Genomic DNA, 142,231 nt, shown 5'->3' with positions numbered 1-142,231 from the left:
TTTGAGTATTTTGGATTTGATTCGAGTATTTTCAATTCGATTCAAGTATTTTCGATTCGATTCGAGTGTTTTCAGTTCGATTCAATTCGATTCGATTCGAGTTTTTTTTATTTGATTCGTGTATTTTCGATTCCATTCGAGTATTTTCAATTCAATTCGATTCGATTCGAGTATTTTCAATTCGATTCGAGTATTTTCAATTCAATTAGAATATTTTGGAATGGATTCGAGTATTTTCGATTCGGTTCAAGTATTTTCAATTCGATTCTATTGAATTCCGTATTTTCTATTCGATTCGAGTATTGTCGATTGAATTCATGTATTTTCAATTCGATTCGATTTGAGAATTTTCTATTCGATTCGACTATTTTCGATTCGATTCGAGTATTTTCGATTCGATTCGAGTATTTTCAAACAATTCAATTCGATTCCAGTATTTTCGATTCGATTCGAGTATTTTCAATTCGATTCGAGTTTTGGAATATATTCGAGTATTTTCGATTCAATTTGAGGATTTTTGATTCCATTCGAGTATTTTTGATTCAATTCGTGTATTTTGGATGGGATTCAAGTATTTTCAATTCGATTTGAGAATTTTCGATTCCATTCTATTATTACCGATTTGATTGGAGTATTTTCAATTCAATTCTTTTCGATTCGAGTATTTTCTATTCGATTCGAGTATTTTGGAATGGATTCGAGTATTTTCGATTTGATTTGATGGTTTTCGATTCCACTCGAGTATTTTCGATTCGATTCGAATATTTTAGATTGGATTTGAGTATTTTCGATTCGAATCCAGTTTTTTCGATTCGATTCGAGTATTTTCGATTCGTTTAGAGTATTTTCAATTCGATTCGAGTATTTTCGATTCGTTTCGAGTATTTTCTATTCGATTCAAGTATATTCAATTTGATTCTATTGAATTCAGGTATTTTGTTTGATTCGAGTATTTTCGAATCAATTCGAGTATTTTCAATTCGATTCGTTTCTATTAGAGAATTTTCGATTCGATTCCACTATTTTCGATTTGATTCAAGTATTTTCATTCGATTCGAGTATTTTCAATTCGATTCGATTCGATTGAAGTATTTTCGCTTCGATTCCAGTATTTTAGATTCGATTCGAGTATTTTGGAATGAATTCGAATATTTTCTATTCGATTTGAGGATTTTCAATTCCATTTGAGTATTTTCGATTCAATTCGAATATTTTCGATTCGATTCAAGTATTTTGGAAGGGATTCAAGGATTTTCAATTTGATTTGAGGATTTTTGATTGCCTTCACATATTTTCTATTCGATTCGAGTATTTTCAATTCAATTTGATTTGAATCGAGTATTTTCGATTCGATTCGAGTATTTTCAATTCGTTTAGAGTATTTTCAATTCGATTCTATTGAAATCGGGTATTTTCTATTCGATTCGAGTATTTTCTATTCAATTCAAGTATATTCAATTTGATTCTATTGAATTCGGAATTTTGTTTGATTCGAGTATTTTCGAATCAATTCGAGTATTTTCAATTCGATTCGTTTCTATTAGAGAATTTTCAATTCGATTCCACTATTTTCGATTTGATTCGAGTATTTTCGATTCGATTCGAGTATTTTCAATTCGATTTGATTCGATTCAAATATTTTCGCTTCGATTCCAGTATTGTAGATTCGATTCGAGTATTTTGGAATGAATTTGAATATTTTCAATTCGATTTGAGGACTTTCAATTCCATTTGAGTATTTTCGATTCGATTCGAATATTTTCAATTCGATTCGAGTATTTTGGAAGGGATTCAAGTATTTTCAATTCGATTTGAGGATTTTTGATTGCCTTCGCATATTTTCTATTCGATTCGAGTATTTCCAATTCAATTCGATTTGAATCGTGTATTTTCGATTCGATTCGAGTATTTTATCTTCGAATCAAGTATTTTCGATTAGCTTCAAGTATTGTCAATTCAATTCAATTCGAGGATTTTCGATTCGATGCAAGTATTTTCGATTCAATTCGAGTATTTTGGAAAAGATTCGAGTATTATCCATTCGATTTGAGGATTTTCGAATCCATTTGAGTATTTTCGTTCGATTCATGTATATTCGATTGGATTTGAGTATTTTTGATTCGAATCAAGATTTTTCGATTCAATTCGAGTATTTTAGATTCGATTCGAGTATTTTCAATTCGATTCTATTGAATTCGGGTATTTTTTATTCCATTCGAGTATTTTCGATTAAATTCGAGTATTTTCATTTTGATTCGATTCTATTCGAGAATTTTCGATTCGATTCGACCATTTTCGATTCGATTCGAGTATTATTGTATCGATTTGAGCATTTTCAAACAGTTCGATTCGATTCAAGTATCTTCGATTCAATTCAAGTATTTTCGATGCCATTAGAGTATTTTCGAATATTTTCTATTCTATTTGAGGATTTTCGAATCCATTCGAGTATTTTTTATTCGATCGAGTATTTTGGATGGGATTCAAGTATTTTCAATTCGATGTGAGAATTTTCAATTCCATTCGAGTATTACCGATTCGATTCGAGTATTTTCAATTCTATTTGTTTCGATTCAAGTATTTTCTATTCGACTTGAGTATTTTCTATTCGATTCGAGTTTTTTCTATTCGATTCGAGTATTTTGGTATGGATTCGAGTATTTTCAATTCGATTTGAGGATTTTCGATTGGATTCGAGTATTTTCGATTCGATTCGAGTATTTTCATATCAATTTGATTCGATTGTAGTATTTTTGATTCGATTCGACTATATTGGAATGGATTCGAGTATTTTTTATTTGATTTGGTGATTTTCGATTCCACTCGAGTACGTTCGATTCGATTCGAATATTTTCGATTGGATTTGATTATTTTCGATTCTAATCCAGTTTTTTCGATTCGATTCGAGTATTTTCGATTTGTTTAGAGTATTTTCAATTCGATTCAAGTATTTTTTTTTCGATTCTATTGAATTCGGGTTTTTCATTTGATTCAAGTATTTTCGATTCGATTCGAGTATTTTCGATTGGATTTGAGTGTTTTCGATTCGAATCAAGTGTTTTCGATTCGATTTGAGTATTTTCGATTCGATTCGAATATTTTGGAAGGGATTCGAGAATTTTCAATTCGATTTGAGGATTTTCAATCCATTCGAGTTGTTTCGATTCAATTGAGTAATTGCGATTCGAGTATTTTTGATTGGATTCAAGTATTTTGGAAGGGATTCGAGAATTTCCAATTCGATTTGAGTATTTTCGATTGCCTTCGATATTCTCTATTCGATTTGAGTATTTTCAATTCAATTCGATTTGATTCGAGTATTTTCGATTCAATTCGAGTATTTTCTGTTCGATTCGAGTATTTTCGATTAGATTCGAGTATTTTCGATTCGATTCGAGTGTTTTGGAATGGATTCGAATATTTTCGTTTTGATTAGAATTTTTTCGATTCCACTCGAGTATTTTTTATTCCATTCGAGTATTTTGGATTGGATTCGTGTTTTTTGGAATGGATTCGAGTATTTTTGATTTGATTTGAGGATTTTCGATTCGATTCGAGTATTTTCAATTCGATTCGAGTATTTTCCATTAGATTTCAGTATTTTCGATTCGAATCAAGTTTTTCCATTCGATTCAAGTATCTTCGATTTGAGTATTTTCGATATGATTTAAGTTTTTACAATTCGATTCTATTGAATTCGGTTATTTTCTATTCGATTCGAATATTTTCAATTCAATTCAATTCGATTCGAGTATTTTGGAATATATTCGACTATTTTCGATTCAATTTGAGGATTTTCTATTCCATTCGAGTATTTTCGATTCGATTCGAGTGTTTTCAATTCAATTCGATTCAATTCGAGTATTTTTGATTCGATTCGATAATTTCTATTCGATTGGAGTATTTTTGATTTGATTAGAGTATTTTGGGGTGGATTTCAGTATGTTCGATTTGTATTGAGGATTTTCTATTCCATTCGAGTATTTTCGATTCGTTTCGAGTATTTTCGATAGGATTTGAGAATTTTCGACTCGAATCAAGTTTTTTCGTTTCAATTCGTGTAATTTCGATACGTTTTGAGTATTTTCAATTCGATTCCAGTATTTTCAATTCGATTCTATTGAGTTCGGGTATTTTCTATTTGATTCGAGTATTTTCGATTCAATTAGAGTATTTTCATTTCGATTGGATTCTATTCGAGCATTTTCGATAGGATTTGAGAATTTTCCATTCAAATCATTTTTTTGATTCGATTCGAGTAATTTCAATTCGTTTCGAGTATTTTCGATTCGATTCAATTATTTTCGATTCGATTCTATTGAATTCGGGTATTTTCTATTTGATTCGAGTATTTTAGATTCAATTCGAGTATTTTCAATTCGATTGGATTCTATTCGAGCATTTTCGATTCGATTCGACTATTTTCGATTCGATTCGATTTTTTTCGATCGATTCAAGTATTTTCAAACAATTCAATTTGATTAGAGTATTTTCGATTCAATTCGAGTTTCTTCGAGTCGATTCGAGTATTTTCGTTTGATTCAAATATTTTCGATTCGATTCGAGTATTTTCAATTCAATTCCATGCGATTCGAGTATTTTCAATTCGATTCGATTATTTTCTAATCGATTTGAGTATTTTGCAATGGATTCGAGTATTTTCTGATTTGTGTATTTTCAATTCCATTCGAGTATTTTTTATTCGTTTCAAGTATTTTCGATAGGATTTGTGAATTTCGATTCGACTCAAGTTTTTTCGATTCGATTCGCGTATTTTCAATTCGTTTCGAGTATTTTCGATTCGATTCAAGTATTTTCAATTCGATTCTATTGAATTCAGATATTTTCTATTCGATTCGAGTATTTTCGATTCGAGTATTTTCAATTCGAATGGATTCTATTCGAGAATTTTCAATTGAATTCGACTATTTTCGATTCGATTCGGATGTTTTCAATTCCATTCGTTTCGATTCGAGTATTTTCAATTTGATTCGAGTATTTTCGATTACTTTCAATTATATTCAATTCGATTCTATTGAATTCGAGTATTTTCTATTCGATTCAAGTATTTTCGATTCAATTCGGGTATTTTCAGTTCGATTCAATTCATTTCGATAATTTTCAATTCGATTCGAGTATTTTCGATTCGATTCAAGTATTTTCGATTCGAGTATTTTCAATTGGATTTGATAATTTTCAATTCAAATCAATTTTTTTTATTCGGTTCGAGTATTTCGATTCGATTCGAGTATTTTCGATTCGATTCCTGTATTTTCCATTGGATTTGATTCGATTCGAATATTCTCTATTCGATTCGAGTATTTTCGATTAGATTTGAGTATTTTCAATTCGATTTGATTCGATTCGAGTATTTTCGATTCAATTCCAATATTTTAGATTCAATTCGCCTATATTGGAATACATTCGAGTGTTTTCGATTCGATTTGAGGATTTTCGATTCCATTTGAGTATTTTAGATTCGATTCGAGTATTTTCATTCGATTCGAGTATTTTCGATTCAATTCGATTGTTTTGGAATGGATTTGAGTATTTTCCATTCGATTTGAGGATTTTCAATACCATTCAGGTATTTTCGATTCGTTTGGTGTGTTTTCTATTGGATTTGAGTATTTTCTATTCGAATCGAGTTTTTTCAATTCTATTCGTGTATTTTCAATTCAAGTCTTGTGTTGTCAATTTGGTTCAATTCGATTCGAGTACTTTCAATTCGTTTCAGGTATTTTCGATTCGACTCGATTTTATTTAAGTATTTTCGATCGTTTCAAATATACTAATATTTTCTATTATTTTCAATTTGATTCGATTCGATTTGAGTATTTTTTATTCAATTCGAGTATTTTCGATTTGATTCGAATATTTTCAATTCGATTCAATTTGACTATTTTGAATTTGATTTGATTTGATTCAATTATTTTTGAGTCGATTCGAGTATTTTCGATTCGATTCGAGTATTTCGATTCGATCCGAGTATTTTCAATTCAATTCGATTTGATTCGACTATCTTCGATTCCATTCGAGTATTTTCGATTTGATTTGAGTATTTTCGATTGGATTTGTGTATATTCGATTCGAATCGAGTTTTTTTGAATCGATTCGAGGATTTCGATTCGATTCGAGTATTTTCTAATCGATTCGTGTATTTTCAATTCGATTCGATTAGATTCGAGTATTTTCGATTCGGTTCCAGTATTTTCAATTCAATTCCTGTATTTTCAATCGATTCTATTCTATTCGAGTATTTTCGATTCGATTCGAGCATTTTCGAATCGATTTGAGTATTTTGTAATATATTCGAGTATTTTCGATTCGATTTGAGAATTTTCGATTCCAATCAAGGATTTTCTATTCGATTCTATTATTTTGGATTCCATTCGAGTATTTTCGATTCGATTCGTGTATTTTCAATTCAATTAGGTTCAATTCGAATATTTTCGATTCGAATCGAGATTTTCGATTCAATTCGAGTATTTTGGAATATATTCGAGTATTTTCAATTCGATTCGAGTATTTTCGATACGATTCGAGTATTTTTTATTTGATTCGAGTATTTTGGAATGGATTCGATTTTTTTCAATCATTTCGAAGATTTTCAATTTGATTCGTGTATTTTATTTCGATTAAATTGGATTCGAGTATTTTCTATTCGATTCGAGTATTTTCAATTCGATTCGTGTAGTTTCAATTTTATTCGATTTGATTCGAGTATTTTCAATTCGATTCTAGTATTTGAGATTGCATTTGAGTATTTTCGATTCCATTTGAGTATTTTCGATTCGATTCGACTATTTTTAATTTGATTTGATTCAATTTTTTTCGATTCAATTCGATTATTTTGGATTCGATTCAAGTATTTTCAATTCGATTTGAGTATTTCGATTCGATTCGTGTATTGTCGATTTGATTTGTGTATTTTTGATTCGATTTGAGTATTTTGGAATCAATTCAAATATTTTAAATTCGATTCGATTCGATTATTTTCAATTCAATTCGATTCGATTCGAGTATTTTCGTTTCTATTCGAGTATTTTCGATTCGATTCAAGTATTTTGGAATGGACTCGAGTATTTTCGATTTGATTTGAGAATTTTCGATTCCACTCGAGTATTTTCGATTCGATTCGAGTATTTTCGATTTCATTTGTGTATTTTCGATTCTATTCGAGTGTTTTCGATTCCATTCGAGTATTGTCGATTCGAATCGAGTTTTTTCCTTTTGATTCAAGTATTTTCGATTCGATTTGATGATTTTCAGTTCCATTCGAGAATTTTCGATTCGATTCTAGTATTTTCAATTCGATTCGATTTGAGTATTTTGTATTCGATTCGAGTATTTTCAATTCAATTCGAGTATTTTCAATTCAATTCAATTCGATTCGAGTATTTTTGATTCGATTCGAGTATTTTCAATTTAATTCAAGTATTTTGGAATGGATTCGAGTATTATCGATTCGATTTGAGGATTGTTGATTCAAATTGAGTTTTTCAATTCGATTCGAGTATTTTCGATTAGATTCGATTCGATTCGACTATTTTCGATTTGATTCGAGTATTTTCGATTCGATTTGATTCGAGTATTTTCAGTTTGATTCGATTTGACTATTTTCAATTTAATTTGATTTGATCATTCAATTATTTTCGATTCGATTATTTTGGATTCATTTCGAGTATTCATTTGATTCAAGTATTTTCATTTCAATTCGATTTGAGTATTTTCTATTCGAATTGAGGTTTTTCCTTTCGATTCAAGTATTTTCTATTCGATTTGACGATTTTCGGTTCCATTCGAGTATTTTCTATTGGATTCGAGGATTTTCAGTTCAATTCGATTCGATTTGATTTGAGTATTTTCTATTTGATTCGAGTATTTTCAATACAATTCGATTCGATTCGAGTATTTTCGAATCGATTCGAGTATTTTCAATTCAATTCGATTCGATTCGAGTATTTTGGAATATATTTGAGTATTTTCTATTCGATTCGAGTATTTTCAATTCGATTCAAGTATTTTCGATTCGATTTGAGTATTTTGGAATGGATTCGAGGATGTTCGATTTGATTTGTGGATTTTCGATTCCATTCGAGTATTTTCGATTCGTTTCGAGTATTTTCGATTGGATTTGAGAGTTTTCGATTCGAATAAAGTTTTTTGGATTCGATTCGAGTATTTTCTCTTCGATTCGAGTATTTTCGATTCAATTCGAGTATTTTGAAATCGATTGGATTCTATTCGAAAATTTTCGATTCGATTAGACTATTTTCAATTCGATTCGAGTATTTTCGATTCAATTCAAATATTTTCAAACAATTCGATTCAATTCGAGTATTTTCGATTCAATTCGAGTATTTTCGAGTCGATTCGAGTAATTTGGCATATATTCGAGGATTTTCTATTCGATTTGAGGATTTTAGATTCCATTCGAGTATTTTCGTTTCGATTCGAGTATTTTCGATTCGATTCGCATATTTTGGAATGGATTCGAGTATTTTCGATTCCATTTGAGGATTTTCGATTCTTTTTGAGGATTTTCTATTCGATTCGAGTATTTTCTATTCGATTCCAGTCTTTTCAATTCGGTTCGTGTATTTTAGATTATATTCGAGTATTTTCGATTCGATTTGAGGATTTTCGATTCCATTCGAGTACTTTCGATTCGAATCCAGTATTGTCTAGTTGATTTAAGGATTTTCGATTCCATTCGAGTATTTTGAATGGATTCGAGTATTTTTTATTCTTTTTGAGGATTTTCGATTCCATTCGAGTATTTTGGAATATATTCGAGTATTTCCTTTGGATTTGAGTATTTTCGATTTTATTCAAGTATTTTGGAATGGATTTGAGTATTTCGATTCAATTTGAAGATTTTCGATTCCATTCGAGTGTTTTTATTCGATTCAAGTATTTTCGATTGGATTTGAGTATTTTCAATTCCATTTTATTGAAGTCGCGTATTTTCTATTCAATTCGAATATTTTCTATTCATTTCGATTATTTTCAATTCTATTCATTCTATTCGAGAATTTTCGATTCGATTCAACTATATTCGATTCGATTCGTGTATTTTTTATTCAATTCGATTGTTCTCAATTCGATTCAATTCGATTCGAGTATTTTCGATTTAAGTGTTTTTGATTCGACTCGAGTATTTTCAATTCAATTCGATTCGATTCGAGTATTTACGTTTCAATTTGAGTATTTTCGATTGGATTCGAGTGTTTTGGAATGGATTCGAGTATTTTCTATTCGATTTGAGGATTTTCGATTCCATTGGAGTATTTTTGATTCGATTTGAGTATTTTGGAATGGATTCAAGTATTTTCGATTCGATTTGAGGATTTTCTATACCATTCGAGTATTTTCGATGCGAATCAAATTTTTTTATTTGATTCGAGTATTTTCGATTCGTTTTGAGTATTTTCGATTCAATACGAGTATTTTGAAATGGATTCAAGTATTTTCAATTCGATTCAGGTTTTTTAAATTTCATTCGTGTATTTTCGATTCGATTCGAGTATTTTCGATTGGATTTGAGTATTTTCAATTCGTATCAAGTTTTTTTGATTCGATTCGAGTATTTTCGATTGGATTTGAGTATTTTTGATTCGAGTCAATTTTTTTCGATTCAATTTGAGTGTTTTCGATTCGATTCGAGTATTGTCGATTCGTTTCGATTATTCTCGATTCAATGCGAGTATTGTTCATTCGATTCAAATATTTTCATTTCAATTCGATTTGAGTATTTTCTATTCGAATCGAGTTTTTTCCTTTCGATTCAAGTATTTTCAATTCGATTTGACGATTTTCGGTTCCATTCTAGTACTTTCGATTCGATTCGAGTATTTTCGATTCGTTTCGAGTATATTGGATTCGATTCGAGTATTTTCGATTCGATTCGAGTATTTTCAATTCAATTTAATTCTATTCGATTAATTCTTATTCAATTCGAGTATTTTCGATTTGATTCGAGTATTTTGGAATGGATTCAAGTATTATCGATTCCATTTAGAATTTTTTATTCAAATCGAGTTTTTCGATTCGATTCGAGTATTTTCGATGAGATTCGATTCGATTCGACTCGACTATTTTCAATTCAATTCCAGTATTTTCGATTCGAGTATTTTGGAATGGATTCGAGTATTCTCGATTTTATTGAAGTATTTTCAATTCCATTCGAGTATTCTCGAATCGTTTCGAGTATTTTCTATTGGATTTGAGTATTTTCGATTTGAATCGAGTTTTTTTCTATTCGATTCGTATACTTTCATTCAATTCGAGTGTTCTCAATTCGATTCAATTCGATTAGATTATATTCGATTAGATTATTTTCTATTCGATTCGACTATTTTCAAATCGATTCGATTCGACTATTTTCAATTTAATTTGATTTGATTCAATTATTTTCGATTCGATTCAATTATTTTGGATTCGATTCGAGTATTTTCAATTCGATTCGAATATATTGATTCGATTCGATTATTTTCGAATCGATTCGAGTATTTTTTATTCGATTCGAGTATTTTGGAATGGTTTCGAGTATTTTTTATTCAATTTGGGGATTTTCGATTCGAATCGAGTATGTTCGATCAATTCGAGTATTTTGAATTTGATTCGATTCGAATATATTCGATTCAATTCAATTATTTTCGATTCGATTAGAGTATTTTCAATTCAATTCGATTCGATTCGAGTATTTTCATTTCGATTCGAGTATTTTGGAATGGATTCGAGTATTTTCAATTTGAGTTGAGAATTTTCAATTCGACTCGAGTATTTTCGATTCGATTCGAGTATTTTCGATTGGATTTGAGTATTTTCGATTCGAATCAATGTTTTTTGATTCGATTCAAGTATTTTCGATTAGTTTCAAGTATTTTCGATTTGATATAAGTTTTTTCAATTCGATTCTATTGAATTCGGGTATTTTCTATTTGATTTCATATTTTCGATTCGATTCGAGTATTTTCAATTCAATCCGATTCGATTCAATATTTTCTATTCCATTCGAGTGTTTTCGATTGCATTTTAGTATTTTCTATTCAATTCGAGTATTTTCGATTCGATTGCAGCATTTTCAAACAATTTGATTCGATTCGAGTATTTTTTATTTGATTCGAGTATTTTGGAATATAATTGAGTATTTTCTATTCGATTTGAGGATTTTCGATTCCATTCAAGTATTTTCAATTCGAGTCAAGTTTTTTCAATTTGATTCGAGTATTTTCGTTTCGTTTCGAGTATTTTCCATTCGATTCAAGTATATTCAATTCGATTCTATTGAATTCAGGTGTTTTCTATTCAAATCGAGTATTTTCTATTTGATTTGAGTATTTTCAATTCAATTCTATTCGATTCGAGTATTTTCGATTCCATTCGAATATTTTTGAATGGATTTGAGTATTTTCAATTCGATTAGAGTATTTTCGATTTGATTCGAGTATTGTCGATTAGATTCGATTATTCTCGATTCGAGTATTGTTCATTCCATTCGAGTATTTTTAATTCAATTCGATTCGAGTATTTTCTATTCGAATCGAGTTTTTTCGAATTGATTCGAGTATTTTGGGATCTATTCTAGTATTTTCATTTCGATTCGAGTATTTTCAATGGGATTCGAGTATTTTCAATTCGATTCGATTCTAGTATTCCAATTCGATTCGAGTATTTTCGATTGGATTCGAGTATTTTCGATTCAATTCGAATATTTTGGAATCGATTCGAGTATTTTCGATTCGATTTGAGGATTTTCAATTCCATTCGAGTATTTTTCATTCGATTCCAGTATTTTCGATTCAATTCTAGTGTTTTGAATTCAATTCAATTCGATTTGACTATATTTGATTCGATTCAAGTATTTTTGATTCGATTTGAGTACTTTCAATTCACCTTGATTTGATTCGAGTATTTTCTATTCAATTCGAGTATTTTTTATTCGATTCGAGTATTTTGGAATGGATGCGAGTATTTTCAATTTGATTTAGGATTTTCAATTCCACTCGAGTATTTTCGACACGATTCGAGTATTTTCGATTGGATTTGAGTATTTTCTATTCGATTCGGGTATTTTCGATTAGTTTCGAGTATTTTTTATTCGACTCAAGTATTTTCAATTCGATTCTATTGAATTGGTGTATTTTCTATTCGATTCGTGTATTTTCGATTCTATTCGATTCGACTATTTTCTTATCGAATCGAGTTTTTCTATTTGTTTCGAGTATTTTGGAATATATTCGAGTATTTTCATTTCGATTTAGGATTTTCTATTCCATTCGCGTATTTTTGATTCGACTCGAGTATTTTGGAATGGATTCGAGTATTTTCGATTCAATTTGAGGATTTTCGAATCCATTATAGTATTTTTGATTCATTTCAAGTATTTTCGATTGGATTTGAGTATTTTCGATTGGAATCAAGTTTTTACGATTCACTTCAAGTATTTCCGATTCGTTTCGAGTATTTTCTATTCGATTCAAGTATTTTCAATTTGATTCTATTGAATTCGGGTATTTTCTATTCGATTCAAGTATTTTCGATTCTGTTCGAATCGAGAATTTTCGATTTGATTCAAGTATTTTCAATTCGATTCTACTGAATTCGGGTATTTTCTATACGATTCAAGTATTTTCGATTATTCTATTTGGGTATTTTCTATTTGAATCGAGTTTTTTCGATTCTTTTCGAGTATTTTGAATTCAATTGGAGTATTTTGGATTCAATTCGAGTATTTTCAATTCGATTCGAATCGATTCGAGTATTTTCTCTTTGATTCGAGTATTTTGATTTGATTCGAGTGTTTTCAATTCGATTCAATTGGATTCAATTCGAATTCTTTCGATTCGATTCGTGTATTTTCGATTCAATTCGAGTGTTCTCAATTCGTTTCAATTCGATTCGAGTATTTTCGATTCGAATGGAGTAGTTTCGATTCGATGAATGTATTTTCGATAAGATTCGATTAATTTTGATTTGATTCCATTCGATCCGAGTATTTTCAATTCGATTCGATTATTTTCGATTTGATTTGAGTATTGTCAATTGTTTCATTTATTTTCGATTCGAGTATTTTCGATTTGATTCTATTATTTTCGATTCGATTCGAGTATTGTCAATGCGTTTCCAGTATTTCCGATTTGATTCGAGTATTTTCAAATCATTTTGAGTATTTTCTGTTCGATTCGACCACTTTCTATTATATTTGTCGATTTTCTATTTGATTCCTGTATTTTTTATTCGATTCGAGCATTTTCGATTTGAATCGATTATTTCCCATTCGTTTCGATGATTTTGGAGTCGATTCGATTTTTTTCGACTCTATTCGATTATTTTCTATTCTATTTGATTATTTTCAGTTGGATTCCATTTGATTCGATTATTTTCGATTCGATTTGTTTTCGGTTCGATTCCATTCGATTCGAGTATTTTCAATTAGAGTATTTTCAATTCGATTTGAGTATTTTCGAGTCGATTCGAGTATTTTTGATTCGATTATTTTATTTTTGAGTCAATTCCGGTACATTTGATTCGATTCGACTATTTTCTATTCGATTTCAGTATTTTCAAATGGAGACATTTATTTTCCGTTCGATTCGAGTATTTTCGATTGGATTAGAATTTTTTCGATTCGATTCCATTCGATTCGATTATTTTCCATTCTCTTAAGGTATTTTCGATTCAATTTGAGTATTTTCGATTCGATTTGAATATTCTCGAGTCGATTCATTTATTTTCAATTTGATTAGAGTATTTTGTATTCAATTCAAATATTTTCGATTTGATTCGATCATTTTCAATTAGATATGATATTTTCGTTTCGATTTGAGCTTTTTCGATTCGATTCCATTCAATTCAATTATTTTCATTTCGATTTGAGTATTTTCTATTCGTTTCTAGTATTTTCCATTCTATTACATTCAATTCGATTATTTTCATTTCAATTAGATTTGATTCGATTATTTTCACTTCGATTCTATTATTTTCTATTCGATTAGTATTTTCGATTCAATTCGAGTATTTTCAATTCAATTCGATTATTTTCAATTCAATTCCAGTATTCTCGATTCAATTGGAGTATTTTCAATTTGAGTCGGTTATTTTTATTCGATTCGATTATTTTCGATTCGATTCGAGTATTTTCCATTCGATTCGAGTATCTTCGATTTGATTCGATTATTTTTGATTCGATTCGAGTGTTCTCAATTCGATTCAATTGGATTCGAGTATTTACTGTTCGATTCGAGGATTTTCGATTCTATTCCATTCAATTCGATTATTATTGATTCGATTCGATCATTTTCAATTAGATTTGATGCTATTCGATTATTTCCGATTTGATTCGAGCATTTTCGATTCGATAAGGCTATTTTCTATTCGATGCGAGCATTTTCGAATAGATTCGATTATTTTCCACTCGATTCTAGTATGTTCGATTCGATGCCATTCGAATCGATTATCGATTTGATTCGAGTATTTTCAAGTTGATTCGATTATTTTCTATATGATTCGAGTATTGTCAATTCGATTCGTTTATTTTCAATTCGATTTGAGTATTTTCTATTTGATTCTATTATTTTCAATTCGATTCGAGTATTCTCAATGCATTTCGAGTATTTTCGATTTGATTCTAGGATTCTCAGTTCATTTTGAGTATTTTCTGTCGATTTGACCATTTTCGATTAGATTCGTTGATTTTCGATTCGATTCCTGTATTTTTGATTCGATTCGAGCATTTTTTATTTGAATCAATTATTTCCCATTCGTTTCAAGTATTTTCGAGTCGATTCGATTTTTTTTTACTCAATTCGATTATTTTCTATTCTATTTAATTTTTTCGGTAGGATTCCATTCAATTCGATTATTTTCAATTCAATTTGATTCTTTTTGGTTCGACTCCATTCGATTCGTGTATTTTCAATTTGATTTGAGTATTTTGTAGTCGATTCAATTATTTTCAATCAGATTTGAGTATTTTCAATTCGATTAGTGTATTTTTGGTTCGATTTGAGTATTTTCGAGTCGATTCGAATTTTTTAGATATGATTTGAGTATTTTCGATTCGATTCGCATATTTTCAATTCAATTTGTGTATGTTTGAGTTGATTCCGGCATTTTCGATTCGATTCGACTTTTTTCTATTCGATTTGAGTATTTTCGAATGGAGTCAATTATTTTCCATTCGATTCGAGTATTTTCTATTGGATTAGATTTTTTTGATTCAATTCTATTCGATTCTTTTCGATTCTCTTAAGGTATTTTCGATTCAATTGAAGTATTTTCAATTCCATTTGGTTCTAGTATTTTCAATTCCATTCGATTCGACTATTTTCAATTTGATTTTATTTGATTCAATTATTTCCGATTCTACTCGATTATTTTGGACTCGATTCGAGTATTTTCTATTCGATTTGAGTATTTTCGATTCGATGGGATTATTTTCAATTCGATTCGATGCGATTTGAGTATTTAGATTCCATTCAATTGTAGTATTTTCAATTTGATTCGAATTGACTATTTTCATTTTTATTTTATTTGATTCAATTATTTTCGATTCGATTCAATTATTTTGGATTCGATTCGAGTATTTTCAATTCGGTTCGAGTATTTCGATTCGATTCGAGTATTTTGGAATAGATTTGAGTATTTTCGATTCGATTTGAGGATTTTCCTTTTTTTTTTAATTTTTATTTATTTATGATAGTCACACACAGAGAGAGAGGCAGAGACATAGGCAGAGGGAGAAGCAGGCTCCATGCACCGGGAGCCCGATGTGGGATTCGATCCCGGGTCTCCAAGATCGCGCCCTGGGCCAAAGGCAAGCGCCAAACCACTGCACCACCCAGGGATCCCTGATTTGAGGATTTTCCATTCCATGTGAGTATTTTCTATTCGATTCGAGTGTTTTCAATTCGTGTCGCGTATTTTCGATTCGGTTCAAGTATTTTCAATTCGATTCTATTGAATTTGAGTCTTTTCTATTCGATTCCAGTATTGTCGATTCAATTCAAGTGTTTTCAATTCGATTCGATTCTATTCGAGAATTTTCGATTCAGTTGGACTATTTTCGATTCGATTCGAGTATTTTTGATTCGATTCTAGTATTTTCAAACAATTTGATTCGATTCGAGTATTTTCAATTCGATTCGAGTGTGTTCGATTCAATTCTAATATTTTGGAAGGGATTCGAATATTTTCAATTCAATTCAAGTATTTTCTATTCGATTGGATTATTTCCAATTCGATTTGATTCGATTTGTGTATTTTAGATTCCTTTAGATTCTAGTATTTTCATTTCGATTTGATTCGACTATTTTCAATTTGATTTTATTTGATTCAATTGTTTTATATTCGATGCGATTATTTTGGATTCGATTCGAGTATTTTCGATTCGATTTGAGTCATTTCGATTCGATTCAAGTATTTTGGAATGGATTCGAGTATTTTCTATTCGATTTGAGGATTTTCGATTCCATTCGAGTATTTTCGATTCGATTCGAGTACTTTCGATTCAATCGAGTATTTTGAATTTGATTCGATTCGATTCGACTATATTCGAATCGATGCAAGTATTTTCAATTCGATTCGATTATTTTTTAATATATTCGAGTATTTTCTATTCAATTCGAGTATTTTCGATTCGATTTGAGTATTTTGGAATGGATTCGAGCATCTTCAATTCGATTTGATGTTTTCGATACCATTCGAGTATTTTCGATTCGAATCGAGTATTTTCAATTCAATTTGATTAGATTCGAGTATTTTCTATTCGATTCGAATATTATTGATTCTATTCGAGTATTTTCTATTCAATTCGAGTATTTTCAATTCAATTCGATTCGATTAGCATATTTTCGATTCGAGTATTTTCTTTTTTTTTTTTTAATTTTTTTTTTAATTTTTTATTTATTTATGATAGTCACAGAGAGAGAGAGAGAGGCAGAGACACAGGCGGAGGGAGAAGCAGGCTCCATGCACCGGGAGCCCGATGTGGGATTCGATCCCGGGTCCCCAGGATCGCGCCCTGGGCCAAAGGCAGGCGCCAAACCGCTGCGCCACCCAGGGATCCCTGATTCGAGTATTTTCAATTCAATTCGATTCTATTCAAGAATTTTCCATTCGATTCGACTATTTTCAAATCAATTTGAGTATTTTCGATTCGATTCGAGTATTTTGGAATGGATTCCAGTATTTTTTATTCGATTTGAGGATTTTCTATTCCATTCGAGTATTTTCGATTTGATTCGAGTATTTTCGATTCAATCGAGTATTTTGAATTCGATTCGATTCTATTTGACTATATTAGATTCGATTCGAGTATTTTCTATTGGATTTGAGTATTTTTTATTCGATTCGAGTATTGTCGATTCGATTCATTATTCTCAATTCAATTCGCCTATTGTTCATTCGATTGCCTTATTTTCAATTCAATTCGGTTTGAGTATTTTCTACGAATTGAGTTTTTTAGATTCGATTCGAGTATTTTGGATTCGATTCGAGTATTTTGGATTCTATTCGAGTATTTTTAATTGGATTCGAGGATTTTCAATTCGATTCGATTTGATTCGAGTATTTTCTATTAGATTCGAGTGTTTTCGATTCAATTCGAGTGTTTTCAATTCGATTCAATTCGATTTGATTTGAGTTTTTCGATTCGATTCGTGTATTTTCGATTGAATTAGAGTGTTCTCAATTCGATTCAATTCGATTTGAGTATTTTCGATTCGATTCAAGTATTTTCAATTCGATTCTATTGAATTCGGGTATTTTCTATTCGATTCGAGTATTGACGATTCAATTCGACTATTTTCAATTCGATTCGTTTTTATTCGAGAATTTTCATTTCAATTCGACTATTTTCGATTCGATTTGAGTATTTTTTATTCGATTCGAGTATTTTCATACAATTGGATTCGATTCAAGTATTTTCTATTCAATTCGACTCTTGTGGATTATATTCGAATATTTTTTATTCCATTTGAGTATTTTCGATTCCATTCAAGTATTTTTTATTCGATTCAAGTATTTTCGATTCAATTCCAGTATTTTGGAAGGGATTCGAGTATTTTCGATTTGATTTGGGGATTTTCAATTCCATTCGAGTATTTTCGATTCGATTCGAGTACTTTCAATTCAATTCGATTCAATTTGAGTATTTTCTATTCGATTCGAGTACATTCGATTCGTTTCGAGTATTTTCAATTCGATTCAAGTATTTTCAATTCGATTCAATTGAATTCCGGTATTTTCTATTCGATTCGAGTATTTTCAATTCAAGTATTTTCAATTCGATTCGATTCTATTTGAGAATTTTCGATTCAATTCGACTATTTTTGATTTGATTCGAGTATTTCCGTTTGATTCGAGTATTTTGGAATATATTCGAGTATTTTCGATTCGATTTGAGGATTTTCAATTCCATTCGAGTATATTCGATTCGATTCTTGTATTTTCAATTCAAATCGATTCGATTTGAGTATTTCAATTCGATTTGAATATTTTCTATTCAATTCGAGTATTTTGGATACGATTCGAGTATTTTCAATTCAACTCGATTCGATTTGAGTATTTTGGAATATATTCGAGTATTTTCGATTCGATTTGAGGATTTTCAATTCCATTCGAGTATTTTCGATTCGATTCGAGTATTTTCAATTCAATTCGATTCGATTCGTGTATTTTCGATTCGATTCGAGTATTTTCGATTCGATTCGAGTATTTTTGATTGGATTTGAGTATTTTCGATTCGATTCAAGTACTTTTGATTCCATTTGAGTATTGTCGATTCGATACGATTATTCTCGATTCAATTCGTGTACTGTTCATTCGATTCGAGTATTTTCAATTCAATTCGATTCAAGTGTTTTCCATTCAAATCGAGTCTTTTCGATTCGATTCAAGTATTTTGGATTCGATTTGAGTATTTTGGATTCGATTCGTGTATTTTCAATCGATTCGAGTATTTTCAATTTGATTCGATTCAATTCGAGTATTTTATATTCGATTTGAGTATTTTCGATTCGATTCGAGTGTTTTCAATTCGATTCCACTCGATTTGATTCGAGTTTTCTATTCGATTCGTGTGTTTTCGATTCAATTGGAGTGTTCTCAATTCGATTCAATTCGAGTATTTTCGATTCGATTCGAGTATTTTCGATTCGATACGAGTATTTTCAATTCAATTCTATTCGATTCGAGTATTTTCTATTCGATTCGAGTATTTACGTTTCAATTCGAGTATTTTGGAATGAATTCGAGTATTTTCGATTCGTTTCGAGTATTTTCTATTGGATTTGTGTACTTCGATTCAATTCGAGTATTTTGGAATGGATTCGAGTATTTTCAATTCGATTTGAGGATTTTCAATTCCATTTGAGTATTATCCATTCATTTCCAGTATTTTCAATTGGATTTCTGTATTTTCGATTCAAATCACATTTTTACGGTTCGATTTGAGTATTTTCGATTCATTTCGAGTATTTTCAATTCAATTCAAGTATTTTCAATTCTATTCTATTGAATTCGGGTATTTTCTATTCGATTCGAGTATTGTCGATTCAATTTGAGTATTTTCAGTTCGATTCGATTCTATTCGAGATTTGTCAATTCGATTCGAGTATTTTCAATTTGATTCGAGTATTTTCGATTCGATTCGAGTATTTTCGATTCAATTCAAGTATTTTCATTTTGATTCGATTCGAGATTTTTCGATTCGATTCGACTATTTTCGATTCGATTCAAGTATTTTCGATTTGATTCGAGTATTTTCAAAGAATTCAATTCGATGCGAGTATTTTCTATTGAATTCGAGTATTTTTGATTCGATTCGAGTATTTTGGAATATATTCGAGTATTTTCGATTCGATGTGCGGATTTTCGATTCCATTCGACTATTTTCCATTCGATTTGAGTATTTTTGATTCGTTTCAAGTATTTTCTATTGGATTTGAGTATTTTCGATTCAATTCGAGTATTTTGGAATGGATTCGAGTATTTTTGATTCGATTTGAGGATTTTCGAATCCATTCGAGTATTTTTTATTTAATTCGAGTATTTTCAATTGGATTTGAGTATTTTCGATTCGAATCAAGGTTTTGCAATTCGATTCGAATATTTTTGATTCTTTTCGAGTATTTTCTATTCTATTCAAGTATTTTCAATTCGATTCAATTGAATTTGGGGATTTTCTATTCAATTCAGGAATTGTGGATTCAATTCGAGTATTTTCAATTCGATTCTATTCTATTCGAGAATTTTCGATTCGATTCGAGTATTTTCAATTCGATTTGAGGATTTTCTATTCCATTCGAGTATTTTCGATTTGAATCAAGTATTTTTTATTTAGTTCGAGTATTTTTTATTTGATTCAAGTATTTTCAATTCGATTCTATTGAATTCGTGTATTTTCTATTCGATTCGAGTATGTGGATTCAATTCGAGTATTTTCAATTCGATTCGATTCGATTCGAGAATTTCCGATTCGATTCGAGTATTCTCGATTTGTTTTGAGTATTTCGATTCGTTTCGAGTATTTTCGATTCAATTCAAGTATTTTCAATTCGATTCTTTTGAATTCGGGTATTTTCTATTTGATTCGAGTATTCACGATTTGATTCGAGTATTTTCTATTCGTTTCGAGTATTTTCGATTCGATTCAAGTATTTTCAATTCGATTCTTTTGAATTCGGGTATTTTCTATTCGATTCTAGTATTTTCGATGCTATTTGATTCGAGTATTTTCCATTCGATTCGTGTTTTTTCAATTTGTTTCGAGTATTTTGGAATATTGTGAGTATTTTCATTTCGATTTGAGGATTTTTGACTCCATTCGAGTATTTTCGATTCGATTCGAATATTTTTGATTCAATTCGAGTGTTTTGGAAGGGATTTTAGTGTTTTCGATTCGATTTGAGGATTTTCGATTCTATTCGAGTATTTTCGTTTTGATTCGTTTTTTTCAATTCAGTTCGATTCGATTCGAGTATTTTCTATTCAATTCAAGTTCTTCAATTCAATTCGATTCGATTCGAGTATTTTCGATTCAATTCGTGGATTTTCTATTCGATTCAAGTATTTTCAATTCAATTCGAGTATTTTGTAATGGATTCGAGTATTTTCGATTCGATTTGAGGATTTTCGATTCCATTCGAGTATTTTGATTCGTTTCGAGTATTTTCTATTGGATTTGAATATTTTTGATTCAAATCAAGATTTTTCAATTCGATTCATTTCGAGTATTTTCGATTCGTTTCGAGTATTTTCGATTCGATTCGAGTATTTTCGATTCAATTCAAGTATTTTGGAATGGATTCAAGTATTTTCGATTCGATGTGAGGATTTTCGATTCCATTCGAGGATTTTCTATTCGATTCGAGTTTTTTCTATTGGATTTGAGTACTTTCGATTCGAATCAAGTTTTTTCAATTTGATTCGAGTAATTTTGTTTCGTTTCACGTATTTTCAATTCGATTCAAGTATTTTTAATTCGATTCTATTGAATTCATGTATTTTCTATTCAATTTGAGCATTGACGAATCAAATCGAGTATTTTCAATTCGATTCGATTCTATTCGAGAATTTTCGATTTTATTAGAGTATTTTCTATTCGATTCGAGTATTTTCGATTTAATTCGAGTATTTTCAAACAATTCGATTCAAGTATTTTCGATTCAACTCGAGTATTTTCAATTCGATTCGAGTATTTTGGAATTCTTCGAGGATTTTTGATGCAATTTGAGGATTTTCGATTCCATTCGAGTGTTTTCGATTCGATTCGAGTATTTTCGATTCGATTCGAGTATTTTGGATGGGTTTTGAGTTTTTTCGATTCGATCTGAGGATTTTCGATTCCATTCGTGTATTTTCGATTCAATTCGAGTGTTCTAATTCGATTCAAATCAATTCAAGTATTTTCTATTTGATTCGAGGATTGACGAATCAAATCGAGTATTTTCATTTCGATTCGATTCTATTCGAGTATTTTCGATTCGATTCGAGTATTTTCGATTCGATTCGAGTATTTTCAAGCAATTCGATTCGATTCGAGTATTTTCGAATCGATTCGATTCTATTCGAGAATTTTCTATTCGATTCTTGTATTTTCGATTCGATTCGAGTATTTTCGATTCGATTCTATTCGAGTATTTTCTATTCGAGTATTTTCCATTCAATTCGAGTATTTTGGAATATATTCGAGTATTTTTGATTCGATGTGAGGATTTTCGATTCCATTTGAGCGTTTTTGATTCGATTCGAGTATTTTCGCTTCGAATCGAGTATTTTGGAAAAAATTCGAATATTTTTTATTCAATTTGAGGATTTTCGATTTGATTCGAGGATTTAGGATTGGATTCGTGTATTTTCGATTCAGTTTGAGGATTTTCGATTCCATTCGAGTATTTTCAATTCGTTTCGAGTATTTTGTATTGTATTTGTGTATTTTTGATTTGAATCAAGTTTTTTTGATTCAATTCGAGTATTTTCGATTCGTTTTGAGTATTTTGGATTCGATTCAAGTATTTTCAATTCGATTCAATTCTATTCGAGAATTTTCGATTCGATTCGATTTGCATATTTTCGATTCTTTTCAAGTGTTCTCAATTCGATTTGATTCGATTCGAGTAAGTTCTATTCAATTCGAGTATTTTCGATTCGATTCGAGTATTTTCAATTCGAGTATTTTGAATTATATTCAAGTATTTTCAATTCGATTTGAGGATTTGCAATTCCATTCGAGTATTTTCAACTCCATTTGAGTATTTTCAACTCCATTCGAGTATTTTCGATTAGATTCCAGTATTTTGGAAGGGATTCGTGTGTTTTCTATTCGATTTGAGGATTTTTGATTCCATTCGAGTTTTTTTAATTCGATTCGAGTATTTTCAATTCGATTTGATTCAATTCAAATATTCTCTATTCGATTTGAATATTTCGATTCGATTCGAGAATTTTCGATTTGATTCGAGTATTTTCAATTCAAATCAATTTGATTCAAGTATTTTCTATTCGATTCGAGTATTTTCGTTTCGATTTGATTCTATTTGAGAATTTTCGATTTGATTCGAGTATTTTCAATTCAAATCAATTCGATTCAAGTATTTTCTATTCGATTCGAGTATTTTCGTTTCGATTTGATTCTATTTGAGAATTTTCGATTTGATTCGAGTATTTTCAATTCAAATCAATTCGATTCAAGTATTTTCTATTCGATTCGAGTATTTTCGTTTCGATTTGATTCTATTTGAGAATTTTCAATTTGATTCGAGTATTTTCAATTCAAATCAATTCGATTCAAGTATTTTCTATTCGATTCGAGTATTTTCGTTTCGATTTGATTCTATTTGAGAATTTTCAATTTGATTCGAGTATTTTCAATTCAAATCAATTCGATTCAAGTATTTTCTATTCGGTTCGAATATTTTCGTTTCGATTTGATTCTATTTGAGAATTTTCAATTTGATTCGAGTATTTTCAATTCAAATCAATTCGATTCGAGTATTTTCTATTCGATTCGAATATTTTCGTTTCGATTTGATTCTATTTGAGAATTTTCAATTTGATTCGAGTATTTTCGATTCGATTCGAGTATTTTCAATTCGATTCGAGTATTTTCAATTCGATTCGAGTATTTTGGAATATATTCGAGTATTTTCTATTCGATTTGAGGATTTTCCATTCCATTTGAGTATTTTCAATTCGATCGAGTATTTTCACTTCGATTCGAGTGTTTTGGAAGGGATTCGAGTATTTTCGATTCGATTTGAGGATTTTCCATTTGATTCGAGAATTTAGGATTGGATTAGAATATTTTCGATTCAATTTGAAGATTTTTATTCCTTTCGAGTATTTTCTATTGTGTTTGTGTATTTTCGATTTGAATCAAGGTTTTTCGATTCGATTCGAGTATTTTCAATTCATTTCGAGTATTTTGGATTCGATTCAAGTATTTTCAATTCGATTCGATTCTATTCGAGAATTTTCGATTCGATTCGATTTGTGTATATTTGATTCTTTTCGAGTGTTCTCAATTCGATTTGATTCGATTCGAGTAAGTTCTATTCGAGTATTTTCGATTCAATTCGAGTATTTTGGAAAGGATTCGAGTATTTTCGATTCGATTCGATTTGCATATTTTCGATTCTTTTCAAGTGTTCTCAATTCGATTTGATTCAATTCGAGTAAGTTCTATTCAATTCGAGTATTATCGATTCGATTCGAGTAATGTCAATTTGATTCGAGTATTTTGAAATATATTCGAGTATTTTTTATTCAATTTGAGGATTTTCGATTCTATTCGAGTATTTTCGATTCCATTCGAGCATTTTCAATTCGATTCTAGTATCTTGGAAGGGATTCGTGTATTTTCGATTCGATTTGAGGATTTTCAATTCCATTCGAGTTTTTTCGATTCGATTCGAGTATTTTCAATTCAATTCGATTCTATTCGAGGATTTTCGATTCGATTCGTGTATTTTCGATTCGATTCGAGTATTTTCAATTTGATTCGAGTATTTTCAATTCAAATCAATTTGATTCAAGTATTTTCTATTTGATTCGAGTATTTTCGATTAGAATTGAGTATTTTGGAATGGATTCGAGTATTTACGATTCAATTTGAGGATTTTCGATTCCAATCGAGTTTTTTCGATTCGATTCGAGTATTTTCGATTATAATAGATTCGATTCGATTATTTTCAATTCTATTGGACTATTTTCGATTCGATTCGAGTATTTTCAATTCAATTTGAGGATTTTGGAATGGATTCGAGTATTTTTTATTGTATTTGAGGATTTTCGATTCCATTTGAGTATTTTGGATTGGATTCGAGTATTTTCGATTTGATTCGAATATTTTCAATTCGATTCGAGTATTTTGGAATGGATTTGGGTATTTTCGATTCGTTTTCAGGGTTTTCGTTTCCATTTGTGTATTTTCGATTCGTTTCGAGTATTTTCGATTGGATTTGAGTATTTTCTATTCGAATCAAGTTTTTTCGATTTGATTCGAGAATTTCGTTTTGTTTCGAGTATTTTCGATTGGATTCAAATATTTTAATTCGATTATATTGAATTCAGGTATCTTCTATTCGATTCCAGTATTTTCAATTCAATTCAATTCGAGTATTTTCTATTCGATTCGAGTACTGACGATTCAATTCGAGTATTTTCAATTCGATTCGATTTGATTCGAGTATTTTCGATTCGATTCGAGTATTTTCAAACAATTCGATTCGATTCGAATATTTTTGATTCAACTCGAGTATTTTCAATTCGATTCAATTATTTTGGAATATATTCGAATATTTTCGATTCGATTCGAATATTTTGGAAGGGATTCGAGTATTTTCGATTCGATTTGAGGATTTTCGATTCCATTCGAGTATTTTCGATTCGATTTGAGTATTTCCAATTCATTTCGATTTGATTCCAGTATTTTCGATTTGATTCGAGTATTTTCTATTCGATTCGAGTATTTTTGATTCGATTCCAGTATTTTCAAGCAATTCGATTCGATTCGAGTATTTTCGATTCAAATCGAGTATTTTCAATTCGATTCGAGTGTTTGGAATTATTCGAGTATTTTCGATTAGATTTGAGGATTTTCGATTCCATTCGAGTATTTCCGAATCGTTTCGAGGTTTTTCAATGTATTTGAGTATTTTCGATTCAAATCAAGATTTTTCGATTCGATTCGAGTATTTTCGATACGTTTCGAGTATTTTCGATTCAATTCAAGTATTTTCAATTCGATTCTTTTGAATACGGGTATTTCCTATTCGAGTATTTTCGATTCAATTCGAGTGTTGTCAATTCTATTTGATTCGATTCGATATGTTCTATTCAATTCGAGTGTTTTCGATTTGATTCGATTTTATTCGACCATTTTCTATTCGATTGGAGTATTTTCGATTCTATTCGAGTATTTTGGAAGGGATTCGAGTATTTTCTATTCGATTCGAGTATTTTCGATTCGATTCGAGTATTTTCGATTTGGTTCGAGTGTTTCCAATTCAATTCAATTCAATTAGAGTATTTTCGATTTGACTCGAGTATTTTCTATTCGATTCGAGTATTTTCTATTCGATTCGAGTATTATCAATTCGATTCGAGTATTTTCAAACAATTCGAGTCGATTCGAGTATTTTTGATTCCATTCGAGTATTTTCAATTGGATTCGAGTGTTTTGGAATATATTCCAGTATTTTCGATTCGATTTGAGGATTTTCTATTCCATTCGAGTATTTTCGATTCGTTTCGAGTATTTTCTATTGGAATTGAGTATTTTCTATTCGAATCAAGTTTTTTCTATTCGATCCGAGTATTTTCGTTTCTTTACTAGTATTTTCGATTCGATTCTATTGAATTCGGGTATTTTCTATTCAATTCGAGTATTTTCGATTCTATTCGATTCGAGTATTTTCGATTCGAATCGAGATTTTTCGATTTGTTTCGAGTATTTTGGGTTTGATTCAAGTATTTTCCAGTAGGATGGAATAAGAGAACTAAGAGCTGGTTCTTCAAAATAATTAATAAAATTGATAAATCCCTAGCCAGTCTTATCAAGAATAGAAAAGACCCAAATACTTAAAATCACAAATAGAAGAAGAGAGATCACTACCAGTACCACAAAAATGAACAACTATAAGAGAATACTATGAAAAATGATATGCCAACAATCTAGGAGACCTGGAAGAAATGGACAAATCCCTAGAAATGTACAAACTAGCGAAACTGAAATAGGAAGAAATAGAAAATGTGAACAGACCCATAACTAGCAATGAAATTGAATCAGCAATCAAAACCCTCCCAACAGGGCACCTGGATGGCTCAGTGGTTGAGGGACTACCCTCGGCTCAGGGCATGAAACCAGGGTCCTGGGATCAAGTCCCACATCAGGTTCCCAGCAGGGAGCCTGCTTCTCCCTCTGTCTCTGCCTCAGTATCTGTGTCTCTCCTGAATAAATAACTAAAATCCCACCCCCCAAAAAAATGCCTTTCCCAACAATGGAAGGAGGTTCAGGACTGGATGGCTTCCCAGGGCAATTCCACCAGACACTTAAAGAATACCTATTCTCAAACTTTTCCAGAAAATAGAAACGGAAGGAAAACTTCCAAACTCATTCTATGAGGCCAGCATTACTTTGATCCCATTACCAAAGTCCCCACAAAAAAGAATTACAGACCAATATCCCTAATGAACATGGATGCAAAAATTCAGGTAAAATACTAGCAAATCAAATTCAGCAGTACATTAAAAGAATTATTCACCACGATCTAGTGAGATTTCTTCCTGGGTTGCAAGGGTGTTTCAATATGCACAAATCAATCAATGTCATACAGCACATTAATAAAAGAAAGAATAAGAACCATAGGATCTGTCAATAGATGCAGAAAAAGCATTCGACAAAATACAGCATTCTTTCATGGAAAAAAACTCTCAGCAAGGTAGGGATAGAAGGAACATACCTCAGCATCATAAAAGCCATATACCAAAAATCCACAGCCGATATCATGTTCAGTGGGGAAAAACTGAGAGTCTTTCCCCTATACTCAGAAAAGAGACAAAGATATCCACTCTTAACCATTCCTATTTAACGTAGTCCTGGAAGTCTTGGCCTCAGTAATCAGACAACAAAAAGAAATAAAATGGATCCAAATTGGCAAGGAAAAAGTCGAACTTTCACTATTTGCAGAGAACATGATACTCCATGTAGAAAACCCAAAAAAAATTGCTAAAAGTCAAACATGAATTTGGAAAAGTTGCAGGATATAAAATTAATGTGCAGAAATCTGTTGCATTTCTATGCAACAATAATGAGGCAGCAGAAAGAGAAATTGAGGACTCAATCCCATTTATACGAGCACCAAAAACAGTAAGATAGGTAGGATTCAGTCTAAGGGCAGCCCGGGTGGCGCAGCGGTTTGGCGCCACCTGCAGCCCTGGGCGTCATCCTGGAAACCCTGGATCGAGTCCCATGTCTGGCTTTCTGCATGGAGCCTGCTTCTCCCTCTGCCTGTGTCTCTGCCTCTCTCTTTCTCTGTCTCTATGAATAAATAAATAAAATCTTTTTTAAAAAAAAGGATTCAGCCTAACCAAAGAGGTGAATGCCCTATACTGTAAATCCTATAAAACACTGATGAAAGAAGATGACACAAACAAGATGACTCGAAGATGACACAAACAAAATAGAAAAGCACTTCATGCTTGTGGATTAAAACAAATATTGTTAAGAAGGACTTACTACTCAAAGTGATCTATCAACATAGCAGTAGCATTTTTCACACAGCTGGGACAAATGATCCTAAAATTTGTATGGAACCATGAAATATAGAAAATAGCCAAAGCAGTGTTGAAAAAGAAAACCAAAGCTGGGGTTTCAGACTTCAAGTTCTATCACAGAGCTCTAGCGATCCAAGGAGTATGGTGCGGGCAAAAGAATGAAACAGGACCACTTTCTTACACCATATATATAAAAAATAAATTCAAAACGGATTAAAGACCTAAATGTGAGACCTGAAACCATAAAAAGAAGAAAAGATAGGCAGCAGTGTCTTTGACATTGGCCATTGGATCTTCTTTCTAGATATGCCTCTGAGGCGAGGGAAACAAAAGCAAAAATAAACTACTGGGACTAAATCAAGATGAAAAGGTTCCGCACAGTGGAGGAAACAACCAAAGTCCTGGTTCCTCCACTTTCTAGCACATATCCCGTGTTTCACAGAGTAACATTTTCTCGAGAGAATCTCACCCTAAGGAGACGCTCCGTGTCTGCGGTGCAGCCCGGCCGGGGAGCAGGTTCCCACGGGCTGCCTAAACCAGGTCCTTGCTTCAGACTGAGCTGGCGGCCCAGGGGCAGGTGGCCGGGCGCCTGTGACTCTACTCCCCTGGCGAGTCATCACCTAGCTCCAGGGCTGGCGAGGCTGGAGAGGACGCAGGGGGTGCCGACTGCCTGCCCAGCGCACAGGAGCAGCCTGGGGGCCCCGGCTCCCGTCCTCCCGCACCTGGGGGCCCCGGCGCCCGTCCTCCCGCACCTGGGGGCCCCGGCTCCCGTCCTCCCGCACCTGGGAGCCCCGGCTCCCGTCCTCCCGCACCTGGGGGCCCCGGCGCCCGTCCTCCCTCACCTGGGGGCCCGGTGCCCATCCTCCCGCTGTACCTGCGGAGGATGGGGCTGGCGGCCCCCCTGCAAGCCTCACGGCCCCATCCAATCGCGTCTCTCAATTAGATCTCCGTCTCCCGGTTGTAAAATTAGTCAGGCGGAGGCGGGTAGAAGAGGGGTAGCGTGCCTCCGATGCTTCCAGCCCGACCCACTTCGCCCCCGAGTCCCACCCAGGGAGGGGCGAGTGGGGGCGGGCGAGGCCCGTGTGCCAGGTGGCCTGCAGGTGGCAGCAGAGCAGCGCGGCAGCGGAGCGCCCGGAGGGGACGGGAGGGGAGGGGCTGGCGGGAGGGCAGGGGATCGGTGTGGAGAGCTGGGGAGGGGCAGGGGCGGGGCTGGCGGGCGGGGCTGGCGGGCGGGGCTGCGCTGGGCTTGCAGCTCCTGGAGGGGTGGAGGGTGGACTCTCCTTAAGGAGGGGAGAGGTGTGCGCCCAGCTGCGGGGGTGGGGAGGGTGCAGGGGGCGCAGGGGGCTCGGCCTCCAGGGGACAGGGGGTCTCTGGAGGGGGCAGGAGCCCCGCTGAGCGGAGGGGTCCGGGCGGGCCGGGGGACACAGCCTTGGGCGCTGGCGCACGGTCCTGGGGCAGGTCCTCCCTCCCCGTGGCGGGGGATCCTGTGAGCACCGGGACGGGACGGAGCGGCGGGCTCCAGCTCTCACCCATCCCGGTTTTCCGCCACCTCCCTCCCCCATGAAGTTTTTGGTTCTTTTTTTTTTTTTTTTTTTAATTTTATTTATTTGTTCATGAGAGAGAGAGAGGCAGAGACCCGGGGAGAGGGAGAAGCAGGCTCCCTGCGGGGAGCCGGACGCGGGACTCGAACCCGGGACCCGGGGTCACGCCCAGGCCGAAGGCGGCGCTAACCGCTGAGCCGCCCAGGAATCCACATCTGGTTCATCTGGTTCAGGCCCCGAGGGCTGCCCTGAGGACACCTCAGAGGACGACCCTTCAGACCCTGCAGCCCCTGCTTTGGCCTCTGGGACCCCCTGCAAGGCCGGCCTCCAGGCAGGTGCTGTGGGGGGGCACCGTCCCCCAGGACTGGGGCAGCGGCCCTCCCCTCCACCCCGGGGCCTCCTACAGGCTCCTTTCCTAAACGGATTCCTACAATCGCGTTCCGAGTGCACAGGTCCTTTCGCTTTTCGGATTTAAGGATATCGCTTTACTGAATTACTAATAGACAAGTCCCGTTAAGCAGTACTTAGCTGTCCAGCGTCATCCCATTACTCTGTTCAGCTCCAAATTAGCTACCTCTCTCCCCTTATTTCATCCTCATGGGCATCCATCGATTGCAAAAAGGGCTCAAATCTCTCACTTCCATTTTTAGTTGATTCATTGGCATCCAAGTAATAGGATTTGTCTGGGGAACTCATTAGTAAAGAATCGTCCCCTTAAATTTATTTTTATAGTTCGGTTCTCCTAGTAAATAATAGAAATCTCTATATCATTCACACTGGCCGCAAAAGGCTATGAATTTCAGTTCTAATTTAAAATCTAAGTTACAAATTTAGATTTATCTGAATGAAGGAGATAAGTGAGAAATAAAATTGTTTTTACTGGAACTTTTCTCAGCTAGGAATCTCATGGTCACAAATATGTGTGTTAGTAAGAGAAAAATTATGCTTTAAATATATAAAATCTTAAGCTCATTTTTATTTTTTTTAACTGTAGTACATACTGTACTATACAATTTTTTTTTAATTTTATTTATTTATGATAATCACACAGAGAGAGAGGCAGAGACACAGGCAGAGGGAGAAGCAGGCTCCACGCACCAGGAGCCCGATGTGGGATTCGATCCCGGGTCTCCAGCATCGCGCCCCGGGCCAAAGACGGGCGCCAAACCGCTGCACCACCCAGGGATGCCTTAAGCTCATTTTTAGTGACAAGGTTGTCCGTTTATTTTTTTCTTTACTAGTGAAGCACATTTGACGTAGAGTAAAGCACTCCTAGCTTAGGTGGATACAACTTGATGAGTTGTTACGTATGTGTGAACCCATGCAAACACCACCCAGGTCAAAATATGGGTGCCAGAAAGTTTCCATCACCCCAGAAATGAGGCTCCCTCATGCCTCTTTCCAGGATTATTCCATAATTAATAACCTGACCTCTATCACCACAGATTAGTCTTACCTGTTCCTTTTTTTTTTTTTTTTTTTTTCTTTTGAAAGAGAACACCAGGATCCCTGAGTGGCTCAGCATTTGGTGCCTGCCTTCGGCCCAGGGCCCAGGGTGTAATCCTGGAGTCAGGATCGAGTCCCACATCGGGCTCCCTGCATGGAGGGAGCCTCTGCCTGTGTCTCTGCTTCTCTCTCTCTCTCTCTCTCTGTCTCTCATGAATAAATAAAATCTTTAAAAGAAAGAAAAAGAAAGAAAAGAAAGAGCACCAGTGGTGGGGAGATGGAGAAGCAGCAAGCTCCCTGCTGAGCAGGGAGCCTGATGCAGGACTTGATCCCAGGGACCCTGAGATCAGGACCTGAGCCCAAGTGCCAAAGGCAGACACTTCACCTACTGAGCCACCCAGGCGCCCCCGTTTTACCTGTTTTTGAAATATACGTAGGGGATCCCTGGGTGGCTCAGCGGTTTGGCACCTGCCTTTGGCCCAGGGCGCGATACTGGAGACCCAGGATCAAGTCCCGCGTTGGGCTCCCGGCATGGAGCCTGCTTCTCCCTCCTCCTGTGTCTCTGCCTCTCTCTCTCTCTCTTTCTATGTCTATCATAAATAAATAAATAAATCTTTTTAAAAAATAAAAAAAAAAAGAAATATATGTGATTTGGCATATTTGGAATTCTATGTACGTGCCTTTTTCTGGCTGGCTGCTTTCACACAACAGGCGTATAAGGGTTATCCATGTTATTATTGCTGCAGCTTGAAATATTTTGTTCATTGCTTTCCCACTTAGGTCTACTGTAATGCCTTGTGGAGTCTCTTGGTTCTTTTTGGCTAGATTGATATTTAAAATCTTGACATCAATAGAATTTAGGCAGTCTTTAGAAGACAAAACACGTAGGAATCCTAAATCAGCAGTCTTAAAACAAGTTTTCTCCTCGTGATAGTTTTAGGGACCTTAAAACTGCATTGTGTCATCATCTCAGGGACACTCGTCACGTGGCAACACGAGGGAACGTGCACAATCTGAAGTGTCAAAGTGACTATATACAGCCAACACATAGCACTTGCTATTCCTCAAAGGGCTTTTCGTAAAAAAATAAATAAATAAATAAAATAAAAATTAAAAAAAAGGGCTTTACGTATATTACTGAATCCTTTTTTTTTAAGATTTTATTTATTTGTTTGGGGGAGGAGGAGGGAGGGGGACAAGCAGAGTCTACGCTGAGCACAGAGCCCAACGGGGGTGGATCCCAGGACCCTGAGTTCATGACCTGAGCCAAAACCAAGAGTCAGATGCTCGGCCCACTGCGCCCCCAGGCGCCCCCCATTCCCGCAACACGCACACTCCACCGCATGTAGCGTAATACTTCCTGTGGTTGGAGACTTTCCTTCTAATGAGTCTGGTAGCATTTTTCTGAGTAATTCAGATCTTATCAGTTTGTTTCAAAGAACACAACTAAGTCTCTCAAGTGGGAGATCTAGTGTGAAATATGTTGCTTTCGTGAATAAATTACAGGACTCTGGTTCTAAACTGTAACAACTTGCTGCTCTTGGGACTTTCGTACACAGGACTGTAAGCCCCACTGTCCGGGTCTTCAGTGAGAGGAGATGGGGTCAGTGATGGGCACAATTTATCATAAAAGCTCATCCTGCTTTCCCCCCTCATCTGGGAAGCTGGAGGCAAGCTTGTGGAGCCTAACTGGTGGAGACTGGAGGCCCCATACTGGTAGCATCGGAGTTTAAGAAAGATGGTTTCCCCTAGATTCAGAAGCTCCCAGTCATGGGAGCTATGGGGAGGGTGGGGGATAATGGAAAAGGGTCAGGGAATGAGGGGATGGGGGGGAACAGGTGAGGGGATGAGGGGAGGGTGGGGGTGGGGGAACAGGTGAGGGGATGAAGGAGGGCACGTGTGATGAGCACGAGGTAGAGCATGTAAATGTTGAGTCACTGTATCATACACCTGAGACTAACACGACACTGCACGTCAGCTATACTAGAATTAACATAAAGCAATAAAATAAGAAGTGACCTCGTCGAGCCCTCTTGTTTGGCAGAAGGAGGAGCTGAGGCCAGGCCAAGCGAACGCAAGTAGACGGTGCCGGGAGCAGGACCCGAGCTCAGGGCTGAGCTGTGCGCCAGCTGCGCCACCCCGCTAGCTGCTCTTCCTGGGGGCAGCCGGGGCCATCTGTCTTCCGTGGATCAGCTGTTCCCACGTAGCAGGGGGCAAGCAAAGCCTCCCGTCCTGGCAAAGCCTTGAGGTGCTGTGTGGGTTTCAGCCACATTCTATGGATCTTGAGTGTGTGTGACACCCTGGCATCAGGGAAGAGCCTTGAACGCCTGCCCAGAGGTAGCGAAGGGTGTTTGGGGACAAGGAAAGCGGAGGCTGGAGAGGCTCCAGGGTGCTGGCCTGTGGCCAGGGGTGAGGGGCTGGGGGCGGGGGCACCTCCCCTCAGACCTTCTCCTGGCTCTGAGCTTATCTCTGCCCTTGCACACGCTAAAACCGCGTTCCCTGCAGGCGAGGTGCCAGCACGGAGCAGAGCCCTTGAAAGGAAAGGCCGGCAGAGTGAGTGCAGCACTGACCCGCCGAAGACCAGGGTCCTTCCTGGGGCCCCTGAGGATCCAGGTGTCTGGCTGAGAAGACAGTGCCAAGACTTGGGAACGGAGGCCTGTGCTCCCGTGGTAGCCCTACCACCAAGCTGCTGTGTGACTGGGCGAGTCACTCACCCTCTCTGAACAGCTTTCCTCATCTGCAAACTGGGGAGACGGCCACCATCCTCTCTGGGCTTGGAAGAGGGTCATGTCCAAGCTCAGCTCCTTGTCACTGCCTACAGCCTCTTAGCTCCTCACCTGCCAGGGAGCAGCTGGGGCCTGGGGCTCAGGATCCCCAGCCCCTAGACAGATAAAGGGATCCCGCAAGGCCCAGCCCCGGCCCCCTTTGGGCCTACAGACACTCTTAACATGACGCCCCGGAGCTAGTGGAGGCCAGTCCTTTCTTTGGAAGGTGCAGTTCCAGCGCCTCAGGCAGCCAAGCTCTGTATCCGAGGGGCCTGGAGGGCTTCCAGAAACCACAGTGCGCGGCCTGTACCCCAGAGCACCTACTCCCAATCTCTCCCTAGACCTGCCAGGACTGAGGCCCGTTGCCACACACAGTAACAGGCAGAGGGAACAGGTTTATTCCAGAGGGTGTGAGGAGAGCTGGGAGAGCAAGCTGGCCAGGGCTGCTGGGCTTTGGGCTGCAGGCCCTCCCGGTGGGGAGGCTCTGGGGGAGGAAGAGCAGTTGGGGGGGAGGTGGGGACGCATGGCCCCGGGGTCTGCACAGCCAACAGAGAGCGGGCAGGGGAGGACAGCCAGGCCCGGCGGAGGTGGCATGGTGCCCATGCAAGCACCAGTTAGAGTTAGGGGCAGACGGGGCTAGGCAGGGAAAGGTAAAGGGAACCCCCAGAGTCAGGCTCCTACCCATCCCAAGAAAACAGAGGTAAGACAGTAAAAACAGCAATAAGCCTAGCTCCCCAGCTCCAAGATGTCAGGGAGTCGCCCCTCTAATGGCTACTAAGCAACCCCAGATGTAGAGGAGTATTAGGGAGCAGAGACTAACCAGAGAGCAGGGAACACCTTGTTTGTGCTCAGGATATTCACAAAGAAACATGTGTTCATTGTAAACATAGACATGATATTTACAAACCCCCCCTGATATTAACAGGAGATTTACCAAGTTCCCTGATTAGGTTCCTTAAAAAGACCATAAAAGCCCCAGTGGCAACCCTGTGGGGGGCCGTCCCTTTTGAGAGCTCTTGTTGCCAGGCTGTGCTCACCCTCTGCCTCCCCCCCCCCCCCCCCTGCAGAGATTCATTCTTCCATGAGGCAAGAACCAGGCCCTCCTAGATCAGTGCCCGGAGGGCCTGGCCATCCCCTCTCCCACCACCTTGAGGCTCAGTCTGGCTTCGAGATGGTCCCTCCAGAGTCCGGCGGCAGCGTTGGCCCGGACCGTCCACACTGTGGAGCTCTGGGCCGGGGGTGCCCCGCAGTCCTGCCCAGATCCTCACGCTGAGGTCCGGCATTCGGTGGTCTACGTGCTGAAGGTGCCTCTCCCCAGGGGGAAACAAAATAAAAAACAAAACTGTACACCACGGAACACAACATTTATACACTCGCCAGACAAAAACTGTCTTCCTTCTAAATTTCCCAATCGCCAAAGTCTGAATGAAACCTGACAGCTGAACCCTGTCGCCCTTCCTGGCAGGGACGCTGGTTTTGCGGTCTCGATGAGCCGGCCTCGGTTCTCCCACTTCTTGGGTCACACAGCCCTGCGCACCTTCGGGCCCCAAGCCCTCCGGGACCCCCTGCATGTGCCAGGGTGGGGAAGCCCGTGCGAGTGTCCGGCACTCCTCCTGGAGCACCTCAGATTCCTGCGCAGAGGGTGGGAGGGCTCGTCCTCCTAGTGAAGAAACCCCCCCCACACACACACACACCCCGTGAGTGGGACCAGGCCTAACCCTGAGGCAGCCCATCCAGGTGCCTCCCATAAATTCAAGCAAAAAAACATTCTGTTTTTCCGAGATAGGAAAACTATCCCCCCCTCGCCCTGACTGGAAAAGTCCCTGAACATGGTCATGTTGACCTTCAAAGAAATCAATCATGTCACAATGCTATGCTACTCCCGCGGTCTTTTTGCCTTTAAAAAATGCCTGTAATTGCTAATCAGGGCGCTCTGCCACCTCTGAGGCGGAGAGCCCGTTTGCGCAAACGTTCAATAAACCCTTTTGCTTGTTGCATCTGCCTGTCTGGGGTCTGAGTCTCTGGGGCGTCCACCGGGACACGTTGGCACGCGTGAGCAAGGGTCCAACACTAGAGGGGCTCCCCAGCCTGGCCGCCAACTGAGCGCAGCGCCCCCAGCCCCTCCCCAGCTGCGCTCTGTGGAGGGCAAGCCCTGGAGCTCAGGACACATCAAAAGGGCTTCCCGGCCCAGGGGGGTGTGGGCTGCTAAAGCCCAAGTGCCTTGTGGCAGCGGGGGCAGGAACCAGGTTCCTGGCACAGACCCCGTCAGGGGCACTACAGAGCCTCCTGCCACGCTGATGCCGAGGATCTGACCAGTACACAGACATGCAGCCTGTGGCCTCCCCTCCAGGTCCTTCCTGGCCTCGAGTCACCCGGCCCTTCCAGGAAGCCCTTGGTGTTCACGTCACCTAGCTTCCTCTGCTCTGGGAGTGGGTCTGGGCAGCTGGCCCCATGGCGTGGCTCGGCCAGGGAAGCCGCTTGCCTGCCTGTCGACCCTCAGGCTCAGGACGGCAAGGCTGCTCACCCGCTGGGCCCAGATGTCTTCATGCGTAAGGTGAGCACTAAGGACGCCCCTGTCGATGGCCTAGGGGGGCATCTCCTGGTCCCTCACCAGAAGGCTTGGGGCCAGTCCTGCCCCAGGCAGCAGGCAGGGAGGGCACAGGGCAGAGGGACAGGCAGGGGCATGTGGGGCCCTGCTGGCACCCATCCCAGCGCCCAGAGGCCCTGAGAGGGGAGCAATACCAGGACTAAATGAGTCATCCCAAGATTGAATTGTAGGCGCCCAATTTACATGACAAAGCCCCGGCTGGAAGGCCTGGGAAGAACTTTGGTTTAACCCAAGGATTGAACCTCACAGACACAGAGATAAGGATAAACGTGAGTGCCTAGTTAAGTTCACAGCCCCCAGGAGAGGGTCCAGGTCCCTGGGGGGGGGGGGGGGTTGCTGCAGGCTGCTCCTCCCGGACCCCCCAGATGCAGGGGCAGGGGTGTGGTTTCAGATCCCCCAGGGGTGTGAGGGATGGGTGATGTGCCCTGGTCAGTTTTCAGTTGGGTGCATTAACTGTCCCGCCAAATCTGCCTGTAAGAAGTGATAGATAGTGGAAAGAGTGCCTGGTTGTCAGTGAAAGCACTGACCACCGACCCGCTGCACACCCAGAGCTCTGTGCGTGGGTGCCCTCCACGTGAAGGGAGCGTGACGACAGGTGCCCGTGCCCCTGCAGGCTGCAGAGACGGCCAGGTGCAAAGGGAAAGCATTGCATCAAGTGAATCACGCAGCAACTGCCAACTAAATTGCACTCTTCCCTTTCACATCTTGAATGTGGCTCCCGCGGTGAGTGGGTTTGTGTTCCAGCCCAGGTGCGGGCCTGCCACCAGCTGCCCACAGGTCGGGATTCAATACTGATTGTATCTCCAGCAAAACCAGCAGCGTGAAGAACGGGCCCAGGACACAGTCCCCGTGCCCCCCGCAGCCCGAGGTCTGGGAGTCCGGGAACAGCCAGCCACGCCCATGCCCGCGGATGTGGGGCTAGGACGCCCGATGGTCACGGTCACGCAGTCAGTGCTCTGCCCTGCAGTGCGGGAGGGGGGCTAATAGTCCCCTGGTCAAATGTCAAGTAGAAGTAATCTGTGCAAATGCCGAGGCTGCTCTGTGAGCCCGGGTGGGAGGATCATCGCGGCTGGCCTGTCCCGGAGGAGACGGGCAGACGTTTCACCCACATTTCATTCAAAGCTCGGAGCCCAGCTGGCGCCCCGCACCCCCCCCCCCCGCCCCGACACAAGCCGTGTGCACAGGTCTGAGGGTTGCATCCCACGCCCTCTCCTCCTGAGGCCTGCTTCCTCTCTGGATTTCGCCAGCTCGACTCCTCTACTTCCAGAAGAAAAGCCAGCAAAACAGCTCCCGAAGAAGGACAGTTTGCCTGTCAGCACAGCAATCAAGCTTTTGAAAACAGATTTTGGTGTTAAATTTCTTGAGCTGGAACCTAACCTCCCTCACTTACTCGGGTGGTGACCCCAGAAATCACTCAAGCTCTGGCTTCATTATCTTCATCTGTCAAATGAGGCCACCGTCCCACAATACTGAGTCAGGGAAGTGGGAGGCACAAACCACCTGCCCATTTTAGTTACGCCTCTTTTGTCTATAAATAGGTTTAGATAGAAGGAATGCATAGGCTGGCAAAACTGCACCATCTGGCAACCGGTCGGGCTTCAGGCAGAGTTTGATCAGGGCCCTGGCGCTGGCTCTTGGTGTTGCCTGGGCTCTGCTCGCACCTGAGGAATTTCCTCCCCCACCTGACTTCCCTCATCGTTATAAAATGACTAAAGTTGTTTGGGATCTCACAGCTACCCCCTGCAGCATCCAGACAAGAAAGCTTCCAGCCAAGTATCCACTTCCAAGCCAATCCCTGCCTCTGGGCAGCTACGTCCTGACCAGCTTAGGCCAAGGTGCCGGAGGGTCCTGGGATCCTGCCTTCTTCACACCCATGTCCCCAACGCCTGGAACAATGTTTGCCACGGGGAGTGCTCAGTCAGGGCCTGTCGCGTGAATGAGGACAGCGAGTGAGGGTATAGAGTCCAAGGAGGCAGTGCTGGTGGTTGAAATGGGTAATTGTTGTGTGAATCCATTATCAGCAAGTGGTCATTTCCCAGATACTCCCCGCAGTGAAACCCCAAGTCACAAACGCTGGCGTACACCTTTGGCAGAGGGCGGCTCGCTTCTTGCAGGAGCACCAGTGAAGGCCACGGAGCCCCGATCGGGGCGTCCCAAGCAGCGGAAGGCTGCCCACGCTCCCCCTGCACAGCTCACCTTGGCAGGGAGCATGGAAATCAAAAGTCCCAATTCCATTTTTAACCACTGGCTTTAATAAAGAATATTAAATTTACCCTTACATGGCTTTTGTTTAATGGAAATGGGGAGGAAATTGAGATTTGAAAGGCCAGGGCTCCTTTTTTTTTTCTTTTATCAGAGCCTGTGGGCCCTGCCACCGGGGGCTGTCCGCTGCCACTGGCAGAGACCCTGGCGGGGGAGGGAATGGAGTCTCGGGGGTCGGAGCCACAGTGCCAGGCCCCGAGGGTCACAGAGCAGGTGGCACGGTGGGGCCTACGTCGCAAAGAAGGAGCCAGCCAGGGCGCTCAGCCTTCGGACGCGGCTGCCACGGCACCTGCACCACCAGACGAGGTGTGGGATGCCAGTCCAGCAGCGGCCAGGCGGAGGGAGGTGGGGTCTCACGGGTGATCTTGTTGGACCTGGCTCACGGGTGCCAACGTGTCCCGGTGGACGCCCCAGAGACTCAGACCCCAGACAGGCAGATGCAACAAGCAAGAGGGTTTATTGAATGTTTGTGCAAACGGGCTCTCTGCCTCAGAGGTGGCAGAGCCCCGATTAGCAATTACAGGCATCTTTTAAAGGCAAAAAACCGCGGGAGTAGCATAGCATTCGGGTTATGACATGACGATTTCTTTGAAGGTCAACACGAACATGTTCAGGGACTTTCCAGTCAGGGCGAGAGGGGGGATAGTTTTCTTATCTCGGAAAAACAGAATGTTTTTGTTGCTTGAATTCATGGGAGGCACCTGGATGGGCTGCCTCAGGGTTAGGCCTGGTCCCACTCACGGGGGCGGGGGTGTGGGGTTTCTTCAGAGACAGCCCCAGGGTGTGTCCAGGACCAAGCTGGGCAGAGAAAAGGGGAGTCTCACTGTGACCCAGGAGGAAGGGCAACTGAAGACACAGTGTCCCCCATGCCCACGCCCCCCGACTTCGTGTAAGAGCACGCGGCAGGGGCCGCTGACCGCCCAGGGAAGGCGCAGCTGAGCCTCAGAGGCTCAGAAGTGGCCTCTGAGAAGGTGAAGGCCCGGGACACCTCTCATGCTCCTGACAGCGCTAGGAGGTAAGGCCCTGCTGTGGGGTGCATCCCGGGACAGGGTCCTGTGTTGCGCACTCTGCATCCATTCTCTTAGATCTTCCCCGCAGCGCCCGCTTCACAACAGGTCAGAGGCCACGATGAGGCGATGGGGAGAAGAGGAAGCATCTGCAGGTTGAGGCTGAGGCCCACCGAGGACCTCCCTCCCTCCTCTGAGGGCTGCACCAACCAGCTTCCCAGCAGCCACCGCTGGCCGAGCGGACGCAGAGTCCCTGACGTCACCTCGGTGCTGCAGCATTGCTGGAAACTTCCCATGGAGGGACTTTTGTACCAGGTGCTTCTACCCTGCTGAGCCTGACCGCGTTCTCCCTGGCTGGAATCCCACCAGTGTCATGCTGGCCAGAGTGGTCAGGCCCGCTCTCCAGTGGGTGCAAGGCAGACTGGGAGAAGACGCTGGAGCCCAGCCTCAGGGGGCCCAACGGGGGCTGTGAGGAGAGCCTCTGTCAGCGGCTGGCTGCTTCAGTGGCAGGTCAGGACCCAAGTTCTAACACCAGCCCCTGCCAGAGCCACCTATTCAGGAGACCCAGGGGAGGGGGGAAGCAGGCTGCAGGCCAAGGAAGGATCGGAGAGCCTCCTGCTGCAGGTCAGGGCAACCCACAGAACAGGACATCCCACATCCCACGTTCTGCTAACACAGCAGGGACAACACCTGCTGAAGACTCTGTCCCTGGGACATCAAATGGAGCCAGGGCGGCATACTAACCTAAAAAAAAAAAAAAAAAAAAGATGCAAATCTCACTGCAAAAGCCCCAAAATGGGCCATAAATGGTCAGAGGCGGTTTCTCCAGGCTGTGGAGGCGGGGCTCATGCAGCAGCACATCACGGACAAACATCCCCAAGCCCCCTGCGAACACTGGTCCCCCCACCACATCCCCTCTGTCCTTGCCCCAATCTCTGCTCCTGTTTTTTTCTCCCCCCACCCACAGCCTGAAGCCAGACCCTGTCTTCCTGCACCCTGCCCTCCCCTTCCCACACACCCGGGAGCTCCCTGATTCCCAGAGCCACCTCCTCCCTGCAGGACCTTCACCATCTTTCCACAAATGGGTCTCTTGGGCCTCACTTAGCTTCTCCAACTCTGTCTCCTGACCTTTCTCCCTTCAATACACAACTGTTCCAGGCAGGCCTGGCGGACTTGGAGCCTCTGTCCAGTGACCTCGGGGGTGCACACCTCCTGGCTCAGCCAGCCTCAGCTCAAGGACACCGGATGCATATTAGGATCCCCTGGGACCTTGTATAAATCCTGAGGTCCAGACCACACCCCAGTCAAGGACTACAGAATCTCGGGGGTGGGATCCAGGCACAGGCGGCTTTCAGAGCTCCCCCGGTGACTCCTCCAGGCAGCCGGGGGGACAACCAGTCTGTCCATGCCCTCCCTCATTCACCGTGTCCACCAGCAAAGCCAAGGCTCCCTGTGCTCCAGGAGGTCCTGGGCAGCTGACTGAGTGCAGGTGAGGGGCACCGGGGAGCAACAATCTGGGTTGGGGTATGGAGGGAGAACGTGAAATGGGGCCTGCAGGGCTAAGATGGATGCCTGCCACAGCCCTGGCGTGAGCTCAATTTCTACAGGCCTCTCAGGCTTGTCCCAAGGAGGGAAGGCGTGAGGGCTCACACATGACACGACTGGGTATCAGAGGGTGGGCAGGACACAGGCCTCTGGGGCGAAGGGCCGGCAGGAAACTGCAGGATCCAGGCCCATCGGACTGAAGCTCCGCCTGCGGGCGGCTGGGGCCCAGAAAGGGCTGACACGGGCCTCGGTGCTGGGACTGGGGAGCAGCCCCCCTGCGCACGAGCCAGGGCCACATTCTGTGCGGGGGGGGGGGGGGGTGGAGAAAGCCAGCATTCCAGTCTTTTCCACGGGCCTCTCTGACGCTCTGGGAGCCCACTTAAGCCCAGGTTAGGGACTCTTCTTCCTTAAAATAAAGGCTCTGATATTGCCAGCCACTAAAAGGTAATAAAATGCTGACACAAAGGGCTGCCCCTTGGCACTGGCTTGAGCTCCCACTGCCCAGCGGCGTGGCCCGGCTCCCGCTCCGCTCCCCAGGCACCAGGCGACCCTGGCCCTCCACGCGGCCTCCCTCGGGGCCTGTCTGCCTCTCCTGGGCTCTCTCCGCTCAACCTCTTCTCCTGCCAACCCCTAAAACGCTCATTTTGCAGAGGTCACTTGGCAGTGAAGTTGCGGCTTCCGGGTGGCTGGGTCGCTGTCCTGTCGTCCTGCTTCCCCTAAGTGTCTCCATGTTTGTCTCCCTCTCTGACTCCATCTGACTGTCTGGCACCACACTGCCACCCATCAGCGGCTGTCAGGGTCTCGAAACCCCACGGCGCGCCCCCCCTCCCAGCCAGTGTCGCAGCTTCCAGGCCCACAGCCCGGCCCTCCCAAGTCTTGTTTCTGGGAAGCCAGATTGAATTAGTGGCTGGACCCATCTGGCCAGCTCTCGGCCTAATACCATCTGGCAGCTCATGCCTCAATGCCAACCCCAGCCCTGTGGCCTCACGGCCAGAAATCCAATTTGCCACAGCTTAATTGAGCCCCGGACTCCTGGGGGCACTGGCTCTCCGGCCCCCCCGCTCAGCCAGCCGCAGATTTCCTGGTGATTAGAAGGAAGGAAGAAGCGGCAGGAACCCAGTTAATCTCAATTAGCCTCAATTTCTCCGAGGAGCAGCACCCACGCCTCGCTAAGTGCATCTCTGCATCAGCTGCTGTGGACACTGATCGATATTAAGTCCTGGGAGCCCCGGCGCTGCCCCGACACCTGGCCTTACCCGCTCACTCTGGGGGGAGGGAGACTGTGCCCCCCAGAAGGTGGCCCTCCACACCTCACGCGGCTTCCCTGAGCCCAGAGAAGTGAGTTCGGGGATGCCCGGCACCCAGACCGCCCTGGACCCGGGGCTCCCGCGGTCCCAGGCCTCTGTGGGCTTCTGGCCGAATCAAAGACGGGGCTTCGATAAGATTCTATGACTTCGGTGAGGATCACACCATTTCTCCCTACTCCACCCCCACCCCCAGGAGCTCAGCTAGAGCAGCCCCTCTGCAGGCGGTGGCCTGAGACTGTGGTCTCTTGGAGAGGGACTAGCTTAGCAGGAGGCAGTCACCCTTCCTTTGCCTGGACTTGGCCAGGTCCAGACTGTGCCCAGAGCAGCCATCAGTCCTTAGGGATGACCAGGTCCAACACTGAGGCCCAGAGACTGCGGGCCACTTGTCCAAGGCCACACAGCAAGTCTGCGATTCCCATGCTACTCTCCACCTGCCTGGGTGGGCTCCCCACCCGCTGAGCATGTTCACCCACCGATCTCTGGGAGGGGTGGGGTCCAAGGAGGGACAAGCTCTGTCAGGCCAGGGCCAGGTATCCTGGCACGGGGCTGGATTCCTGAGCTCGAGACCTAACAGAAAACACCTCAGCATCCACACAGGTGTTGGCCTCAATCAGGTGTCTGGAAGGATTCCAAAAGTGCGGCCTGAGCCCAAGCCAAGGGTGAGAGGGAGCCACCAGAGGGCTGCAGCACGAGGCCCACGTCCCCTGGAGCTGGGTCCCCAGAGCTCCCCACATTTCCCAGGCCCCGGACCTGGCCACCCAGGGCCCTATGCCTTGGGGACAGGGACACTGCCTTAGGGAAACAGGCTCTGTCAGCATCTGGTCTGAGGCCGAGAAAAGGAAGTGGACTGAGAAAAACATTGGGACAGGAGGAGGAGATGGCAGGCACTTTGCCAGAGATGCCCTCTGACTCGTTCCCGTGTGGGCACTGGCGGAAGGCTGCGGGAGGTAATGAAATGTGTCCTGAGTCTGAACCTGCCAGGACTGGCCCAGGCCCCAGCTGAATAGGGCTGCCCCTGCTCTGACGATGGGCCTGGGAGCCTCGGATCTCCCACCACGGTAGGCCTGGTGGAGCCACCACCCCATCCGCAGCTCATCTCCAGATGCCACTCGGACAGACCCCAGGGCAGCCATCCCTCCACAGGAAGGCAGGCAGGCTGCAGCAAGGCTAAAAATTAGCAAGCATCTCACCCATGGAACCTAAAGAAGCAGAACTCAGAGAAACAGGTGGAGTGGCGGGGTTGGGGGACAAGGGCAGATGTTGGGCAAAGGGTACAGACCTCCTGGCACAAGATTCAGGAATCCCATGACTGCATCATGTACTCAATGTTGCTAAGAGAGTAGATCCTCAGTGTTCTCCCCACCGACAGACCCAGTAACAGGGGACAGACCTGGGACAGGATGGAGATATCTATTGGCCAATGCTATAGTGATTATCATTTTGTAATAAATAAATGTATCAAATCAGCACACTGTACACTTTAAAATTTCACAATATTATACATGAGTTAAATCTCAATAAAGCTGGGGCAAAATGATCTATTCCAGAGATTTTCTTTCTAATATATACCTATTGATATTTACCATCTTAGATACTAAAACCAGTATTTTAAAATATTAATTTTTTAAAAGATTTTATTTATTTATTCATTATTCGTGAGAAACACAGAGAGAGGGATCCCTGGGTGGCGCAGCGGTTTGGCGCCTGCCTTTGGCCCAGGGAGCCATCCTGGAGATCCGGGATCGAATCCCACGTCGGGCTCCCGGTGCATGGAGCCTGCTTCTCCCTCTGCCTGTGTCTCTGCCTCTCTCTCTCTCCTCTGTGTGTGTGACTATCATAAATAAATAAAAATTAAAAAGAAAAAAAGAAAAAAAAGAAACACACACACAGAGAGAGAGAGAGAGAGGCAGAGACACAGGCAGAGCGAGAAGCAGGCTCCCTGCGGGGAGCTTGACAGGGGACTCCATCCCGGGTCTCCGGGGTCACGCCCTGGGTTGAAGGTGGCGCTAAACTGCTGAGCCACTGAGGGATCCCCCAAATATTAATTTATTTTAAGATAATGGTAAACCGGGCGGAAGAGTAGGGTCTCCAAGTCACCTGTCCTCAACAAATTACCTAGAAAACCTTCCAACCATCCTGAAAATCTACAAATTCGGCCTGAGATTTAAAGAGAGACCAGCTGGAATGCTCCAGTGAGAAGAGTTCGCGCTTCTATCAAGGTAGGAAGACCGGGAAGAAGAAATAAACAAACAAAAGGCCTCCAAGGGGGAGGGGCCCCGCGAGGAGCCGGGCTGAGGCCGGGGCGAGTGTCCCCAGGACAGGAGAGCCCCGTCCTGGAGGAGCAGGAGCTGCACCAACCTTCCCCGCGGAAAGGCCTCCCGGGGAATTGGAGCAGGATCCCCAGAAAGGCGGGGACGCCCTCGGGCTCCCTGGGACACTAACAGGAACTGCGCCCCGGGAGATGCGCCGAGCTCCCTAAGGGCGGCAGCGCTCGGCGGGACCCGGAGCAGCTTGGAGGGGCTCGGGCGGCGGCTCCGTGGAGGGGGCTGCGGGGCGGGAGCGAATCCAACAGCGCAGGCCCCGCAGCACAGGGCGCCGGGACACAGCCCAGGATCCGGCCTCCCCCGGGACAGGCAGAGGCCAGAAGGGCCCAGGACAGCAAGGACGCTCCTGCCTGGAGCTGAGCAGATCAGCGGCCCCACCCGGAGCCCCCAGGCCCTGCAGACGGAGAGCCCCGGAGCTACTGCGGGAGCTGACTCCAGGGCTGCAGAGCTGCCCCCGCCACTGCGGCTGTTCCTCCTGGGGCCTCACGGGGTAAACAACCCCCACTGAGCCCTGCACCAGGCAGGGGCTGAGCAGCTCCCCCAAGTGCTAACACCTGAGAATCAGCACAGCAGGCCCCTCCCCCAGAAGACTAGCGAGTCGGACCAGTTCCAGGGGAAGTCAAGGGACTTAAAGTATACAGAATCAGAAGATACTCCCCCGTGGTTTTTTTTTGTGTTTTTGTTTTTGTTTTTGTTTTGTTTTGTTTTGTGCTTTTTTTTCTTTCTTTCGTCTTGATTTCTGATTGCTTCCCCCACCCCACCCCACCCTTTTTTTTCTTTTTTCTCCTTTCTTTCTTTTTCTCTTTTTCTTCTCTTTTCCCCCTTTTTTTCTTTCTCTTTTTCTTTTTCTCTTTTCTTTCCTTCTCTCTCTCTCTTTTTCTCCTTTTCCCAATACAACTTGTTTTTGGCCACTCTGCACTGAGCAAAATGACTAGAAGGAAAACCTCACCTCAAAAAAAAAAGAATCAGAAACAGCCCTCTCTCCCACAGAGTTACAAAATCTGGATTACAATTCAATGTCAGAAAGCCAATTCAGAAGCACTATTATACAGCTACTGGTGGCTCTAGAAAAAAACCATAAAGGACTCAAGAGACTTCATGACTGCAGAATTTAGATCCAATCAGGCAGAAATTAAAAATCAATTAAATGAGATGCAATCCAAGCTAGAAGTCCTAACGATGAGGCTTGACGAGGTGGAAGAACGAGTGAGTGACATAGAAGACAAGTTGATGGCAAAGAGGGAAACTGAGGAAAAAAGAGACAGGCAATTAAAAGACCATGAGGATAGATTAAGGGAAATAAATGACAGCCTGAGGAAGAAAAACCTACGTTTAATTGGGGTTCCCGAGGGCGCCGAAAGGGACAGAGGGCCAGAATATGTATTTGAACAAATCATAGCTGAAAACTTTCCGAATCTGGGAAGGGAAACAGGCATTCAGATCCAGGAAATAGAGAGATGCCCCCCCTAAAATCAACAAAAACCGTTCAACACCTCGACATTTAATAGTGAAGCTTGCAAATTCCAAAGATAAGGAGAAGATCCTTAAAGCAGCAAGAGAAAAAAAGTCCCTGACTTTTATGGGGAGGAATATTAGGGTAACAGCAGACCTCTCCACAGAGACCTGGCAGGCCAGAAAGGGCTGGCAGGATATATTCAGGGTCCTAAATGAAAAGAACATGCAACCAAGAATACTTTATCCAGCAAGGCTTTCATTCAAAATGGAAGGAGAGATAAAGAGCTTCCAAGACAGGCAGGAACTGAAAGAATATGTAACCTCCAAACCAGCTCTGCAAGAAATTTTAAGGGGGACTCTTAAAATTCCCCTTTAAGAAGAAGTTCAGTGGAACAATCCACAAAAACAAGGACTGAATAGATATGATGACACTAAACTCATATCTCTCAATAGTAACTCTGAACGTGAACGGGCTTAATGACCCCATCAAAAGGCGCAGGGTTTCAGACTGGATAAAAAAGCAGGACCCATCTATTTGCTGTCTACAAGAGACTCATTGTAGACAGAAGGACACCTACAACCTGAAAATAAAAGGTTGGAGAACCATTTACCATTCAAATGGTCCTCAAAAGAAAGCAGGGGTTGCCATCCTTATATCAGATAAATTAAAATTTACCCCGAAGACTATAGTGAGAGATGAAGAGGGACACTATCTCATACTCAAAGGATCTATCCAACAAGAGGACTTAACAATCCTCAATATATATGCCCCGAATGTGGGAGCTGCCAAATATTTAAACCAATTAATAACCAAACTGAAGAAATACTTTGATAATAATACACTTATACTTGGTGACTTCAATCTAGCTCTCTCTATACTAGATAGGTCTTCTAAGCACAACATATCCAAAGAAACGAGAGCTTTAAATGATACACTGGACCAGATGGATTTCACAGATATCTACAGAACTTTACATCCAAACTCAACTGAATACACATTCTTCTCAAGTGCACATGGAACTTTCTCCAAAATAGACCACATACTGGGTCACAAATCAGGTCTGAACCGATACCAAAAGATCGGGATAGTCCCCTGTATATTCTCAGACCATAATGCCTTGAAATTAGAACTTAATCACAACAAGAAGTTTGGAAGGACCACAAACACGTGGAGGTTAAGGACCATCCTGCTAAAAGATGAAAAGGTCAACCAGGAAATTAAGGAAGAATTGAGAAGATTCATGGAAACTAATGAGAATGAAGATACAACCATTCAAAATCTTTGGGATGCAGCAAAAGCAGTCCTGAGGGGGAAATACATCGCAATACAAGCATCCATTCAAAAACTGGAAAGAACTCAAATTCAAAAGCTCACCTTACACATAACGGAACTAGAGAAAAAGCAACAAATAGACCCCACCCCCAGCAGAAGAAGACAGTTAATTAAAATTCGAGCAGAACTAAATGATATCGAGACCAAAAGAACTGTGGAACAGATCAACAGAACCAGGAGTTGGTTCTTTGAAAGAATTAATAAGATAGATAAACCATTAGCCAACCTTATTAAAAAGAAGAGAGAGAAGACTCAAATTAATAAAATCATGAATGAGAAAGGAGAGATCACTACCAACACCAAGGAAATACAAACGATTTTAAAAACATATTATGAACAGCTGTACGCCAATAAATTAGGAAATCTAGAAGAAATGGACGCATTCCTGGAAAGCCACAAACTACCAAAACTGGAGCAGGAAGAAATAGAAAACCTGAACAGGCCAATAACCAGGGAGGAAATTGAAGCAGTCATCAAAAACCTCCCGAGACACAAGAGTCCAGGGCCAGATGGCTTCCCAGGGGAATTCTATCAAACGTTTAAAGAAGAAATCATACCTATTCTACTAAAGCTGTTTGGAAAGATAGAAAGAGATGGAGTACTTCCAAACTCGTTCTATGAGGCCAGCATCACCTTAATTCCGAAACCAGACAAAGACCCCACCAAAAAGGAGAATTACAGACCAATATCCCTGATGAACATGGATGCAAAAATTCTCAACAAGATACTAGCCAATAGGATCCAACAACAAAGAAAATTATTCACCATGACCAAGTAGGATTTATCCCGGGGACACAAGGCTGGTTCAACACTCGTAAAACCATCAATGTGATTCATCTTATCAGCAAGAGAAAAACCAAGAACCATATGATACTCTCATTAGATGCAGAGAAAGCATTTGACAAAATACAGCATCCATTCCTGATCAAAACCCTTCAGAGTGTTGGGATAGAGGGAACTTTCCTTGACATCTTAAAAGCCATTTATGAAAAGCCCACAGCAAATATCATTCTCAATGGGGAAGCACTGGGAGCCTTTCCCCTAAGATCAGGAACAAGACAGGGATGTCCACTCTCACCACTGTTGTTCAACATAGTTTTGGAAGTCCTCGCCTCAGCAATCAGACAACAAAAAGACATTAAAGGCATTCAAATTGGCAAAGAAGAAGTCAAACTCTCCCTCTTCCCCGATGACATGATACTCTACATAGAAAACCCAAAAGCCTCCACCCCAAGATTGCTAGGACTCATACAGCAATTTGGTAGCGTGGCAGGATACAAAATCAATGCCCAGAAATCAATGGCATTTCTATACACTAACAATGAGACTGAAGAAAGAGAAATTAAGGAGTCAATCACATTTACAGTTGCACCCAAAAGCATAAGATACCTAGGAATAAACCTAACCAAAGAGGTAAAAGATCTATACCCTAAAAACTATAGAACACTTCTGAAAGAAATTGAGGAAGACACAAAGAGATGGAAAAATATTCCATGCTCATGGATTGGCAGAATTAATATTGTAAAAATGTCAATGTTACCCAGGGCAATTTACACGTTTAATGCAATTCCTATCAAAATACCATGGACTTTCTTCAGAGAGTTAGAACAAATTATTATAAGATTTGTGTGGAATCAGAAAAGACCCCGAATAGCCAGGGGAATTTTAAAAAAGAAAACCATAGCTGGGGGCATCACAATGCCAGATTTCAGGTTGTACTACAAAGCTGTGGTCATCAAGACAGTGTGGTACTGGCACAAAAACAGACACATAGATCAATGGAACAGAATAGAGAACCCAGAAGCGGACCCTGAAATGTATGGTCAACTAATATTTGATAAAGGAGGAAAGACTATCCATTGGAAGAAAGACAGTCTCTTCAATAAATGGTGCTGGGAAAATTGGACATCCACATGCAGAAGAATGAAACTGGACCACTCTCTTTCACCATACACAAAGATAAACTCAAAATGGATGAGAGATCTAAATGTGAGACAAGAGTCCATCAAAATCCTAGAGGAGAACACAGGCAACACCCTTTTTGAACTTGGCCACAGTAACTTCTTGCAAGATACATCCACAAAGGCAAAAGAAACAAAAGCAGAAATGAACTATTGGGACTTCATCAAGATAAGAAGCTTTTGCACAGCAAAGGATACAGTCAACAAAACTAAAAGACAACCTACAGAATGGGAGAAGATATTTGCAAATGACATATCAGATAAAGGGCTAGTTTCCAAAATCTATAAAGAACTTATTAAACTCAACACCAAAGAAACAAACAATCCAATCATGAAATGGGCAAAAGACATGAAGAGAAATCTCACAGAGGAAGACATGGACATGGCCAACATGCACATGAGAAAATGCTCCGCATCACTTGCCATCAGGGAAATACAAATCAAAACCACAATGAGATACCACCTCACACCAGTGAGAATGGGGAAAATTAACAAGGCAGGAAACAACAAATGTTGGAGAGGATGCGGAGAAAAGGGAACCCTCTTACACTGTTGGTGGGAATGTGAACTGGTGCAGCCACTCTGGAAAACTGTGTGGAGGTTCCTCAAAGAGTTAAAAATAGACCTGCCCTACGACCCAGCAATTGCACTGCTGGGGATTTACCCCAAAGATTCAGATGCAATGAAACGTCGGGACACCTGCACCCCAATGTTTCTAGCAGCAATGGCCACAATAGCCAAACTGTGGAAGGAGCCTCGGTGTCCATCGAAAGATGAATGGATAATGAAGATGTGGTTTATGTATACAATGGAATATTACTCAGCCATTAGAAACGACAAATACCCACCATATGCTTCAACGTGGATGGAACTGGAGGGTATTATGCTGAGTGAAATAAGTCAATCGGAGAAGGACAAGCAGTGTATGTTCTCATTCATTTGGGGAATATAAATAATAGTGAAAGGGAATATAAAGGAAGGGAGAAGAAATGTTGGGAAATATCAGGAAGGGAGACAGAACATAAAGACTCCTAACTCGGGGAAATGAACTAGGGGTGGTGGAAGGGGAGGAGGGCGGGTGTTGGAGGGGAATGGGTGACGGGCACTGAGGTGGACACTAACGGGATGAGCACTGGGTGTTTTTCTGTATGTTGGTAAATTGAACACCAATAAAAATTAATTTAAAAAAAGATAATGGTAAACCACTATATGCTAATACATAACATATTTTTATGCAAACATATTTTCCAAAGTAAGAAAAGCGTAATGAGAAGAATGGCATTGTTTACACTTTGCAAACCTCTCCTAACGTCTGGCTGGAACTAAAGACGCGCAGAGTCTCCTCTCTGGTCCTACATTTACTCTGCTGTAATGTGGTGTTTGGGCTGGAGTGGATGGAGAGAAGATGACCTCAGGGATTTGTAGTAAGAAAAGGGAAGGATGTTTTCATAATCTTGTCAGATAACTGTGGGAATTCTTCTGAAATACTGTACTAAAAATCAACGAGTCGTAGCTTTTTAAAAGTTAGTTGCAACATGGAATCTGAAACCACATTAATGAAAATCTGGAACTCCTACATTAAAATCCATCGGTCTATCTCAGCTTTGAATGAATCTTTAGTTCATGCATGGATTTGTGACATCACACACTGGTCCTTTGCTAAGTATTGGTTTCCTGAGTTATGCAGATCTTTCAAATGTTGACACATTTTATCATACAATATTCCAAAAATCACTTTATTATCACAGAAAGTCTTTAAGTTTTGAAAAGATTTTAGCTTGTAGAGGTGGATACGAGTTTTCCAAAATTCTCATTTTCACCTGAAAGCTCAGATTCTATCACTGCCAACAAGGACTGTCCACTTTTTCCTTGAAAATAGTGGGGTTTGGTTTGCTTGTTACGCCTCATGGTGCCTCGCTCAGCCAGCGGCAAACCCCACGCAGGGACACGCTGCTCCACACACACCCTGGTGTGGCTTTAGGGTGTTTTCTTTGTAACCTGTCCACAGAAATGAGTTCTCGATGCCACTCTGCGAGGTATGTGTGTACTTCTGCAGATCACAGAGGAAGTCACAAAGACGTCCTCGTGGGAGACAGTCCGTTTGGCTTCCGGGACAAGGTTAGGTACAGGGGATCACGGAGACCCCTCCTCTGGTGACAGGGCTGTAGGCATCTGGCGTCTTGGGGACAACACCCACCTGAGAGGAGACGGTGGCACAAGGGCCGCCTGCCACCCTTCCTCAGCCCAGCATGGCTAGGGGAGGGAAGGGGGAGCCGAGGGGGTGTGGGACTTGCCGGCTGCCCAGGGACAGGCGCGGCTGCTGTGCACTGGATGGCACGGGCTGCGGGTCTAGCCGGGACGGAGCTTAAACGCCTGGCCTGCCCCGAAGAGGTGGACTGTGGGCTGTGCGGAAAGGAGCACATGCAGCCTGAGCTCACTCTGCCCCGTGCCCCTGTAGGCCCTGTCTGGGGGGGGGGGCGGGGACGGGTGCTGGGGTGGCCCAGGAAACGGTGATGCTGTCCACAGATATTCTATGCCATGTACTAGGGGACTTCCAGAACCATGGCTCAGGAACCTCCCTCCAGAATTGTTTATAAAGCCATGAGGAAAAGAAGAGAAGCCCGTGTGCGCCGCACTAAGTGTACAGGCAACCAAGGGGGACAGGGCCTAGCCCTGCCTGGCAGGCACCACGGCTCTCCAAGAGAGGTGGCCCTGGGCGCTCAAAGGGAGGTGGGTCATAAGCGGATGGGAGGCCCTCCACAGGGAAGGAAGCGCCAAGAGGGGCAGGAGTAGCCCTGCCCAGCAGGGCTTTAAGCCATCTGGGAATAGAAGGCACAAAAGGCCGAGGGGCCGGGAAGGCTCACCGAGAAGCTACAAAGAGAGGAGCATGGAGACACAGGCAGAGTCCAGCTCACCAAAGGCCTTGAATGTCATGCTGAGGAGCACAGATTTGATCCTGCTGCCTCTAAAGGTCAACCGAGGAGCTCACACAGGGAAGCACCACACTTGGGACTTTCTGGAAGGTCACTCTGACTGCGGCAGTGTGTCCTGGGGGAGCAGGGGCTGGTGGGAGGGGCAGCAGCTGCAGATGGAGGGTGGGAGGCGGGGGGCTGGAGAGGCCCACAGGAGGAGTCCAGGTGGTATGCAGAGAGTGTCCTCGCAGGGTGGCCTGGTGATGGGGTACTCAGGGGTTCGAAGCTGAGACTAGTGTGGACCCCAACCCTGTGGCCACTGGATGAGCAGGGTCCAGTTCAAGACAGGTACTGAGAAGTCACCTTACATATGCTCCCTCATTCAGGTGATGGATCAGTGACCAAGAGGTTAAAACCCGCAGCAGCAAAGAAGACGAGAGGCGCCAGAAGCAGACGAGTGATCTCAGCATGCTTCTGGAAGATGAAGGGAGGTGGGGGCCTTTGGGAAGATTACTGGGAGCAGGAGTCCAGAAGCAGAACCTCGGAGATGAGCATCACAGGGGGCAGAGTGAGAAGCCAGGCTGCATCACGCAGAGCCCATGAAGCTCCAAGTGTGGAGCTAATGCCACTTCCCCCCAATTCGTGAGGGCAGCCAGGCACTTATGCTAAGGAAGAAATTCAGATCTTTCTCTCTAAAGATAATTGAAAAAAACTGCCTGGTGAGAGAGGGTATCAGCACTGACTAAGCGCCCTGTATTCCAGCATTTGGGGGCTCCCTGGTATAACGACCAGCTCCCGTCTGTTCACTCTACCCCCTGCCCACACACACTAAACCCCAGGTCGGCCTGTTCAGATACGAAAGGATGTCTGGTAGCCTCACACATTTGACAAAAGCTTCCAACATGAAGGAGAAAGTCAAAGAAGTCCTCAGAGAAAATGCAGCGAATAAAAGATAACTTTAAAAAGAAGGAAAGGAATACAGGTATATCTTGGAGATATTGTAGGCTCAGTTCCAGACCACTGCAATAAAGCAAATGTCACAAGAACAATAAAAAAAAAAAAAGGAAATTAGTATCCTCAGGAAAGCTCAAGAAAATACTGCATCTTAGGAAAAACGGGAGGGTTGAGAAATAAGGGAATAATTAGAGAAAAAAAATAACTTAAAAATTGTGGTAAAACATACATAATACATAACACAAAATTAACCATTTTAACCATTTCTAAGTACACAGTCCAGTGGCATTAAATACTTTCATATTGTTGTATAATCATCACCACCATCCATCACTAGAACTAATTTCATCTTGCAAAACACAACTTTGCACACATCAAACACTAGGCCCCCCCTCCCCTGGCACCACCAGCTGCATGAACTTGTTGACTCCAGGGATCTCATACAAGTCATATAGCATTTGTCCTTTTTTTGCTGGCTTATTTCTCTATCATATTTCTTCAAGACTCATCCATGTTGTAGCAGGTGTCAGAATGTCTTTCCTTTTTAAGGCTGAAAAATGTTCCATTGTATGCATACGCCATATCCATTGATGGACCCTAGGGTGATTTCTACCTTTTTGCTAACATGAATAATGCTGTTATGAACACGGGTGAACATGCAAGAGAAATATTTTTTAAATTAAAAAATATACTTGCCACCATTAAATTTTTAATAGATGATTTGGAAAATGAAGCTGGTGAAATCTCCAGAATGTGGAACAAAATGTCCAAAAGAAAAATATATGAGAAGAGAGATAATACTTAGAGGAATAATTCAAGAAGTTCAATATCTAATCATTTGGCATTCTGGAAAGAGAGAAGAGAAAAATGAAGGCGAAGGACTTATCGAAGAACTTCCCAGAGCCATGGTTGGCCACGTTGAGGCCCTATGTATGTCATGCTCCATGTAAACAATGGCACGAAAACTGACGCAGTCCTGCCTCATGGCCCTTAGAAACCTGAGGGGGTGGAGAGAGAGAGAGAGAGAGAGAGAGAGAAAGCAGTTGCATAAATTAATGTACAATTGCAACTTCTGGAATGCACAGCACAAAGGAGGCCATGGAAAATGAGGCCAGGCAAGGCTTCTGAGACAGGGACATCTGAGCTCAGAAGTAAGCAGGCAGGAGGGATGGAGCGTTGTCAGCAGCAAAGCTAGAGAGAGTATGAGGAGCCTGAGGCTCTAAAAGGAGGACGCATTCAGGGCCTGGACACTACATGACCTCTTCTTCATAAAACTATCACTCTCAGGAATAGGAGACGTAACTGGCTTTTCTAACACAGAGAAGACAGAGATTTAGACAAAATACCAAGATGGAGGAATTCATCTCAAATGAAAGAACAAGACCAAATCATGGCCAGAGAGCTAACAGATATAAGTAATGTGCCTGATGAAGAATTTAAAGCAACAATCATAAGGACACTTGCTGGGTTTGAGAAAAGAAGACATTGGTGAGAACCTTACTGCAGAGATGAAAGAGTTAAAAATAACCACTCAGTAATGAAAAAATGCAATAACTAATATTTGCAATAGACTGGATAGAAGAATCAGAGGAGTGAATCAGTGTTATAGACGATACAATAGTGGAAAATAAGGAAATTGAATGGAGGAGAGAAAAAATTATGGATCACAAGAGAAGACTTAGGGAACACTGTGACTCCATCAAACATAATAACAGGGCAGCCCGGGTGGCTCAGCGGTTTAGCGCCGCCTTCAGCCCAGGGCCTGATCCTGGAGACCCGGGATCGAGTTCCACGTCAGGCTTCCTGCATGGAGCCTGATTTTCCCTCTGCCTGTGTCTCTGCCTGTGTCTCTGTCTCTGTCTCTGTCTCTATGTCTCTCATGAATAAATAAAATCTTAAAAAAGAAACCATAATAACATTTATATCATAGGAGTTAGAAGATAAGAAAAGGGGGCAGGAAATTTATTTGAGGAAATAATAGCTGAAAAGGTTCCTAACCTGGGGAAGGAAACACATATCCAGATCCAGCAGGGACAGAGAACTCCCATCAAAACCAACAAAAGCAGGCCCACACAAAGACATATTACAGTTACATTCGCAAAATATATCAATAAAATATCCTAAAGGCAGCAAGAATATAGAAGTCCCTAACTTACAAAGGGAAACCCATAAGGCTAGCTGCAGATCTCCCCACAGAAACTTGGTAGGCCAGAAGACAGTGGCATGATGCATTCCCCATGCTGAAGGGGGAAAATCCACAGCCAAGAGGACTATCCTATAAGGCTGTGATTCAGAACTGAAGGAGAGATAGACTTTTCCGGACAAACAAAAAAATAAAGGAGTTTGTGACCACTAAACCAGCCCTGCATAAAATATTAAAGAGGACTCTTTGAGTAGGAAGGAAAGACCAAAACTGACAATAACTAGAAAGGAACAGAGAAAATCTCCAGAAACCATGACAAAACAAATAATAAAATGGCACTAAATCCATGTATTTCAATAATCACTCTGAAAGTGAATGGATTAAATGCTCCAATCAAAAGACATAGGGTATCAGAATGGGTAAAAAAAAAAACAAGACCCATCCATATGCTGCCTACAAGAGACTCATTGTAGACCTAAAAACACCTGCGGATTGAAAGTGAGGGGGATGGAGAAACGCTGGAAGTGAAAAGAAAGCCAGAGTGGCCATACTTATACTAGATGAACTAGATTTTAAACCAAACACTATAATAAGAGATGAAGAAGAAGGACACTATATCATAATTCAGGGGTCTATCCATCAAGAAGACCTAACAATTGTAAACATTTATGCCCCTAACTTGAGAACACCAAAATATATAAATAAGTTAATAACAAACTTCAAGAAACTCATTGATAATAATACAGTAATAGCAGGAGACTTTAACACCCTACTCACAGCAATGGACATTTCATCTAAGCAGAAGATCAACAAGGAAACAGTGAATGACACATGAACCAGATGGACTTTAAAGATATACACAGAACACTTCATCCTAAAGCAGGAGAATATACATTCCTTTCAAGTGCACATGGAACATTCTCCAGAACAGATCACATAATGGGCCACAAATCAGCCCTCAACAGGTACAAAACGATTGAGATCATATCATACATATTCTCAGACCACAATATTATGAAACTGGAAGTCAGACAGAAGAAAAAATTTAGATGGACCACAAATATATGGAGGTTAAAAATCATCCTACTAAAGAATGAATGGGTCAACCAGGAAATTATAGAAAAAAATTTTAAATATATGAAAATGAATGAAAAGAAATGAAAGACAAAAGTCCAAAACCTTTGGGCTGTTGCAAAGGTGGTCCTAAGAGGTAAGTACATAGCAATACAGGCCTTCCTCAAGAAGCAAGGGAAGTCTCAAATGCACAACCTATCCTTCCACCTAAAGGAGCTAGAAAAGGGTCAGCAAATAACCTAAAGCCAGCAGAAGAAGGGGAATAATAAAGATTAGAGCAGGAAAAAATTGATGTAGAAACAAACAAAAAACCCAATAGAATGGACTAATAAAACTAAGAACTATTTCTTCAAAGGAATTAATAAAATCTCTAAACCCCTAGCCAGACTTACCAAAAAGAAAAGAGAAAACCCCAAATCGATAAAAATCACAAAGGAAAGAGGAGAAATCACAACCAACACCATATAAATGCAAAAAAAAAAGAAAGAAAGAAAGAAAGAAAGAAAGAAAGAAAGAAAGAAAGAAAGAAAAGAATATTATGAAAAATTACATGTCAACAAACTAGGCAACATGGAAGAAACAGACAAATTCTTAGAAACAAACTCCCCAAACAGGCAGAAACAGAACATTTGAACTGACCCATAACCAGCAAAGCAATTGAATCAGCAATTGAAAATCTCCCAACAAACAAAAATCCAAGCCAGATGGCTTCCCAGGGAATTCCACACATTTAAAGAAGAGATAATACCTAATCTTTTCAAACTATTTCAAAGACTAGAAATGGCAGGGAAACTTCCAAATTCATTTTATGAGACCACCATTACCCTGAGGCCAAAACCAAAGACTCCACTAAAAAAGATAATTGCAGGCCAGTATCTCTGATGAACATGAAAGCAAAAATTTTCAACAGGATACCAGTAAATCGAATCCAACAGTACATTAAAAGAAATACTCACCATGATCAAATGGGATTTATTCCTGTGTCGCAGGGGTGGTTCAATATTCACAAATCAATCAACATGATACACCACGTTAATAAAAGAAAGGATAAGAACCATATGATCCTGTCAATAGGTGCAAAAAATTTTTGACAAAATACAGCATCCATTCATGATATAAACCCTCAACAAAGTAGGGATAAAGGAACATACCTCAACATCATAAAGGCCATTTCTGAAAAGCCCACAGCAAGTATCATCCTCAATAGGGGAAAAACTGAGAGCTTTCCCCTAAGATCAGGGACAAGGATGTCCACTCCCACCATTGTCATTCAACATAGTACTGGAAGTCCTAGCCTCAGCAATCAGACCACACACACAATGAAATAAAAGGAATCCAAATTAGCAAGGAAGAAGTCAAACTCTCACTCTTTGCAGATCCCATGATACTCTATATAGAAAACCTGAAAGACTCCACCAAAAAAAAAAAAACTGTTATAACTGATATAGGAATTCAGTAAGGTCTTGGGATACAAAATCAATGTACAGAAATCTGTTGCATTTTTATGTACCCATAATGAAGCAGCAAAAAAAGAAATCAAAGAATGAATCCCATTTACCATTGCACCAAAAACCATAAGATACCTAGGAATCAACATAACCAAAACAGTTTTACGCAATCTGAAAACTATAAAACACTGATGAAAGAAACTGAAGAAGACACAAAGAAATGTCTTCTTCAAACATGCCATGCTCATGGATTGGAAGAACAAATACTTTTAAAATGTCTATACTACCCAAAGCAATCCAGTCAGTGCAATCCCTAAAAATACTACTAGCCTTTTTCACAGAGCTGGAACAAACCAACCTAAAATTTGTATGAAACCAGAAAAGGCCCCAAATAACCAAAAAAAATTCTGAAAAACAAAAGCAGAGCTAGAGGCATCATGATTCCAGACTGCTGGCTGCATTAGGTATCTGATCACCAAGACAGTGTGGTCCTGGCACATAAACAGCCCAGATCAATGGAACAGAACAGAGAACCCAGAAATGGGGCCTCGACTCTGCAGCCAACTAATCTCCAACACAGCAGGAAGACTACCCAATGGAAAAAACTCCCTTCGATAAACAGTGTTGGGAAAACTGGACAGCCGCACGTGGGAGAACGAAACTGGAGCGCTTTCTTACATCAGGCACAAAGATCAACTCAAAATGGATGAAAGACTTAAATGTGAGACAATAAGCCATTAAAATCCTAGAAGAGAACACAGGCAGCAACCTCTTTGACATTGACCATAGTAACTTCCTCCTAGTTATGTCTCCCAAGGCAAGGGCAACAAAAGCAAAATAAACTATTGGGACTTCATCAAAATAAAAATCTTCTGCACAGAAAAAGAAAGAATCAATAAAACTAAAAGACAACCTATGAAATAGGAGAAGATATTTGCAAAAGACATATCTGATAAAGGGTCAGTCTCTAAAATATGTAAAGGATTTATCAAACTCAACACCCAAAAACCAAATAATCCAGTTAAGAAATGGGCAGAAGACACGGAGATATTTTTCCAAAGAAGACATCCAGATGGCCAACAGACACATGAACAAATACTCAACATGACCCATCATCAGGGAAATACAAATCAAAACCACAATAAGGTATCACCTCACACCTGTCAGAATGGTTAAAATTAACAAAACATTAAACAGGTGTTGGCGAGGATGGGGAGAAAGGACAACACTCTCGCACTGTTGAAAATAAATCTGGTGAAGCCGGAACAGTGTGGAGGTTCCTCAAAAAATTAAAAATATAAAAATATATATAATAATAAAAAATATTTTATTTTTTAAATATTTTATTTATTTATTCATGAGAGACACAGAGAAAGAGAGAGAGGCAAAGACACAGGCAGAGGGAGAAGCAGGGTCCCCACAGGGAGCCCGACGCGGGACTCGATCCCGGGACTCCAGGATCACGCCCTGGGCCGAAGGCAGACGCCCAACCGCTGAGCCACCCAGGGATCCCTAAAAAAATATTTTAAAAGTTAAAAATAGAGCTACCCTATGAGCCAGCAATTGCACTACTGGGTATTCACCCAGAGAGTCCAAAAGTACCAATTCGAAGGGGCACGTGCACTCTGGTGTTTACAGGAGCAGCAGCAACAGCCAATGTATGGAAACAGCTCAGGTGCCCAACACCTGGCGAGTGGTAAAGAAGAAGTGGTCTATATATAGCCAAAGGAATATTACTGAGCCATCAAAAAGAATGAAATCTTGCCATTTGCAACAAGAAGGATGGAGCTAGAGAGAATTATGCTAACTGAAATTAGTCCAAAAAGGACAAATACCATATGATTTCATTCGTATGTGGAATTTAAGAAATAAACGAACACGGGGGTGGGGGAGAGAGGAAAATCAAGAAACAGACTCAACTACAGAGAAGAAACTGAGGGTTATCAGAGGGGAAGAGGGTGGGAGGGGGAGGGAACAGGTGACAGGGGTGAAGGAGGGCACTTGTGCCGAGCACTGGGTGATGTAGGGAAGTGCCGAATCACTAAGTTCTACACCGAAGCTAATATTATACTGCATGTCAACTATATTGGAATTTAAATAAAAACAAAAGGATTAGGGACTTCTGGGTGGCTCAGTGGTGGAGCGCCTGCTGACTGGAACTCACAAATTAACGAGAAGATAACGTCCCACTCACGGCCATCACTCTCTCTCTGACTCTGAGGCCTCACGTGAGAGCCTGGCTAAAAGGTCAAAGGGGGTGCACGCCCCAGGCCTCGAAAGGCCCGTTAGGAGGAGGCCGCCCCTCTGTCTTCACTAACCCCGGTGCCCTGGGGGCCAGGCCAGAGTTCTAGAACGTGGGCAGGGCCTGTCCTCAGCTCTCCCTACATGCCACCTGCTCAGCCCCAAGCGACGAGCCCCTGCAGGCTGGACACACCTGGCCCCATCCTGGCCCGTGAGGCTGCGGGGAGAGGGTGGGAGCCTGCCTGCCAGGACCCTGGGGTCCTGACTGGGGGCTGCGCTCCCTGAACGGGACAGGAACACCGACGGCCAGAGCAGGGCAGAGGCAGACTGAGAAAGGTCTCTAACGTCGCGAGTAGAGGAGACAGCAGAACCTGCACGGGGACAGTGACTCCCAGACAGAGCGGCAGCCGGCAGCCCTCGGCCCCGCCACTCCTCGCTGCCCACCCGTCCGCCCCCACCGTCAGGGGCCGCCGGTCAGCAGCATCCACATCACCCAGGAACGTGACAGAATGCAGCATGCTGGACACCTTGGGTCACGCGGGGTCAGCACGCTCTCCGAGCAGGTGCCAGGTGGTTCCAGCACGAGGCGGGCAGCAGTGAGGGTGGTAAGAAGAGACTCTTCAGTGCCGATCACGCAACGGGGAGGGGGCCCAGTCCGATGCCCCCTGCTGAGGCGGCCAGGCCTTCGCAGGGGCCGGGGGACAAGCCAGGGTTCCAGCAGAGACCAGGTTTGCTCACCAGTGCCTCCCTGTGCGAAGGGACGTCGTGGTGCCCTTGGAGGTGCCCACGGGGCCCGGAGGGGAAGAAGGTAGTTTCTGGAACGTCTGCATTCCCGGGGCACAGCCCGTAGGCTGGGGAAGGGGTTCTGGGGCATGGACCGTCCACATGTCCACGGGGGAGAGAGGGGATTTGTAACTGGGAGCTTCCTACAGTGACCGCCCGGGGATGAGGAGGTTCTGGGGGGACACCAGGGACTCTGTGGCCGGCTCTCCAGGGCGGGCGTCCCTGAGCGCGGTGGCCTCATGCTTCTGGAACCTGCCGGCGTGTGTTCAGGTCACTCCGGGCGGTGCGGCGGGGGCGAGATCCCTGGTCCTGATGGTGACCTGCAGCCTTCACAGGCCAGAGAGGAGGCCCTGTGAAAGGACGAGTCCGTCGGTGAGCGTGACAGTGGGGGGGACACCGTCCCCCGGGGCCCAAGCTCTCGCCCAGGAGCCATCCCTGGCCCTCCCTGCCTCACCGGCCCCCTGCCCCTCACCCCCCCCGCAAACGTCCAGCCTCCACCCCCAGCAACACCTCCTGGCAGCGGCTGGACGTTTGTCTGCCTTCAGGCCTGAGCTGCTGCTGCCCCAGCGGCCACTACCACGAGCCTCCTACCGGCTGCCCCGCTGCCACTCTGTGTGCGTGGTGGCCCCGCAGCCAAGCAGGCCGCTGAACCCCCAAGTCCCTGCCCCGTGTGAACCCTCCTGCTGGACGGCAAGGCCTTCAGTGACCCGCGTCCTGCTCCCCCGGTTCACACCAGACGCAGGTGACCTGTCCACACCTCTGTACGTGGAGGGGGGGCCGTCCTAGCCCCGCGGCCTGCAGGCCTGTCCCCCAGAGCTCCACAGAGGGGGCGCATCTCCTCCGGGTCATCCGAGTGTCGCCGTAGCAGGAGGCCCCTCCTGTCACTCCTCGAGCCTCAGACCTCCGGCCACAGTCAGGGACCATCCTCGTTTCTTCCCGCACTCGCCGACCCACAGCCTGGCACAGACAGGAACAGGAATGTCCGTCATTCTGTTGCTCACTAGGCCCCGAAGCCTCGGAGCAGCAACGGAGACGCCGTGAGTGCTCGGTGAGTGCTTGCCGTCGGGGAGCGCCGGGCAGGCTGGGCCCTGGAGTCCTGCCGGCTGCTCTCCGCGTCCACCCACCGCGCTGGCCCGAACGCAGCTTCCCGGACACCGGCTCCAGTTGGATGCAGGGCCCCGAGCACCTGCGTGCCCGGACGGCTGCCCTAGATGACCGAGACCTGGCCGGGGCCAGCGCCTGGAGAAGCCCTGTCCGCGCCAACCATGCCCACTCTCAGGGGGACATTAAGAGCTTCATCCCACCTCGTCCGTCCGGTGACCAGTGCCCGGCAGGCAGGAAGCACTTAAGGACCATTAGTTGGGAAGAAAAGGAAATGGAATCTGTACTCAGCACGCCCATCTTCGCTGGTCCGGTGGGGGCGTCCGGTGGGGTAACCTGCGGCTCCATCACGCCCCCAGGCCTGCTTCTCCCCCTCCACACACGCAGGGTAACAGGATGTAGACTGAGGAGCTGGGTCGCCGCTGGCCATGCAGGGTTCGCTCACACGTGTGTCCCATCTTCTGCATTCCAGGACCTCACACGGGTGACAAGGGACTGGAGTGCAGCAGCCACTGCAGGGAATGACGACATCTGCGTCCTCAGCAGCAGACCTGCCCTGGCCTGTCCCTGCTGCAGCTGCAGTCTCCACGAGGCCCCCGAGGGGCACGGGGCAGGGGGCCGTGGTGGCACGCAGATGGCCAAGCCGCTCACGTCCTTCAGGGCACGGGATGGGACCCCCCAAGCCAGCCCAAAGGCGGTGGCTTCCCCTGAAGCATGTGTAGGGTAAGATCTCTTTCCCTGCCCGGACGCCTGTGATGAACTGGAAGGATGGAACCGGCCTTCAGGACAACGCGGCCCACACCGTGGGCTGGTTGGAAGAATCCAACTTCCTGAGAACCCCCGGGGGCTGGAGAAGCAGAAGGCAGCACCGCTCTGCCCAGTGGAAGGAGGGCCCACTACCCGTCACCAACCGCGTGCCTGCAGACCCTATGGGAGACACGATGAGGGAGGAGGCACTGAGCCCCCGGCCAGCCCCGCAAGGCCCCCAACAGTGACCAGGAAGCCACACGAGACCTCAACCAAACCAGTCCGACCAAAAGTTCCGCGCCTTTCCGGCACCTCGTTGCTCCCGGGGCATCTTCCCGGCACCCACGGAGTGCCAGTCGCTGTGCTTCACCCGCGCCCTCACGCAGTGCTCAGGACAGCCCTCCACGCGGGCAAAGGGAGCTAGTGGCCAGGTGGGGGGGGACCCCACAGTCTCGGGCCTGGAGGGATGACGCAGAAAGCTCATCCCCACCCGCGCCGTGACAGGACGCCAGGTGTCATGTGAGCAGCAGGCCCTGCCGGGGATCCAGGCCACGTGGAGAGAGAGCCCTGGGAATGCCCGGGTGGGGCTGGGGGGGGGGGCAGTCCCCTGTCTCACAGCCCTCAGGTCGGGTGGCTGCACATGTAAGGTGTTGAGTCTGAGCGTGCATCCCTTGGCCTGGCCTGTGTCCCGTGGCCCCAGCTGCAGAAACCCACAGGCTGATGAGCACGGGGAGCTGAGCTGTGCCCGCCGGAGGGGAGCAGGTGCGGGAGGAAGGACGCAGACACTGCAGGGCCAGAGTCCGGGCCCAGGGACGACAGAGGCCAGACGCAGCTGGAGATCGTGACTCCACCTCTCGGCCCAGCTGTGGGCAAGTGCGGGGAGGGGCCCGGGCCTCGGGCCTGGTCATCCTGGGGTCAAACACCAGCCTCCCCAAGCTCCCCACTTAGCTGGCTGTAGGATGGGGCAACAATCCTTGTGAGGACAAAAGGGGAGAACTGACCACAGGTCTGGCACATCATGGCTTCCCCGCACCTGCCCTAAGACAGGAGGGTCGCCGACACTATCTGGTCCTGGGGGCCCTTCCGGACGGGAAGGGGCAGGCTTCCCTTCTAACAGACAGTCCCACTAAGAGGGCGACGAAACCAGGCTTGGAGCTGCCGAGGGCAGAGAGGGGCAGGGAATGGCTGGCCCCGTGCTCCTACTCAGCCCGGCCGGAGCAAGTGTCTGGGGGCAGCTGAGGGAGAGCAGACCGGCATGAGCTACGGGTGCAGGGATTCAGCGCAGGGAGCGGACGGTGCACCCCGTGGCTGCACCAGCAGCAGGCTGCAGGTGCTGACCCTTGGCCCAGAGCCCCGTCCCAGAAGCCATCCAAGTGGGACCACTGAGGCAGGCAGCACTGCAGGGCTGAACTCCCGGGCAGCTGTGCCTCCCCAGAGCTGCCCCTCGCCTCCAGCCTGGCCATAAGAGATTATAATATCCCTTCAGAATAGCCTATGCCTGTGCCAGAAAGTGAGGGACATGCTCAGAAGGTGATGGGGACATTCCAAGGGACACTGGAGCCATCCTGTGGCTTCTCACCTTTGCTCACAATTTACAGCTTTCCAGCTGCTTCCAGGTTTTAAGCTCCCATCCTGTAGTATATCAGGGAAAACACACATCCTATAAACATCCTATAAAACCAGGACTTCAGACAACAGATCAGCAGCAGGCTTCCCCTCCCGGCTTCCTTCCAGGGACTGAGGAGCATGCACACGCCCAGTGTCCTATCCAGAGTCTTGGTCTTAGTCCTCCTCCATCCCAAAGAACCTGCTGCTGCCTTTGACTTCCCGAGCCCAGTGGGCTCCAGGCTTCAGCACCCCGCACTACTCACTATTTCTTTTCTGATTTTGATTCACAGAGACCTTATTTTTTAGCCTGGCATTGACTTTTTAATTTACTTTATATATTTCACCTATTTACTGTTTGGAGAAGAGAGGATACATTCAAACCTAAATTATCCAAAACATCCTAAAGGGAAATTCAGCCACATTCCAACAGTGTTCTCTTTAAAAGGTCATAGGTCAATCTATCAGACTGTAGCAAAAAGACAGTGGGGGAGAGAATCCTGGAAAGAAGGTGGCAAAGCAGTTCCCTTTGCGGTGGGGACCCAGCCAGGGGAGGACCAGCAGGGGGAGGACCAGCGGGGGGGAGCACCAGCTGGGGGAGGCGCAGCTGGGGGAGGACCAGCGGGGGGGGGGGAGGGCCACCCCGGGGAGGACATGTGGGAGGAGGCCCTTTGATCCTGGACTGAGGCACCAGCTCTGGCCAAGTCCGTAGTAGGGCTGCCCTGGTGCTGCTGCCTCACAGGGCAAGTCCCCATCCCTCAGGGAAAAGGCACTGATCCCAACACCGGGTGAGGACAACCTGGCTGGAGGAGGGGCTGCGAGCTCCCTAAGTCACCTGAGCTGCCTCAGGTCAGCCCAGGTCGGGAGGCCAAGGCGGGAAGGGGAGAGGAGGGTGTCCCGTTCGTTCCCCAGGCCGGTCGCGGACCCTGAGCTACTTCGCCCTCCCCAAGGCCCACACTTTCCCTAGGCGCCCCCTCGCCCCCTGTCCGCAGCCAAGCCCCTCGCTCCTGCACCGGCGACCCCCATTTCCTGGGCGGACCCCCGGGGCAGGACCCTCCGTGGGGCACAAGCACGTGCCCAACAGGGCAGGGACCCTGCCTGCGTCCCCGGGGCTCCCACGAGGCAGCGAGGCAGCGGGGCGGGCCCGGAGCGGGGCAGGGGGGAGCGGGGGGCGGGCGGGGGAAGCCGGGGGGCGAGGGCAGCGGGAGCAGCAGGGGGAAGCAGGTGGGAGCCACCGCCCGCGGCCACGGGTGCGGGAGCCGCCCCGCCGGCCGCGCCCCGCCGCGCCCCTGCCGAGTGGGCGGAGCTCCCCGCCGCCGCCCTCCCGGGCCCGCCGCCGCCCGCCGGGTCCTAGCGCCGGGTCCGGACTCCGGGGCGGGCACCTGCGCTGCCTCTCGCCGGTCGCGGCCCGCGGGGTGACCCGGCGGCCGGCCTCGCCGCAGCTGCCCCTCCGCCCCGCCCGTCATGAGGAGCGCGCAGCCCCTGGTCCTTCTGTCCCTGGTGGCTTTTTGCCGGCGCGGTGAGTTCTCTTTGGGAGCGGAGGGGCGCGCCCGGTCCCCCGCGCAGCAGCAGCGGCCACAGGTGGGAGGCGGGAGGGCGGGGCGGGTGCCCGCCGGGGGAGGGGCCCGAGGCTGTCCCGGCCGGTCGGGGTCGTGGGCGAGGCGAGCCCAGCCGGGACCTGGGGGGTCCGAGGTGTGGGGTGGGGGCTGGCCGTGCTCCCCGCGCACCTGCCCCACCGCCTCCCGGCGCACCTGCCCCACAGCCTCCCCGCGCACCTGCCCGACCGCCTCCCCGCGCACCTGCCCCACTGCCTCCCGGCGCACCTGCGCCACCGCCTCCCGGCGCACCTGCGCCACCGCCTCCCCGCGCACCTGCCCAGACCGCCGCCCCGCGCACCTGCCCCACCGCCTCCCGGCGCACCTGCCCCACCGCCTCCCCGCGAGGACCTGTGAGCTCAGCCCGGGCTGCGATGCATCGGGGTGCGGGACGCGGACTCCAGGCGCCCACAGGCTCCGCGGCGGCCCGGTGTAGACGCCAGGGAGCTCACCCCGCTGCCCCGCCTTGGAGAGGGGCCCCCAGGTTGCCGGGGAATCCGGAAACCCAGCCGGGACGGGAGGGGCTTGCCCAGATCGCCGACCCAGAATGTTGCAGTTGGGGGCGGGTCTCCCAAGAAACACACTCTCCGGACACCGCTGCCTCGGGCCACCCACTCTTGGGGCTGCGCTGGCTTGGACAGACGGGCGAGGGGCCGGCCGGCGCCGTGGAGCCGGGCCTCTGACACCTGGACGGGAGGCCCCATGGCCCTTCCCAGGCTGAGTCCCGGCGTGGCGAGGTTGCCTTCTCTGGGTTTCAGGATCCCCCCGAGTCCAAGGACTCTTTCAGCCCCTGCGGTCTGCCCCGAGCTTGCCCTCTGAGCCCTGGCTGGCCAGGAAGACCAGGACGCAGCTTCCCTGGATGGGACACCCCACTGGGGGTGCAGGAGGCCGGAGTGAGAGGACATACAAGTTCCTCCCGGGCAGTGAAGCTGTCCCCAACATGGCGTCCCCACCCAATGAGTGTGTCGGGGCCTGTCACCACTTGCTGGGCGACCCCGTGCCACTCCCGTCGCCTCTCCGGGCCTCAGAATCCCCATCTGTTCTGTAGAAGGGACATGCCCTGCCTACAGCCTTGGGACTCAGATGTGACTCTGGTGCAGTGTTTCTTAAGCTCGGGCCAGGATTGCCCAGCACAGGTTCCTGGGCCCCACCCTGTCCTCACGGGATCGGGAGCTCTGGAAATAGAGCCTGGGAACCTGCATCCAGGTGATTCTTACACATGACTGGAGATGCTACTCATACTATATCGTGAGCTTTTTGTAAAAAGTAAAAACTCCAACCTTTTTTTTTTTAAATCCAGAGCTGCCTTTTAATAAATACAAATCTCCCGATCCTTTTCTCAGTTAAGGACACACCCAAGCTGAAAATCACTCTGCTTCTTGGATGCCGCCTTGCCAGGAGATTCTGTTGATCTTTAGCTTCTGTAGTTTGTGTTCCAAAGCAATAGGTGTTTTTTCATTTTTCTAATATTAGGTTTTAAGATTATGCTTTTTTGACACACAGTTAACACAGTTGAGGATTCAGGCTATGGCTTCCTCCCAGATTGTTAATCCCTTTCTGCAGGGGCAGGGGGCGGGGCTGTTTGTCCAGAAAAGGCCTAGGAAGGACAGACACAACTCCCCAGAGCCACTGAGTCATGACTGACCCCTAGTGGTGGCCTCTCTGTTGCCGTGTGGACCCATGTGCTGAGGTGTGACCCCCCAGAGGCACCCAGGAGGCTTCCACTCATTCTGCGCCACACTTGTCATGCAGGGGTGAGAGGCCCGTCTCTTGTCTTTTGAACCCAGCAGGCAGAAAGCAACACATAAGTGTTGTTCTGGGCTCCGGCTGCCTTTTTGGTGGAGATGGGAGTGCGTCCCAGCCCCCGTGGGTCAGCCTGCTGGTCGTCCACCCTCCCACCCCCGCCTACACAGGCACACGTACAAGTGCAAACCTGCGAAGGCAGGAACACACGCTGGGCTGGGTCACCAACACGGTCTCCCTTTGAGGGCAGGACAAGGACAGAGGCACCGGGGTCTGGGGGGGCCCTCCCTGCGGGTGGCTCCGAGACCACTCTGGCTCTCACTGGCTGGGGTTCCTCAGGTCTTTGTCTTAGTTTCCCCAGATGAGAAACGGGGAACAGGCAAGAAAGTCTGAGGTTTTCAGAACCGCCAACTCTGGAGCCCACAGCCCGTCCCCAGGATGGGGAATGGACCCTCAGGCCAGCCGAGTGCCCAAGAAGCAGGGAAGCCCCAAAGGTGAGCACGCGGAGTATCCCAGCCTGCAGAGCAGCCCTGGCCTGTCAGGAACCCGGTGGACCAGCCTCCTGGGGCTACAGAGACGTGGGTCCCAGCCTCTCCCTGTCCTACAGGACCAGGAGCTGCAGATTCTGACCCAGACACACCTCAGAAAGGCCAGAGGGGCCTGGCAAGTGATAGGGACATGCTTTCTGAAATGACAGGTCAGCCCACATACACACACAGAACAGGCTGTGGGAGGGACCAGCTTTAGCCTGGGGCTGCAGACGGGCTTCGGGGTATTCAAACAGCTGGCCTCTGGGAGGGTCCAGTGGAGCAGAGGCAGAGCTCAGAATCTAGGCCAAGCATCCAGAGGACCCCTCTGGACAGCCCCAGGCAGCCTGGGGGAGGGACAGTGGGCAGCAGGTGCACCCGGGAGCATCTTTCACAAGGCACTAAATATTGCATCTGCTCCAGATAGGCAGCGAGTTGGAAAGTGCAGGCGGAGGCTGAGTGGCGGCTCCGCAGCCGCACGTCCAGCCCTGCACCCACCCAGGAGCCCACCTCAGCCTGGCTGAGCCGGCAATCTCGGCCCGGCCCTCTGGCCCCACCCAGGGAAAGGGTTGGGCAAAAAGCAGAGCCCTGGTGCTTCAGGGAAGGCAGCTGGTGGTGAGCTTCCCACAGGATGAGACCCAGTCCCCTGGGCACCCCGCCCCCTCCTGGTCCCCACTCTGGCCGCAGCTGCTCTCCTGCCCCTGGCTACTTCCTCTGCGCATCTCCTCTTCCCTGCTGCTGGGCTCTGGGCTCGAGTGCCCTTGACCTTCCTCAGAGTCTCCCTCTGAGGCACCGCCCCCAGCTCTGCCCTTAGCTGGCACCAGGGTAAACAGGACCAAGGCCCGAGCTCACCTTCAGTCCCAGACGAGTGAAGGACACATGGGGCAAAGAGCCACGTACCACTGGGCAAGAGATCCAGGGCCGTGGGCACCGAGGGCGCAGGCCAGGCTTCGGGCAGGAGCCACACCTCTCCTGTCCGCCCAGACCAGAGCCAATGGCCGGCGGGACCCTGGCACCCAGGTCTCAAAGGCACCTTCACTCTGGAAGTCTTAACTCCGAAACCTTTGCCGTGGTCAGTCCCGTTCTCATGTGGAAGCACCAGCATGCACCCTGCTTGGTGACACGCACCGCAAACCCCCAGGCAGGATCATTCTGGTGCTTTGCCTGCTCTCGTCTCTGGCACATACCATGGTGCCTGGCACAGGACGGACACGTGACGGTCGGTGGCCTGGGGGCAGTGCTGGCCGAGGAAAGAGTGGCCTCACTCGGAAGTAAGAGCGAACCGTGGCGGGGCAAGGCTAGGTAGGGCAGGGGTTGGGGGGACAGTGAGGGCCGGCTGGTGCCAGAGGCAAGGGGCTTTGGATGCGGAGCTGGCGCATCGGGGCTGCAGGCCGGGAAGGCCCTGGCCGGGGGACTGCTCCACGACCCCTGTCCCCCTGGGGTGGCACGTGGTGGCAGAGGCAGAGTCGTGGCAGGGAGGCTACAGGAAGAGCGGGAGAGGGAGTCCAGATGGATGGACTTGGGATACGGAGCACACCTGCGGCTCCCATCCTGGACCAACCGTCGGGGTGTGGGCTGCCCTCCTGCAGAGGGCAGGGGGGAAGAGGAGGCGGCACCAGGGAAGACAGCCAAGCTCTGCCTCGGCGCCCGCGGGGGGCCCACACGGCGGCCTGCAGCCTCTTCCCGGCCCGCGCTGGCGCGATGGGGCCCTGCCACCTGAGTGCGCCTGTTTTCCCAGGGGACTGCCGCATGGCCAACGCAGAGGAGAAGCTGGTTGACGACCTTCTAAACAGAACCCGCTACAACAACCTGATCCGGCCGGCCACCAGCTCAGCCCAGCTCATCTCCATCCAGCTGCAACTCTCGCTGGCGCAGCTCATCAGCGTGGTAGGTGCAGGCCGGCCCCCACGGCGTCGTGGTGAACGGCTGGGGCCCGCGGCTTTGCCCACGCTTCAGGGGAGGCCAGATCCTCTGCCGCCTCTCTTCCTTGTGCAGGAACTAAGGAGTCTGCCGAAGCCGTGAGGCCCGAGGCCCCTGTGCGGTACCTCTTTCCTCCCGGGAGCACAGGCTCCGCTCGGGCTCTCCCCCTGCACCGCATGCCTGCCCACCCCCGGCACACTGGTCCCAGTTTGGAGCCACCTGCTAATCTGGGATCTCAGTATCAATTAAAATGCTTTGACTTCAAGTCTGAGAACATCTGAGCACCAGTGGCTAAAACAGTAAGAACAAGGCCACGAGAGCAGGCCAGCAGGGTCCGTGATGGTTGGTGGTGTTGGGGTGCTACGGGGCTGCATGTGATTCTGGTTCCCCCCACAGTCGTAGGATGGTGGCCACAGCTCCAAACGTGACATCCTCACACGGCAATGTCTGTGGCAGGAGCTGGCAAATCCTTCCCGGGGTCCCATGTCGACTAGGAGGACAAGCGTCCCAGAGGGCTGCCTTGTAGGGAGCCCTGGGGTCCTGGCCCCGCCTTAGCCACAGCAGCTGTGACGTAGGGAGACACAGCAAGGAGGCTGGAGATGGGCTGAGAAGTCCGTGGGGGTCGTGGCTTTGTTAACAGAGAAGTTGTGAAGGGAATGACCCCTAGGGGGGGCAGCCCACAGGCCTCCTCCCCGCGCTGTGTGGGGACGGGACCAGTGAGCGTGGGTGTGGAAAGGGGGCCCAGGTTGCAGAGTTCACAAGCAGGGCCGTGGGGTGGGGACAGGGGTGCGGAGATCCCGGGAGCTCCCCTTCTCCCCTCCTTGTCTCTGAGCCAACACATCCAGAGGAGCCATGGCCCTTCCCGTCCCATCGACAGGGCTGGAACCTGCCTCAGGAGTGGCTCTGAGGGGCATATTGCAGGCACCGTGTGAGTCACGGGGAGGGAGGCAAACAGTGGGGCTGAGCCTCCTGGGGCAGGTGGCTGGCTTCTCTCCCGCCCCCCCAAACCACCACCCTGCAGAGGGCTGGGGGGAAGGCCCCTGGGAGGAAGCACAGCCAGAGGATGGGGGAGGGAGGAACACCCTCTGAGCCCCACTGGAAAGAATAGGGAATTCAGGCCAAGCCAGGCCCAGGCTGACAGCGGATGTTACGGTCCAGCCAGAGGCTTTGTGCTTAATGGGGTGAGCCAGCTGCCTCTCTGCAGCTGCCGGCCCGGGTGAGGGGAAATAGGCAGGTGGCCCCAGGCACACTTGCAGGCAGAGGCCGCCCCTGCCAGGCCTCCTCTGTGGGCCCTGTGAGGCAACAGAAGTTACCAGAAGGAGGAGGGCACCCAACCTCCAGCCCTGCACTGTGAGCTGTGATCACCCTGAAAGCAGTGTGGAGACTAGGTGTTCTGTTCTTCAGTTCTAGGAGCTGCTTCTTCTGTATTCCAGGGTCTGGTTTTCAAGGAGGGAGGGTTATGGGCAAGACTAGTTTATTTTATTTTATTTTATTTTATTTTATTTTATTTTATTTTATTTTATTTTATTTTATTTTTTTAAATTTTTTTAATTTTTTTTTTTTTTGCAAGACTAGTTTAAAGATGGAAGCTTCTACGGAGAAAGCAAGGAGTGTGTGCTGGGCGTGGCAGCAGGCCCTCATGGTGCTCCCTGGGGTGGCCAGGTCTTGAGCTGGTGTCCTCAGTGGGTTCAGCAGCCACTGTAGGTGAGAACGTCACAAGTGATGTATCTGGAACGCAGGTGGCCATGTAATATGTTTGCTCAAACTGACCCAATTGCTCACTTAAGACCTATGCATTTTACCGTATGTAAACTTTACTGCAACTTAAAGAAATGTTTTTAAAGAAAGATAAAGGCATTCAGCGTTTGGTAAAGGCAGAGTAGGTTGCTGCAGACTAACTTTTCCATAAGAACAACTAGAAAAGTTGTATAAAAATGCCTCTCCCTGCACAAATCTGTTTGACAGTCTTGGAGAATGCAGCCAGGTCTTGAGGGACCAGGTTCCGGGAGGTGACCCTTTGGTCTGTGGTGCTTTTCCCCACATGTGATGACAGGTACACAGTAAAAGCCCAAGGGGCTAAGAAGCTGAGTACAGCGTGGTGGCCACGAGGCTGGAAGCCCAGCTGAATATCTGGTGCTCCTCCAAGGCTGGGGACACATACCAGCATTTCAGCCCCATGAGATGCGGAGACCCTGAAAAGACCACCTATAAAATTAAAAATGGATCAAAAATAGACCAGCCCTCAAAACAACTAAACATGCTTTGAACCAGCTCAGATACAGACTAGATGACAGGGATCTGCCTCTCCTCTAACTGCCTGCCATTAAGCCAAAGTCAGTACTCCCTGGAGGCATATGAAGCTTACTAGGCACACAATAAGGCAAGATGAAATGAGAAAAGACCGAGAGAAAAAAGAAGACAATGGAAACAGATGCACAGATGATTCAGATATTGGAGTGATCTGACAAAGATTTTATTTTATTTTTTTTAAATTTTTATTTATTTATGATAGCCAGAGAGAGAGAGAGAGAGAGAGAGGCAGAGACACAGGCAGAGGGAGAAGCAGGCTCCATGCACCGGGAGCCCGACGTGGGATTTGATCCCGGGTCTCCAGGATCGCGCCCTGGGCCAAAGGCAGGCACCAAACCGCTGGGCCACCCAGGGATCCCCTGACAAAGATTTTAAAGCAATTCCCAATAATAGGGCAAATTTTATGTTACATGCATTTTACCACTATTAAAAATAAATAATGAAGACAATTAATAATAAATTTTTCTGAATAAATTTTCCTAAAAGGAAAATAACAGCCATCTGTACATTCAAGGAATTTATAATGATGGAGAATTTAAAATTCACTGAATGGGGTTAATAGCAGATGGGTCATAGCAGAAGAGAAGGTTAATGCACTGGAAGAGAGGTCAATAGAAAATATCTAGACAAATGACCAGGTAAAGGATGCAGAAAAGACTATAATACAGTACATGACGAAAAGGTCAGCTCTATCCGGGGTCCTGGGAGTTCAGGGAAGGAGAAACAATCAAACAGAAGCAGTGTGTGAGTGATACTGGCAGAACTTTCCAAACCTGACCAAAGACATGAAAATACAGATTCAAGAGTCTCTATGAACCCTCTGAGGGATAAACACAAAATCATACTCAGGCTCACCTTGGCAACTCCTTACAACCAAAGGCAAAGAGACAATCTTAACCGTGGTGATGGTGGGAGGCTGGGGGCGAGGTAGGGGCAACCATAATACTGACAGCTGAACATGGAAGCCAAGGAGCTGAATGACACTTTAAAGTCCCACAAGAGGGGACCTGGGTGGCTCAGCGGTTTGGGGCCTGCCTCTGGCTCAGGGCGTGATCTTGGCATCCCGGGATTGAGTCCCCCATCAGGCCCCCTGCGTGGAGCCTGCTTCTCCCTCTGCCTGTGTCTCTGCCTCTCCCTCTCTGTGTGTGTCTCTCATGAATAAATAAATAAAATATTAAAAAAATAAAGTCCCACAAGAACAAAACTGCAAGCCTAGAAGGTAGACAACCAGTGAAAATATACTTCAAAAATAAAGGTCAAATAAAGATGTTTTTAGGCCAAAAAGAATTTAACACAAGACGAGCAAATACTAAAGGACGTTCTTTAATCATAAGGAAAACAATCCCAGATGGAAACATTGAAACGTAGGAAAGAGTGAAGCACAGCAGAAAGGGTCAATGTATGGGTGAATTTAAGTTAAATCGACTGCATAAAACAGTAGTTACTCATTAGGTTTTAATCACATGTAGAATTAAATAATGACAGCACTAGCCTGCTTCAGGAGGGGACAGAGGGTGCTAAAATGTTTGACATCCTTGCCCTGTTCTGGAAGCAATACAGCTACTCATTTATATTAGATTCTAACACATCAGATACCTGTGTATTATAGTCACCAGGGTAGCAACTAAAGAAGAGTCTTGTTGCTATGCACAGAAAATGGAATGACAAAATAACTAAAACATAGCAAGAAAGGAGAGGAAAGGGATGGTGTAGATAACAGACTATAGGTTTAAACTCAAATAAAATCAGTAACTAAATTAAATGTAAATGGCCTAAATAATTAGTACAAGACAATGTGAGGATGTCAGCTGCCTGGATTTCCAGGAGGGAATAGCATGTGCAAAGGGAGGAGCAAAGAAAGGAGCGCACGTGGGAGGGTGCTGGGTGTGTGCTGTCTGGAGCCCATGGGGAGGGCGGAGGGGGCAGCCGGTGTAGGGCCATGTCCATGCTGAGCAGGACTTTGGCTTTTACTTTGGGTAGACGGGGAAGGAGGGGGTTTCAGCAGAGCTGCATAGTCTGAGAAGATGAGAACAGCCTTTGGGGAAGTTCACCCTGGCTGCTGAGACAGCCTGGGTGAGGAGGAAGACCGCGGGGCAAGGAGGAAGATCAAGGGGCAAGGAGGAAGACAGGGTGGGAAGAGGAAGATGGGGAGCAAGGAGGAAGACTGGGTGGGGCGGGGGAGGAGGCAGATGTCCTGGGTTTGGGGGGGCTGGGGACCGGGACAGATGCTGCTGGCCACCCAGGCAGCTGGGCTGAAACAAAGCTGCGGCGCGGCGGGCAGCGTCTTCAGGACTTGGGGTCAGAGGCCCCGGCGTCCGGCTCGTGGAGTCATCGCGGGGCCCGAGCCAGCGAAGCATTGGTCCGGCAGGTTCACGAGCTGTGGCCCACACGCTGGGGGTGGGATCCGACGGAGCCGTCCCAGCGTCAATGGGCAGTGGCTGGCCACCTGGCGGAGCTCGGTGCCCTCGCCTTCCTCCCCGCTCACCTCCCCGTTTCCCTCCCCAGAATGAGCGCGAACAGATCATGACCACCAACGTCTGGCTGAAACAGGTAAGTGCACACAGGATCCGCAGCGGGGGGCATGTCCTCCAGGGCCGCCCCTTGGTGGCGGCGACCTCAGAATGACAGGGCCTTGCTCGCGTGTGCAGGAGTGGACCGACTACCGTCTGGCCTGGAACATCTCCCGCTACGAGGGCGTCAACATCCTGAGGATCCCCGCTAAGCGCATCTGGCTGCCCGACATCGTGCTTTACAACAAGTGAGGGGCGGGGCTGGCTGAGGAGGTGGGGGACCCGGGCAGCAGGAGGAGGTGGAGGGCAGCAGGTGGAAGAGGTGAGGGGGCACTGGGGCAGCAGGTCGGGGGGGCCGGGGCAGTAGGCCCAGCCTCGGGGGGTCCTCGGTCCCCACACCAGCCCTGGGCCTCACCTGCGCCTCACTCACCCAGCCAGGCTGGGCTGTGAGGATGCAGGAGGAATTAGAAGAGGGAAGCGCCAGCAACCGCCACATGGGTGGGAAAGTGGAGGCCTGGGGGCAGGAGTCGCCCTGGCTCCTCAGGCACAGCTGGGACCAGGGCCAGCATGTGGGCTACGTACAGGGCTCGTTCCGTCCCGCCTCCTGGCTGACTGGCCCTCACCATGTCGATGCTGGGCGTTGGCAGCACAGTATCTCGGGTCGGCCAAGGGGCCCGGAGAGCCTTGTGGGCTCAGTGTCACCAGCAGCACGCGAAACAAGCGTGAGGTCTGTGCACACCAGGCCTGGTTTTGGGTTCTAGGTGTGCTTCTTCCTCATTTTCTGACCCTGAAGACATCACCTACCTTCTCAGTATCCCCACCCGTCAGACGGGAATGCTACTAAACCCCAGGGCCGTGACCCCTGCTGTCCCTTGAGGGCAGCAGGGCCGGTACGGCGACCACGGGGCAGGCCTGTGGGCTGGCCGGGTGCTCACCGCACTCCTCTCGTGCCCCCAGCGCCGACGGGACCTACGAGGTGTCTCTCTACACCAACGTGGTGGTGCGCTCCAACGGCAGCATCCTGTGGCTGCCGCCCGCCATCTACAAGAGCGCCTGCAAGATCGAGGTCAAGCACTTCCCCTTCGACCAGCAGAACTGCACCCTCAAGTTCCGTTCCTGGACCTACGACCACACAGAGATCGACATGGTGCTCAAGTCACCCACGGCCAGCATGGACGACTTCACTCCCAGCGGCGAGTGGGACATCGTGGCGCTGCCTGGGCGCAGGACGGTGAACCCGCAGGACCCCAGCTACGTGGACGTGACGTACGACTTCATCCTGCGGCGCAAGCCGCTCTTCTACACCATCAACCTCATCATCCCCTGCCTGCTCATCACCTCGCTGGCCATCCTGGTCTTCTACCTGCCATCCGACTGCGGCGAGAAGATGACGCTGTGCATCTCCGTGCTGCTGGCGCTCACCGTCTTCCTGCTGCTCATCTCCAAGATCGTGCCGCCCACGTCCCTGGACGTGCCGCTCATCGGCAAGTACCTCATGTTCACCATGGTGCTGGTCACCTTCTCCATCGTCACGAGCGTCTGTGTGCTCAACGTGCACCACCGCTCGCCCAGCACCCACACCATGGCGCCCTGGGTCCGGCGCTGCTTCCTGCACAAGCTGCCCACCTTCCTCTTCATGAAGCGCCCGGACAGCAGCCCCTCGAGGGCCCCCCGGCCCGGCCGGCTGCAGCCCAGCGGGACCGAGGCCGCCGCCCCCCAGCCCTACGGGAGCCCCGTGTACCCTGTGAACCCCACGCCTGCGGCCCCCAAGTCCCCAGCGGGCTCGGGCTCCGGCGTGGGGTCCACGGCCCGCGACCTCCGGCTGAGGGCTTCCGGGAGGTTCCGGCGGGACGTGCAGGAGGCCTTAGAGGGCGTCAGCCTCATCGCCCGGCACATGCAGAGTGACGACCGAGACCAGAGCGTAAGTCCGACCCAGCCCCACTTCCCACAGCCCCTGCCCGGGGCCCCCAGCTGCAGCAGGGGACCCACTGCTGGACTGAGTGTGTGGCTTCCTGCGTTGGGGAAGGGGAAAGAAGGAGCGAGGATCCCATGTTTGTTTTGGGGTCCCCCCAAAGCAGCCCCTGAGGTGAGGGCCTGGGCCAAAGTGGTTCAATGTGGGTGACCTCGGGAGGCCCAGGGAGGAGGCAGGGGGAGACTGGGAAGGGCAGGCAGCCCCCGAGTACTGGGCTCTGGGGGCTGGGTCCTCAGGAGACCCCATGAGGAGCAGGGGGCAGAGGAGGGCAGAGCGGGGCCGTGGGGCTGGAAGGTGCCCCAGCCTGGGGGACCAGGGTGGGCATCTGCTCCTGCCCTCACCTGCCCGTGGGGCAGCCACACAGGTGGCCCCGGCAACGGGGGTCAGAGCGACCGGGCCCAACGTCGCTGCGTCCAGGGTCATAATGCCGAACGGAAGACGATTACATTTTTTTGGAAGATTTTTTGTTTATTTATTCATGAGAGACACAGAGAGACAGAGACACGGGCAGAGAGAGAAGCAGGCTCCATGCAGGGAGCCCGAGGCAGGGCTCGATCCCGGGACCCTGGGGTCACGCCCTGGGCCCCCCGGGCTGCCCCAGAGTCTTGAAGACAGGTCGAGTTTACCTCCCCAGGACAGAGGACGGTCTGCGGCCCGGGCAGGGGATGCTGGCCTCCCTCTGGCGCCCCCGGAGGGTCCGGGACCCGCTTCCACGCCCGCTGCCAGCAGCCACATACGGGGCGCCCCACGCACAGCCCAAACAGTGGTCGGAAATCAGGGCTGTGGGAGCGAAACCCCAGGGGCAGGGAGAGGCCGCAAGGGGGCGGAGGAAGGGGAGGGACGGGGAGGGGCGGGGAGGGGCATGGGGGAGGGGAGCGGGGGGAGGGCGCGCGGGGCGTGGCGGCGGGGGAGGGGTCTGGGGAAGGGAGGGGGAGGGGAGGGAGGGAGAAGGGGCGGGGCGGGGACGCAGGGCGGGGCGAGGGGCCTGGGAGGGGCGCGGCGGGGGCGGGGCGGGCCTGGCGGGGCGGTTCCGGGGAGCCCGGACCCACGGGGCCGCAGCCGCCGCGCCCTGCGAGTCCTGCTCGGGCCACTCCCGCGGGGCCGTGGGCGCGGGACCCCGGCTCAGCCCGTCCCCAGCGCACAGCCCACAGCGGCCCGGGGATGGGGTCGGGGCGGTGAGGACGCGGCACGGGGAGGCTGCCCCGCGGCCGGAGGAGCGGAGCCGGTTGGGGACCAGGCCCCGGGGCAGCGGGTTCAGCAGCGGCTTCCAGGCGTCCTGCCCCCAGGCGCGGGGTGCGCCCCAGATCCTCCTTTGGGTAGAGCCGGCCCAGGGAGGGGGCTGGGCCTGAAAATAAGGGAAGGGGCCGGGGATCCCCGGGGGGCTCAGCGGTTTGGCGCCTGCCCTTGGCCCGGGGCGTGACCCTGGGGTTCTGGGATCGAGTCCCCTGTCGGGCTCCTGCATGGAGCCTGCTTCTCCCTCTGCCTGGGTCTCTCTCTCTCTCTCTCTGTCTATCATAAATAAATCAATCTTAAAAAAAAAATAAATAAGGGAAGGGGCCTCGCATGCCCAGGCCACCGGGTGGCTCTAGGTCACAGCACGGCCTTAATAACCCTTTCTGGGGGGATCCCTGGGTGGCGCAGCGGTTTGGCGCCTGCCTTTGGCCCAGGGCCCGATCCTGGAGACCCGGGATCGAATCCCACATCAGGCTCCCGGTGCATGGAGCCTGCTTCTCCCTCTGCCTGTATCTCTGCCTCTCTCTCTCTCTCTCTCTGTGTGTGACTATCATAAATAAATAAAAAAAATTTAAAAAAAAATAAAAATAACCCTTCCTGGACGGCCCAGCACCCCGGGGCCTGCAGGCCTGCAGGGCTGGGGGCGCTGGCCGGGTGAGGGCCGGTGGTCCCAGCCCCAACAGTGAGGGCCCCCCTCCAGGAAGGAAGGGGAGCAGGGAGGTCCCAGCACCCGTAATGGGCCCTCTGTCTGCCGGCAGGTCGTGGAGGACTGGAAGTACGTGGCCATGGTGGTGGACCGCCTGTTCCTCTGGGTGTTTGTGGTCGTGTGTGTGCTGGGCACTGTGGGGCTCTTCCTGCCACCCCTCTTCCAGACCCACACCCCCTCGGACGGGCCCTAGGCCCCCAGGGGGGCGACGGGGAGGTGGCACGAGCAGCCAACTGGGCAGTTTGCTGCTTCCTTCTGAGCGATGGCTGAGGAGGCCCTAAGTACATCACCGCGCGCAAACCACCAGTCAGGGGACAGGATGGAAGCCCCAGCTGTCATCTCTGAAAGCCCCAGGGAACCCAGCAGAACCCCTCCCTGCACCGGGGAGTAAGCGGGGCATCACAGCCGCACCCCTGTGTGCCAGGAATCCTGTCCGTAGCCCGGCCCAGCTGTCACCCCATCACTCTCCACTCCCCCGCCCACCAGCCCATGGGACTCCTCTCAGACCCCTACACACTTCTGGATTCTTCCAGCTCAAAGCCTGTGCATTTGCTGTACCTGCTGCCCCCACCGTCTGCCCAGGGGCTGTGCCCTGGCTGCGGTCCATTGTCTGCTCCCACGTCCCCTCCCCGAGAGGCCTTCCTCGGCCCTCCTGGGCACCTCAAGTTCTCAGTGCTGCTGTGTCGTTCCATGTTGCACCCACTAGAGTGTGAGCTCTGAGACAGCAGGAACTGTCCTTCGTGCTGGCGGCACCGTCCCCAGGGCATAGGCCCGAGCTCAGCACCCAGCAGGTGTTTAATAAAGGTTTGTTGAATGAATGAATGAATGAACGACTCCTGTTCCTTCTTCAGGCTCAGGTCCTGTCCTCTGAGTAGCCGTTCCTGTGCCCCTCCTGTGAGAATGACCCTCTCCAGCGCACTCCCCAGCCCTGGTCACGTGCTGCTTTGGAGCAAGGTGGGGTTCCCGGTGTCCCTACAGATGGTCTGATGGGTCAACACACCCGTGGCACCCAGCACCTGGCACATGATGGGTCGTTAAAATACTTGTGCAATACAGGAGCACTGAATTGCATATTTTAAACTACACAGTAAAGTTGACTTTTACGTAGTGTTCTCTCCACATTAACTTGATGTGTGTCATCAGGACACAGGAGAGCACGGTCACCCAGACGGCTCCGTCCTTGCTGGTCCCTCCAACCAGCACTAGGGTTTGGTCTTTACAAGTACAGCATTCCAATGAATCACACAGTGTGTCCCCGCTGGAGAGGGGGTGGCTTTTGTCCCTCAGCGCAGGCCTCTGAGACGCCCCCGTGTCGTCACATGCACCAACCCGATGTCCTGTGAACGCTGATCCACAGTTATGTACTTACCAGTTCTCAGAAACTATGAACAGAGATGCTGTAAAATCTCCACACGTAGGGATCCCTGGGTGGCGCAGCGGTTTGGCGCCTGCCTTTGGCCCAGGGCGCGATCCTGGAGACCCGGGATCGAATCCCACATCGGGCTCCCGGTGCATGGAGCCTGCTTCTCCCTCCGCCTGTGTCTCTGCCTCTCTCTCTCTCTGTGACTATCATAAATAAATAAAAAAAAAAATTAAAAAAAAATTTTAAAATCTCCACACGTGTGGGATTTTGTGTCAACAAGAGTTTTCATTCGTCTAGATCACACCCAGGAGTGTGATTGCTGGGTTCTGTGGGGAATGTGCTTTAACTTCTGAGCCACCGTGGCACCGGGCCCTGGAGGCCACAGCATCTTGCATCCCCACCCGCAAAGCGTGAGAGGCAGCGGCCCTCGGCATCTGTCTGCAGTTGGTGTCTACGGATTCGATCCGTCCCAGTGGATGTGAAGTGGAGTATCAGCCAGCTTTCAACAGGCGTTTCCCTGGTGGCTAATGCTACTGAACATCTTTTCACGTGACTTTTTTGTTTATTTATTTATTTATTTTTACTTTTTTTGCCTGTGCATACATGCCCTCTTTCATAAACTGTGTAAACACACAGCAAACTCTTTTGCTCATTTTTAAAATTGGGTTTAGTTTTCTTACTGTTGAGATTTTAAAAACGACTTTATTAAGGCGTGACATATATAGTATAAAATCCACCCTTTTAAAATATATAATTCAAGGAGTTTTAGTAAGTTTATCACCATAATCCAGTTTCAGAACACTTGCCTCACCCCCAACAAGACCCTCATATCTATCTACTCTTACTTCTGAGTTTTCAGGGTGCTTTATATCTTCTGGATACAAGTTCTTGGTTGCATACCTGAGTTGCAATATTTTTCAAATTTAGGGGCTTTTACCTTGAGAATGAGAATGCTCTACAGGGGGCCCGAGAGATTGGCCCCAATTCTGGCATTTCCTGAGTCCTGCAAAAGGTCTCCTTTGGTTTGGGTTTAAAGCAACCCATCCTGGGAATAACAGAGAGGCCTGGGTCGCAGGTGCCCCCGCCGCGGGTGGGGGGCGCGGAAGCCAGGAGCCTCCCGGGCTGCACCTGGCGGCCTCAGGTCTTTCCTTCTCTTCACTCCTTAACGAGGAGCCCTTCAAACAGCCCGGGGCCCGCAGCCCCTCCTCCGTCCCCAGCGGTACCAGCGGCTGCGAACGGGGCGCGTCCCCCGGCCCCAGCCGCGCCCCCGCAGCAGGACGACGCGAGGCATCGCAGTACCCGCCGGCGAGACCCCGCGCGTCCTTAGGGCGCCGGACCGAGCCCCGCTTGGAGGGCGTGTCCCTGCCTCTCCTGCGCCCCGCGGCCCTCCTCCCGGCGGCGCTCGGGGTGGGGGGGCTCCACCGCGGGAGGGAGGCCGGGCCGCCCCGCACGCCCCGCCTCCGCCGCCGCGCGCAGCAGCCGAGCCTCCGCTCACACCCGCGGGAGGGGCCGGCGGACAGCTCGAGAACCAGCCCCGCGCCCCAGCCCCGCGCCCCGCGCCCCAGCTCCGCGCCCCGGCATCGCGCCATCCCCCCACCGTCCGGCTCTGCACCCCGCGCCCCGGCTCCGCGCCCCAGCTCTGCACCCCGCGCCCCCCCACCCTCCGGCTCTGCACCCCGCGCCCCAGCTCCGCGCCCCAGCTCTGCACCCCGCGCCCCCCCCACCCTCCGGATCTGCACCCCGCGCCCCAGCTCCGCGCCCCAGCTCTGCACCCCGCGCCCCCCCACCCTCCGGCTCTGCACCCCGCGCCCCAGCTCCGCGCCCCAGCTCTGCACCCCGCGCCCCCCCCACCCTCCGGATCTGCACCCCGCGCCCCAGCTCCGCGCCCCAGCTCTGCACCCCGCGCCCCCCCCCACCCTCCGGATCTGCACCCCGCGCCCCAGCTCCGCGCCCCAGCTCTGCACCCCGCGCCCCCCCACCCTCCGGCTCTGCACCCCGCGCCCCAGCTCCGCGCCCCAGCTCTGCACCCCGCGCCCCCCCACCCTCCGGCTCTGCGCCCCGCGCCCCAGCTCCGCGCCCCGTCCCAGCCCCGCGCCCCGGCATCCCCACCCCCCACCGTCAGGCTCTCCTCGGGCCGCAGGGGACTCTGCGGGGAGCATGGGCGCCCACCCGCGCCGAGCCGGGGGCCCGCAGCTCCCGCCACTGCTGCTGCTGCTGGTGCTGCTGCTGCCAGGTAGGGGCGAGGGTGGAGGGCCCCGTTTCCCCTATGGCCACCCCCTCCACCCAGAGGCGCGGGGGTTCCGGGGTGGGCGCCCGGGGCATCGGTTCCACTGCGCATCCGGCCCACGCGCTTGTGCTACCAACAGATGGGGAAACTGAGGCCGGGATGGCCGGAGAGGAGGCCGCTGCCACCTACGGGAGGGGCCATCGCTGGGAGCCTGGGGCCGCGCCCCCCATGCCCACCCCTGCGGGTGGGAGAGAAGCCCGGGCAGGAGGAGGGCCCTGGCGCCAGGGGCTGAAGGGGGACGTGTTGGGGGACCCCCTGCCCCTCGCGGCTGAGGACCCCACTGTTTGGGGGCACAACAGGCAAGACCATTCCAAGTGGGGCAAGCTGGCTTAGCCTTCCCAGGGATCCTGCCCTCCCACCTGCAAGTGGGAAGGCAGGCAGCTGACTGGCCGGTGCTTAGCAACCAAGGGGTGGCCTCCCCACCCCACCCCCCACCCCTCCATCCCCCTCTGGGGGGAGGTCAGGTCTTTGATGAGGCTGGAAAAAGATCCAGCAGGACCCCGGGTCCCACTCCCAGATCATGGAGCCACGGAGACGCCCAGCTTCTCAGAGGGCTGGGGACCAAACCCCTGCAGGGTGCCGGGCAGACTGGAGGGGCAGCGGCACCAGGGTGGGGCTCCGACAGGGGGGTACTGAGCCCTGGGCATGGACTGGCCACGGTGCTTCCTGGAAGTGGTGGCCGTACCTGGGCTGCGTAGCAGGTGAGGGGAGTGCTTGGCTCTCACCCCGGACCCCCCACTAGCAGCCCGTGAGCTGACAGAGGCGATGGATGCTCACAGGTAAAGAAACAAGTTCCAAGCTTACGCAGCCTCCAGGGAGCCGGGCAGGGTTTGCACCAGATCTACCCACCTTCCGGCCCAGACTTGTGACCACGGTTTCCCCCTGGATGTGTGACCCCAGGTGTCTCATGGGCCTCAGTTTCCCTGTCTGTAACTCGGGGGAGTGGGCCTCGTCCGAAGTCTGGAGCTCCACGGGCCCGTGGTGAGACCGTGGTGGGTGTTGTCCCTGGCCAGGGAAGGGTGACGGCTGCTTCCCTCAGGGGCCCTGGCCTCCGAGGCTGAGCACCGCCTGTTTGAGCGGCTGTTCGAGGATTACAATGAGATCATCCGGCCCGTGGCCAACGTATCGGAGCCGGTCATCATCCAGTTTGAGGTGTCCATGTCTCAGCTGGTGAAGGTGGTGAGTGCAGAGCCGGGCGCGGCCGTGGGGTGTGGGCCTCCGCGGAGCCTTCCCCAGCCACCTCAGTCTGTAGTCATGGTCGCTGTCGCCTCCTCCAGGACGAAGTAAACCAGATCATGGAGACCAACCTGTGGCTGAAGCAAGTGAGTGAGGGGCCTGGCGCGCTGCTGCCTCCGGTGGTGACCGCTGTACCTGCTGCCACTGGGAGGACCGGCGACTGGCCCTGCGGGGCCCCCTGGGCTGGGGTCCCTGCACTGCTGCGTGGTCCCCCTGGCCGGGCCCTCAAGACCCCGGTGCCGCCTGGAGGGAGAGACCTCCACACGCAGCAGACGGGCACAGACCTGCGCTGCTGTCCCCCGCCACCTCCTCCCCTTCGTGCAGGAACCGTTGTTCGTTGTTCGTAGAAGCAGATGCTGTCGGCTCCTTTGGTAGCGCGGGGGCAGGGGCTCCGGGCTCCCCTGTCAGAGGGAGGCCAAGAAACCGGCCCCACGTGCCCCACCCCTGGGGGCTCTGTCCGCACCTTGACCAGTGCCTCCCTGGACTCCTGCAACGGTCGCGGCCAGGAGGGTGCAGTCCCCCCCCCCCCCCCCCGCGCCTGCCACCCCCGGCCTTTGCCCCGTCCCTTGTCGGCCACCCCCGGCCTTTGCCCCGTCCCAGCGGGCTCATGGCTCCTTCCCCAGAACCCCTCCCACACCAGGCTGCTTAACCCCAAGGCGGGTTAGCGCCCGTCCTGGGGCTGGGGGGACGTGTGCCCAGCCACCCTGGAGAGCCACTCGGGCGTGTAAACCGCAGGCACTCAGGCACGGACCGGCTAGCCTGCGCCCGCAGCGGCTACGAGACCCTGGCGATCTGTGCCACTTGCCCTGGAGGTGGCTGGCACACTCAGCCCGAGCTGTCCCCCCAACCCCCGCACCCGCACCACGGAGGTGGGGCCCCCCAGAGGGAGGACACTGTGTGGGCCCTGCCCCCTGCTCCCCTGCCCCTGCCGCCTCTCTGCAGATCTGGAACGACTACAAGCTGAAGTGGAACCCTGCGGACTACGATGGGGCGGAGTTCATGCGTGTCCCCGCGCAGAAGATCTGGAAGCCAGACATCGTGCTGTACAACAAGTGAGTGCTGCTGGCCCTCGGCCTGGGCCCTTTCCAGGGCGGCTGCCTGGATGAGTGCCACAGGGATTTACTGAGCACCTACTGTATGCCCAGTGCCGGGGATATGCGCCCTGACTCCCGCCACCTGCCACACCCGGGAGGGCAGTGTCCCAGGGTGCGGCCAGGGCGGGGAGCCGGCCACCAGGGCCCCCACCAGGGCCGATGGGCCCCGAAGGCCAGGACCACAGAGAGCCCCACACCCCTGCCTCTGGTGCCCTGCGTCTTGTAGGCTCTTCCTCTGCGGGTCCCAGCCTGCCCACCGTGGCACCTCCAAAACCAGCCTGAGCACCTGGCCGTGTCCACAGCTAAGCTGCGTCGTGGGCAAACATGTTCTGAGTTCAGGTTCTTTGTGCCGGATTAGCAGACGCTAAATATGTCGCAATCATTAGGACTGAAGGTATATTTCCGGCCGAGTCCCACTTTCTAGTCGCTGGCTAAAAGAAGGGTCTTGCGCCACTCCACAGAGGGCCGTGGTTCGGCTTGGGTGTTTTTACTGGTTTTCCAAGGAAAAGCATCGCTCGTCGAGGCTTCTTTCATACAACTTGTGTTTGTAGATGGAGTCTCCACACAACTGGGACACAAGAGGCCCTGCTGGTCTGCAGCACAGGAGCAGCCCCAGCAGCCTCCTGACCCAGGAGCCACCAGGGAGGTGGCTGCGGCGTGGGGAACCGTTGCTAAGCTAGAATCAAGAAAATGTGCAAAAATTCTAATGTCATAATTTGAATGTTAGAGCTGCTTCCTTGCTGGCAGCCGTGGGCAAACAGCCGGGGAGCGTCAGGGTGTGAGCCTAACAAAGCTGGGCCTCAGGGAGACGCTGCAGGTGGGATGTGGTCAGGAGCAGAGGGCACAGGGAGTCTCCTGAGAGGGACCCAGCAGCTCCTGCCTCCCAGTTAGAGCTCAGGTTCTCTGCACGGCCACGCACAGCACTTCCCCGGGGCCACGGCGCCCTCAGAGGACGCACGGGCACGAACGGTGACGAGCTCATGACTCACGGTACCCTGTGGTACCAGGCAGGGGACATAAACCCGTGGCCGAGCCCCGGCTTCCATGAACATCTCTGAAACGCTGACCCTGTCTTCGGGTACGAGGTGTCGCTGTGAAAATCTGTGTGCTCAGGTGAAGTTGGGTGGCCCTGCGAGGGGAAGGGACACCAATGGGCTCGCCGGGGCCACGCAGCGCAGCAGGACCATCCCAGACACGCGGCTTCCCTTGCCTGAGCCCCGCCGCGGCCACGCGACAAGCCGTTTCCTCGGTCCCGGGACAGATCTGTTCCGCTGCGCTGGTCTTCCTCTCGGGCCCTTGTGCTCGCACCCTGAACTTCTCCGGCTGCGTTCTCGATTCTTCTCTCGGGCTCTCCTCCCTGCTCCGTGTAGACGGTTGTCCTCTCCCTGGGTGCCCGTGGCCGTGCGCGCCGTGGTGTTTTGCTGCTTTCGGGCTTTGCTTCTGGGGTGGTTTTGTTTCTCTCCCTGATTCTTTCCCCAGCCGCCGAGTCTCGATTCACCTGCTGCGCTCCAGCCGCGCGCTTAGCCTCTGCTTGGCCGCTCCGTGGGCTCCCACTCGTGGCTTAGTGGCCTCAGCCTGTAAATCAGGTTACCCGCCTGCTCTGGGGCTGCCCCGGGACGCGGGCCTCCGCTTGGGGCTTGGAGCTTCGCACATGCACGCCTCTCGCACCGCAGCCCCGCGATGCTCCTGCGCAGACGTGGCCTTTGCTGAACGTTGCGGACAGGCCTGGGAGCCTCTGGGCCGGGGGGCCCCTGGGTGGGCACAGCCACCGCGCTGCTCCTCTGGCCTGTGAACATCTTCTTTCTCTTCTCAACCCTTTTCTGACCCCGTTTAACCGGGGTCCTACCCTAAGCAGCATTTTTCTCGGAGGTGGGTCTCTGTGCTCCGAGGAGGGAGTTTGGGGGAGACCTCGAGCCTGCAGCGGCCCCGGGGGCCTTGCCCTCAGGCCCTCTGTGCACCCCATCACCTTCTCAGTTCTCTGCAGGCCGGAAGCTGTGGCCCCTTCTCACTGTTCCCCCTCCCAAGGCTTCTGCACACGGTGGATTCTGTGTCTGGGGCCCTGGGGACGCAGGACCTCCCTGTCCCCCACCAGGCCAGCCTCCCACGGTTGCAGGAAGGCCCCCGCGCTCGCTCCGGTCCCCACACTCCTACTCTGAAGCTGCTGGGGTTGTGATGACCTGACTTTGGGGACGTGGTCAGGGGGCTTTCCTTCGTCCTCCTGCTGCCTGTCTTCCCACTGTAGGGAATTCGGAGACAGTGTCCACACGGCTCGCTGCCCTTCCCCCCCGCGAAGCTCAGGCTCCCCTAGAGCAAGTCCTCGGGGTCGCGCACCCACCCGCCTCCTCTTCCCCTCGCAGGGCACCCGGACCCCTCCCACCCCGTCTCTTGCTGCCCGCTGGCTCCGGACACCCTGAGGCAGAGGCCATTTATTTTCAGGTCATTCCTTTCAGTCCCTGTCTGGCCACTGTCGTGCCGCCGAGGCCTTTGTCTACCCTGCTTGCTGGTGGCGGAGGCCAGAGAGCACGCTGCCGCCCAGCAGACGGGCCTTCGGGTCTGGATCCCCAGAAACAAGCGGGAAACGGACACCAGCCCCCAGGCACACTGATCCCTGGTGTTTGGCCTTTGGGCGCACAGGTGGTTTTGCAACCCCTCACTTGGGCCCCAGGCCCCACGGGGTCGAGGCTCCGCCGCCAATTCTGGGTGGAACCCCTGGGGTCCGATGCCGGCTTCCCCTCCAGGAGGACGCGGGCGCTGGACTGGAGCGGGCCTGGGAGCCAGTGGTTTGGACTCTGGGCCAGTCTCGGCCGCAGCCCCTCCGCCGTCCACCCTGGGGTGGCCGTAGCCCCAGGGACAGGGTGGCTGCTTCGCCCCTAGGATGGGGGCCCGAGGCCGTGAGTTTCGTTGAGCCTGGGCTCCGCAGGAGGTTGCCCTGGGGCCTCCGTCCTCTGGGGCTCCTCTCGGCCCCGAGCAGGCCTCGGGGGTCCTTCGGGAGGATGAGGCCGGCACTGGCGGCTCGTGGAGCCAGAGCTGGGAGGAATGGCATGAGAAAGTGGGCACCGCATGGCCGGGAGCGGAGGCGGAGCCTGGGGTCTTCACACGGGCCACCGAGGCTCGGGAGGTGGAGGCGGCGACCGGCAGGACGCGTCCCTCTGTCTCACCCGGTCTGGCTAAGTGACACGGAGCTCTCGGCTCTCCCGAAACGCCCGTTGTCCTCCTTCTAGCTCCCGAGGTGGATGGGGTGGGTCCCTCTGCGGGGCTTGATGCGGAGCGCGGGGCCCTGGGGTCCCCCTGCAGGGCCCACTGCCCTGTCCCTGCGGACTCGGACTCGGTCGGGCTCTGTGTAGACAGGGGAGGAAGTGGGGGCAACTCGGGACCTGGAAGGCAGAGGAGCCCTAGTACAGGATTTGAAAGACAAAGAATCAGAAACTGTGATTGTTGACCCAGAGGAGCCCTGGGGGGGTGGGGGGTGGGGGTGGGCAGAGCAGGGTCACACGGGCGGGGGGAGTGGGCCCCACAGCCTGGCCTCACACGCCCATGTGCACATGGGAGGCGCCCGCCGGAGCCCGAATGAGGTGTTGACCGGGTCCGAGGTCTAAGCGACAGCAGAAGGGGCAAATACCCCCAAGGTCTCCTGCCTCAAGGACGACATCCCCCCAGGTGCTTTTAGGGGAAGCAGACCCTTTGTGGCACTTGGGAGTCCCAGTAAACATCGGAGTCTTGGAGGGCGCAGGGAGGTGCCTGGGAGTGGGTGGCAGGGTGGCGAGCGCGCACAGGGTGAGCCCTCCCACGGGGCAGCTTTACAGGCGGCACCTTGCACCTGCCGCGGGCGGTGCGAGAAGCTGGCCCAGGGCGGCGGTGGTAATGGCGTGTGTCTCCGCAGTGCTGTCGGGGACTTCCAGGTGGATGACAAGACCAAAGCTCTCCTCAAGTACACGGGGGAGGTGACTTGGATTCCTCCCGCCATCTTTAAGAGCTCGTGCAAGATCGACGTGACCTACTTTCCGTTTGATTACCAAAATTGCACCATGAAGTTTGGCTCCTGGTCCTACGACAAGGCCAAAATCGACTTGGTCCTCATCGGCTCCTCCATGAACCTCAAGGACTACTGGGAGAGCGGCGAGTGGGCCATCATCAAGGCCCCCGGCTACAAGCACGACATCAAGTACAACTGCTGCGAGGAGATCTACCCCGACATCACGTACTCGCTCTACATCCGCCGCCTGCCGCTCTTCTACACCATCAACCTCATCATCCCCTGCCTGCTCATCTCCTTCCTCACCGTGCTCGTCTTCTACCTGCCATCCGACTGCGGCGAGAAGGTGACGCTCTGCATCTCCGTGCTGCTGTCCCTGACCGTGTTTCTCCTGGTCATCACCGAGACCATCCCCTCCACCTCGCTGGTCATCCCGCTCATCGGCGAGTACCTGCTCTTCACCATGATCTTCGTCACGCTGTCCATCGTCATCACAGTCTTCGTGCTCAACGTGCATTACAGAACCCCGACCACGCACACGATGCCCACGTGGGTGAAGACCATCTTCCTCCACTTGCTTCCCAGGGTCATGTTCATGACCCGGCCGGGGGGCAGTGACGGCCACGCCCAGAAGCCCAGGTCCTCCTACCACGCGGAGCTCTCCACGCTGAACTGCTTCCGCCGCGCGGAGACCAGAGGCTGCAAGGAAGGCTGCGCCTGCCAGGACGGCGCGTGCAGCCACTGCCGCCACCGCAGGATAAAAATCTCCAACTTCAGCGCCAACCTCCCCAGGAGCTCCAGTTCTGAGTCCATCAGTGCCGCGCTATCCCTCTCGGCCCTGTCACCGGAAATCAAAGAAGCCATCCAGAGTGTCAAGTACATCGCCGAGAACATGAAAGCACAAAACGACGCCAAAGAGGTAAGATGTGTTACTCCCCTCGGCAGACGCTTGGCGTGGGTGATGTTAGAGCCGGGGCCCAGCGGGCTGCCCTGTCCAGGGAGCTGTCCCTGCATGTGCTGCGTCCCTGCGGGCAGCGCGGCCCTGCCCAGGCCTGGCAGGACCCGGTCACAGAGGAGCCGGAAAAGGGCGCTGGACTAGCCTCCTCCCCAGCCCTGGGCAGCCGCGTCCCAGGTGTCACTTTCCAATTCTGTTTGCCCCCCCTTAGGCATCGGCTGTATGCCTCTTGTCTTGTCTAGCAGAGGGCATGAGAGACAGAGTGAACGCAACAAGGGGGTGGGGGGGAGAGGCAGGGGGAGGAGCAGATCCCAGCATGGGGCTCAACCCCAGGACCCTGAGGCCGTGACCTGAGCCGAAGGCAGCCGCTTCACTGATGGAGCCCCCAGCGCCCCAAGTACACGCCTCTTTTGTGTTATGTGTACACCCCTGTCACCCTGAGCTGAGTAAGGACGTGGGGGTGGTTCCAGTGCCCCTTCCCCGTGACCCCCACCATGACCGATCCTGACCCCCTGGACTCCGGTTACCTTCCTTGGACCTCATATAAATGGAATTGCACAGCACACACCCTTCCGCGTCTGACCTCCTTCCTTCAGCAAGAGGTCTTTGAGGTTTGTCCTGGTTGTTCCTGTTGTGTAACGTCCACAGCGGGGCTGGGCCACGTGCTGCCGCTTCATCCCGCAGCTGCTGCACTTGGCCCTTCTGGTTTGGGGCTATTGTGAGGAAAGGTGCCGCCCGTGTTCCTACCTGCGTGCCCTGCTGAGCGTCTGCACTCGTGTTCTTTGGACATACGCGAGCAGTGGGGTGGCCGAGGGCTGCGGAGAGGTACCTTTAACCTCGGGGATACCGCGAGGTTTCCATGTGCGGGGCCAGTGGGCGCCCCAGCCCTGGATTGTCTGAGAGCCCCAGGACCCCGGCACACCCCGACCCCGACACCGTGAGCTGGTGCCTCCTTGCCGTTCCAGTTGGCTTCTCCCTGCTGAGGAGTGACTTTTTCAGACCCTTATTGGCCGTCTGTGTACTTTCTTTCGTGAGGCATCCCCTCACACTCTCCTGCTCATTGTCTTTAATTGGGTGAACTTGTATCTCCTCCATAGATCTTACACGGAAACCATCGTCAAGTATAGGAGGGAGGTTTTCCACTAATATTGTGGGTCCGGCTCCTCCTGACCCTCTGTTTCCCCACGAGGTTATCAGAATCCTAATTTTCTAAGAAGCTCTGCTTTGAAATTAATTGGCTCTGCCTTAAGTTGCTTATTAGCAAAGAGCTCATTGCCAGACCTCGGCCCGAAGCTCGGGTGGGGATTAGCCCCGAGGGGCCTGGATGACAGCCCCTCCCTGCCCGCTCTGGCCAGCGTGCAAGTGGGGGCATGAGGGCCGCCTGTCCCTGCGCCCCACCCACGAGCGCTGCGGTGACTGTCACGGCCCCGCAGTCTGGCCAACAAGGCCCGCACACGTTTAACTTCCGTGGGAGCAAGCGGTGGAACCCAGTGTGAGGTCCTGAGACCTCTCCGAGGCTCATGGCGCTTGCGGGCGCTGCACCCTGCCCTGCCCGCCCACCAGGCCCCGAGCAAGCCAGAAGCTTAGGAAGGATGCAGGTGTGTGGCCGTGGGTCGGGAGCTGCACCCCGGGCTCCCCGCAGCGGAGGACACTTGGTAAAAGTGACACTAGAAGGGAAGCCACGCTGAGGTGCCAGGAAGATAGGTCAGCAGCAAACTGGCGGCAGGGGGTCCCCCGGGGCACCGTCCTTCCAGAAATAGCAGGAATCCCCCCCCCCCGCGGCTGCTTTCGGGTTCGCCGCGGGTTCGCACTTGGTCTCCTCAGTAAGGAGCTTGGTTGTATCAACCCTCCGGGCTGGGGCCCCCTGGACGCGCTCTTGGTGGATGGTCCAGGAAACAGCGGCTCCAGGGGGCTCCGGGGACAGCTGGGGGGGGGGGTTCGGGGGCTCTGGGGGCAGCTCCGGCGGGGGGGGCCTCCAATGGGGGCTCCAGCAGGGGCCTGCAGGGGGCTGGTGGGGGCTCCAGGGGAGGGGGGCTCCGGGGGCAGCTCCAGCGCTGGAGCCGTCCTCGCGGTCGGAGAGGTGCGCCCCGGCCCGCGCAGGGGTGTCCGGGCCTCTTGGTCCGGCGACCGCCCGCCTGCTGCTGGGGGAGGCGCGGGTCGCTCGTCGGTGCCGGTGCCGCGGGGCCCGCAGGTCGCCCCTGCCCTACCCCGGGGACTCTTCCTTTTCGCCTGGTTCTTGCTCTGCCCGAGTCTGAACCGGGTCCGGAGCCCGGAGTCCTCACAGCTGGGCCGCCCGGCTCCCGCGAGGCACCTGCGCCCGCTCCCGCCCGCCGGGCGCCCTCCGCGCACTCCCCGCACCCCCCGCGCCGCCCTCTCCGCCCCCCCGCACCCCTGCGCCGCCCTCTCCGCCCCCCCGCCCCCCCGGCACCGCCCTCTCCGCCCCCCCGCACCGCTGCGCCGCCCTCTCCGCCCCCCCCCCGCACCGCCCTCTCCGCCCCCCCGCACCGCTGCGCCGCCCTCTCCGCCCCCCCCCGCACCGCCCTCTCCGCCCCCCCGCACCGCTGCGCCGCCCTCTCCGCCCCCCCCCCGCACCGCCCTCTCCGCCCCCCCGCACCGCTGCGCCGCCCTCTCCGCCCCCCCCCGCACCGCCCTCTCCGCCCCCCCCCCGCACCGCTGCGCCGCCCTCTCCGCCCCCCCGCACCCCTGCACCGCCCTCTCCGCCCCCCCGCACCGCCCTCTCCGCCCCCCCGCACCCCTGCGCCGCCCCCCAGCCCCCCCGCACCCCTGCGCCGCCCTCTCCGCCCCCCCGCACCCCTGCGCCGCCCTCTCCGCCCCCCCGCCCCCCCCCCGGCACCGCCCTCTCCGCCCCCCCGCACCGCTGCGCCGCCCTCTCCGCCCCCCCCCCCCCCCCGCACCGCCCTCTCCGCCCCCCCCCCCCCCCCCGCACCGCTGCGCCGCCCTCTCCGCCCCCCCGCACCGCCCTCTCCGCCCCCCCGCACCCCTGCGCCGCCCCCCAGCCCCCCCGCACCCCTGCGCCGCCCTCTCCCGGACCCGGGCTGAGCAGTCAGGGACTGCGCGCTTCGAGGCCAGAAACACTCATTTATAAGGGCTCAGCTGGAGACTAGAGTCTAGACTTGACGTTCTTTTCCTTGAAAAACACGACAAGGCTGCTCCCCGGTGACCGCGACGGAGCCTGAAGCCACGGCCCAGCCTTGCCTCCCCGCCCCCGCCCTCACCCCTCCTCGCAGGTCCCTCCTGCTGGCTGTCCTATGTTTTCAGACTTTTCCTTGACTTGTCTAATTTGGTGCTGTGACCCTGCTTATTCTTTGTGTTTCTAATACTTTGTCATCTCTGCGGGTCTCATGTTTTATTTAAGTCATTAACGTGTCGCGTGAATTTCCTTTCAACTGGTAGTTTGTGTCCGGAGGCCCGGTAAAGTCACTTCTCCTGGGGGTTCAGCCATCCTTGCTGGGTTGTGTTTGGGGAGGTTCCAGAAGGCCCACGTGGCCTCAGACTAGACCAGGGCCCTTCAGAGGTGCCTCCTTCCCGCCAAGTGACCTTGTCGCTCAAGGGACGGCTTGGCCTCCTGACATTTCACCTCTGCCAGCCACAGTGTCATCCGTGCACCTGCCCCTCTGGGCGGGGTGTGGACAGGCTGCAAAGACGCAAGGCATGGGGGGTGAGAAGAGCAGAGCCCAAAGCTGTCCCCAGCCCACCCTCGGTAGGCCCCACCTGGCCAGGAGCAGCCAGCCCCCAGCACACAAGGCTCCTCTTGCTTCTGGAATGTTCCAGGGCCGGGCTGAGAGAACCAGCCAAGATCTTGTGCTAGTTCAGCATCTTGCCTGATGCTTCTCTGTTATCATTAGTTCCAAAGTTTCCAGAAAACAGCCCGTATCATCGTGCCTCCAAGACTAGCAGCTAGACTGACAAGTTGTTTGCAGCCGGCTCTTGGTGCAGCTTGTGCTCACGGGCACCGGGCGTGGTCCGCAAACCGCTGTCAGAGAAGGATCCGTAGTCAGAGAAAGGTGGTCTATCAGTGTGGCGATCCTGAGGCATCGTCATGGTGCCACGTGCCAGCACGTCTTCTCACTCACCGCCCAGCGAGCACTGCTTGTTTTTACTATCTAAAGTCAACGAATTAACAGAGTGCATTAGCTTCAGACGTCGGTGGCTCATCGAATACAGAGCTCCCGTGCGACCCAGCAACTGCACTACTGGGGATTTACCCTGTAGACGCAGATGCGGTGATCCGAGGGGGCATCTCGGCAGCGGTGTCCACGAGAGTCAGCCTGTGGGGGGAGCTGAGATGGCCTCCGACAGGTGGACGGATACAGATGCAGTGTAGATGGGGCCTGACTCAGCCATTGGAAGAATGGGTTCTTGCCATTTGCAACGCTGTGGATGGAACTAGAGGGTATCATGCTGAGCGAAGTAAGTCAGAAAGAGAATTATGGTTTGATTCATATGTGGAATTTAAGAAGCAAAACAGAGAAACATAGGGGAAGGGAAGAAAAAATAAAATCAGAGAGGCAAACCATGAGAAGGTCTTAATCGCGGGAAAGAAACTGAGGGTCGTGGGAAGGGAGGGTACAGGATAGAGGACGCTGAGTTCTGTTCGTACCTGCATTTTACAGACAAATCGAGGTGACGAGAGGTCACAATTCCTCAGACACTAGGATTGAAATCAGTGTCTGCTTCCCCCTCTGCCTGCGGCCACTGGGGCATAGCTGGCAGCGCAGCGGGGCGGGATCACAGGGTCTATTGTGCGTCTGCGGCACTTACAAGCCACCGTCTCAGGAATTCGAATGGACTACCTGGCAAACGTGGCATTACAAGTCTAATTTTAGCCGAGGCTGTCTGCAGGGGCCCGCATCTACTTCAGCTCAAGATGGGGAAAGAAAACGCTTGTCTCTTGTCTCCCGGCCCCATTTCACTGCACTTAATTAAATTACTAAATCACATGCTGCCTCTTTATTATGCGATTATTTCTTCAAAATCAGTTGATTCATGGGTTCTCTCTTCTTCAATTCAATTACAGTTTCCTTGCTTTCTGAGTTGTCTAGGAGTATAATTAACACACAATGCTCCTTCCTATTTCAAGCCTGAACCAAAGCAACGTTATATGCAATTAGTCCTGCTTTCTTCCATCTCTTACTTTATTGTCAGCAATTATTTCTGATTCTCAGCCTCTCTGATCACTGCGCAGAATTCTGTGATACTTTGGCCTCACAGGTGAAGAGGATCTTCGCTTGCTTGGGCCTGGGGAGGGGCCGTGGGGATGACAAAGATGGCCTTGCCCTGCTATGCTTCTTTTATGTGGAAACAGATGCTCAGAGGAAATTAGTATCTAAAACTGGGTAAGAACAGTACCTGGAAGCGATGGTAAATGACGGGTGGGTTGTTTCACCTACTCTCATGAGGTCCAGGAGTCCTCCCACAGGGGCACAAGTCAATAACTTGCTTTACTAACCTTATGAATTAGAAATCAGGTTAGAAAAAAAATAATGTATGAGGCACCTGGGGGGCTCCGTTGGTGAAGCATCTGCCTTCGGCTCAGGTCGTGATCTCGGGGTCCTGGGATCTAGTCCTGCTTTGGGCTCCCTGCCTAGTGGGGACTCTGTTTCTCCCTCTCCCTCTGCCCCTCCCTGCTGCTTGTGCTAAGAAATAAAATATTTTTTAAAAGAAAGAAAAAAAATAGATTATATATGTTAAGAAATTTGTAGGTTTTTTTTTTTTACAGAAAGCCCTATATCCAATGTGGGGCTTGAACTCACAACCCCGAGATCAGGAGCCACAGGCCCTATGTGGCTCTACCCGTTGGGCCAGCTGAGTGCTCTGGGAACTTGCTGATCCCAGCAGAGAAGCCGTGAATAGTTTACATGTGTTTCTCGCAGCGTACGAGGAGAAACATGAGGACGGTGGCGCTCCTCAGACCCCACTAGGGACCCGAGGTTTCTCACGTGTTGGCGGCAGGGCGGCTCTGCTGCTGCGTGTGTATCCGATGCTCGGTACCGAAACCCTGTTCACTCTGCCTTCCCGTCGTGCTTTATTTTTTCCTCTTTCACAGCGTTTATTTCTGTTTTTCAGATCCAGGACGACTGGAAGTATGTTGCCATGGTCATCGACCGCATTTTTCTGTGGGTTTTCATCCTGGTGTGCATTCTGGGCACGGCGGGGCTGTTTCTGCAACCCCTGCTGGCCAGGGACGACGCCTGAGTGCCCAGTGCTTGCCGGGGCCGTGCTCGTGGGGGGACGGGGGGCTCTCCCGTGGGGAAGTGCACGGACCCGCGGCCGTTGCCATCTTTATCCTCTCTGGGCGCGCAGGTCCTGGTGGGACACACCGTGGCGCTGCCACGCAGCACCCCCCCCACACCCAGGTGCTCGGCTTGTAGGACCTCGCCTACCTTGCCCCACACGAGCCGACGCGCGGGGTCTGTCCTTCTGCGACCAGCCTATTTCACGGAGCAGAATGTCCTCAAGGCTCCGCCGTGTCGCAGCAGGTGTCAGACGTCCTTGTCTCCAAGGCTGAGGACGCTCCCGCGTGTGTAGCTTCGAGGGCCGCTTGGGCGGCTCCGCAGTTCGGCTGCCACCGGACATGCTGCTGTGAACCGGGTGGACAGGGACGTGTTGGAGACCCTGCCTTCCGTTCTCTGGGGTCCGTGCCCAGCTGTGGATTGGCTCCCGCAGTAACCCTATTTTTAACTTTTTGTGGAAGCAGCGTCCTGTTTTGCACCGTGGCTGCACCATGTCGCACTCCCTGAGGGCTCGTCCCCGCATCCGCATCCGCAGCAGCACTGGTTCCCTGATAACAGCCGCCACCTCCCTGCGGTTTTGATTTGCATTTACGTGATGATGAGTCAGCTGAGCATCCTCTCCCGTGCCTGTCGGCTGTGTGTCGTCTTCTTTGGAGAGATGTCGTCTGTTCGGGTCCTGTTTCATTTCTCAACTGAGCTGTTTGGGTTATTTTGTTAAGTTTTAGGAGTTCTCTAATTATTCCAGATGCTAACCTCCTATCAGACATGTGGTTTGTAAATATTTTCTCTCACTCTGTGGGTTGTCTTTTCACCCTGTGGATAGTGTCTTCTGATGCACAAAATCTTTAAATTTTCATTAATTCCAGTTTGTCAGTTTTTTGTCACCTGTGCTCTTTTGTGTCACATCCAAGAAATCACTGCCAACTCAAGTGTTGTAAAGAATTTCTCCTGTTTTCTTCCAAGAGTTTTATTGGCTTTCTCCCATCTCCTATCATCAAGCTACCAGCATTGTTTGTGGCATTTCAAGGTTTGCTTATTTATCCAGTTGTCTTGATTTTATCAAAAAGGATTCATGCAAGAAAAATGTCAAGCGTATTTATTATAGATGAATGAACATTTAAGCAGCCTTTTTGGTAAAGAAATGTCAAAATACAGTTTTTCTGCAATGTTAAGTAGTACACTCTACTACAGAATATGTAAAAGTGGCCTAAATAAGAAAACCGTTTCCGTGTTTGTAGTGGTTGAGGCCTAACTGAACAGGAAAACTTGTTCAGAAATGCGAGCCTCCGTTTGGGTCAGTATCACAGGTTTCCCGAGGGTTTTCTTGGGTAGCTGCAATCTCCTCGAAGTTCGGGACTATTTCAGGAACACCCCGCCCGCTGCCTCCGGGACCCCAGCACCCCGGTCCGCCGCGCCCCACCACGGAGCCTGCGCCCCTAGCCCGCATCGGCCCCGGGGCCTGCGCGTGAGGAGCTGGCCTGGCGTCGCAGTCACGGCCGGCAACCCCCTGGCCAGCAGTTCCCGGCCTGGGCTGCACCGGTGTTTCCGCCAGATAGTGCGGCACTCGAAGGACTGTCCTGTACATCGTGGGACCTTCAGGCCCCCTGGCCTGTGCCCGCTAGACGCCAGTGACACGGCCCCGGTCCCCTGCCAGTTGGGCAACCAAAAATGTCTCCAAAACCCAGGTGTCCCCTGGAGGGCAAAACTGCCGGATCGAGAACCGCTGCCATGGAGCCTCGCGTGCTGCAGGCGGCGGGTGAGCAGGCGCCACGGGGAGGGGGGCTTCGCGGAGACCAGCTCGATCTCCCCCTCAGTCATTCTGATGCTTTGGCTGCAGAAATAAAACTGACAAAATTGCAGGCGGCTGTGACTCGTGTTTCAGGAGGTCAGAGGGAGATTTCTGTAAAATGTGTTTCCTTACAGAACCTTGAATAACAGTACCGCGGACCGAGGAGGCACCAGGGATAGCTACCGGGCATTCACACTCCTCAATCCGAACGATCACTTGTGAAATGACCGTGAACGTGTGCCTGGGATCGAACACAGGGAGGAGGCCCGCCTCTGCCTTCCCGCTTTGGCTCGCCCCCGGACGGCTACCCACTAGACAGAAGGCACTGGTTCTCTCTGGAGCTAGGAGCTGCGTCAGAGGCAGCAGTGCTTTCATCTGTGCTCTCCCCGGCCCAGCGGCTCGCGCCACCGAGATGCGAAGTCTGGCTCCTTTGCCTGGGATGGACCGTCCGTCCTGAAGATGGTGACGCGGTGAGAGGCCGAGGCCGTGACCTCTGCAGGCCCTCGCAACCGGAAGGCTCTAGCGCTGCTACTGTTGGAACCACGGAATCCCACGTGTAGCGAGGTGCTTCTACCACCTAGAAACCACCTTTCATCTCGGAGGATGGCTTCTTCACAGTACAATTTGATAGTATCCATAGACTTTTCTTTTTTAAGTTTTAAAACTGGGATTCACTTGATTGCAGAGGACTATTCTAAGATGAAGAATACAGAAATGCTACAATTTATACAGAAGATGATTAATTGTGGAAAATGTAGACAAAGGGCTTGGAATTAACGTTAAGGAGGTATTAGCACATGTCCACAGGGATTGTCTATTGTATGATTTTGCAATGGACAGCAAGCTACAAAAATAATACAATAATTGTTCAGTTGGAGCAGCTAAGGAATAAAGTAAGCCTTAAAGGAATTCCCATTTTTGAAAATGTTGGTCATAGAAACTCAGCATCACATTAAGTCGTGATCAAACCACATAGCTCGCTTACTGAGCACAGCAGCAGAACCCACGCCGAAGGCCGGCCGCTCCCCACGGATACAGGACAGAGACTTAAAATGTGTACCTTTACCGAACGCAGGAAAAGCTCTGAAATCAATCTCCAAATGCAACAGGAGTTTTCTGACACAATTAAAAGATGAGCTTCGCTTTTGATTACAAAGGGTGTTATTTGCCAGGATCCACATGTGATTTTCTCACTAGCACAGTTCATATACTCTCCTGCTATTTTTGGACCAGATGTGGAGTCAGCAAGTGCTTCAGTCATGCAGGTAAAATGTTCCAGTGGACAGTCTATTAAGATAAACCAATGTTAGCAACTGTTACTCTGCTAAGGCTGCCATCCAATTTTAGGCACAATTTACATTTTCTAACTTTATAGTGTCCACAGCTACGTATGCCTTTGGTAACTACGGCCCGTTGGGAAGCATCACTTATTTGCATCTCCAATGTGAACCGGGACTACGATGTTTGCCCACTTATAAATAACAGGGACGAAAAGCCCAAGAGATCCAACCACTGAAACCAGAAGAAAAGTCCACAGAAACATCCGATCAAGCACCTGCGCTATGAATTTCCAATCTTCAACGACCTGTTGCAAAAAAAGAAAAAAAAAACACACATACATTAAATACATGATTTAAAATTGCGCGATTACCCTAAGATACTACACACGAGGTTAGAGGCAAGATGAGTTTCCACCTCGCAGCAGTGAAGGACCCTGGGCTCAGCTCGAGCACACACTTCCCGGCAGGGACTCCACAAGCTTTCAGACATGCCACGCAGTCTATTAATTCACACTTGGATTTGTCATAGATTACAAGTGGCATATTTTGATAGATTTTTAATAAAAATCAGGAATATACTACTTATTTTATAATAAACTAAAATCTCTTTGATTCTTATTATATAGTTATTTCTGTTATTTGTTCTTGCCCAGCGCTGTGTACTTATTTTAGTTTTCAAAGAGAATCCAGCCTGAACCTAATTAATTTCAAGCCAAATTAAAAGTTGGTTCGGAATAATAACTATTAGCAGTTAATCTTCTTCCCCGCCCCACAACCTGCATTATTTAGTTTTGGATTCCCTGGGGGTAATTTTAATCTAAACTCATGAATTCAGATCTGCCGGCCTGGACCTCACTTCATGCCTCATTTTGCAGCCTGAGCAGGAAGCGAGCTCCGCAGTTGTGAGCGACCTCAAGGGAAGGGCAGATGGACCAGCCCCTGAGCTCCAGGGACTGCCCCCCTGCAGGGCCTCCCCTCACCCCTGACTTTGTGAAGCAGGAGGTCCCCCACGGGAACTCCGCCCCCCAGTTGTGGGATAATGTGGACTTCAGGGGGCTGTAAACACTCTACTTTCCCTGAAAATAAAATCTATTTACTGGCTCCAGGGGGATAGGCCCTGGCCCTTCTGCATAATAACACTTTATAGACATTCATTAAATCCCATCTCAATCCAAATCATTATTCAACTAACACCTATATGTTTTAAGTCTCCATCGATCGCTTCAGACCTCATAAACTAATCATACTATCATGAAATAGAAACTTTGTAAGTCCACAAGCATTAAAAGTTTTTCAGAAATATATGTCTATATGTTCCTTCTAGGGGAGGGCTGTGATTTTACCAGATTTGCTTTGATGCTTCCCACACCTACTACAAATTTTTCCATTTAAAAAAGGCTTCAGAAATGAGAATTCAGATAATTTTCATGGGAGTATTCAAAACAGATTCAATTATAAAAACACTAGGTTCGGGATCCCTGGGTGGCGCAGCAGTTTGGCGTCTGCCTTTGGCCCAGGGCGCGATCCTGGAGACCCGGGATCGAATCCCACGTCAGGCTCCCGGTGCATGGAGCCTGCTTCTCCCTCCACCTGTGTCTCTGCCTCTCTCTCTCTCTCTCTCTGTGACTATCATAAATAAATAAAAAAAAATTAAAAACAAAAACAAAACAAACAAACAAAAACACTAGGTTCATAGCTTCAAAAAATTACACAAGAGAAAAAATAGTGACAAGACTGAAATTGGACGTTTTGAAAGAAAGCAATCTAATCACATTAGTAGAATTGTATTCATGTTCAATTCTTGTATTTTAAATCTTTTTTTTTATATTTTAAATCTTAAATAAGAAGCCAATGAGTTATCTTTCCCTAATAAAGTTTTATGTGAATTTTTATTTTTAAGCAAATTAAGCATACTCTTAAGCACTGTTACTAAAGTTCACATGAGCACTTTAACATACGATAGATGACACCGAGAATACCTGACTGCTTTTAATTTCACTGACATTCTCTTGTAAATGAACAACAAAAAGACATATTCTAGAAGAAAAATATCTCGGTGAAGTTGATAAAGCCTACATGAGGCTCACTCATTAAAAAATAACTTGTGATAAATGATCGTGCCAAGTTGTACCTCCGGATTGGCACAGACTCAGACACAAGGTAGGTAAGTGAAAGCAACCCGGCAAGACCACGGCGGGATTTTTACTCCTCTACACAGCAGGAGCGGCTGGGGGACCTGGGAAGCGAGGCCCAGGGACGACCCCGCGGGTGACGAGGCCGAGCTCTCCGCACCCCCACCCTCGACCCGAGCCACCGGCTCCCCAGCCTTGCAGGCGCACGAGCATCCGTAAGCACCACGTGTCACAGACCTCACGGACGTCGTTCTCCTTCCTGACGTGCCTGGTGATGTAGCGGATGGAATCGAGCGCGGCCTCCAACGTGTTTCTCGGAGCCCCCAGGCTCCCCGTGCCCCCGGTCCCCGCCTGGGCGAAGTACCTGTCTGTGTGGCTTCTCATGCAGAGCACCTTGGGGAGCTTGTGGAGAAAGATCTTGCGCACCCAGGGTGCCATGGCGTCGTGCGTCGAGGAGGAACGGTGGTGGATGTTGATGGCGAAGACGGTTACCATGATGGACAGAGTCACAAAAATCATGGTGAACACCAGGTACTCTCCGATCAGGGGGATCACTTTGGACGACGAGGGTATGATCTCCTCGATCACCAGCAGGAAGACAGTCAGAGAGACCAGGACTGACGTGCAGAGGCAGATCTTCTCGCCCTCGTTGGAGGGGAGGTAGAAGACGAGCACCGTTAAAAACGAGAGCCCGATGCAGGGTATGATGAGGAACAAGGTGTAGAAGAGAGGCAGACGCTTGATCACAAACGAGTACGTGATGTACGGGTACCAGCAGGCGCTGTCCGTTCTGTTCCCTCTGCTCCCGGTGGCGCTGACAATCTCCCATTCTCCGTTGTCAAAAAAGTCTCTCTTGTCCACGTCTTGGTCCTCCAAGATGATATCGACCTGTGATCCGTCGTAAGTCCAGGAACCAAACTTCATGGAGCAGTTTTGGACGTCAAATGGGAAAAACGTGACATCTATGGTACAGGAGCTCTTGTAGTTCGCGGGGGGTGTCCAGGTGACCTTGCCGTCGTACCTGACCACCGCTTTCGTGCTGGTCCCTTCAAAACGGCCGTCGGCACTGAAATAAACACACGCACGTGACAGCGCAGAGACTGGGGAACCCTGGCAGGCCCATCACAGGCTGGGGGGCGGGGAGCCCGGCCAATGAGATGCTCTGTAAGTTGTGATGCAGGAGATACACCCGCTGCACGTAGGGGACCCTGTCCCACGGCCGTCTTCCCTAAATAGACAACCCTCCTAGACCTGGACTCCTTCCACATGGACCCCACGACTGATGATCACATTTGTACTTCACAGGACCATGAGATTTTAGAGCCCGAAAGATTTCCCTTTACTCACAAAACATAATTCGGCTATTTGAACAATAGGATAGCAGCCAGCTGCTGAGTCCACGTGCCTCGATGCCCCACACGGCGCTATTCCCCTCCAGCAAATACTGGGTGCTTGCTGCCTGGGCAGGGAAGAGCATCAGTACTCAGCTGTGCCTCTAAGCCCCGCTGCCCTGCGAACTCATGTTCTGGGGAAGTCTACCCACACAAGATTTCTTTGAAATATTGTTTATCCTAAAACTCATGTGGCTTTTGCTAGACTCACGTTTATGTAAAAATGTCTTCAGGGGCCTGGAATAAGGTGATGCTCTGGGAAACTATGTCCTGCTACCTTACAGCCTCTTGCCTCTTAACATACGAAGAAGCGTGCAGGGAAACGGTATTTAGAGATGAATATTTCTACACAGCATTTACTCTGTCTTCATGCCAAGTGCGTTCTTGCAAATACTCCAAAGTGCTTTAGGGTAAGCACAAATTCCCAGATTTGCTCTGGGGTGATCCTAGAAAAACTGAAACTTGATCCCAGAATTATCTGTTCCCCAAGTTAAAAACCATCCTGAAAATAGACATGGGTAGGACACCTATAAAGATGAGTGCACACCCCCCGTCACGGGATAATTACAATATGGTATTTAAGCAAAATTAGAAGCACATTTAAACATAAGTGTGACCTCAACTATTTTTTTAAATATCCCCAAATCTGGAGGGTAATCTGCCCAATATTTGGTCTGTTAAGTAGGAGGCTGAACAGAGATGCCAGGCTGCCCGTGTAAACCCCACCCCGCCACATGCAACTGTGTGATCTTGGACAAGGGCACAACACCCTCCCTCTCCTGTTCCTCGTCTGTCAAAAACATTATTTTCACAATAGCAATGGGAATCCAATAAAGCACACGGCCAGGAACTGGGATGGGGTGACAACCCCAAGGGCTGGGATAACGGGACTGATTAGGGGTGACACCCCCCAACTTCCAGACACTGTTCTGCACTTTCCAGATGGTTCACATGTTTTAAAAATCAAAGGACAAAAGAACACCTCAAAAGGGGGGTGAGGATCCACAGACCCTATTTGCAGTTTCGCAAAACACATAAGATCAAGTCATTTGATCTTACAGTTGGACGGTTTTCGAAAGGAAGAATCACTAGTGCCTAATAGAAATACAGTTTTCTTCTAAAAGCATAAAGCGGAATTTGGAATATGACTTACTTATCAAACAAAACGATGTCTGGGGTCCAGAGGGAGTCGGAAGGGACGCGTATCACTTTTATTCCTCCGTAGTCACCAGGGCGCCATCTCAGTTTCACGTCCGTCCACTCCTTCAGAACAAACATGACAGCCTCAGTCGCCAATTGCGATGACATCGACTGTGAAGCATAGTAGAAACTATGCTTTTTGCCAAATACAGAAATTCCAGACATAAAAGCATCTCTACTCGCCCTAGAGAAAACTCAGCTCTGTGTCTTTGTTGAGTGTGGGAGCACAGCCCCCCTCCAGTGTCTGCAGCCTTGGTGCCGGGAGACACAGATGAGGACCATTGGGGGGTGGGGTGGGGGGGTGCTCACAGCCGTGTCACCTGCTCCCCTCCCCCCGAGGACACACCCGGGGCTCCGGCCTGGCCACAGAAGAGCTGGCTGCACTGTCCTTGGCTGGACGGGTCCATGCCAGGGGAACAGGACTCATCACACCCTCCACAGAGGTGAACACCTGTGCAGCCTCCACACAGGGACATTCTGTGATCATGCGAAGACGCAGCCCCACAAAAGGGGGTGTGCCTTTTGGGAGTTAGGGTCAGGGAACCGGTAGTGGGTATTAAATTAGGGCTGATAAAGGAAGAGCAAAGGGAAGGACACAGCAGCACCTGAGTACAGAGGTCCGATGGCCCAGAGGAAAAAGGAGCCCTTCCTACAAAAGGGGCTACGTGCGTAAGAATAATTGATCGCCTGTTTCCGTCTCACTCCAAGTAAGCGTCACAATCCTGGCAGCGGCCCAGGTGCTTGCTAAACCAGGGCCCTCCCCCTGCTTCTCTGACCTCCCCACGGTTCACTCACCTCTCCCCACACTGGCCCGCTTGCTCCTCCTTCGACACACCAGGCACACAGCAGCCGCAGGGCCTTTGCACTTGCTGGCCCCTCTCTGCCTGGATTGCTTCTCCCTGAGATACTCGTATGGCTCATTCTTCTCCTTGCTCAGACATTACCTTCCGAGTGATGCTCTCCCCAGCTGTGCTGGTTAAAAGTACATCCCTGACACTACGTCGCCCTCGCTCCCAGTGAGCTTTCCTCCAAGCTTGTCAGCGTTAAGGTACAACACAGCCTCCTAGCTCCTTTCCCCCACGAGACAGACATTCCCGGGGGCCAGGACTTCTGCCTGGGAAACAGCGCCTGCAGGACAGCAGCCACCCCAGGACTCCCTGGTCGGATACAAGAGCCTCTGGCGTCCTGTCCATCCACCAGACCACCTGCTCGTGTTTCTGAAAACCCTACAGTCGCAGCACCAGTGACCTTTTGAATTTTATACACACCTGCTTCAACCAGACGTTCGTTGTCATTAACTGATTTTTCTCATCCTGTAAAACAAAAATTTAAATAAGGCTGATTTCAAGTACAGAATTTTCAGTTTCCTGCACACACCTCCGTCCATACCATACCTACATCCTGCTCATCAATGCAGGTCTCTGGAAAAGCAGCATCACTTTTCCAGCCTAATTTCACATTATTCCTTTCAACATGCTCCGTATTTCAGATAAACTGCCCTGCAGGACACCGCTGGCATCTTGGATGGAACGTTCAGGGACTCAGCTACTCTACGTCCTCAAACCCGAGACACGGTCTAAGGAACAAGCACAGCGTCACCGTGCACTTGGCACTCGAAGGAAGAAGCGGACAGTGAGCTGTGAATCGCCGTGAACCAAGACACACGCAGTGATTGCAGAAGAGCCGAAACGGGGGGAAGGGGCCGGAGTCACACCCATTCCCACATGTCCTCAAGCTAGAACCCGGTGGTGTTCTGTGCCCCGCCGAGCACAGGGCCGCATTGCTGACCTCGGCCGAGCTGAGGTCACTGCCCTGCGCTTGCACGGCCACTTTCCTGGCGAGCTGGGGTCTCGGCCACTTGCTGCTCACACCTCCCAGATGGAGCTTTGCTGAGACCGGCTTGTCACTGAGCTTTCGAGGCCTAATTAAAGTGACATCACTTCCATCATTTTCCCTGAAATACCACGGAGCCAGCGGGACCAGTACAAGACCAGATGATTGCCGGGTGCCAACCACAGACACCCACTGGCAGGACGGAATGCCGGGTGGGGACACGCACAGCAGTGGGCACAACCCATAGGCTGGGAGGGAGGACAGGGCTTCAGACGGCCCAGGGCCTGGCGGGCCGCCTTCCACAGCAGGTGGGCGGCCCAGGAGAGGAGCGGGCAGAGGACAGAGGCCCTGAAGTCCGACTCAGGAACAATCTGGGGAATACAGCGTGGGCGTCACTCTTTCACCTCGGTTCCAAAGGTCACCTGTCCTTGGAGAGGACCTGGGGGGACCCCTGGGGTGGCTCAGCGGTGGAACATCTGCGTCCGGCTCAGGGCATGACCCCGGGGTCCCGGGATCAAGTCCGCATTGGGCTCCTGGAGGGGAGCCTGCGTCTCCCTCTGCCCGTGTCTCTGCCTCTCTGTGTGTGTCTCTCATGAATGGATAAATAAAATCTTGAAGAAAAATTGTTTTAATTAAAAATAAAAGGAAACGACCTGGAGATTTTATCTAGTGCAGTTCCTTCATCCCGCAGATAGAGGAACCAGCCCAGCGGGGGGAATGTGCGGAACCGCCCCGGCTGGCGGGAACCGGTTAGAATGGCAAGCTCCTGAGCTTAAGCCCAACAGCGGCCCTACTGTCCGCCCCAAAGTCACACAGCATCAGAGTGAGTGCCGACTGCGCAGCGTACCCCCGGGGCTAAAGCCCTAAATGCAGCCATGAATGACGGGGAAAGTTCTGGTAAACCTCTTACCCATGATGCCACAAGGCAGCAGGTCAGCTTTGAGAATCTAATGAAAACGATAGACCTTTTCCCCAGAAAAATGTGAACACACACGAATTGTGCACCAAAGGCTAGGACCCAGTTGGCACCCGCGTCCTCCACGGGAACACAGATAAAGGAGCGACACCTAAGTTCACAACTGGCCCCAAATGTGGGGCACAGCCTGACGCGAGGAGACCTCAGGTCCCAAGCATCTGTTACGTGTCAGCACCATGTACGATGGGACACAACCCAGAAGGACAAACGCAGGGCTGTCCCCAGGACACGGCGCCGTCGGCAGAGAAGCCACTGACTGGGTGAAGGGGGGAGTGGGGGGGGCGCAGGGCAATGGTTTTGTGACCTGACGGTAAAGTCAGCAGCCACCAAATTCAGGCATTTGTCATTAATAATACAAATACAGTCGTCATTTATAAAAGGAAATAATGGGAACTAACTTCTGCCAACAATAGAATATTTAAATAAGTCATAAACGGAACGTCGGATAGACATTAAAATTATATTTATGTATGAAGATTATGGAACGAGGCAGGCAATGCTCTTAATGTGACGAGAGGAGAGAAATGGGTGCTGGGTGGTGCAAGGAGGTGTCGGCCACTAGACCGGGCACCTGAGGCCAATAGGACACTGCGTGCCCACAGTGGAATTAAGACTGTTTTTAAAATTGTAAGGGAACAAAAAACAAGAGGGGAAAAAAGGCTTCATTGTGTCAAAATTAATATCCCAATTTGAAAAGTTACACACAAACAACTGGCAAGAAATACAGCAAAATGTCACCACGGGTCACCTCCAGGGGGTGGAAACACAGTCTTTTTTCCCTTATTTGTAGTCGTTTGTACTTTCTGAGCTCTCTACAAGCATCCTCACTGCTTCTCTAATTAGGAAATAAAGGCTCGTCTCTAACCGTCGCTGTCACCGTGGGCTCTGGGGACGCAGCAGGGAAAGGGCTAGTGACTGCCGTGATCAGAACAAGGAGAAACTAATGTCGACGTTGGCACGAGCTCTGGGTTCGAGGAGAAGGGTCTCGAGACGGCGAGAACTCGTCGCGAGGGAACCCACGCTCCCTGGTGGGCGCCACGCGGCAGAGCCTCAGACGTGTCTGAGGCGTGAGACTGAAACGCTGACGGGCTGAGACGCTTTTTGGTCCTAACAATATACAACTCTACTCTTGGACTCTTTCCTCTTTAAAATGTTGACTTTTGGGGATCCCTGGGTGGCGCAGTGGTTTGGCGCCTGCCTTTGGCCCAGGGCGCGATCCTGGAGACCCGGGATCGAATCCCACTTGGGCTCCCAGTGCATGGAGCCTGCTTCTCCCTCTGCCTGTGTCTCTGCCTCTCTCTCTCTCTGTCTGTGACTATAATAAATAAATAAATAAATAAATAAATAAATAAATAATATAATAATAAAATAAAATAAAATAAAATGTTGACTTTTTAAAATCATATTTTTAAAAAAATGTAATGAGAAGCTTCCATATAAAATGTTTCCTAGGGATCCCTGGGTGGCGCAGCGGTTTGGCGCCTGCCTTTGGCCCAGGGCGCGATCCTGGACGACCCGGGATCGAATCCCACGTCAGGCTCCCGGTGCATGGAGCCTGCTTCTCCCTCTGCCTGTGTCTCTGCCTCTCTCTCTCTGACTATCATGAATAAATAAATAAAATCTTTAAAAAAAAAAAAAAATGTTTCCTATCTTTGACCTTATTCAAAATAAACCTACAATAATTACCAGATCAGTGATTTATTTGTAAACTCCTCAATGTCATGCAAACAGTGCATCCCGGTGCCCGCAGCAACCACTCCTCCCTGCCCGGGCCCCCTGGAAACCCTCGCTGCCCCCCACCCCCGGGCCCATGGCGCCCCCAGAACCTCTGAAATGCAGCATGTGATGTCTGGCACACTTACCACATCCACTAGCTGAGATAGTGCAAGGCCAAACTTTATTTTTATTTTGTCATTCAGGTGTTCCACGGGACGAACCCATCTTTCGTAGTCTTGAAACAAATCCTTAAACAAACTGTCTTCATGTTTTGCCACCAAGGATGGTTCAGCCAATCCTGCATAAAGATTTTTCAAAGTTAGTGTATTAGCTTCTCGCCCACTAAATACCTATGCTTTAGAAAATGTTCGGCTTTATAGGAACCAACCTATTACTTAGGCTATTTTTTTTAAGATTTTATTTTTATTTATTTATCCATGAGAGACACAGAGAGATGCACAAAGAGAGGCAGAGACCCAGGCAGAGGGAGAAGCAGGCTCCATGCAGGGAGCCCGACGCGGGACTCGATCCCGGGACCCCAGGATCACACCCTGGGCCGAAGGTGGCGCTAAACCACTGAGCCACCCAGGCTGCCCATATTTAGGCTATTAATAGAGCCTTTACAATAAAATATTGATACAAATGTTTATGATCAATAAGGGACACTGTGGCTTGGATATATCTCTTAGTAAAATCCGATTACTCATATGGAAATACTCTATGTTCCTTAGGAAACAGTACTTTATACAGAATATTCTAACAAAAGCTTTTAAGCTTTTAAATAAGTTGCCAGGGCTCGAGGGGTTGCTTGGGGAAAAATTCCAAACCTAGAAAACAGAGACTTTGAGGTGCATTTACATCAACTGTAAATGTAAAATTAACAAACTTTCATTTACATGACTGTGCTATACAAACATATAAGCACTGGATGAATTATCCAGATGTCATACCTTTGTTGGCTATATGTTTGCAGACAGTTACCTTAGGGCCTGACACTTAAGAGAGAGAGAGAAACAGGATTTTTTATATTCTAGATGCCATAGCCGCGGAGTGGTTAGATTCCCAGGTCACTGTTATGTTTGTTCTTCTGCCAAGTTGGATTAAGCCTCTGAACAAACGAGAGTTTTCAGTGTTACGTGCTCCGAGTCCCTGTCAAGGGTCTGAAATGAGTGAAAGTCAAGCCTGACGTTTACCAGGACTCCCGATTTTACAAAGAAAAAGCATCCACTTGAACCAAAACATCGCTGGCTTATTTATGATGAGGGACGCACGCAGGACTCTGCAGGCACGAGGGGCCTTCTCCAACGTGACAGAAAACCAGCGCTTTCCCAAGACCTCGTGTCCTTATTAGACCGTGTTCCAGTGGGAGGAAGCCCACCCTGGCGCCCCTGCCCCGTCCACCCGTCAGGAGTGCAGCACACTCCTCTCTGGCTCCCCCGGCGAGTTAGGAAACTCGATTTAATCTGTAAATACCATAGACCTTGCACCTGCTTCCCATAAAAGACTCCTTATGTGAAAATGCACAGCGTTGGAGAGATTCCAATTCAACTGGAATGTTATGCACTGGAGAGTCATTCGTTTTATTTATTTATTTTTTTGAGTCATTTGTTTTAATGTTTAAGAGCCGTTAATTCAATAGCATTACTCTCTCCTCTCCTAATCCTGCTTAAAATTTTTATAGCCTCTGAAACACCAAAAGTTTGAGGTTGTTTGAAAGATAAAAATGACAAATAAAATGCATTTTAATAGCATCTAAGAACCTTTTGCCTTAGGGAAAAAGATGATAGCTTGATTCGCCACCTCGAATCCTGTTTGAAAGAAAGTAGGTGGGGTATAAATACATTGACAAATTAATTCTAACATTCCCTCTAACGACAATCCTTAAGATGCAGCCTTAAAAATATCTTCCTAGTATATCCAATATTAGAAATACTATTTCCCCAACACAATTTCCATAGAAATAGTGGGTGCTAATGTCAGTGATGTTTTAGCACAAAACCTTAATCATGCAAATTCTAGGTAGAGGATTTTTAGCCGGTTCTAAATCTTTTTAAGTTTATGCTGCTCATAAGCCTCAGAATGCTTAAAGGAGAGGAGGATACGTGATGGGAGATGCCATGCTACAGGGCTGGTTAGTGGCAGAGCTCTGAAGGGCCCCCAGGGCTCCGCTCCACCTCTTACACCTCTCATGTGAACATTTTCCATCCTGAGTCTTTATCAAAGTGCTTAATTAGTGTCACACTCCCTGACAGCTCCAGCCCATACTAATTTTTGCTCACTCATTCAACAAATGTTTCTTGGACAAGTGCCTCGTACTAGGCACTGCGCCCAGTACCGGGCACACAGGGATAAACACAGTCCAGCAGGAAAGATCGACACAGTGCACGTGGTGCTACTAAGTTCGATAGAAACTGAATTCAAACTTGAATATCCTTTTCAAAAAGTTGTTCTGCACAGTTAACATTTGCTCATTTATTTCCACTCAAAATAAATAATTTAAATCAATTACTTTCAACCTCAGTTCCTTGAAATCCCAGGGCATTTATTTTTCATACTATTTTTCACCAAGATCGTATATTATTTGACATATACTGCTCTGTGTTCTTTTCCAGTTATGTCACGTAAGTCTTGGGTCTCCAAAGAAATCAATGCCCTAAAAGGTAGAAATCATTTCTATACTTTGGCGCCCCTACAGTCCTAAGTATAATGCTGATCACAACAGTCACTTTAATACATTTTAGTTTTCTGTCCTGACTTAAAAAGAGGGACCTGGGAGAAAATATTTGTAGATCATTTATCTGATAAGGGGTGTGTACCTAAACTATATAAAAAACTATTACAAATCAATGATAAAAAGATACAACAACCCAATTTTCAAATGGGTTACTGATCTGAACAGACCTTTCTCCAAAGAACAGCCAGTAAGTGTCTGAAAAGATATTCAACCCCTTTACCCATTCAGAAAAATGCCGATCAAAGCTATAATGAGGGGTGCCTGGCCGGCTCAGTCGATGGAGCGGTGACTCTTGATCTCGGGGTCATGAGTTCAAGCCCCGCATTGGGTGTAGAAACAGTAAATAGGGGATCCCTGGGTGGCGCAGCGGTTTGGCGCCTGCCTTTGGCCCAGGGCGCGATCCTGGAGACCCGGGATCGAATCCCACGTCAGGCTCCCGGTGCATGGAGCCTGCTTCTCCCTCTGCCTGTGTCTCTGCCTCTCTCTCTATCTCTCTGTGACTATCATAAATAAATAAAAATTAAAAAAAAAATTAAAAAAAAAACAGTAAATAAATAAATTAATTAATTAAAAAAAAAAGCCCTACAATGAGTTATCGTTTCACACCCAATACAATGGTTATTGAAAACAGAGATAACAAGTGTTGAGAAGGATGTGGAGAAATTGGGACCCTTGTACACTCCTGGTAGGAGTATAACATGGTGTGATTGCTTTGGAAAACATTTAATAGTCCCTTAAAAAGTTAACTATAGGGTTACGATAGACCTAGCAATTCTACTCTCGGTACATACCCAAGAGAAATGAAAACAGCTGTCCACCCAAAACTTGCACATGAACATTCACAGCGGCATTTTTCATAGTAGCTGAAAGGTGGAAACAACCCAGACGCCTATTAAATGATAAATGGATAGATGAAATGTGGAATACCCAATGGAATATTATTTTGTCATTAAAATGAATCAATGAGGGGATCCCTGGGTGGCTCAGCAGTTTAGCGCCTGCCTTCAGCCCAGGGCCTGATCCTGGGGTCCCGGGATCGAGTCCCATGTCAGGCTCCCTGCATGGGGTCCTTCTCCCTCTGCCTGTGTCTCTGCCTCTCTCTCTCTCTCTACGTCTCTCATGAATAAATAAATAAAATCTTAAAAAATAAATAAAATAAAATGAATTAATGACGCATGCTAGGACATGGATGTACCTTTTAAATATTATGCTAAGTAAAAGAAGCCAGTCACAAAGACTGTAAATTATGATTCCACCTACATGAACTATCCAGAAGAGGCAAATCTAGAGATGCAGAAAAGTAGTTTGGTGGTTGCCTGGTAGGGGTTGGGGGGGCATTGCAGATAATGTTCAAACATCAATTTTGGTGACAGTCACAGTAGCCTAAATATACTAAAAATCACTGGATCATGTACTTTAAATAGGTGAGTTGTCTGGTACATAAATGACATCTTGATAATCTGTGACCAAAAGGAGGACGTCTTCACAACTGAGCTAAGGCGAGTAGGTACGTTGGACAACACAGCGCTGATCAGAGCTGAGAAAACGTGACAAACATGTGGATATGACCTTCAGAAAAATTATATCTGAATAGTCACACCACAACTTTTCCTTGGAAAATAACAAAGATAAAAAACTATGTGTGCAATGCCAGTGCATTTATTTTCCTTATTTCTTTGTAATGTTTTATACCTTTCCTAGTAATGGTCCATTTTTTAAATTAAGACCTCATTCCTCTCGTGGGTGCCTGGGTGGCTCAGTCACTGAAGTGCCTGCCTTCTGCTCAGGCCGTGATCTCGAGGTCCTGGGATTGGGTACAGCATTGGGCTCCCTGCTCAGCAGTGAGTCTGCTTCTCCCTCTGTCTCAAGTAAATAAATAAAATCTTAAAAAAAAGAAAAAAAAAGACTTAATTCCTTTCCAAAAAAAGAAAAATACTGATGAATTCTATCAAACATTCAAAGAAGAATTAATATCAATCCTTCTCAATTCTTCCAAAATATAGAGGAGGAAAAAACACGTTCAAACTCATTCTACGAGGCCGGCATTACCCTGAAACCAAAACCACACAAGGATGCCACAGAAAAGAGAATTACGGGCCACTATCCCTGATCAACACAGATGCAATAATCCTCAACTATATATTAGCAAACCAAATCAACACACCAAAAGGGTCATTCAATGCGATCGAGGGGAATTTCTCCCAGGGACACAAGGATGCTTTAAAATCCACAAACCAGTCTGTGTGATACACCAATTAACAAAATGAAGGATAAAAATCATAGGATCCTCGCAATAGATGCAGAAAAGCACTTGACCAACTTCAATATCCACTGACGATAAAGCCTTGTAACAAAGTGGACACCGAGGAAATCTGCCTCAGCGTAGTAAAGGCCGTACGGCCCACGGCTAAGAGCACAATCAGCGGTGAGAAGCTGAGAGCGATTCCTCAGGCCAGGGACAGACAGGGATGCCCACTCTCACCACTTTTATCCAACACAGACCGGAGTCGTGGCCAGAACAGTGAAGCAAGAATAAGAAATAAGAGGTATCTGGGTGGCTCAGTCGGTTAAGCGTCTGACTCTTGGTTTTGGCTCAAGTCATAATCTCAGGGACCTGCAAGCAAGCCCCAGTCACCAGGACCCCGAGGAAATTGTACCAAAGGAAATAAGTCAAAGATGGATGGCGTACAATGTCACTTAAATGGAATATCTATTTTAAAAAGCTCACAAATGCCGAGAACAGATTGGTGGTTGACAGAGGCAAGGGGGTGATGGGTGGACAAAGTGGGTAAAGGGGATCAAGAGGTACAAAGTTTAGTCATAAAATGAATGTCACAGTGATGTAATACACAGCCTGGTGACAATACCGTGTTGAAGGTTGCTAAGAAAGTGGACCTCGAGGGCAGCCCGGGTGGCTCAGCCCAGGCCAAAACCCCAGGGTCCTGGGATCGAGTCCCACGTCGGGCTCCCTGCACGGGGCCTGCTCCTCCCTCTGCCTGAGTCTCTGCGCCCCCTCTCTCTCTCATGAATGAATAAAATCTTAAAAAAAAAAAAAAAAAAAGGAAGTTGACCCTGAAAGTTCTCATCGGAAGGAAAAAAATGTTTTTAAAAGAAGAAAAACTGAGCATTTATGGTAAAGGATGTTAACGAGACCTATTGTGATCATAAAAAATAATTTAAAAACTGCTTCTCAGAGATTATCTTACAGAGCAGTTCAAGGTTCATGGCAAGTTTGGGGGGAAGGTAAAGAGATTTCCGTGTCTGCCCTGCCTGTGAGGACATCCCCCAGCAGAGTGGGGGGACACCTGGGGCAGCTAATGAGCCTACACCGTCGCATCGTTGCTACCCGAAGCCCAGAGCCTGCACTCCCCCTGCGTCACCCCTGGCGTCACAGGCTCCCCGGGTGTGTGGGAGCGTGGGAGCGTGGGAGCGTGTGTCACACGCCCGGCCCATTCATCCCTCCACGCCCAGCACACCCCCGGCAGCTGCTCACCCCCTTCCCCTCCCCCTAGTTTTGCATTAGGCAGCCTGCTTTCGAGAACTATTGTAATAAATAGAAAATGACACGTGTCATAGTGTGGATGTCTGTGTCCCCCTAGAGTTCAAGTTGAAGCCCAAGCCCCCAAGGCCTGGAGTGGTGCCCGAGGCACGGGGCAGAGCAGGGCGAGGGCCAGTGGTGGGGGGGGGGGGCAGCGTCCATGCGGGGGCGGGGGGGGCCCTTGCCAGTGACCGTAGCCTCCTCCCTGGGTCACAGCCGCAGGGCCACCTGTCTGCTGCATTTTGCTACATCAGCCCAAAGGGCCGGGGCAGCACAGGAGGGCTAAAGGTCACGGCACATTTTTGCGACCTCGACAGCAAACATGCGGATGTCTTTCATAAGGGAAGAGGCTACAGTCTAAAAGGCTGTCATCTGCCCACCGGGGGCTGACCTGTCACCAGGTCTGAAGACAGAAGAGTCGTCAAACCTGTGTTTTTCTGCATCAACTGATTCCGCCTTTTGGGGGAAGTACCAGTTAGCAGAACCTGCCATCCAGGCCAGTCCTCTCTCCTCTCACTCAGGAGGTCTGAGGTCCTAGCGAGTGAAAGGAGACGACTCTGCAGGTGCTTAAATCCTGACTTGTCCAGGCGCTCAGCAGTTTAGCGCCGCCTTCGGCCCAGGGCGTGACCCCGGGTCCTGGGATAGAGTCCCGCATCGGGCTCCCTGCATGGAGCCTGCTTCTCCCTCTGCCTGGGTCTCTGCCTCTCTCTCTCTCTATCATGAATAAATCAATAGATAAATCTTAAAAAAATAAAATAAATAAAATGGCCAACAAGCATGTGAGAAGATCATCGTCACTGATCATGAGACAAATGCAAATCAAAATCACAAAGTGTCACCCACACCTATTAGGATAGCTACTGTCACTTAACAAAACAAAACAAAACAAATGTGTTGGAGAGAATGGGGAGGCTGGACCCCTCGCGCCCTGTTTGTGGGAAGGTGAAATGACGCAGGATTGTGGAAAACAGTGTGGAGGTTTCTCAAAACATTAAAGACAGAGTTACGGGATCGTCCACAAATTCCCCTTCCGGGCATATCTTCCAAAGAACTGAAAGCAGGGTGCTGAGGAGCCGTATTTGCACAGCCGTGTGCGCAGCAGCATCATGCACAAGAGCCAAGGGACGGAAGCAACCCAATGTCCACCTGCAGGTGGAGGGGCCAGTGTGGGCCACACACCCCCTGACCGTCACTCGGCACCCTCTACAGAGTCTGGAAGCTGTGGTCACGCTCCGTGAAACGCGTGAGTCAACGAAGGGCAAACACTGCTTGATTCTGCGAACACGAGGCGTCTAAAGTCACAGACGCAGAAAGCAGCGTGTGGCGACGGGGACAGGGACAGGGAGGGCAGACGTGGGACAGTTTGTTTATCTGAGGGAGTGAGTGAGCGTGAGCAGGGGGAGGGCACAGGCCGGGGGAGAGGCAGGCTCCACGCAGGGAGCCCGACGCGGGGCTCGATCCCGGGACCCCGGAGTCACGGCCTGGGCCGAAGGCGGCGCTGAACCGCTGGGCCACCCGGGCTGCCCAAGTTTTCTCTTTATTCAAGAAAATAACCGCTTCACCAGGGAGGCCAACTGTCTTCGGAAAACAAGTGCTTTCGGGGCTGCCGTCCCTGGGTGGAGTCTCACGGTGGAATAAGCCCGGGCCACGGGGAGCAGATCACGGGCCGGGTGAAATCCAATTGCCAGAGACCCATGGTTTCGCCATCCTTCCTGGGCGTAGGTGTGACATCCCCATATCTGGAGACGGATTTACCCGCCACGTGCAGACCTCGATCCGTACGCGCACCACACTTAGAGCAAAATTCTGAGTTGGACTTCGCTGTTTATTTTCACTATCTCAGCCACAGATCTTTTCTGTAAAGTGGGGTGTAAGCAACACAACAGTAACCAAAAAAGTAAAATAAGCCAATGTCGGTAATAACCCTCAAGTTCCGTGAAGGCTGGCTGCATGCCACACCGTTAACGCGTTAGCTAAGACGGCGAGTTCATTACACACACTTCCCTTCGGAAGACAAATGTTAGGAACCCAATGGGGAAAAACCTAACTGATCTTACATTTCAAGTTTGCAAATAGTCACAAAACAGTATGACTCCAGTGCTGGCCACCTGGCAGGCCTCAGAGACCCCAATCTCGCAGATCAGCTTTCGGCATCCGCTGCACGCACACTGCCAACCCCTGCTTCCCCATCGGAAGGGGACATTTTCCATCGGAAGGGACCCAACAATGCTTCTGGAAAAGCTGCAGGAGGCCTGTAGGACTGCGCTCCGTGGCAGAGATCCTAGAACCCGGCTCTGGTTCTCCATGTCTCGAGCAGAGACCCCCCAGGGTCCCTCCCAAGGGCCCTGAGCCGGGGTAGGCCACAGACCCCGCTGCTGGGAGCCGAGTGTGCAACACGGAGCCTTCGGCCCACGGGGGCCCCATCCCGTCTCCTGGGGCTGGGTGGTGAGACCACACGGGGGTCAAAGAGCCGTGGCCTGGCTCCTGGGTGTTAGGAGGGCGAAGCTGAAGGCTCACCTGAGCCCGCAAGCTCTGGGGGCCACAGTCCTCTGACCTCGGACACAGGCCTCGCCAGGGGCCACAGCTCACAGGAAAACCCAACCACGACCCCCATTGTGGCCCCGAAGTGCCCGAGGGTGAGGGGGGGCGGCCGGCGACGTGTGGGCTACCCAGGATCACCCCTCACCTGCCGGGCCCTCACCTGCCGGCCCACCAGCGTCCAGGGAGCTCCCGCGTCCGTGCAGCCCCGGCGCCCGCACCTGCTCCACGATTCCGCAGGGTGAGCAGCCCCCGCCCCGGCCCTCCCCGCCCCGGCTCCCTGCGGCCCCGGGCCACCTCTCCCGCCACGGTCTCCTGGGGCCCCCGTGGACACCTTCCGCCCACAGCCCGGCTTCGGCGGGCCCACCCTGCCAGCTCCATGGTGCCTGCCCCATCCAGCCGCTTCGTCTGGGTGGCCCTCCCTTCATCCTCTGCCCTCGGCGCCAGCCCTGCTCACAGGACAGCTTCTCGAACCCATGGCGGTCCCTGGCACGGGGGCTCCCCCTCGCTGCCCCCCCACCAGCCTGGGATCCCGGCCAGGCTCAGGTGCTCAGGGCTCCCGCTGCCCCAGGTGTGCCCTTGGTGCTCCCGCCTGCTGAGCCGGCACAGCCTGGGGGGTGAGGCCCATGTCCGTCTCCCCAGCACCCAGCACCACCCCCCAGCACCACCACCCAGCGGACTCGGGCAGTGGCCTATGAGGCTCGGAGCGCAGCGCCTAGCAGCAGGGCGGCCGTGAGTGCCCAGCCAGCACCCGCCCGCCCCACTCACCCTGGCAGTGAAGCAGCTGCCACAGAGCTACACAAACCTGCTCAGAGGGACTAAAGTCACTAGAAACAGCTCCTCAAATCACCGCCCGCGGAGCCACCGACTTCTCCCCACTGCCTCCGCGATCTCCCGGGGGGTCCCTCTCCCTGCATGTGGCCGTGGCCGTGGGCGCTTGCCAGGGCTGCCGCTCAGCACAAGGCCTGCAGGTAGACGCCCCCCCTCAGCACCGCGCCCCCGGAGCTGATACTAATAATCAGGGGATCAGCCTGGCTAGCTCGGGCCTGCGAGGGACCAAGGGAGCCGCGCGGCTCTAGCAACAGGGCAGACCACCACCAACGGGCGACCCTTCCGAAGCAAAGATACGATTAATTAGCGAGGGGAAAACAAAACCCAACACCCACAAGGCACGAATAGAGGTAATGCCATTAACATTTGGAAGGATTTAGGGGATCCCGGGGTGGCTCAGCAGTTTGGCGCCTGCCTTTGGCCCAGGGCACCGTCCTGGAGTCTCGGGATCGAGTCCCGCGTCGGGCTCCCTGCGTGGAGCCTGCTTCTCCCTCTGCCTGTGTCTCTGCCTCTCTCTCTGTCTATCATAAATAAATAAATAAATCTTAAAAAAAAAAAAACCCATACACTATTTTACTACGTCAGGCGGTGCCAACGGCTGTTGGAGATGCCTTTTAAGGGGCACTTGGCTGGCTCAGGCCATTGGGCATGTAAGTCTAGATCATGGGACTGTGAGTTCAAGCCCCATGCTGGACGTGGGATTGTTTAAAGATAAATAAAAATTCTAAGAAATTTAAAAAATAGATGAAACATTTTTAAAAGTCTTCTCTGCTAAAGTCAGTACATAGCCAAAAAGATAGCTAAGGATTTTGAAGACCAATTCTAGGAAAAATAAGACACAGTAGTGTCCTTTCTTGGCATTCTTTCATGAAGAATCATGATTTCCTTTCCAAAAAGCATTGGAAAAAGTGAACCACGATGTTCTAAAGCTAAATATGAGTATTAGCAGTCTTGTAGTCAATCCTCAGCTAAAGACAAATTAACAGACAACATCTGCTATGATTTTAAGTGTCTTCCAGAAAAATTTTTTTTAAGATTTTATTTATTTATTTGACAGAGAGAGCATGAGAGGGAGATCATGAGCAGGAGCAGAGGGAGAGCGAGAAGCAGAGGGAGGAGCTGACTCCCCACAGAGCTCGGTCCCAGGACCTGGATCCTGACCTCGCTGACCCCCAGGCACCCTCCTTGTAAGTTCTTATGTTTTGGGCATCTGCCCCAACCTGGGACCGTCAGAGCCCCGTGGGGCCTACGCAGTCCTTCACTTGCTCAACAACGTGAGTGGCCGTTGCTTGAGCCGGCCTCTGCGCTAACAGTGGCGCCTGCTTCCTGGGGACACGTCGCATACTTCTTCCTCATTAGACCCTAATCGTTCAGTGTCCCGGTCGGTGTGCAGAGGAGACCTTGCACTGTGCTCAGCGGCGCCGGATGCTGCGAGATGCATATCCGAGCCTGGCAGCAGCCCCGCAGTCGGACCGGGGAGTTCCTGGCAGCACCGCCGACATTTGGGGTAAGTCACTGCTGTGGGGGCGCCGATGGGGTCGGCGGCCTCCCTGGCCTCTACCCGCTACACACTCCCTCCCCACAGTGTAACACCCGGAAATGCCTCCAGCTGTTGCAAAGGTCCTGGGGCCTGGGGGCTGAGAGGGGGCTGAGTGGGGAAGGATGTTGCAAAACTACCCGGGTTGAGAACCACTGGTCCAACCTAAGTAGCACAGGTAGAGCTAGGACCCAGGTTCACTTCTGCTTTTTCTCAAAATAAAACTTTAATTACAAAGTAACTAAGTACTACATGAGCATTGCCAAGATTCAATCCGGAAGCACATATCGAGTAGCATCTGTCCTCCTCCCGCCTCCCTTCCTGCAAGGGTAACCACTGTGAGGTGTGACGTGCAGACACTTTTACACACACAAGTACACGTCAGTCTGAGCCTCTCCGTCCCCACTCCTCCTCCACGATCTGCAGAGCAGGCTGTGTTCTGAGTCTATCGTGATTTAAGCTTTTCCCCATCGATGGGCATTCACACAGTCTTCAATTCTGGGTTATTTCTAACTGTGCTACAATGAGGAAAATGCCGTGTTAGCATCCTTATACATCTACTTTCCCACACTTATATAAGGATTCCCGTGGCACCGACTTCTTAGAACTGCTGAGTCAAAGGTATACACGTTTTAAATTTTGCTGGGTACTGCCAATAGCCCCCCTCCTCCTTCACTGGCTGCCACAAGAAGGAAATAAGGGAATGCCCGCCCCTAAAGAGGCTTGTACAAGTACATACAATGTATTACATGCCCCAGTGCACGGTTTAAGGCATTACTGGGGCAGTTAATTCACTTTTCTAAGTCTCCTTGTTTTATTTTACAAAAAAAAAAAAAAAAATGACTTCTATTCCTTTTTTTTTAAAAAAAAAAAACAATCTTCTTTGCAGGAATTCTAGGTTGGTTAGTTTAAGCAATAGCAAGATCAAGCACTGAACATAATCAATTCTTTTGCAAATGAGGAGAAATGTGTTCTGTATCCAACTGCCGCAACACGACAGATAAGTAGCTTACCAGTCATTATTTTAAGAATTAAGGATGAAATGCAGAGGATTTTTTTTCACTTCGGGATTTTCATCATACCTTCTATTGATTCTTACAACAGCATTATGGGATAAAGCTTCTCTGTAACTGATACGCTTTAGTAAACCTGACTTAACGTATTTCCCGGACTCTCGGAACACCTGCAGTAAGCCAATGACCTTAGACAGTGTTAAATTTAGGTCCGGTCAATAGTTCTCAAGGAGAGGAGACATCAGACACGGAGGAGACAGGGTGAGCATCAGCCCAGGTTCGCCCAGGGCCCGCCGTCTGAGTAGGCCGCACAGCCCACGGCAGCTGGTACGTCGATAGCACCCTAGGTCAGGACGCCCGGTGGCACGTGCCATTGCCACCCTTCGCTATGGTCTGGGTGACTGTGGTGAGGCTGTTGCACACTCCCCCTTGGAGTTGTCCGAGTGAGCACGGAGGGCTGGAAGGACGGCAGCGGACACAAGAAGCTGTGACATGTGAGGAGGGAGGACAGAGCTCGTTTTCTTAGTTTCCACTGGTCTTACATCGATGGGCTACAGTTCACTCAAATTCACTATTTCCATAATCATTGCCATTGGATTCTCCCAAAAATCTGCCCAGTTGATATGAATGGGAAGACGTCTACAGGTGTGCTGGTCATGTGGAGCTCTGGCCAGCAGCACCCGCGTCCCCTGAGCACCTTAGGGGTGCTCGGCCCTGCCTCCAGCCCGTGGAACCAGCGTCTGGGGCCTCGCCACCCCCTGCAGGTTGCAGCCCACGCCGCCTGGAAGCCGTAGTCTGCAAGACTTACCGCAGTGACTCTCCAGTGGCAGGGGTGAGACCAATTCTGTCCCTTAAGGCCCATCAGACTGTATCTGGAGACATTTTTTGGTGGGTGCCACGGGCATCGTGGCTAGAGGCCAGACATGCTGCCAAACAATTTACAACACGCAGGAAGCTTCACGTAACAAGAATTTTCCAGCTCCAATATCAGGGGTTGAGAGACCCTGACTTAGAGGAAAAAAAGCTTTGCCTGATTCTATATATATGCTGTTGATCATAAAGTAAAAAAAAAAAAAAAAAAACCCAAAGTCCATACCGTGAGGTTCAGGTTCAAGACAGTGATGTACCTAGGAGCTCCTGACTCACCTCCTCCCGCAGAAACACCGGGTCTATAACCACACACGGGACAAGCTCCTCCTAAGTAACCCGGACGGCTGCTGAGTGAGTACACATCAGACACTGGGGAGACCACCACCTCAAAGCAGGCAGGATGGCCATAAGCCGCACCCTGCAGGGCAACCCGTAACCAAGAGAAAACTCAAAACCCAGGCCCGCCCCCCAAGGAGCAAGGGATTCAAAACCCACACCGCTGGGCACCTTAACGTTTAAGACCTGCAAGTGAGAAATGAGCCCTAACATCCAACTTTGAGGACCAAGAGGGCTCACGTCCCGGGCCCAAGAGGCCATGAGAAACTGGAAGATGGCTCTCAGGCCCGCAACTCACCAGCCGGCCAAAGTGAAGGGGTGTCTCCAGATGTAGGCTTTGGCCTTAGTCCCCCACACCTGGAGGCCACGGCCACAGCCCCGGGACGGGCACCGCTCAGGTTACCTCTGTGGCCATCAGAGCACCAGTACTCGCACCTGCATATGGATCTGGTCCCCTGACTTCCGTGGTGCCCGGCAGGGGATGCTCCTTGACGGCCTGACTCCTGGTCCCATGGGACTGCAACAATTGGTGCCACCCAAAAAGGGGCTCGCACCCCTGTCTGTCGCCCTGACATCCACAGCCGCTGACAAGGGACATCTCTTCACCACCGGGCACTGGCGGCCAGTGGGGCCTGTGCTGGTGGGTCCCACAGGACCGTGTGCGCTGGAGAAAGAGCTTGCAAACAGCCTCCATCCCCAGGGCACGGCAAGGGGCAAGGCACCAGGAGCTCGGTCTCTGTGGAGGAGGCCTACTAGGTAACCATCGTGGCTCCGGCCTGATGGGCACATTTCTTTTTTTTTTTTTTTTTTTTTTTTAGAAATACCCTACATTACTCTTTCTCAAAGTTGTGTGGATTTTTTTTTGTTTTGTTTTGTTTTTATTTATGATAGTCATACAGAGAGAGAGAGAGAGGCAGAGACATAGGCAGAGGGAGAAGCAGGCTCCATGCACCGGGAGCCCGACGTGGGATTCGATCCCGGGCCTCCAGGATCATGCCCTGGGCCAAAGGCAGGCACCAAACCACTGCACCACCCAGGGATCCCCTGATGGGCACATTTCTAATTAAACTCTCATCCAGGGGCTGACTGTGAACTTTTCCAGACCCTCAGAGAGCAGGCACTGCTTGCTCTCTGCCTGTCACGCTCTGGAGGACCAGGGTCTCCTGGAAGGAGGCTTTACAAGTGACTAGTGCCCTGTGTTTTACATCTGGTGTCCGTGTCTGCAGCTGCTGCCCAAAGGATGCCCCTTGACCGTATGGCTCAGGAGATGGCTGGGGGAGGGGTAGAGGGTGCTGTTCTCCTGGGTCCCCTGGGACTGGCAATTGAAGAGCCAGTTCCTGGAGGGCACCACCCCCAGGCATGGCCCAGACAGATGCACACCCCCAGCTGGTCTTTCTGTGAAGGCGGCTCTCTAACTCCCCTGGATCTTTGCCCTCAAGGGCAGGCTTCAGGGTTAGAATAAATCCAGTGGACTCTGGGGGGTCCCAGGCAACACAAGCTGTGGACACCACCTTGGTGCTTTCCTCCTGCCTTGCTCCAACTGCCAGCATCGCTCAGGAAAGGCCTCATATACTTGTCCGGAGCTTAGGCTTTGCAGCTGTCCCCCAGTGGATAACTGCCAGGTCACCTGGCCACTAGGGCTTGCTCTTGCGGTCCCACGCGACTCTACATATTAGCATGCTTTTATTCTTCTTTTTTTTTTTTAAGATTTATTTATTTTAGAGAGTGAGCAGGAGCAAGAGAGGGACAGAGGAAGAGGAAGAGAGACTCTCAAGCAGATTCCCTGCCAAGCCTAGAGCCCAATGCAGGGCCCAATCTCATGATGCCAAGATCACGACCTGAGTTGAAAGCAAGAGTCAGATAGATGCTCAACGGACTACACCACCCAGGGGCCCCTATGTTAGCAGGCTTTTAAAAGCTGCCACGTGGGGGCACCTGGCTGGCTCAATCAGTAGACTGTGTGACTCTTGACCTGTGGTTGTGAGTTCCAGCCCCATGCTGGGCATAGAGCTGACTTTAAATGAATGAGTGAATGAATAAAGCTGCTACCTGAGGGTCTAGCTACCAAACACCCTGAATCCAGGTACTAATATCCTCCCTTAGGTAGACTGACAGGTCTTGGAACATCTTCACCTACTGGAAGCTTTTAAAAATATAACAGGCTGCTTGGACATGCACAAAGGTTTGAAAGCCAACAAAGAACTGGGCATGGTTGAATGACAAGGTTCACCTTCTACACAGGTCCCTCCTTCAAGACTAGGACAGGTGTTTGTTCAACTACAGACACCATCACGGAGAGTCAAGCTAGGGCTCCCTGCATGGAGCCTGCTTCTCCCTCTGCCTGTGTTTCTACCCCTGTCTCTGTGCCTCGAATGAATGAATGAATGAATGATCTATAAAAAAGAGAGTCAAGCTAAATGAAGAAAGAGAGAAATGTGTTCCAACTGAAAGAACAAGATAAAAACCTCAGGAAAAACCTTCATGAAATGAAGATAATTTACCTGATAAAGAGTTCAAAGTCATGGTTGTAAAGATGCTCACTGGACTGGGGAGAAGAATGAATGAACACGGCAAGAACTTCAACAAAGATTTAGAAAATACATGAAGGTACCAAACAGAAGTCACAGAGTGAAGAATACAACAACTGAACTGAAAGATACAGTTAGGAGTTCAACACTGATTAGAGGAAGGAGAAGGGAGGATCAGTTAACTTGAAGACAAGACAATGGAACTCACCCAAACAGAGCAGCAAAAAGAAAAAAGAATTTTTAAAAGTGAAGATACGTAAGAGGCCTACGGGACAACATCAAATGGACTAACACTCACATCACAGGGATCCCAGGAAAAGCAGAGAAAGAGAGAGAGTCAGAGGGGTGCCTGGGTGGCTCAGTCAGCTAAGCATCTGACTTCAGTTCAAGTCACGATCTTGGGTCCTGGGATCTCTCTCTCGAATAAATAAAAAGATCTTTAAATAAATAAATAAGGTGGAAAATTTCCCTAACCTGGGGAAGGAAGCAGATATCCTGACCCAGGAATCCCAGAGAGTCCCAAATAGGACTCAAAGAGATCCACACCAAGATACATTATAATTCAAATGTCAGAAGTTAAAAATAAGGAAAAAATATTGAAAGCAGCAAGAGAAAACAACCTATATACAAGTGAACCCCATAAGGCTATCAGCAGATTTTTCAGCAGAAATTTTTACAGGTCAGAAGGCAGTGGTAGGATATATCCAAAGTGCTGAAAGGGAAAAATTTCCAACCAAGAATACTCCACCCAGGAGAGTTATCATTCAGAACTGAAAGAGAAATAAATGGTTTTCCTGAGAAGCAAAAGAGTTCATGACCACAATACTAGCCTTACAAAAAAATACTAAAGGGATTTCTTTAAGCTGAAAAGAAAGAGCACTAATTAATAACAAGAAAATATATGAAAGAATAAATCTCATTGGAAAGGAAAATATATATAACTCCTTACAAAGCTAGTATGAAAGCTAAAAGACCAAAGTAGTAAAAAAATAACTATGTTTATAGTAATTAGTTAAGGAATACCAAAGATTTTTAAAATGCAGAATGTGACATCAAAAACATAAAACATGGGCCAGAGAAAGAGTAAAACTGTTGAATTTTTGAATGGGATCAAACTTAAGTTGTTATCAATTTAAAATAGACTGTTAAAGACGTAAATTGCTATATGTAAGCCTCATGGTAACCACAAAGCAAAAACCTTTTATAAATACAAAAAAGATAAAGAGAAAGGAATATAAATATACCACTAAAGAAAATCACCAAACCACAAAGGAGGAGAACAAGAAAAGAGAGGAAGGACAAAAACAATTAGTAAGCAACTAACAACATGGCAATTAGCACATACCTATCAATGACTACTTTAAATATAAATGGATTAAATTCTCTAATCAAAAGACTGAGTGGGGGATCCCTGGGTGGCTCAGTGGTTTGGCCCCTGCCTTTGGCCCAGGGCGCGATCCTGGAGACCCGGGATCGAGTCCCACGTCGGGCTCCCTGCATGGAGCCTGCTTCTCCCTCCTCCTGTGTCTCTGCCTCTCTCTTTCTCTCTCTGTCTATCATAAATAAATAAATAAATCTTAAAAAAAAAAAAAAGACTGAGTGGCTGAATGGATTATAAAAAAAAAAGACCCATCTATATGTTGCTTATGAGAGACTCACTTTAGATGTAAGGACCCGGGATCGAGTCCCACGTTGGGCTCCCTGCATGGAGCCTGCTTCTCCCTCTGCCTGTGTTTCTGCCTCTCTCTGTGTGTCTCTCATGAATGAATAAAATCTTAAAAAAAAGAAACCCACCTTGGAGTACCTATACCTTTATCAGCCCGAAACAAAGACTGTAGGGGTGCCTGGCTGGCTCTGTGGGTGGAGCACGCAGCTATTGATCTTGGGGTTTTGAGTTTGAGCCCCAGATTGGGCATACAATATACTTTAAAAAGTAAATGAAATTTTTAATAAAGACAAATATGTCTGTTACATAATGATAAACGGGACAATCTAAAAAAGGGATGCAATATTTGTTAATATTTATTCATTATTAAACTTGGGAGGACCTACATATATAAAGCAAATATTAACAGATCTAAAAAGAGAAATAGATAGCAATGCAATGAGAATAAGGGATTTTAACACCTCATTTACATAAATGGATAGATCATCTAGACAGAAAATCAACAAGGAAATGTCAGTATTAAAGGACACGTTAGAAAAAATAAAAATAAAATAAATAAATAAATAAAGGACACGTTAGGGGATCCCTGGGTGGCTCAGCAGTTTGGCGCCTGCCTATGGCCCAGGGCGCGATCCTGGAGTCCCTGGATCGAGTCCCGCGTCGGGCTCCCTGCATGAAGCCTGCTTCTCCCTCTGCCTGTGTCTCTGCTTCTCTCTCTCTCTCTCTGTCTCTTTCATGAATAAATAAATAAAATCTTTAAAAAAAAATAAAGGACACATTAAACCAGATAGACCTATGTATGTATAGAACATGCCATCTAAAGCAACAGAATATGTATTTTTTTCAAATGCACATGGAACAGTTTCCAGGATAGATCACATGGTAGGCCACAAATGAAGTTTTAATAAATTTAAGAGGATTAAAATCATGTCAAGTATATTTTCTGATCTCGAAATTAACCAATGAGTAAAACTGAAAAATTCACAAATATGTGGAGTTTAAACAGCATACTACCAAACAGCTAATGGGTTGAAGAAGCAATCAAAAGAGAAATTTTAAAAATGCCCCAAGAGAAATGAAAATGGAAATATAAATACTAAAATTTGTGGGATGCAGCAAAAACAGAGGGAAGTTCATAGCTATAAATGCCCACCTCAAGAAACAAGTCTCAAATAAACAATCTCAAGGAACCAGGAAAAGATGAACAAAGCCTAAAGTTAGAGGGTAGGAGATAATGAAGATTAAAGAAATAAATGAAATAGAGACTAAAAAATGAAATAAAGATCAATGAAACTAAGAGCTGATTTTCTAAAAGATAAATAAAATTGACACTCTTTAGCTAGAGTCATCAAAAAAAAGAGAGAGAGAGAGAGAGAGAGAGGACCCAAAGAAAATCAGAAATGAAACAGGAAATGTTACAAATGATACCACAGAAATAGAAAGGACCATAAACGACTCCTGCAAATAGTTATATGCCAACAAATTGGACAACCTAGAACACTCTACCGAGACTGAATCATGGTGAAACAGAAAAGCTGAACAGACTGATAACTAGTAAGGAGATTGAATCAGAAATTAAAAATTTCACAGAAAAGAAAAATCCAGATGGCTTCACTGGTGAATTCTACTGAACATTCAAAGAATTAATATCAATTCATCTCAAACTCTCAAGTTCTGACAAAAAAAATAGAAGAGGAAGAAACACGTTCAAACTCATTCTACGAGGCCGGCATTACCCTGAAACCAAAACCACACAAGGATGCCACAGAAAAGAGAATTACGGGCCACTATCCCTGATCAACACAGATGCAATAATCCTCAACTATATATTAGCAAACCAAATCAACACACCAAAAGGGTCATTCAATGCGATCGAGGGGGATTTCTCCCAGGGACACAAGGATGCTTTAAAATCCACAAACCAGTCTGTGTGATACACCAATTAACAAAATGAAGGATAAAAATCATAGGATCCTCGCAATAGATGCAGAAAAGCACTTGACCAACTTCAATATCCACTGACGATAAAGCCTTGTAACAAAGTGGACACCGAGGAAATCTGCCTCAGCGTAGTAAAGGCCGTATGGCCCACGGCTAAGAGCACAATCAGCGGTGAGAAGCTGAGAGCGATTCCTCAGGCCAGGGACAGACAGGGATGCCCACTCTCACCACTTTTATCCAACACAGACCGGAGTCGTGGCCAGAGCAGTGAAGCAAGAATAAGAAATAAGAGGTATCTACATTGGTAAAGAAGTAAAAATGTCACTACTTCCAGATGACATGATGCTACATATAGAAACTTGAAACACTCCACCAAAAAAATTGTAAGAATAAACAAAATCAGTAAAGCCGCAGGATACCAAATCAACACACAAAAAACTTGCTGCATTTCTATATACTAATAGTAAACAATCGGGAAGAGAAGGTTTTTAAAAAGCCCCATTTACAATTGCATTGAAATAAATACCTAAGAATGAATTTGACCAAGGGGATGAAACACCTGTATATCAAGAACTCCAAGACATTAAAGAAATTGGGACGCCTGGCGGGCTCAGTGGTTGAGCATCTCCCTTCGGCCCAGGGCGTGATCCTGGGGTCCCGGGATCGAGTCCCGCATCGGGCTCCCTGCATGGAGCCTGCTTCTCCCTCTGCCTGTGTCTCTGCCTCTCTCTCTCTCATGAATACATTTTTTTTAAAAAGTTAAAAAAAAAAGAAATTGAAAATAAGAGATATAAATAGAAAGATGCTCAGGATTGAAAGAATATTGTTAAAAAGTCCATACTATCCCCAAATATTCTGCAGATTCAATGCAATCCCTATCAATATCCCAATGTTATTTTTCAAGAAAACAGAACAAATAATCCTAAACTTTGTTCAGAACCATAAAAACTCAGAAGAGCCAACACAACCTTGAGAAAGAAGAACTAAGCTGGAGGTTATCCTGCTCCCTGGTTCCAAACCGTGTCGCAAATCTATAGTCACTAAAACAGTACAGTCCTGGCACGAAACCAGCCCCATGGATCCCGGACCAGAGTAAAGAGCTTAGAAATAAACCCATGCTTCTACAGTCAGCGAATTGATGACAAAGGAGCCAAGAATACCCAAGGAGGAAAGGACAGGCTCTTTAATAAATGGTGTCAGGAAAACGGACAGCCACAGGCAGAAGAATGAAACCACGCCACTTTCTCACGCCACGCACAAAAATAAACTCAAAATGGTTTAAAGACTTGAACATAAGATCCAAAACTATGTAACTCGTGGAAGAAACATTGGTGGTAAGCTCCCTGACACGGGTCTTGGCCATAATTTTCTGAATTTGACACTACTAGAAAGCCTGCACGTAGCAAAGGAGCAGACACGCAGACAGAAAACTCTGGACGCAGTAACATCCCATGGTTAGCGTGGCAGCCGGCACTCACACGTACTGCTGTAGGAGTGTGCGCGTTCCTCTTTCTTCCTTTTTTTTTTGCATTAAACACGTAAATTCCCGCTAGCAGAAGAATATCCTTTTCAAAAGGGAAAAACGAGAGGTAATAGTATGGAAGTAGCAATGCAGAGCGTGCGTACCCACACTCCAGGCTCCACGTTCCGTGAAAGTGGGCACATAAGCAGCCCCGGCAGGACTACAGGGCACCCCGTCTCCGTGAGCGAGAACCACGGCTCTCAGGCCCACAGGTGGAGGGAATGTTTGGTAGAAAACTGAGCACACTTTCCTCTGTGACTGTTATGCCTGGCAGTTTTCTAATTAAAGCCCCTATCACACTTCGGTGCAGATATTTATGTGATTGTCAAAGCATATTACATTACACGCCTCAAAAAAAAAAAAGTTTCATGCTGTCCTTTTTGTCAGATTCAAATATTCATATTTAATTGCTCTTTTTACTAGTAAAAGGCTTTACTTCATAAATCTACTTAAGAAGAAAGCATAAAGTTTCTGAATTAAACTCAGTTAGTAGAAACAATATCCTGCTTCCCCAAAATGGAAACAGACCATTTAGATTAAATTTTGGCAGAAAGGGATCATTGAAATAATCTCTTCTATCCTCCTGTCATTATAAAACTATACCTCTGGTGTTCTGGAGAGTCTGTTTAGACTTCTAAACAAACAAGTCATAAACTTTTATCAAAAACTATCCCAATATTTGCTAACTCATACTGTCAAGACATGCTTATTTAATATTAAACTTAAAATTACATCTGAAAAAATTAATTCCAATTCTTAAGGGAGAAGAATAATAGTATTAGAAGAAAAATGTTCTGTACTGAAATTAGTGTACTAAAAATTCATATCCTAATTACAAAAAATTACTTGCTAGATCTAATTTGTAGATTATAGGTTGAAAAAAAAAAACCCTATTCTGACAAATAAATGACTGGGAACCTTTCGAAGTGCAATTGATAGTCTACATTAAGTCAGGTGCATCAGGAAATGCACCCAAGAACCCTACCTGCCAGGTGCTCACAGCCTAGCTCATAGAGCATATTTAGTATTTGCAAGGAAACCAAAATAATGTTCCATTTCAAATAATGTGAGAGGTTTGCCTGAGGAACTGAGGCACCTAGAGACTCTTCTCAATGTCATCACAAAAGCAGAGATGACAGCCACCATGAGGGTATTCCTGTTAGCTTCTACAAATGTGAATGAAAATGAAAATAATTAAAGGTGAAGAGAAAAAAATCTTTCACAGCTCTCACTTTCCATAAATAGCTATTTTAGTTCCCTTTTAATGATAGATCTATTACTATAAATACTAAAAATAAAGTTTCAACCACTTAAAATGTCACATAGCTAAGAAATATAACTGAGTGATGACTGATTTCCATAAATCACTGTACCAGTCATGGTCAGGTTGGTTAAAAAGGCTTGTATTATCTTAATGTACTAATTATTCTTTTTTTTTTTTTTTTAGTTCTTACTTAATTTTTAGTAATCTCTACACCCCAACTGTGGGGCTCGAACTCATGACCCTGAGATCAATAATCACATGCTCTCCTGGCTGAGCCAGCCCAGTGCCCCACTAATTCAATACAGACAAAATTGCCTCTTGAGCCACTTTTCAAATTCTGCAATTTTCCTTCAAATTCTTCAATTTTCCATCACCCATGAACGTACGGCTGTTGGCAGACTAGACTTTTGGTTTCCTGAGGATTGGTTCACAGAAAACCGTAAGAAACAGTGATTATGGGGCAGCCCGGGTGGCTCAGTGGTTTGGTGCCGCCTTCAGTCCAGGGTGTGGTCCTGGGGACCTGGGATCGAGTCCCACCTCAGGTTCCCTGGAGGTCCCCTCTGCCTGGGTCTCTGCCTCTGTGTGTGTGTGTGTCTCTCATGAATGAATAAATAAAATATTTTAAAAAATTAAAAAAAAAGAAACAGTGATTATTGAAATTCTAAGGTAAATATGAAAATAGCAAAATGTAGATTTTGGCTGATGGGACCTAAGCATCTACTGTCACCCTCTCATTTTAAAGAAGGAGAAATAAAGCGAGGTCAAGCTAATGCCCAAGGAAATAGCAAGTTAGTGGCAGGTCTCCAGACAGTACTGTAAGCCACCCCACAAATCCCATGACCATTTAGGAGCAAGTGTGCAATTCCATCATCCATTTAACATCACTTTGTTCTCCAAACAATCACTAATCACACAGACTCTTGGAAGTTTTAGAGCTGGGGTGGGGAGCCATTAACGAACCCTCATTTTACAGATGAGCAAAGTAATGTACAGAGAGAGCTACTGCCCAGTCCATCCCTCCGCAACATCTACGGGGCTCCTCACTATACTGAAAATAAAATTGAAAAAAAAAAATCCCAGTTCTTAAGGAGCTCACCTGGGACAAAGAGAAAACATAAACGTAATAGAACGTGATGTTTTTGAGAGGTACTTGCTAAGTAGCGTGGGTCAGAAAGGAGATGGAGGGATCCCTGGGTGGCGCAGCGGTTTGGCGCCTGCCTTTGGCCCAGGGCGTGATCCTGGAGACCCGGGATCGAATCCCACGTCGGGCTCCCGGTGCATGGAGCCTGCTTCTCCCTCTGCCTGTGTCTCTGCCTCTCTCTCTCTCTCTCTGACTATCATAAATAAGAATTAAAAAAAAAATTAAAAAAAAAGAAAGAAAGGAGATGGATCGGCCCTGCCTGGACAGTGCCCAGCACCACGCGGGGACGTAGGCTGCGGACCCCATTCACAGCTTGAGTACAGTGTTCTGTATTAAAACAGGAGAAAAGCTCCACTTTCAGCAAAAGGTGCAGGAAACGATGGCTCTCTAGACTGTCTGGCTCGGCACCTGGCATTTCACTACCTAATTCTGGAGAGGACTCAGGTAACCCCAGTGCTGCAAAGGAAGCCGACCAACACACTTGTCCAGGTGAAGATGACGCCCCGGAGTCCCCCGTGGGGCCCGAGCATCAGTCCTTTCCTCTGGTTATGACCAGGACATGCTCAGCACAGGACTTTCTCTAAATGTCGAAGTCACCTCCCTGTGATTTCCCTCCGGGCTCCTTCCGCAGTGCGCCCCGCAATAAAGAACTCTAGTGTCAAGATCATCGCTTCTGGAGTCAGAAATCATTGTTGACAAAGCTTACGGGGAGGCGGGGGAGATTCTTCCCACACCTGAACAGTCTTCTCTCTAGGAAAATTCACCCACGGAGGCTGAACTTCTGCTGGGAACTCCGGCTCTCACCTTCACCTGTCACAGCTGCTCCAGAAATGGCAGCATTTCTCCCCAAGACGCTGAGGGGAGCGACTCTGACATTTCCTAAAGCCCTGGGAAGTGAGGCCCACTGAGCATTTTCTTCTGTTCCTTCTATTCCTGCGCAAAACACCTCGGCGTCCTGCGGAGGGGGGAGCTGGGGATGCAGGGCGCTCCCCACGCGGCCCGAGGCTCCCCAAGGTCCCCACGCGCAGCCTCAGCCCCGCAGGTCCTGCGCCCGCACGGGGCCGCCTCGCTGGGTGCCTGCGCCCGGGACCCCGGAGCTGCGGCGGCGTCCACGCGGTCTCCCCGCGGGTCCCAGGGCGGCGGGGCCGCAGCAGTGACCCCCGTGGCCGCGAACTCACGGCCGCAACCTCGCTCCGCCCCGACCGCGGACTGAACGGCTGCCTCTGCGCCCCGCGTTCCCTGCCTCCGCGCCCCCTGACCTGTCCGCCCCCGCCCCCGCGATCCCGCTCCCTGACCCGCCCGCGACCCCGGCCGACCCCGGCCGCCCCGCGCCACCTGACCTGTCTGCACCCGCCCTCGCCCCCCTGATCCCGCTCCCCGACCCGCCCGCGACCCCGCCCGCCCCCACCCCCTGACCTCTCTGCGCCCCCTGCGCCCCTCCCCCGCCCCGCTCCCCGCCCCGCCTGCCCCCCCCCCCCCCGCCACTCCGCGCCCCTGACCTCTCTGCGCCCCCTGCGCCCCACCCCCACCCGCTCCCGGCAGCCCGCACCCCCTGACCTCTTTGCGGCCACCCCACCCGCCTGCGACCCGGCCGCCCTGCACTCCCCGATCTGTCTGCACCGCCCCCAGCTCCCTGACCCGTCTGCGTCCCCCGCGCCCCGGCCCGGTACTCCGGTACTCCGAGGGCGAACGCAGGGGCTGCCTCCCCCCGCCCAGCCTCACCTCCAGGCGCGCCCCCCGCTCCGGCCGGACCCCAGCGCCCCGCGACCAGCGGGAGGAGGAGGAGGAGGCGCAGCGGGCGGGGCCCGAGGCCGAGGACCCCCGGCCAGGACCCCCGCGCCGACATCGCCCGGCCCCGCGCGGGAAGGCAGGCGGCTCCACACGGACTGGGCCGGGACGGGGGAGCCCACGCGGGACGGACGCTGCTGCGGGCTGCTGGGGGTGCTGCGGGCTGCTGCGGGGTGCTGCGGGCGCTACCACCTCGGCCCACACGGCTCCCACGGCTCTGGGCGCGAGGGGAGGCTCGAGCCGGGCCCCGCCCCCGCCCAGGCCCCGCCCCGCCGGCGCGTAGCCCCGCCTCCGCCTTCCCGCCCGCCTCGGGCCTCGCGGGCCTCGCCGTTTAGAAGCGACCTTAGCGCTCGAGCCCCTTTGCCCCGCCCCCGAGCGGCCCCGCCCCCGAGCGGCCCCGCCCCCGAGCGGCCCCGCCCCCGAGCGGCCCCGCCCCCGAGCGGCCCCGCCCCCGAGCGGCCCCGCCCCCGAGCGGCCCCGCCCCCGAGCGGCCCCGCCCCCGGCCCCAGCCCCGACGGCCAATCCCGGCAGCAGGAGGCCCGGGGCCCGGCTGCGGCCTTGCTGGCCTCCCGCTGCCTGGGCGGGTCCCCGTCCGCCCTGACCGCCGCGGTCCCTGTGAACATCCGCGCCGCGCCCAGCGCCGGGGGCGCGGACGGACGGGAGGAGGTTATTCCGCGTCCGCACGAGAACCGCCCCCCAAGAACGTGGCAGGGGCTCGCCTCCCGCCCGCTCCCCGTCCCTGAAGCCGCGCGGGGGAGCTGGGGGTGCAGCCCGGACCCCCTTCCGGAGCCCGACGGAGGACGTGCAGCGGCCTCGGCACCGACCCACAGCCGCCCCGCCGTGTGCCCCCCGCGTGCCCCATGACCTCCGTAAGGAGCGGCCCCCCGCCCCGGGCCGACCGCGTCACGGCCCCTGTTCCTCGTTAGGAGGAAGCTCCGTGGGCCCCAGGAGCACAGCGGGCCAGCTGGGAGCGCGGGCAGAGAGGCAGGCTCGTCCGCAGCCCCCCTGCAGGGCGCGCAGCCCCGCCTCCCCGCCCCGAAGCCGCTGCGGACTCGAGGCGCGGCCGTCCGTGGGCAGCGGGGCAGGGACGGGGCTGCAGGGGCGCGGGCTGGCGGCTGCTTGACGTGCGCGGCTCCCGGGCCTCGGGGCTCCGTCCCCCCCTCCCCGTCCCCTCCGCCCCCACCAGCAGGACGGCGGCTCCTGCCCCCGCGCCCCGGGCGCCCCCGAGGACAGCGGCGCAGCGGGGGCAGGGCCGCCGGGGCCGCTTGCGGGGGCACCTACAATCCAGGCCAACACCCCAGGGACCTCAGTGCGGCCCGTGGGCGGTGGACACTCGCGGGGCCCGCGGCGGCACCGCCAGCAGGTGCCCCGAAGCGCAGGGCGGCCGCGCCCCCCGGGCCCCAGCCGTGGCCACCCCGCGCCCTCGGGCACTCCGGGGGCTCGTGGCCCCCCCGCCCCTCAGCGGCCTCCCGGGCTTCCCGACACCTCCGGGCCCGCCCCCTGCCCGGGGTCCTGCAGGTGACGCGCGGCCCCGCCCCTCCCGTCACTGCTTCCAGGGACCGAGCAGCCCGAGCCGCAGCCCGGGTCCGCGCGGGCACCTGGCCCTGCCCCCAGCAAGGCGCGTCTGTAACCACCCCTGCGGCCCACAGCCTCCCCCCGCGCGGGCTCCCGGCTCCCGGCTCCCGGCTCCCGAGGGGGCGGCCGCGCCTGCGCTCCTCACCTGGGCGCGCTGCGCGGTCACGGCAGATGCTCGGAGGGCTCCCGGGAGGAGGAAGCGAGCGCCGGGCAGGCGCGGGCCGCCGACGTCCCGAGCTGGCGAGGGGGCAGGGGGCCGGGCCCACCACTCATCTTGTCCTTTCCTAATTTAAAATCATATAATTAACATCTAGTGCATTGTTAGTTGAGTGGTCAGCTGCACAGGACGCCCCGCGCCCCTCCCATCACGGCCCTCCTCCATGCCCACCCCACTCGCCGTCCCACCGCCCTGCGGCAGCCTGTTCCTTCCCCAGAGTTAAGAGTCTCCTCCTCTGATTTCGTCTTATTTAAGTGCGGCCTTAAAACCGGAGGCGGAGGAGGAAGGCCGCGTAGGCTCGGCCACAGGGCGGGTGGTAGGTGGCAGCCTTCCCCTTTAGGGGGCGATTGTTCTCCCACCTGCTCCCCGCGGGACCCTCCAGCGAGGGCAGCTGGTGCCTGTCCTCCGTGCCGACTGGCCGAATGAATCGAATGAATCGTTGTTCACTTCCTTTCTCATAATGGGGTCAACTGAGCTAAATGCAGAGCCAGGCGGATTCTCGAATCTCCCATTCAGCATTTCCATTGTAGTTTGGTGATAAATTCTGCTGTGAGCCTTTAAGAGGAAAGCCAAACTGAAAAGTTAATTAAAGATAAAAATGGATGCTGTCAATTTTCACTGCTGAAATTAAATGCGTTTTCACAGATTAAAGCAAAAAAAAAAAAAAGCAAGTATTGATAGGGTATTAAAATTCAGTCCTTCAAAAGAAATAGTATAAGAATAAAAGGTCCCTTTTAAGGGGCTATTTCAATGACTGTAATCAAAATGTAAAAGGGCAGACATATTTTAATGTACAGAGCTTTAAGAAAGAAAATTAATTGGCCATATTTTTTACTAGATTGTAATAGCTAAGTAGTAGTGCATAAAATCACATATCACAAAAATATAAACCATATATATAAGTGAGCTGTCTCACTGGACTTTAATAATAGCATATATATACCACAAGGTCACAGACCCAATTACCAAGAGAAAAAACACAAGTGAACAAGGAAATGGCAATTCGCTACAGAGCAAGTTATCACGTATCCTGGACAAATATCAGCTCTGGTTACAAATAAAGATACCGTTTTTCCACTTAAAAGTGCAGTGCAATGACCCATGCCCCTAAATGTCCAAAGATTTTACACCTGGGAGTGATGAATCCTTGTGAAAGAGTTTTTCTGTTAAAACAAATAATTCAAAAGGAGAGATCTTATTTAAATCTTAATGCACACAGTGGTAGTTACATAGAGGTTCTATGTATGTTAATTAGCTTGACTGTAGTGATGTCACAATGTGCACATGTATTAAACATCAAGTTGTGCATCTTAGACACTATTTTTATATGTCAGTGCTATCTCAGTAAAGCTGCTAAAACGGGAATTTCTACAGTAAAAAAAGACATATGGATTTCTTCAGATTTGCAATTACTTAATATGTAAAAGCTCAACATTTGTACTAAGTGAACACAACAATATTTATATATAAATATTTATTGCATTAAGTGACCTCTTCTTCATAGATGGTGCACTAGTATAAATTCACAAAAGAAATTTATGCCTGTATTTTAATATCTGCAAGGCATTAAATTGTAAATGTTCTGTGCAAAAGGTATAATTTAAGTATTCTTATCAAACATAAAACCAGCACGTCACTTACTTTCTATTCTGGAACTGAGAGATATTTATAGATACTGCTGCATACATCAAAAGTAAGTTCAAAGGACAGATTATCCTGCAGGTACAGACCACAGATGCTCCAGAAATACGTGGCTGCACACCAAGCAGAACTGCCATCTTAGAATTTGATTAAATGATTGCCAATTTAATTGTTCCACATTATTCCCACTACAATCAAGGGATATGATGAAATTCTTAAACTCAAAAGCATACAAAAAATTCAAAATTAAGTATATTTCACTTCCATTTGTAATTTGTACACTGGCATATAAAGCTTCTAAGGAAGGGAGGGCTAAATGGAACCAAACTGGGGCTGTTTCTTTCAAACGTTTGGGAATCTGCTCTAATTATCCAGTCTAATTGATTTAGCAAGGGTTCTCATCCAGCTTCAGTTCCTGTGCAGTACTAATTGATGTTGAGTGTTTTATATGGACAAGGAGCAAGACCAGATGAGATCTTCCAGCAATACAAAAAAGCTCCCTCTGAGGATTAGAGTAATATATGGCATTGATTGTCCAGAAAATTGATTATCTTGAACCTAATCTAGGCCACCTGATCCAAGTCTCTGAAAATCGGAAATCATTTGGTAACGTCCAGTTCCACATCTGTCTCACCTGAGATGCACTCTTTCCTTGCTCTTCTAGAACGCGCCTGAAGAATTGCAGGTGTTTTCAGGTTTTTGAAAGCTAAAGAATGCACGAGGCCACCTGCGTGCCAAAGGAGATCTTGGTCCTTGATTCCATGTGACCTTCTTGCCATCGGTGAACCAGAGCTGAACTTGCCTGCTGGCGTGGGATGCACAGCTGAGCCCCCTGCCCCCCCAGCATCCCCCTCCCGTGCTCTGGGGGGTAACAGCGATGGTGGCACAGCGGGAAGCTCCTAGCCTTTGGTCTTGGATGTCAAGTAAACATGAGTTCGATTCTCGCTGTCCCTTCCGGCCACAGGCCCAGTTCTCGGAGGGGGAAGGTGACAAGACAGAAATGTCCCTGCTTTCAGGGAACTCACTGTGAGGGAGGAAGGCACAAAATAAACAAGGTAGTTTCAGAATTTGCTAGGAATTCTTGGGGAGGGAAGTCGGAAGTGATGGGGGGCTGAGCTAGGAGGCGGAGAGAGCTTGGTGAGGAAGGCAGAGGGGCCGCAACCCACACTCTGTAAGGTCGCAGCGAGAGGCCACAAGTGGAGAAGCCCACGCCGTCTGCTCCACGGGCGATGGTTTCCACTCTGTCCTGGGGACAGAGGGCTTTCTATGGCTTCAGGATATTTTTGGAAAACGAGGAGAAAATGTAACATTAGTTTCTTCTTTAAAACTTTTTAAACAGATGGCCTGTGACGCACCCAATCCGCGCAGAGCCCTCCTCGGCATGGGGGAGGGGGGGTCCCCGGCGGCAGGCAAGATCGCGAGCGATGTTTATTTACCCTGTTGTGTATTTTCCAAAGTAAGCACACGCTGCTTCATCATCAGAAAAAGGAAGTTACTGGATTGCTCAGGACTCAGGAGACAATTTCCCCTGGAGTCTCCCACTCTGTAGGATTCAGTTTTCAGAGAATGTTCTTACATAAGGCTCTGGATGCAGAATCAAAGGCGTGGCCTGGCCTCCCAGGGTTAGCAGCAAGGCGCCATGAAGGGAATCAAAAGTCCCGTCCAACCAGGAGACCTGCTTCAGCGGTAACGCCCAAGTCCACGTGCCCTCAGGAGTCAGTCCGGGTTCCACTTATGCTGGGCTCTTAGGAGAACACGGGAGAGTAGAGTCTGATACGGACGTCTGGCACAAAGGTGGATTAGAAATAAACCAAGTTAGGACCCAGCGATTCCACGGGCACACACCCAAGGGAAGTGAGAGCCTGAGTCCACGCAGTACGGGACACATAGCAGCGCCGCTCACAACAGCCCCCAACGGAAACCACCCTCGTGCCACCAACCCGTGAGCGACCGGTGCTCTCTGATCACAACGCGGAGTTACTCAGCAACCAAAGGCTTCCTGGCGCTTTCTGATCCAGGAGGCCGTGGGCTGCCAGCACGCACTAGGGTGACGGGCGACGCCAGGCTGCGGGCGCAGGCACTGCAGCGCCCCACGTGTCCTCAGGGGCAAACCCGCAGGACAGGGAGTCCTCGAGGCTGGGAGGCTTGGGGCAGGCGAAGGGGCGCAGTGTTGGTTTGGGTGATGGCAATGCTCTGAAGCCGGGGTGTTGGCTGCGCAGCCGCGTGAGCAAACCACAACCGCTGAACCTTGTGCTCTGAACGGGCACACTGCATGGTACGTAATCATGTATCGGCAAAGCGGTCACTAAAATAAGGAAGTAACGACTTCATTTTATCTAATTCTGAATTCATTCAAGAAAACTAGTCTGAAAAACAGAATTAAAGTCCCATTAATTTAAATACTTTAAAAAATACATGCCAAGCATATTATTTTTATATTTTTTCCAGTGGCATTACATTCAGTGTGATTCACGTCCCTACGCCGCCCGGTGCTAGGCAGGGCAGGTGCCCTCCTTCCTCCCCGTCACCTGCTCTGTCACCTGTTTCCCCCACGTCACCTCCTCCCTGGTGACCAGGACGGTGTTCTCTGCGTTCAGTCTGTTTCTCGGGTTCTCAGTTTTGCTTATTTTGTATCTTGAATTCCACATACGAGTGAAACCATGTGGCATCTGTCTTTTTCCGACTTACCTCACTCGGCATAATACTCCCCAGCTCCCTCCCTGCCATTTCAAGGGAAAGATGTCCTTATTTTTGACGGCTGAGTAACACCCCATCGTGTATACAAATCACAGCTTTATTGGGCTGCTTCCAGTTTGGCTATTGTTGAAAATGCTGCTATAAATATCACAGTGCGCAGATCCTTTCAAGCTAGGGTCTCTGTATAGGACGTTTATGTACTTCGGCGTGGGGAGTATCTCAGTATGTGGGATGCTGACACGAAGAGGCTTGGACATGGGTGCCAAGGACTCCTACGTGGCTGCTCTAAGCGCGGTCGCAGGAAGCTGGGCAAGGAGATGGGCAGACAGAGAACGGATGCAGATGAAGACCATCTGGAAGGAAAAGGGGAACACGCGGTCTGACGTGGGTCCCCTCCCGGGGGCCGCACACTCTACGGGGCTCTTCCCACCAGCACAGAACGGAGGGTAGCAGACGTCATGCCGACCTGGGTGGAGGCCCTCGTCCTGCTCTCCTGCTCCTTCCTCCTTCCTCCCATCGCTGCAGCCCCCACCTGGCTCTTCCCACCTGCTCCAGCTCCTGGACTTGTTTCTCTCATTCACTCAGACCTGGGGCGCCTGGGGGTCTCTAGATCTTGGCTCAGGTCATGGCCTCAGGGCCATGGGATCGAGTCCCGCGTGGGGCTCCACACTCAGCAGGGAGTCTGCTTCTCCCTCCATCCCTTCCCCTGCTCGTGCTTGCTATCAAAATCTTTAAAAGAAAAAAAAAAAAACCCTCCATGTCTTCTGCACTGCACAGGGCAGAGACCACAGAACTGCGAAGCGGCCAGGCCACCCCGTGTACACTCCCCCGCTCACAGCACTGGCCCTCGGCCCTGCCAAGCTGTGCCCCGACCCAGGCTCAGGCGGCCCGCCATGGCCACAGCCACGGCCACGGCGGGCACAGCGCATGCACGTCAGCAAGGAGCTGACGACAGTCCTCCCACCTGCACAGCTGCACGTTAACCTGAAGACAGGTCTTACACCTAAAATTACCAGGAACGTGGTAAAAAGGAACAGAAATCAATCTACTTTGATATTTTTTCAGAACGTGGAATATTTTTGCAGTTAGCACAAGTGCTTCCACTGACCTTTCAAAGTGCTAGACTGGAGAAATTCGAGTCTTGCTTATTTTCTGATGAAGAAAGTCTGGAGTAAATCATACACCGGAACACAGGATTTGTCCCCCACGGTTCAGTTTTTAAAACTCCCCCCAAATGACATCAACTCAAGGTTTAAAGCAGTGCGCCCTCCATCCCCATGCTCCTGCCACGCCCGGCGCTGGAGGAAGGGCCGTGTCCTACATCCAGGCCACCGAGCAGGTGAGCAGGTGGCCTGGGGCGGAGATCGAGGCCGTCGGTCAGAGCTCACCTGGGCCCTCGCCGCCAGGAGGAACCAGGTAGAGGGGCCCCCACCCCTCACTTTTCCCATAGCGTGAAGTCATTTCAGTAAAAGGGTGAGCAGGACCCACTGGCTTAGTGGACTGCATGATGCTTATCTGGGGCGGGGGGGGGGGGGGTGAGTTCAAGGCCCCCGTGGGGTGGAGAGCTGACTTAAAAATAATGTCTTAGGGCATCTGGGCAGCTCAGGGGGTTAAGTGTCTGCCTTCAGCTCAGGCCACAATCTCGGGGTCCCGGGATCCAGTCCCGCGTTGGGCTCCCTGCTCGGCAGTGAGTCTGCTTCTCCCTCCCCCTCTGAGGCTCCCCCCGTGTGCTCTCTCTCAAATAAATACATTAAAAATCTTTTTAAAAAATGAATAAATCTTTCAGAAAAAGATATGTTGAGATTTTTCCATCATTAGGGGGAATCTGAATACTTGCTCCAGAGGTGCTTAAAATGCACGAGGCTCTCATCCCCCCACAGCCCCTACGGTTGTTGTAACTTCAGGAAAATGCTGACGGGGCGGCGGGGGGTCGGAATATAGGAAACCCACCAGCGGTACTGACCTGGGAGGAAAGGGGGTACCTGAGGTCGTGGCTCCAGCAGACCAGGGCCA

The 142,231-nt window shown here is 49.2% G+C and overlaps 3 protein-coding genes across 11 annotated transcripts; 2 read left to right on the top strand and 1 right to left on the bottom strand.

Moving 5' to 3' along the window:
• Positions 1–66,196: 66,196 nt before the first annotated feature.
• Positions 66,197–80,188, top strand: CHRNB4 (cholinergic receptor nicotinic beta 4 subunit). Of its 5 annotated transcripts, XM_072749162.1 has the most exons (6): positions 66,197–66,365; positions 70,450–70,598; positions 75,447–75,491; positions 75,590–75,699; positions 76,409–77,372; positions 79,415–80,188. In XM_072749162.1, exons 1-6 carry the CDS (start codon positions 66,311–66,313, stop codon positions 79,553–79,555), a joined length of 1,464 nt encoding a protein of 487 aa, XP_072605263.1. In that variant the 5' UTR covers positions 66,197–66,310; the 3' UTR covers positions 79,556–80,188. The 5 variants fall into 5 exon arrangements, with proteins under 5 accessions (XP_072605263.1, XP_072605262.1, XP_072605264.1 ...); XM_072749161.1 differs by lacking the exon at positions 79,415–80,188 and having other exon boundaries at positions 66,226–66,365; positions 76,409–77,656; XM_072749163.1 differs by lacking the exons at positions 66,197–66,365; positions 79,415–80,188 and adding an exon at positions 69,888–70,013 and having other exon boundaries at positions 76,409–77,656.
• A 1,932-nt stretch (positions 80,189–82,120) lies between these two features.
• CHRNA3 (cholinergic receptor nicotinic alpha 3 subunit) lies at positions 82,121–100,211 on the top strand. 3 transcript variants are annotated; one of them, XR_011999907.1, is made up of 7 exons: positions 82,121–82,958; positions 84,052–84,191; positions 84,290–84,334; positions 85,191–85,300; positions 89,223–90,234; positions 96,358–98,280; positions 98,448–100,211. XR_011999907.1 is itself a non-coding variant. In XM_025986034.2 (6 exons), exons 1-6 carry the CDS (start codon positions 82,883–82,885, stop codon positions 96,484–96,486), a joined length of 1,512 nt encoding a protein of 503 aa, XP_025841819.1. In that variant the 5' UTR covers positions 82,121–82,882; the 3' UTR covers positions 96,487–98,383. The 3 variants fall into 3 exon arrangements, 2 of the variants coding, with proteins under 2 accessions (XP_025841819.1, XP_072605261.1); XM_025986034.2 differs by lacking the exon at positions 98,448–100,211 and having other exon boundaries at positions 96,358–98,383; XM_072749160.1 differs by lacking the exons at positions 84,052–84,191; positions 98,448–100,211 and having other exon boundaries at positions 82,130–82,958; positions 96,358–98,383.
• CHRNA5 (cholinergic receptor nicotinic alpha 5 subunit) lies at positions 99,409–139,722 on the bottom strand. 3 transcript variants are annotated; one of them, XM_025986037.2, is made up of 8 exons: positions 138,156–139,722; positions 136,240–136,435; positions 135,809–135,947; positions 108,988–109,139; positions 105,585–105,629; positions 104,270–104,379; positions 101,963–102,791; positions 99,457–99,898 (listed from the first exon to the last, which is right to left on the bottom strand). In XM_025986037.2, the coding sequence occupies exons 5-8, from the start codon at positions 105,609–105,611 to the stop codon at positions 99,737–99,739; spliced, it is 1,128 nt and encodes a 375-aa protein (XP_025841822.1). In that variant the 5' UTR covers positions 105,612–105,629; positions 108,988–109,139; positions 135,809–135,947; positions 136,240–136,435; positions 138,156–139,722; the 3' UTR covers positions 99,457–99,736. The 3 variants fall into 3 exon arrangements, with proteins under 3 accessions (XP_025841821.1, XP_025841822.1, XP_025841820.1); XM_025986036.2 differs by lacking the exons at positions 135,809–135,947; positions 136,240–136,435; positions 138,156–139,722 and adding an exon at positions 134,023–134,281 and having other exon boundaries at positions 99,409–99,898; positions 102,090–102,791; XM_025986035.2 differs by lacking the exons at positions 135,809–135,947; positions 136,240–136,435; positions 138,156–139,722 and adding an exon at positions 134,023–134,319.
• Positions 139,723–142,231: the final 2,509 nt, after the last annotated feature.

Source organism: Vulpes vulpes, chromosome 2 (genome assembly GCF_048418805.1).
Source record: "Vulpes vulpes isolate BD-2025 chromosome 2, VulVul3, whole genome shotgun sequence".
Taxonomy (NCBI): domain Eukaryota; kingdom Metazoa; phylum Chordata; class Mammalia; order Carnivora; family Canidae; genus Vulpes; species Vulpes vulpes.
The sequence above is the reverse complement of the archived record's forward strand: the minus strand, read 5'-3'. Positions and strand labels throughout refer to the sequence as shown.

Coding starts and splice junctions, on each gene's coding strand:
- CHRNB4 (XM_072749161.1), top strand. CDS start 66,311: ATGAGGAGCGCGCAGCCCCTGGTCCTTCTGTCCCTGGTGGCTTTTTGC. Junction 70,599..75,446: donor TGGCGCAGCTCATCAGCGTG/GTAGGTGCAGGC, acceptor TTCCCTCCCCAG/AATGAGCGCGAACAGATCAT. Junction 75,492..75,589: donor CCAACGTCTGGCTGAAACAG/GTAAGTGCACAC, acceptor TCGCGTGTGCAG/GAGTGGACCGACTACCGTCT.
- CHRNA5 (XM_025986035.2), bottom strand. CDS start 134,146: ATGTCGGCGCGGGGGTCCTGGCCGGGGGTCCTCGGCCTCGGGCCCCGC. Junction 109,140..134,022: donor AGCGGGGGGCGCGCCTGGAG/GTGAGGCTGGGC, acceptor ATCTTTATGCAG/GATTGGCTGAACCATCCTTG. Junction 104,380..105,584: donor CGAACGTCTGGTTGAAGCAG/GTGTGTATAAAA, acceptor TTTGTTCTGAAG/GAGTGGACGGACGTGAAACT.
- CHRNA3 (XM_025986034.2), top strand. CDS start 82,883: ATGGGCGCCCACCCGCGCCGAGCCGGGGGCCCGCAGCTCCCGCCACTG. Junction 84,335..85,190: donor CCAACCTGTGGCTGAAGCAA/GTGAGTGAGGGG, acceptor GCCTCTCTGCAG/ATCTGGAACGACTACAAGCT. Junction 90,235..96,357: donor CACAAAACGACGCCAAAGAG/GTAAGATGTGTT, acceptor TCTGTTTTTCAG/ATCCAGGACGACTGGAAGTA.